The sequence below is a fragment of the Perissodus microlepis genome, chromosome 11 (assembly GCF_051167445.1).
Source record: "Perissodus microlepis isolate ML-2025 ecotype Zambia chromosome 11, ASM5116744v1, whole genome shotgun sequence".
NCBI classification, from domain to species: Eukaryota; Metazoa; Chordata; class Actinopteri; order Cichliformes; family Cichlidae; genus Perissodus; species Perissodus microlepis.
The window spans coordinates 2,719,188-2,863,366 of NC_140471.1; the positions used below are offsets into that span (position 1 = coordinate 2,719,188).

Below are 144,179 nucleotides of genomic sequence, written 5' to 3' on the forward strand. Positions count from 1 at the left end.
GAAATACGGCCGTGGGAAGCTGCGTCAGCCGGGCGAGCTATCTCACCACGAGCTCCGGTAAGGGATGCTACATGAATGTTAGCGCCATGAAGACATGTAGTTGACTGCTGTTAATATATTTCCTGTTTAAAAACAACCAGGCGGAGTTGTGATATTTATGTTTAAAGTACTGTAACATCACTGATGTACAGATGTTTAATTTTAAGTGCTAAAGAATATATTAAAATGTGCCCAGCTAACCGCTAGTATTAAGCTACTGCTTAGCAATTTCTCTGTGTTCTAACATTACTGTGATTCATCTGAGTTTGTTAGCTTTCCAAAACGTTGGAGAAGCAGTAATATCGTCATGTAGTGCTTAAATGCACACCTTTTAGTTTTGTTGACTTGGAAGTTAACTCATTTGATAAAGATGCAAAAAGTTCCTAAAATGTGATTATAAAATGTGAGGGATCTCATTACTCTGTTGAATGTATTAATGTTTAAAGAAGTTGATATATTTTTCTGAGAAATAATTCAGGTTGAAATATCTAAAAAAAAGAAGAACAGTTAAAAGCAAGCTGTTAAAAGGATAAATATGGGAGAGTGAATCTTATAAGTTTATTTATTCCCAAAAGGGTAAATATAAGGTATATTTTCTGTTGCACTAAGACCTTGTGTGATGTAACTCAAGTTATTTCATGATGGTTGAGACATTGTATAACTAAAATAATTTGTTATACTTGAGCAATACTTGACTGAAAGATGAGTGATGGAAAAAGCATAGATAAAATAGTAATGTATGCACTCTGAACTGTGTGCATAGATTGGTTTTTGACCAGGACTGGATCATTCGTGATCTGAACCCTGTGGGTTCAGTGGCGAGCCAATCCCAAGAGAGTGACTGTCGACGGACCCGAGTGCGGTGTGGCCAGCCGTGGGATCCATCTTCAGCGAACCTCAGGACTATAACTGCATTCCTTGACACAGATAAGACTAACACTTTAAAAATCTACCCGGGTAGTGTTAGAACCAATGGACAGAAACACACACACACACAAGGAACTCTAATTTCTCTTTCCAAAGAGAAGTGGACTGAGCAACAGGAGCGGAAGCTCTTTAATTGAAACTCTTTGGAGAATTTCCTTAAAGAGGATGTTGTTTTGATTTTATTTTTGAGCCCTTTAATGTGCGTTTGTGCACTGCAGGAAGCCGGCTTTAGACAGGCAGGGTTTGTAAACTTTACAACTTTCAATACAGTTTCTATTCAAATCACATCTTATCTATCATTGTGTGGTTCCTTCTCTGCTGATCCTTTCAAGGCTCCATAGTCTTACCTAGAACTTTCTGATACTAGTCCAAAGTTGTCGAGACAATAATTTAATGCATATCTCATGTTATTTAATTGTAATACCTGTTACACGTTTATTTACAGTGATGTAAATATTAAGCAATAAATCTCCGTGCGCGCCCCTGACTCCCGTGCCGTGTCTTCTTCCGTACTCCTGCCGGGAAATAACAGAGGCAGCCGTTAGTACAATTAACTTCACTGTAGCAAGCTGGAGAACTGAAGGGAAGTCTCACGCAATAATCCGGGATCGAGGAGCTCTCAGGCTGTGTCCCAATCCAGCGACCGCATGCTTCGGAATACGAGCAGGATGTACGAGAAGTGCGGAAGTGAGAGGCTCGTGAAATGGGCCTTTGTCGCGCTGCTCATCATTGAGCAGCGCTGAATCATCATTGACATCAGGTAATCTCAACTCAAGACATGTTGTCATAGAGTACAAAGCAGAATTATTTATCCTGACAAAACAAAATCAGCTTGGTAAACTTATACAAACATGTCAAAACATCAGCATGCATTTGTTTAATGTTCCAATAAAATATTTCACACTTGTGGTCAGACGTGTACATGTAGTGATCATGGACATGGCTGTCATGGTCATTTTGGACTTTTCATGATTTCTTTGAACTGTTCTTTTCCAATGGTCCATACAGGGGAAATCAGTAAGTGCATTAGAACAACCCAGGAAATTGATCCCAAACATACATCTAAATGGTTTTATAATGACTAAAAGAAGGTGAATATAAAGCATCTGGAATGACCTGAAGCATTTAGAAAATGCATAAAAGCTGTGTCTGTGATAGTAAACCAGCCAATTTAAATGAATGTTACCAACTCTGTCGAGAAGAGTGGTCAAATATCCTGCTTAAATCATGCCAGAAGCTTGTTAATAGCAACATTGAGTAAAACTTGCTAAAGGACATTGAACCAAATATTGAAGGTGCATTAGTGCAGCTGTATGGATATTTGCTAATGTGTCTAAATGTGATCCTCTGAGGTTTACAAAAACTGCAAAATAATTAAAAACTTTTCATTCTTTCAAGTAATTTAAGATGTATGCTGTACAATCATTCCACCCTAAAACAGAAAACAATCTAAGAGCTCTTTTTGATGTTGACCCCTGCCCAGTGTTGCCAACTTAGCGACTTTGTCGCTATATTTAGCGGATTTTCAGACCCCCTTTGCGTCTTTTTTTTCTAAAAAGTGACTAGCGACAAATCTGGCGACTTTTTGAGATGAGAGCACGTATCGCTCTTACTCTCAACAAGCACCGGGTGCTGCCGTGGCCACCTGACCCGTGCCAAAGCGCTCACAGGTGGCGGTCCCCACGCAGCAGTCACCTCCAGCTGCTGTCAGAGCAGGAGGTGCTGACCCCTACGCGTCCAAACTGCAAATGAATCGCACATGACGAAGCCGCTGCACCCACCCTGACTGTAACGCAGTCAGTTCTTCTTTTACTTTCTGTGGATCACAAAGTTTAAAACTACTTAAAAACACACACACTTTTTATTAACTCACAACTCGTCTCTACAGAGGAGCTATAAATGATGGAAGCATTAAATATTACGGTCAGATGAGGACTGAAAATTAAGCTTGTCCCATTCTACTTGTAAATACTCTAGGAACAACAAGTAGGCCTGCAGTGCGAGAGCGAAGTGCTCTAATAGGGTGATATGGTACTACAAGGTCATTAAGATAAGATGGGGCCTGATTATTTAAGACCTTGTATGTGAGGAGCAGGATTTTGAATTCTGGATTTAACAGGAAGCCAAAACAGGAGAAATCTGCTCTCTCTTTCTAGTCCCTGTCAGGACTCTTGCTGCAGCATTTTGGATTAACTGAAGGCTTTTCAGGGAGTTTTTAGGACTTCCTGATAATAATGAATTGCAGTCGTCCAGCCTGGAAGTAATACATGCATGAACTAGTTTTTCAGCATCACTCTGAGACAGGATATAATTATTATATATATATATAATAATATATAATTGACTGAATGTAAGAGCTCTGGACAGGAGTTCACACAGTGTGGATCTGTCATCAGTGCTGTGAAGTTGACCAAAACTGATGCTAGAAGTTTCTTCTGAGTTCTTCAGTTCAGGATTCTGATGCAACCCATTTGAACTAGCTACCCAGAATGCTCTGCAGCGTAAGCCGTGGCAGCCTGTAAGTGAACTAATTCATTTTCTAAAAATACATATATAAAACCAAAACCATATAAACTACATATAAACATATATACCATATCCACTTGTCTAGGAGGAGACAGGGAACATACAAAAGCTACAGTCATTAATGAGCTAAATGATTTGTAATCAGTGTATTACACCTTCATTTGAACTGTCTAACTTTGTGTAAATACAGAATTATATGCCTTTTTATTATGTGACAAGAAAAGCAGATTATTGTCAAGAATCAGAATATGATTAGACTGTTAACCTAAATAAACATAAAAAGGTAGACATTCAAAATCCAGACAACAAACCAGTTTAAACCGGTTGTTGTTATGACTTCACTGCATGAAATCATAATTTGCATCAGTGGGAACAAGAGCTGGCCATTTATTTTCACACCACACAACAAAGAACCGCAGTGCTGAGACCAGCCCTCATCCAGTCACCTCAAGTTGAACTGTGGAGCTACCAGGGTCCCGATCAATTCACTCTGAAGCAGATCAGGTTAACACTTATCAAACAGTGGCGGACCGAGAGGCAGTGACACCAGCGACAAAACAAAAACACTTGAGAGTAAGAGTTGATTAAAGTTGAATACATTTTATTTTGTACATTAAAAAAAACAAACAATTTTTAACAAAAAAAAGTTGCCTCAAGGCATTTTATACTGTAGAGTAAAGACCCTACAATATAAGAAAGAAACCCCAACAATCTGATGATCCCCTGTGAGCAAGCACTTTGGCAACGGTGGGCAGGAAAAACTCCCTTTTAACAGGAAGAAACCTGTGACAGAACCAGGCTCAGGGAGGGGCGGCCATCTGCCACGACCGGTTGGGGAGGGTTGATCTTAAGATTCTGCATCATGTGAAGAAAAGCAAAACAGCCTTAAGAAAAAGTTTTTGATCCTTTTCCCTAATGAAAGCCGACCTTTCGGAGGCTTTGTTTTGACTATTCCTTCTCTGCTGTCTGTACTTTCTGTGCTAGAATCTAAATCACTGGATTCAGAGTAAGATCCTACCAGCTGTTTTTGGGTCATCCCAGGCTTTTGTTTGACACCCAGCCTACAAGACATGCCATCTTCTTCATGCCATGCAAACCTGTGAAATGCAGGCTGATTCTTTTTGCGTGCAGCTGCTCTTTTCTGTCGGTTTCTTTGGATTTTAGCTGCAGTCACACAGTTGTTAAAAGTGGAAGACAGTCTAGATCTCCCACTGCTCTGTTCGCTGTTGCTTATGATTTCACTGGAGGTAACAAAGTTTTTGATTTCATTTTCTAGACTGAGGGGTGGGCACACTTCCATGCTCGTGTGGGATGACTTCGTGTAGCACTCTCCTGCAGGGTCCTCAGGAAGATGTTTCATTGTAATGAAACGATGTCCCAGACCCTCAACAGGTGTGATTCTTTTTACAGGATCCACACACAGCATCCATTTGAGCAGGCTTAAAAATGCCGCTGTGTCTTCCACTTCGGATTCTGTGTTTGGCGGTGGGTGGTGTTTGGCTAAATCATCCATGCATGCATATTTGTCTGCGAGTGTTTTAGTTTGTTTGAACAAAGTGCCTGTAGATACTGAATACTGAACTGGTGTCTTCAGTACCCATGTGTGTTTTATTATCCCTTTCCTCATCCAGAAATATTTCTTACTGTACTTCCCTTCCTGTAACATGCGTTTATTAGGCTGACCAAGCATGTGAACAAAACTTTGCATCATTTCATATTCATGCGAGTTGAAAAACAGGTGGTTGCCCAAGTATAGAAAAGCTGCGACACAACCGAGAGCCCACATGTCTGCCGATTCAGTCACAGGTATGCCCAACATGACCTCAGGGGCCCTGTAACCAAGGGCCTGAATAATAGTGCCACGTGGAATTTTTGCAGGACTTGTGGCAAAACCAAAATCAATAAGTTTAACTTTATATGGCTGTTGAGACTGATTTACAAGCATGATATTATCAGGTTTGATGTCTGCATGCATCATACCTCTGCTCTTCAGAGCGGTAAGAGCCACAAACATCTGCTTTAAAATGACCCGAATATCACAGAGATCCAGTGGAATGCAAGACCTTTGAATTAGGAAATCATGCAGACTAATGTCTAGCATTTCCATTGAAATGAAGGCGCGATGTTTGTACTTGAAAATTTCGTAGTACTTTACCAAATTGCACCGATCCCTATCCAGAACACTCAGTTCTTTTACAGCAGCGGCCTCTTTCCAAGCGAACTTGTTGTATTCCCTTCTAGCTGCCTTGACTGCTACCCTTTCAAAAGTGTCTAATTTTACACATTCCACCACTCTCCCAAAACTTCCTTCTCCGAGGAGCTTATATACCATGTATTTACATGTTTTACTTTGAATGAGGGCGTTTATTTGTAAACCCTCATCCCTGTCCAAAGACAACGAAGACGAATCCGAAACCGAAACCATTTTTTCAAAAATATATCTAAAGTTTTACAAAACGATGTAACCGCAATATGAAGCTGGCAGGTTCTGTCAGTAGGCGGCTGTATCAGGGTATTTATGCCTTTTGGATCAAAGGCAGCGTTCGCTCACTGTGATGTAACCGAGTGACGCAACAGAGCGTAATGCTTTGATCCGGAGCAGCGGTTAAGAGCTTAAGAATGCAAAGGTCTCTGGAGAGATATATAGGTTAGGAAGATAAACTGCTTGACTGGCAGTCCACATCTGGAGTGGACAGCCTGTCGGAATGGGATCAGACACGCTGTCATTTCTGGAAAAGTCCATCCCGGAGGTGTCCGACGCGGACAGCGGTACCTTTTAATAAGAATCCCCCCCTGGCTCTACACGGCTGTGTACGTTTGAAAGTGCGGACGACGGTAGGAAATTCTTGATACCTTTAGGTGCACCATGTAAACTCAGCAATGTGTACTCCAAAAGCCACCATGGTTATTTCAAAGTTGTTGATTTATATCTTTTTTTTACCCTTTTTCTGTGTGAAATTTCTCTTTGTTGATATTTTTGAAATCCCTACTTTTAAATAATGTTAAACAATCCCGATACAACAGCGACATGTCCTCAGCTGCTGTGATCTTTTTAAAGTTTTACATCTGCAGGACTTTGAAGTTATCTGTCACGGTTGCGCTGGCAGACCGTGGCGATGTGGGGAAAATAGGACCCAAAACGCAGGACTGTGTGCGATGAATGCAGTTGCGTTTGTAACCCACATCAGATTTGTGGGTTGTGCTGCTGAATAAGGTTGGAGGTGTAATTTTCCCTCACCGCCACTAGGAGGCGAGTATGCCTTGAGATGACTTTCTGTTAGTCAACATTTCCTGTTGTGGAAGCCGTTACTCACGAGGCAACCGCCAAATTAACTGAAAGATCCTGGTAAGAAAAGCTGAAATAAAAGTTAAATTCGCAATTTATCTTCACATACTAGCTGTTAACAGATGGCTATTTATTAGGATCTGAAATCTGTGAAATACGGCCGTGGGAAGCTGCGTCAGCCGGGCGAGCTATCTCACCACGAGCTCCGGTAAGGGATGCTACATGAATGTTAGCGCCATGAAGACATGTAGTTGACTGCTGTTAATATATTTCCTGTTTAAAAACAACCAGGCGGAGTTGTGATATTTATGTTTAAAGTACTGTAACATCACTGATGTACAGATGTTTAATTTTAAGTGCTAAAGAATATATTAAAATGTGCCCAGCTAACCGCTAGTATTAAGCTACTGCTTAGCGATTTCTCTGTGTTCTAACATTACTGTGATTCATCTGAGTTTGTTAGCTTTCCAAAACGTTGGAGAAGCAGTAATATCGTCATGTAGTGCTTAAATGCACACCTTTTAGTTTTGTTGACTTGGAAGTTAACTCATTTGATAAAGATGCAAAAAGTTCCTAAAATGTGATTATAAAATGTGAGGGATCTCATTACTCTGTTGAATGTATTAATGTTTAAAGAAGTTGATATATTTTTCTGAGAAATAATTCAGGTTGAAATATCTAAAAAAAAGAAGAACAGTTAAAAGCAAGCTGTTAAAAGGATAAATATGGGAGAGTGAATCTTATAAGTTTATTTATTCCCAAAAGGGTAAATATAAGGTATATTTTCTGTTGCACTAAGACCTTGTGTGATGTAACTCAAGTTATTTCATGATGGTTGAGACATTGTATAACTAAAATCATTTGTTATACTTGAGCAATACTTGACTGAAAGATGAGTGATGGAAAAAGCATAGATAAAATAGTAATGTATGCACTCTGAACTGTGTGCATAGATTGGTTTTTGACCAGGACTGGATCATTCGTGATCTGAACCCTGTGGGTTCAGTGGCGAGCCAATCCCAAGAGAGTGACTGTCGACGGACCCGAGTGCGGTGTGGCCAGCCGTGGGATCCATCTTCAGCGAACCTCAGGACTATAACTGCATTCCTTGACACAGATAAGACTAACACTTTAAAAATCTACCCGGGTAGTGTTAGAACCAATGGACAGAAACACACACACACACAAGGAACTCTAATTTCTCTTTCCAAAGAGAAGTGGACTGAGCAACAGGAGCGGAAGCTCTTTAATTGAAACTCTTTGGAGAATTTCCTTAAAGAGGATGTTGTTTTGATTTTATTTTTGAGCCCTTTAATGTGCGTTTGTGCACTGCAGGAAGCCGGCTTTAGACAGGCAGGGTTTGTAAACTTTACAACTTTCAATACAGTTTCTATTCAAATCACATCTTATCTATCATTGTGTGGTTCCTTCTCTGCTGATCCTTTCAAGGCTCCATAGTCTTACCTAGAACTTTCTGATACTAGTCCAAAGTTGTCGAGACAATAATTTAATGCATATCTCATGTTATTTAATTGTAATAACTGTTACAAAAGTGGCGAGCCAGCCAGGAGCCTGGTTAAGTGTCAGCAGTGAAACATATCTCAAGTTTTGGGAATTGTATGAAAAAAAGGTGTTTAAATGTTTTAGTGTCATTGCCAGAGATGGAGTTCATAGCTAACTCGGGTATTAAAGTCCCTAATGCAGTGATTGTGAGTGGGTTGCTTGAATCGCCAGAAGATGAGGAGATTATAGACTTTCTGAAGAAATATGGTTCTTTTAGGCTTGTTTCAGTAACTGATGCTGAATCAGAGTTTTATAAAAACCTGATTATTGAGTATCAAGATGGTGCCGCCATTGAAGCCTTATCTCCTCTTTTGCCTTACACACATGAACTCAAAGAGAACCCAAGTGTCAGGTATCTCGTTCAAGCTTTGGCTAGCATTTATACTACGAAGGTTGGCTGCAGTGTTACCAAAACCTACCTCAATGAGATAAAGAAATTGGCAAAATTAAGTGGGAAAGACTACGAAGAAGTGCTGAGAGACATGATGTCAGAGATCAGTGAGGCAATTGGAACAGACAGCATTGATGAGGCATCTGTAGCCAAACCGTTCGACACATCTCTTGAAATAGTTGAAACCTCAGAGCACCCGATGTTCAGAAGTCCCTCCTTTATGGATTCCGGTCAAGATTGCCCCAAACCAAAGCCACCCACCATCCTGAGGCAAAATCTACCCATCAGGGAGAGTGACCTGCATCCACCTGAAGTTCAAAAGGTCATCGTTGAACACATTGTAAGGAAAAGTGACTGTAACACATATCCACATTTTCCCATCAAGCTTCACCCATTTTCAGGAAAAACCCCAAGACCCAGTAATGAGACCGACTACGACACATGGCGATCACATGCTGAGCTTCTCAGGAAAGATCCCACTCTGTCCAATCTTCAGAAGTCTCGGAAAATGGTTGAAAGCTTGCTCTCCCCTGCAGCAGATATTGTTAAAAGGCTAAGTCCTGAAGCTACCCCTGAAACTTACCTTCAACTGCTGGATGCAGCCTTTGGAACTGTTGAAGATGGCGAAGAACTTTTCGCCCAGTTTATGAACACTCTTCAGGATCCTGGTGAAAAGGCTTCGTCTTACCTCTGCCGCCTCCAGGCTGTTCTAAACCTTGCTGTTAAGAGGGGAGGAATTGCTGCTGAAGAAGCAGACAAATATATTCTCAAGCAATTCTGCCGCGGTTGTTGGGACAACATCTTGCTCTCTGACCTCAACCTAGAAGAAAAGAAAAGTCACCCTCCAGCGTTTGCAGAGCTCCTGTTACAGATCCGTACTGAAGAGGATAGACATGCAGCCAAAGTCACACGCATGAAGAAGCACCTCGGCTCAAATCGACAGCGGGCCATTACTAGCTCGCAAAGCACATGTGCCTGTAGCCAGCAAGTAGTGATCCCACCCGAGTCCAACACATTGGCGGAACTCAAACAGCAGGTTGCATCTCTTCAGAGCCAGCTTACCGCATTGATGTCAAAGAAACCCCAAAAGACCTCGAAACCCAAGGGGAGCGCTGAGCACACATCCAGCCGACCACTACCACCTAAACTTAACCCTAGAGCACCAAGCTGGAAGCCATCCAACCCAAAACAGAATGCAAGGCCAAAGGCCTGGTATTGTTTCAAGTCTGGTCAGGATGGCCATATTTCCTCAACTTGCACTAACGAACCAAACCCCACTCTCGTTGATGAAAAAAGAAGTCAGCTAAGAGAAAAGCAGCGTCTTTGGGATGCAACCGACCATCTAACTCCCAATGAAAAATTTTTAGATGTAGCCTCAGTTGTAGGGCAAACTGAGGCTGTGGCAGCTCACCAGCGCCCTGTTAATAAAGACGCTACACCTCAATTAAGTGCTGCTTTGAACCAGTGTAATGTCAGGAAACACCTTTCGAAGGTTTCCCCAAAACTGATAGGTACAAAGAGTACATGCTAAGTGATGATCCAAGATAAACAGTTTAACTGTCTGATGGACACAGGTTCACAAGTGACTACGGTTACCAAGTCCTTCTTTGATCAACATCTGTTCAAAACACAGATGGAGCCACTGTATGATCTATTGGAAGTTGAAGGTGCCAATGGGTTACCCGTGCCTTATTTGGGCTACATTAAAATCACCATCACCTTCCCAGAACAATTCCTGGGGAAGGAGTGTGATGTCCCAACCTTGGCCTTAGTGGTCCCAGACAGTGGAACATCTGGCTTTCATGTACTGATTGGTACTAACACCCTTAATGTGGCATATAACATGCACAAAGAGAAAGGTCCAGTGATCCACCACACTTCAGCAGATGGCTACAAGACTGTGCTGAAAGTATTACAACTGCGACATGAACAATGTCACGACAGTAACATTGGAGTGGTGAGGATGCATGGGAAAGAAAAGAAGGTTGTTCCGGCTGGAGAAACTGTTGTTTTAGAGGGAACTGTAGCAGTCAAGGGACTCCAGTCGGAGAAGTGTGCCATTGTGGAGTACCCTACATCATCTCTGCCTGGAGGACTTCTAGTAAAGACCTGCCTCCTTAATGTACCGACCAGATCCCCATGCAGGCTACCAGTTGTGATTTCTAATGCATCTGAGCGTGACATCACTATTCCTGCCAAGAGCGTGATTGCTGAGCTCAATGCAATCCAGGCTATTTTACCGCACAAACAGAGTGCGATGGAGGGTCAGGAGCCAACCAAGCTACCTGGATCTAAGTCCCCTGACCAACCTAAGCTGGTCTTTGACTTTGGGGAATCTCAAATTTCTCCAGAGTGGAGAGACAGGATTGTGGAAAAGCTGAATGGCATGCCTGAAGTCTTTGCCATGGATGATATTGACTTTGGGAAAACAGATAAAGTAAAACATCACATCAAGCTTTCTGACCAAACACCATTCAAGCACAGGGCCCGGCCGATCCACCCAAACGATGTGGAAGCCGTCAGAAAACATCTTCAAGAACTTCTTGATGCTGGAGTGATTCGTGAGAGCGAGTCTCCATTTTCATCTCCCATTGTTGTGGTCAGGAAGAAAAATGGTCAAGTTCGCCTCTGTATTGATTACAGGAAGTTGAACCTGCAGACAGTGACGGACGCGTACGCACTCCCAAGGATGGACGACACTTTCGCAGCACTCTCTGGTTCCAGGTCCTCGACCTCAAGTCTGGTTATTACCAGATTGAGGTTGATGAAGCTGATAAGCCCAAGACTGCCTTTGTCTGCCCGCTTGGTTTCTGGGAGTTTAATCGCATGCCTCAAGGAGTGACGAACGCCCCAAGTACCTTCCAGAGGCTGATGGAAAAGTGCATGGGTGACATGAACCTGAAGGAGGTTGTAGTTTTTCTGGATGACCTGATAGTCTTTTCAAAGACTTTAGAAGAACACGAAGCCAGACTCATCAAGGTTCTCAACCGGTTGAAGGAGTACGGGCTGAAGCTGTCTCCAGAAAAATGCAAGTTCTTCCAGTCTTCGGTTCGTTATCTGGGACATGTGGTGTCGGAGCGGGGAGTGGAAACAGACCCAGAGAAAATAGCAGCATTAAGGACCTGGCCAGTTCCTCACCGCCTAAAAGAGCTGAGTGCCTTCTTGGGATTCTGCGGGTACTATAGGAAGTTCATCAAAGGCTATTCAAGCATAGTAAAGCCTCTGAATGATCTGACATCGGGGTACCCACCTGTTCAGAAGCATTCCAAGTCAAAAGACAAGAGTGGGCAGTACTACCACCCAAAAGAACCATTTCTGGACCGTTGGACACCCGTTTGCCAGCAGGCCTTTGAAATGATTATAGACAAACTGACAACATCCCCAGTTCTAGCCTTTGCAGATCCCATGTTGCCCTACATCCTACACACGGATGCAAGCTCCACCGGCCTCGGAGCGGCCTTGTATCAGGAGCAGGAGGGGCAGCTGCGTGTTGTTGCTTACGCTAGCAGAGGGTTATCACGTAGTGAATCCCGCTACCCGGCTCACAAGCTCGAGTTCCTGGCATTGAAGTGGTCTGTGACAGAGAAGTTCAGTGACTATCTGTATGGCAATCAGTTTACGGTGGTCACTGACAGCAGTCCTCTCACTTATATACTTACTTCTGCCAAGCTCGATGCAACCAGCTATAGGTGGCTGGCTGCACTCTCCACCTTCTCTTTTAAGCTCCAGTACCGCCCTGGGAAACAAAATGGAGATGCTGACGCATTGTCGCGACGCCCTCACGGCAATCTGCGTGATGACCTACCATCTCAGAAAGAGTGGGACAGGATACGTCGTTTCACTCAACATCACCTATCTGACCCAGGAGACATTGAAGTGGTTAATCCAGAGGTCGTTCAAGCCATTTGTGAGAGACAACTTATCTATTGCGCCGACAATGCAATGGACTGTGATGGTAGTATCTCCCTGGTTGAAAGCCTGGCCATTTCTGCAGATGCGGTGCCTGACAGTTTTGGGCATGAGGACGGGCTTAGAGGACTACCCATCATCCCAAACCTTTCAGAAGAGGACCTCAGAGACAAGCAACAAGCTGATCAGTGCATTAAGCATGTCATTTCCCAGATTGAGCACGGAGTGAAACCACCACCTAGTCTAAGAACCGAGCTTCCAGATCTGCCTCTTTTGTTGAGAGAATTGAACAAGTTTGAGCTCCGAGATGGCATCCTCTATAGAACACGCCTAGAAGAGGGACACCCACAACATCAGTTAGTCTTGCCTGAGGAACTTCGGGACGTGGTATTGAGAAGCCTGCACGACGACATGGGTCACACGGGAAAGGAACGCACAGTGGATCTAGTCAGAGCTAGATTCTACTGGCCAAGAATGGCTTTGGACATTGAGAAGAAAATAAGGACGTGTATCAGGTGTGTGTGCAGGAAAGCTCTACCTGAGAGAGCTGCACCTCTGGTGAATATAACGACGACGCGACCACTCGAATTAGTATGCATGGACTTTTTGTCTGTTGAACCGGACAGAAGCAACACAAAGGACATCCTCGTGATCACTGATCACTTCACCAAGTATGCTGTAGCTGGACTGACACAAAATCAAAAGGCTCGAACAGTTGCAAAGTGGTTGTGGGACAATTTCATCATCCATTATGGATTCCCAGAGAAGCTGCACAGTGACCAAGGTCCTGATTTTGAGTCGCGGTTGATCAAGGAACTCTGTCAGATTGCAGGCATCCGTAAAACGCGAACAACACCATACCACCCAAGGGGCAACCCGGTGGAACGCTTCAACCGCACTCTATTAGACATGCTTGGCACTCTGGGAAGTAAAGAAAAATCGCACTGGAAAGACTTTGTAAAGCCGTTGGTCCACGCGTACAACTGTACCAGGAGTGAGGTGACTGGGTTCACACCATATGAACTAATGTTTGGACGCCAGCCAAGGTTGCCTGTCGACCTCGCATTTGGGTTACCAGTGAAAGAACAGCGACACAAGTCACATTCCCAATACGTACAGGACCTTAAATCTCGTCTTGAGCAGAGCTACAAAGTTGCCACAAGGACTGCTGCCAAGGTAGCTGAGAGGAATAAGATTCGGTTTGATAAGCGAGTGAGTCCTTCTGCTTTAGGCGTTGGCGACAGAGTACTCGTCAGAAACGTGCGTATTCGAGGAAAGCACAAGCTTGCTGATAAGTGAGAGTCCACAGTCCATGTGGTAGTAAAGAAAGCTGGAGACCTTCCAGTCTATACAGTTAGACCGGAGAACGGCGAGGGTCCCAAGCGCACGCTGCATCGCGATCTCTTACTCCTATGCGGATTTCTTGCTGCACCAACGGAGGAGCGTGCTCAGCCCAAACGAGCTAGAAAGCCTAGGACACGTCAGAATACTCCCAACAGCACAACGGAGCTTGACCAGTCTTCAGACGAGGAGGACATTGTTCCCATTGCCTGGTTCGAAACACAGCCAGTCTCTGAGACGACCGGGGGTGCTGCAAGGCAAAATGCCCCAAGAGACCTAGGTTCCAGTCACGCCAAGAATAACCTGACATCAATCTCCGCCGAGTCAACGGATGTTCCGGAAGGTGCCAATGTTATGCCTGATGTCACATCAATTGACCATGAAACAGATCAATGTGGCGATGAGCAGACTCCAGATGACTGTCAGACCTCACCTCCTGCTGCGGACGTACCAGCACCTGAACTCCATGAATCTGTGGGAGAAGCAAAGATGGATGATAGTGCATCCACTGAATCTGAGGGACAAAGGATGCCGCTGGATGGCAGTTCAGGAGAAGAGGAGTTGCTTAACGAGGTCAAGGACTTAAGTGAGGACCAACCTAAAGAGATCCCAGTCCTCCCGGACAGGTTGGAGGATGTGACGAATAATCCTGGAACTGAAGGACAAGAGGAGAGTGGTGAAGTAGAGGAACGTGCTGACACTAATATCCATGTCAGGAGGTCTGAGCGGGATCGTCAACCACCAATGAGGCTCGACTACACTGAATTGGGGAAACCAATTGTCACCGTTGTAAAGTCTTTCTTCCAAGGGTTGACCGATGCGTGGAATGACATGGTAAATGAAGGTGAAGCACCTGCTTCTTCTCTTGCCTTTCCCCCCAAGAAACATTTGTGTCTAAATCACTGGATTCAGAGTAAGATCCTACCAGCTGTTTTTGGGTCATCCCAGGCTTTTGTTTGACACCCAGCCTACAAGACATGTCATCTTCTTCATGCCATGCAAACCTGTGAAATGCAGGCTGATTCTTTTTGCGTGCAGCTGCTCTTTTCTGTCGGTTTCTTTGGATTTTAGCTGCAGTCACACAGTTGTTAAAAGTGGAAGACAGTCTAGATCTCCCACTGCTCTGTTCGCTGTTGCTTATGATTTCACTGGAGGTAACAAAGTTTTTGATTTCATTTTCTAGACTGAGGGGTGGGCACACTTCCATGCTCGTGTGGGATGACTTCGTGTAGCAATCTACTGCAGGGTCCTCAGGAAGATGTTTCATTGTAATGAAACGATGTCCCAGACCCTCAACAGGTGTGATTCTTTTTACAGGATCCACACACAGCATCCATTTGAGCAGGCTTAAAAATGCTGCTGTGTCTTCCACTTCGGATTCTGTGTTTGGCGGTGGGTGGTGTTTGGCTAAATCATCCATGCATGCATATTTGTCTGCGATTGTTTTACTTTGTTTGAACAAAGTGCCTGTAGATACTGAATACTGAACTGGTGTCTTCAGTACCCATGTGTGTTTTATTATCCCTTTCCTCATCCAGAAATATTTCTTACTGTGCTTCCCTTCCTGTAACATGCGTTTATTAGGCTGACCAAGCATGTGAACAAAACTTTGCATCATTTCATATTCATGCGAGTTGAAAAACAGGTGGTTGCCCAAGTATAGAAAAGCTGCGACACAACCGAGAGCCCACATGTCTGCCGATTCAGTCACAGGTATGCCCAACATGACCTCAGGGGCCCTGTAACCAAGGGCCTGAATAATAGTGCCACGTGGAATTTTTGCAGGACTTGTGGCAAAACCAAAATCAATAAGTTTAACTTTATATGGCTGTTGAGACTGATTTACAAGCATGATATTATCAGGTTTGATGTCTGCATGCATCATACCTCTGCTCTTCAGAGCGGTAAGAGCCACAAACATCTGCTTTAAAATGACCCGAATATCACAGAGATCCAGTGGAATGCAAGACCTTTGATTCACGAAATCATGCAGACTAATGTCTAGCATTTCCATTGAAATGAAGGCGCGATGTTTGTACTTGAAAATTTCGTAGTACTTTCCCAAATTGCACCGATCCCTATCCAGAACACTCAGTTCTTTTACAGCAGCGGCCTCTTTCCAAGCGAACTTGTTGTATTCCCTTCTAGCTGCCTTGACTGCTACCCTTTCAAAAGTGTCTAATTTTACATATTCCACCACTCTCCCAAAACTTCCTTCTCCGAGGAGCTTATATACCATGTATTTACATGTTTTACTTTGAATGAGGGCGTTTATTTGTAAACCCTCATCACTGTCATAAGACGACGAAGACGAATCCGAAACCATTTTTTCAAAAATATATCTAAAGTTTTACAAAACGATGTGACCGCAATATGAAGCTGGCAGGTTCTGTCAGTAGGCGGCTGTATCAGGGTATTTATGCCTTTTGGATCAAAGGCAGCGTTCGCTCACTGTGATGTAACCGAGTGACGCAACAGAGCGTAATGCTTTGATCCGGAGCAGCGGTTAAGAGCTTAAGAATGCAAAGGTCTCTGGAGAGATATATAGGTTAGGAAGATAAACTGCTTGACTGGCAGTCCACATCTGGAGTGGACAGCCTGTCGGAATGGGATCAGACACGCTGTCATTTCTGGAAAAGTCCATCCCGGAGGTGTCCGACGCGGACAGCGGTACCTTTTAATAAGAATCCCCCCCTGGCTCTACACGGCTGTGTACGTTTGAAAGTGCGGACGACGGTAGGAAATTCTTGATACCTTTAGGTGCACCATGTAAACTCAGCAATGTGTACTCCAAAAGCCACCATGGTTATTTCAAAGTTGTTGATTTATATCTTTTTTTTTACCCTTTTTCTGTGTGAAATTTCTCTTTGTTGATATTTTTGAAATCCCTACTTTTAAATAATGTTAAACAATCCCGATACAACAGCGACATGTCCTCAGCTGCTGTGATCTTTTTAAAGTTTTACATCTGCAGGACTTTGAAGTTATCTGTCACGGTTGCGCTGGCAGACCGTGGCGATGTGGGGAAAATAGGACCCAAAACGCAGGGCTGTGTGCGATGAATGCAGTTGCGTTTGTAACCCACATCAGATTTGTGGGTTGTGCTGCTGAATAAGGTTGGAGGTGTAATTTTCCCTCACCGCCACTAGGAGGCGAGTATGCCTTGAGATGACTTTCTGTTAGTCAACATTTCCTGTTGTGGAAGCCGTTACTCACGAGGCAACCGCCAAATTAACTGAAAGATCCTGGTAAGAAAAGCTGAAATAAAAGTTAAATTCGCAATTTATCTTCACATACTAGCTGTTAACAGATGGCTATTTATTAGGATCTGAAATCTGTGAAATACGGCCGTGGGAAGCTGCGTCAGCCGGGCGAGCTATCTCACCACGAGCTCCGGTAAGGGATGCTACATGAATGTTAGCGCCATGAAGACATGTAGTTGACTGCTGTTAATATATTTCCTGTTTAAAAACAACCAGGCGGAGTTGTGATATTTATGTTTAAAGTACTGTAACATCACTGATGTACAGATGTTTAATTTTAAGTGCTAAAGAATATATTAAAATGTGCCCAGCTAACCGCTAGTATTAAGCTACTGCTTAGCGATTTCTCTGTGTTCTAACATTACTGTGATTCATCTGAGTTTGTTAGCTTTCCAAAACGTTGGAGAAGCAGTAATATCGTCATGTAGTGCTTAAATGCACACCTTTTAGTTTTGTTGACTTGGAAGTTAACTCATTTGATAAAGATGCAAAAAGTTCCTAAAATGTGATTATAAAATGTGAGGGATCTCATTACTCTGTTGAATGTATTAATGTTTAAAGAAGTTGATATATTTTTCTGAGAAATAATTCAGGTTGAAATATCTAAAAAAAAGAAGAACAGTTAAAAGCAAGCTGTTAAAAGGATAAATATGGGAGAGTGAATCTTATAAGTTTATTTATTCCCAAAAGGGTAAATATAAGGTATATTTTCTGTTGCACTAAGACCTTGTGTGATGTAACTCAAGTTATTTCATGATGGTTGAGACATTGTATAACTAAAATCATTTGTTATACTTGAGCAATACTTGACTGAAAGATGAGTGATGGAAAAAGCATAGATAAAATAGTAATGTATGCACTCTGAACTGTGTGCATAGATTGGTTTTTGACCAGGACTGGATCATTCGTGATCTGAACCCTGTGGGTTCAGTGGCGAGCCAATCCCAAGAGAGTGACTGTCGACGGACCCGAGTGCGGTGTGGCCAGCCGTGGGATCCATCTTCAGCGAACCTCAGGACTATAACTGCATTCCTTGACACAGATAAGACTAACACTTTAAAAATCTACCCGGGTAGTGTTAGAACCAATGGACAGAAACACACACACACAAGGAACTCTAATTTCTCTTTCCAAAGAGAAGTGGACTGAGCAACAGGAGCGGAAGCTCTTTAATTGAAACTCTTTGGAGAATTTCCTTAAAGAGGATGTTGTTTTGATTTTATTTTTGAGCCCTTTAATGTGCGTTTGTGCACTGCAGGAAGCCGGCTTTAGACAGGCAGGGTTTGTAAACTTTACAACTTTCAATACAGTTTCTATTCAAATCACATCTTATCTATCATTGTGTGGTTCCTTCTCTGCTGATCCTTTCAAGGCTCCATAGTCTTACCTAGAACTTTCTGATACTAGTCCAAAGTTGTCGAGACAATAATTTAATGCGTATCTCATGTTATTTAATTGTAATACCTGTTACACGTTTATTTACAGTGATGTAAATATTAAGCAATAAATCTCCGTGCGCGCCCCTGACTCCCGTGCCGTGTCTTCTTCCGTACTCCTGCCGGGAAATAACAGAGGCAGCCGTTAGTACAATTAACTTCACTGTAGCAAGCTGGAGAACTGAAGGGAAGTCTCACGCAATAATCCGGGATCGAGGAGCTCTCAGGCTGTGTCCCAATCCAGCGACCGCATGCTTCGGAATACGAGCAGGATGTACGAGAAGTGCGGAAGTGAGAGGCTCGTGAAATGGGCCTTTGTCGCGCTGCTCATCATTGAGCAGCGCTGAATCATCATTGACATCAGGTAATCTCAACTCAAGACATGTTGTCATAGAGTACAAAGCAGAATTATTTATCCTGACAAAACAAAATCAGCTTGGTAAACTTATACAAACATGTCAAAACATCAGCATGCATTTGTTTAATGTTCCAATAAAATATTTCACACTTGTGGTCAGACGTGTACATGTAGTGATCATGGACATGGCTGTCATGGTCATTTTGGACTTTTCATGATTTCTTTGAACTGTTCTTTTCCAATGGTCCATACAGGGGAAATCAGTAAGTGCATTAGAACAACCCAGGAAATTGATCCCAAACATACATCTAAATGGTTTTATAATGACTAAAAGAAGGTGAATATAAAGCATCTGGAATGACCTGAAGCATTTAGAAAATGCATAAAAGCTGTGTCTGTGATAGTAAACCAGCCAATTTAAATGAATGTTACCAACTCTGTCGAGAAGAGTGGTCAAATATCCTGCTTAAATCATGCCAGAAGCTTGTTAATAGCAACATTGAGTAAAACTTGCTAAAGGACATTGAACCAAATATTGAAGGTGCATTAGTGCAGCTGTATGGATATTTGCTAATGTGTCTAAATGTGATCCTCTGAGGTTTACAAAAACTGCAAAATAATTAAAAACTTTTCATTCTTTCAAGTAATTTAAGATGTATGCTGTACAATCATTCCACCCTAAAACAGAAAACAATCTAAGAGCTCTTTTTGATGTTGACCCCTGCCCAGTGTTGCCAACTTAGCGACTTTGTCGCTATATTTAGCGGATTTTCAGACCCCCTTTGCGTCTTTTTTTTCTAAAAAGTGACTAGCGACAAATCTGGCGACTTTTTGAGATGAGAGCACGTATCGCTCTTACTCTCAACAAGCACCGGGTGCTGCCGTGGCCACCTGACCCGTGCCAAAGCGCTCACAGGTAGCGGTCCCCACCAGTGACGGAGCGTGGGGGTGGCTTACTGGGCTTAAGCCCGGGTTGTTTTTTCAGAAGCCCGGGGTCTTTTGGAGTGTAATTTTTTCATAGTTAGATGCCTGGCTGACAACTGTATAAAACCAAAAATAACACACAATATTCGAAGCACATAGTGCACACTGTGGGAATTTACGACTGTGCGTAAATCCCCCCTAATATTGGTATGATCCGAGCTCAGACACTAAGCGACTGAGCGAGGGGGCGGGGCAGCTGCTGCCTGTGAGTGCGCTGTTGGAGAAACGGAGCCAGGCAGACAGAGGAGAACTGAAGTTTGACCAGGTACCAAAGCAAATCATTCGTACTGTACAAATAATGTAAATATGATGGTGTATCACGAAAGATTGATATCAAGCTGATCACTTGACCAATATTACGTTACTCGCTCTTCAAGTGAATCAACAAATGGCGAAATGAAAAGCCGAACAACAACAATGCTGTTTCTTTAGAGAGTCTCAGCTTACATGTATGTTTATTTCATATTTTCAGTTGTTTCCCTCCACGGCTAAATAAATCAGTTTCAGTGATGTACTGATATACAAGAATGGACATAAGGAGCTTCTTTCAAAGAAAAAACTCTGGTAGATGTTATTTTATATGAGGAGGTGAAATTATTAACAAGATGATCGACCTCTGTTGGAGCAGCGTTCAGATAGCTGCTCTGCTCTGTGTTGGTACAGGGCATTGAAGATGATAACAGTGGGTGGATTATATTACATTTCGAATCACTGAAAATTGACATTTTTTAAAACTCCTTTTTTGCGTTTACATGTACACACAACGTCAAAGGTATGTGCCTTTTTTCACGTCACGCTGTGCGCCACGTTATTGTTTACATGAGATGAATTGCAGAACAGCAGATAGAGACAAAATACTGTTAATCTGACTGTCTGCAGGTTTTACACACTTACATACACACACGCAGTTACTGTCCCTCCATTTACAAAGACAGAGGCGTCACGGTGTGATTATTTTACTGTAGTTGTTTTTTCCTGTGTAATAATATACAGGAAATGGGACGTGAAATGGGACGGTCTAGCCTTCGTCGCGCTGCTCAGGTTGCCTAGCAACCATGATACTAACCACGAGAAACGTTTCATACAGCTTTGTGTGACAGAAATGAAGGAGAAAAAATGTTATGTTGGTCATTCATTTTTGTCATGACATCACTTTGATCAGTTGAGTATCTGAGGCTGAGACCACGGGACTGTAAAACATGATTGTTGGGCTTCATTTCTGTACTGAACAGTTATTTCAAGATTAGTTAGTAAATAACAATTAGTTAATGTTGTTCATGAGACTAAAATCATCTCACTGTGGTAATGTAAATATAATATGGACAATATCAAAGTTATTTACCATATTAATCGTTATTAGTTATTACAGCAGTGGACTCTAACTCTGAGCTTTAGTAAAGATTCAAGTTGCAGTTATTTATATTTCCTATCACCTTAAATCTTCACTCAAAGACAAGCATCTTTGACAGTGTATATACAGATGTATTATACATAAGAGACAAATATTGTTTGTTTAATATGTTGGCATTATTACATTTGGCTCAATGCTTACATACATGTGTAAAAACAAAATGTACGAGCTGTGATAACTGTTTCTGATAAAATGAAGAGTAGACTGATATATGAAATATTCCTTTATTGGGTGAGAAAATCAGACCATGTCATAACTGCTTTAAGTCATACAGAATAGATATCAGAGCCTTAAACAGGCTGACTTCTGCTAAATGGGTCAAACTGGACAGAAAGTCTACAAACACATAACATCCTTATAGAATATGATGTAACACTATAGATCAACTTACCTCAGAATATACAGGTCCTTCTCAAAAAATTAGCATATTGCGATAAAGTTCATTATTTTCTGTAGTGTACTGATAAACATTAGACTTTCATATATTTTAGATTCATTACTCACAACTGAAGTAGTTCAAACCTTTCATTGTTTTAATATTGATGGTTTTGGCATACAGCTCATGAAAACCCAAAATTCCTATCTCAAAAAATTAGCATATTTCATCCGACCAATAAAAGAAAAGTGTTTTTAATACAAAAATTCAACCTTCAAATAATTATGTTCAGTTATGCACTCAATACTTGGTCAGGAATCCTTTTGCAGAAATGACTGCTTCAATGCGGCGTGGCATGGAGGCAATCAGCCTGTGGCACTGCTGAGGTGTTATGGAGGCCCAGGATGCTTCGATAGCGGCCTTAAGCTCATCCAGAGTGTTGGGTCTTGCGTCTCTCAACTTTCTCTTCACAATATCCCACAGATTCTCTATGGGGTTCAGGTCAGGAGAGTTGGCAGGCCAATTGAGCACAGTAATACCATGGTCAGTAAACCATTTACCAGTGGTTTTGGCACTGTGAGCAGGTGCCAGGTCGTGCTGAAAAATGAAATCTTCATCTCCATAAAGCTTTTCAGCAGATGGAAGCATGAAGTGCTCCAAAATCTCCTGATAGCTGCATTGACCCCGCGCTTGATAAAACACAGTGGACCAACACCAGCAGCTGACATGGCACCCCAGACCATCACTGACTGTGGGTACTTGACACTGGACTTCAGGCATTTTGGCATTTCCCTCGCCCCAGTCTTCCTCCAGACTCTGGCACCTTGATTTCCGAATGACATGCAAAAGTTGCTTTCATCCAAAAAAAGTACTTTGGACCACTGAGCAACAGTCCAGTGCTGCTTCTCTGTACCCAGGTCAGGCGCTTCTGCCGCTGTTTCTGGTTCAAAAGTGGCTTGATCTGGGGAATGCGGCACCTGTAGCCCATTTCCTGCACACGCCTGTACACGGTGGCTCTGGATGTTTCTACTCCAGACTCAGTCCACTTCTTCCGCAGGTCCCCCAAGGTCTGGAATCAGTCCTTCTCCACCATCTTACTCAGGGTCCGGTCACCTCTTCTCGTTGTGCAGCGTTTTCTGCCACACTTTTTCCTTCCCACAGACTTCCCACTGAGGTGCCTTGATACAGCACTCTGGGAACAGCCTATTTGTTCAGGAATTTTTTTCTGTGTCTTACCCTCTTGCTTGAGGGTGTCAATGATGGCCTTCTGGACAGCAGTCAGGTCGGCAGTCTTACCCATGATTGCGGTTTTGAGAAATGAACCAGGCTGGGAGTTTTTACAAGCCTCAGGAATCTTTTGCAGGTGTTTAGAGTTAATTCGTTGATTCAGATGATTAGGTTAATAGCTCATTTAGAGAACCTTTTCATGATATGCTAATTTTTTGAGAAGGACCTGTATAAAGCATATAAACAATTACAGCAATATGATGCAACAAACACAGCAGTACTACTAATCCAAAACACTCAAAGCTTCATGTAACTGTAACAAACATTCTGCTGCTGATACATACTTTAGGTTTCTGAATATTAAACTTGTTTAACTGCCATTAAATGAAACAGAAGAAGAAGAAAACATCCGCACATGTGCAGTAAGGATCGGGGAGTCCTGATCTGTAACTATCTTTTTATTTTTTGTCTACATTAAATTGAAATGTTTCATTATTGAAAATGTTTTAAGAGATACTTGTTATTCTTAACATCTTAACAGATACTCTGACCCGTAACTATCGTAAAATGCTTCAAGCGGAAGTAGTGGCGTTTTGCACATGCGTGGTACCGATCGGGTTTCCGGTATGGATCGGGTAGTGACTCTGGCTGTATCCCAATTCAGGGTTTGCAGCCTTAAAGGCCGCATTTTAAGGCCAATTACGTCACAGCGACGCAACGAAGGCTGTCCCAATTCAAAGGCTGCTCGAAATGCAGCCCTCAAGTGCGTCCTTCATTTCCCCGAGTTTGAACCGAGTTTGAAGGATGGGTCGGGTGTGTCCTTTGTGGCCCACCATATCCCAGAATTCATAGCGCGGCCCGGCCAAATTTCAGCTGCCAACAATGGCGGCCGCTACTAAAATTAGTCTTATTAATCTTTCTGGGTCACAAAATAAACTTTTAACATATTTTCAGGGGAGAAAGTAGCTGTGTAAATTACAAATATCTGCTTGGTTTATCAAGACATCGTATATTTGCAAAAGTGTGCCGACGTTTTCAGCGACGTCTGTTACCCACCCGCTCGATAGCAAGCCGGGGGGTTCAATGGTCACTCCAGCCGGCGAGAGCAGCGGACTCCCGGCTTCATCGTTTTCAGACCCCCGCTCTTTCGCTACTCAGGTTAAACTTGATATATAAGTCACTCGTATAACTTAAAAATGTAATTGTTTGCCTTTTTTCGGTGTTTTATTTGTTCCGGAGTAAATCGGTTTGGCTGAGATCAAACTTATTAGATTATTAGATAAAATAAAACTTTATTAATCCATCGGGTGGGTTCCTCCGGGATTTTCACACAGCTGAATAAACGTCAAACAGAAAACTGATTAAACAGAAGTGTGAGACTGTCGAGAATTTACGCCAGTGTCCTGTTATATTTTAGATAGCAAGGAGCAGACGGACGAGTTTATTAAACTCCACCGTCACAGCGGTGACGCAAATCAGAAGGCTAGACTGTCCAATTTCACAGCCTCGCACTTCCGGCCTTCTCGGTCTTCGAAGGACCCGGCCCACGTAGACCGCGAAGGCTGGGTCCTCCGAAGGATGCAGCCGACGTTTTGGGACACAGCTACAGTCTTTACACTTCCAACACGTCTATATAATAAACTCCACAGGCATGAAAACTGAGAATTTCGTAGAATTTGGTCAATACGACTTGTAGTTTTTTCCTGGGAAGCATTTGTTTCAGGGTGACTTTTGTTTATCTAGACCAGCAGCAGACAGGCTCATGTCTGTGTGTTTGTGTCTGCGTGCGTGTGTTTGTGTGTGTGTGTGTGTCTGCGTGTGTGTGTCTGTGTGTGTGTGTCTGTGTGTGTGTGTCTGCGTGTGTGTGCGTGTGTGTCTGTGTGTGTCTGCGTGTGTGTGTGTGTGTGTGTGTCTGCGTGTGTGTCTGCGTGTGTGTGTCTGCGTGTGTGTGTGTGGTGCCACTGGTTGGAGTTGCTATAGCAACCAGACTCACACCTGCCTGCTTAACGAGCTCTGTCTGTCACTTCCAAGATTCATCTTTAAAACTTCTCTTTCAACTGCTGCTGTGTGCTCAGTGTTTGCTCTACAGCCATCATTTTACCCTCAAAACGTCGCCACCGTTATTCTCTTTCCAACAGTGTGTTTTTCAAAGCTCAAAGATGTAAACTTTTTGAACTGTGTGGATCCAAGTGAAGGGAGTACGAGTGACTCCAAATTTTGTTTTGTTATTACTCAGCTTTTTTGAACATGTTCAGCTACTTTTCAGCTCCTTCTTTTCTGTGAACGTCAGCTTTCAACAGTTCTGCACTTTTGTTTTCGGGTGAAAAATAATTTATTTTTCAGCTCTTTCAACATTTTTAACTTAACATCCAGCGATTATTTCTTTTCAGCTCAAAACATCCACACTGCAGTTTCTTCAGAAAATGCATTTTCTAGTCTTAAATTCTATTCTTGATAATCTTGTATTGTTTAACTAGTCTGTCAAACTGAATAAAATCTGTTCCTTCGAATATATGTTCCAAGTATTTAATACCTTTACATCTCCAATCTTGGCAGTTTATCATGTAGTATGTTGGGGTTTTTACAAATGGCTGTAGGTTTGCATGGGATTAACGAAGACTCAGTCATTTTTAGAAACTCCCACCATGCTGTCAGAGTGAAGCTAATATTGATGCTTTTAAAGCAATGTGCTGCTATTCCACTCACTGATGTCAGCACGCTTAAAATAATGTCACCATCTCACTCTGACCTCCAGTGAACCTTTCACATCAGTGCCTCTGAGTGTTAAACAGCCGTGCTCTTTTTCCTCTGCAGCATGTTATGGGGTATTTTTCTATGGGATAACCTCACCGTCTAGGTCACAAAAAAATGGGCTGTCAAAGTTAACGCGGATTAATCCATCATCACGTTTAACCCGATTAAAAAATTTGTAACACAATTAACCCATCTGGAGTGCAAAGTGACTCAAAATCCCTGACATGTCTCTGTCAACACATTTCAGGCAGTTTGTCCAAAGTTTGTCCATTCTGTGCTCCGGATGGGTTAAATGTGTTACATTTTAATCACATTAACCCTGATAATGTCCTCCTGATTTCCATACACTTGTGGTCCTCAGGGGACAAAAATGTCATAAAATGAGACAATAAAATATTTAAATGTTTACATTATTTTGATTATCTGAATAACGTTGAACTTTAGTCAGAATAGGAAGTGACGATAGGTGACGGACAAGGTAAGGAAATCATGTTGTAAGTGACGTCAGACGCCGGAGATTTTGGCAGAAAATTAAAGCGAATGGTAGCTTAGAATTTAACAAATTTCTTTAAGCTTCAATTATACCAAATACACTTATCAATTGTCTCATAACTAACAACATTTGTCTAAATGATCTCCAACACCCTGGAGAACAACAGGGAGAATTTAGAGGCTCTCCAAGATTACATTGACCGGTGCTTCCAGGATCTCGTGACGAAGAAGGCTCAGAGTGCATCTTCCCCGGCCAAAACTGAGATGCCCCGGCAAAGATATTGCAGACATCCTGGAGTCAATCGACAAGCGATTGTCCAGTTTCGATGCAAGGCTGTCCTTGGTGGAGATTCTTCACCGGGAATTTAAATCCTTGCGAGAATCCCTGGAGTTCAGCCAGCAGCAGGTGGAAATGCTCGCTGCTGAAGATGCCACGCTAAGGGAGTCGGTGAAATGTCTCACTGTAATGTTACCCAGCTAAATAGAGAAAATAAAAAAAAGAGTTATTGATCTAAAAGCCTGTAGCATGAGAGATAATCTCGTATTTTCTGGTATTCCAGAATCCGCTGGAGAAGACACGGAGACTACAGTGAAAAGCTTCATCAAAACCCACCTGAAGCTGCCGGAGCTGATGATCTAAATATTTGATCTAAATATTTGCAATATTTTCTAACCCTGGATCTTCCTGAACATTAATTCTTCCTCATTACACCAGAGGACAATATATGCATTGTTCTACCAGTCTTTCCTTTGCACAACATGGTAAAAAAATTAGCTCACAAGCCTCCAGTGCAATGGAGGGGAACTTTCTGTGTATGTGTTATTGTAGGGTCTACCTTACAATATGAAGCACCTTGATGCAACTGTAGCGATTTCGTGCTATATAAATGAAATTGGATTGAATGTAGAGCACCTGCGTCCTCATTGTGCTGCCTGTTGTTGTTGTTATGACCTTTGTTTGATCCAAAATCAAAGATGTTTGAAAGCAGTATGGTGTGAAAATATGGCCCTTTGCAACATTTTGTACTTTGTGGATGTTTTTGTCCCCGAGGACAAGAGATGTCATAAAATCCAATAAAACCCCCATAAATAAATCAAATTACTTGTGCATAGCATAGTAGTGAATAACTTCTGTTATTTTCAGATCATTTGATGAATAAAAAACACATTTTTGATAGGATTTCTTTTGGGGACAAAAATGTCCCAAGGACAACACAAGTTAATCGTGATGACGCATTAACTCGTTAACGTTGACAGCTCTACAGAAAAGTCTTCAACAACTGTCCTTTAACTTGAGTGCACTTCTTTTAGCTGAACTTCAGATTTCCTCTTTTGATAGGTTTTCACTTTCTTGAAAGTCGTGAAACCAGGTTCTGCTGTTTTCCTGTCTTCCTCCTCCACTTCATAACCACCCACTGCACCCACTTCTAACTCATCAGCTTACACTCATTTCATTTTTCAGCACATTCAACACTTCAGTTACATCAACTTTATTTTCTTCTTCCTATACTCACTGACACTGTCATCCACATGTCATCAGCTCAGAGGCGTGACCAGAGAACAGAAGAGGATAACGTGATTGTTTGATTTACGTGTGGGTGTCAAAGAGAAACTGTTGAGGATAGATTCCTTAATATACATCAGAGTTAAAGAGAATATAGTTTGTGATTGCTTGCAACGTTATAATATTACAGTTAATGGGTGTAAGAATACAAAATAGAAAAGCCTGGAGGGAACAAAGACCTGGGGTGCAGGGCAGGAGGGCAATCAACCCCCACCCCCAGGGCAGGAAGCAAGAGTTACTGAGAGTGAGGGGCAGACAAAGGACAAACGGACACTGCCTTAAAAGGAGGTGGGGGTCAGGGTGTCAGCACCCTTGGCCACTGTACTAGTGTATTTCCATTGTGGGAGTGTTTACTGTAGGGGGGAGGAGACCAGAGGTTATAACTGTAACTGCTGTGTGGAGTTCTTTAGATCAGCCTTTAGCATAGGACTGCATAGGAATGCAGTGTGCTGATCTCCATCTGTAAGAATAATGGGTAATAAAAGGATTGTGTAAAACATGGAAACATCTCTACCAGGACCAAAAGAATCGCAGAGACCAGCTTTGTCTCAACAAAACCAAAAGAACAAAAAAAGATAAGATCAAAGACTAAGACATAAATGGGTAAAACAGGTGAGGGTCTAAGGCTCAAACACTCCAGGACTCAGGAAATTGGGATGTACCTTGAGAACTCTTCTGATGGTTATTGTACCTGAAACAATAGCGTGTGAAAAGATTCAGAGAACAGTGAGCCTGGCTACAAGGTCTCCATCAGAAACATAGTCGCAAATGTAGCATGGGCCATTTGAGATTCTCTGTTGACTAAGATTATGTCCATCCCTACCAAAGAAGACCGGAAGAGGGATGCTGCCAAAAACTGTGGTCTATTGACGAAAGATGGCCCTTAATTAGGTCCTGCAAATTGCAGTATAACAATATATATTTTTAGTATTACAGAGCTCCGTGCTGATCTCTTATTGTAACTTTTGTTCTCATCCTACACAGCCTGAGAAGACCATAATGTCACGATTTGCAAAGGCGACTCGTGCGGAGAGAGTGAGGAGTGGACCCAAATGGAGGCAAACAGAAAGTAGTGGTGGCTCGCTTGAAGCTGACACTCCGGTGCGTGTCACAAATAACAACACACTGCTTCAGAAGCACTGTCCAATTTATTCATAAAGCACTTTAAAATACCCAGGACAGGACCAAAGCGCTGTACAGAAAATAAGTTAAAAACAACAGAATAACAGAAAACAGCAAAACTAACTAAATAAAACACATAAAAAATTAAAAACAGCCCTATATTAAAACGAGATAAAACTGCATAGAATCAACTAAAAACAACCAAAATCAAACTAAAAACCAAGATCTCTCGTGGTGTCAAAGGCCAGGGTAAAGAGGTGGGTTTTCAGGAGGACTCACCCAGCTGATGGTCTGTGCACTCCAGCGTCTTCTGCTCCATGTGAGAGGATTTCCTCCAAGGCAGGAGAAATTATCGCCAAGAAAAGAAACAGACTCGACCGTCGCACAGTGGAACAAATTCTCTTCTTAAATAAAAACCAAACAGGTTGACTTTAAATGCATCACTTTTACTTTACAAGTTCATGATCAGTTCTACCCCTGGGTCAAAAATACGTATAAGAAAACTGGCCTAATTTAATATGATTCATGAACATAACTGTCCAGCGATTGATTGCATAAGTACACGGAGTCAGGACGTCACAGCATACTGCATAATGTTTTGTACATTATTATATGTATTTTTAATCTATTGCATTTACAAACGTCGAGGAGTCACGAGCAAAGAAAGACCACACCATGGCACATGTTTAAACAAGGAATGTTTATTGATCAAAATTATTAAACAAATAGACATGGCAAGTTTTTCACCCCCCAAAAAATACATGTTCAAAGCAGCACAACGGCGGCCCAATATCAGACAGAACTGTGAACTCCACTCTGTAGAGTGGGCAATCATAATGAAGCAGTTCATTTTATTTTGTAGATTCAAGCTGCTCGTCATATGTTTGGCCACCAGATGTCACCAGAGAGGACTGTGTTGAAAAGCTTTGAGTAATGAACCGTTTTTCAACACAAGCTTCAACGCTTCAGAAAGCGTTGTTTGGCCATCACTAACAGAAAGTCAGCCTTTATTGACGGCAGAACAAAACAACCAACAGGTGGAACACAGAAAATGAGCCAAAACCTAAACTGGGAAAACTAAGAAAAACCACATACCTGAAACTAGAAACGCGAGGGGACAGAGAGCAGCGGTTACACGAGGGACGACAAGCAGACAGACCGACAAAGAGCCAAGGACAACGCAAGCAATAAATACACACCAGGTAACGAGTGGGAATGCACAACAGGAGGGAGACACAGCTGGGATAAATGTGACAGGATGCAGGAAGTAAAGCAGACTATACTGACAAAGGACCAGGACTATCTAGGTAAACCAGGAAACACAGAGCTGAACTCAAGACACGTAAGCTAAAGACAATGACCCTTCCCAAGAACACAGAGGCACAGAAACAGAACAGGAACCATAAACGTAACATAAACAGGAAACCATAACTCACTGAATACAACTTGAACCAAAAAGACAAAACACTGAGTTGCAGACACACAACAGGGATTCCCTCTTGTTGACAGCACCACAGCAAACAGCACAGCTCTTTTAGTAAAAACACTTGTTTATTGACAAATCTCCATAAAGTTTAAATAAGTCGGTCTCACAGGTGGTACGTGTTTTTTTTTTCAAAAACAATAAATCATCATCAACACTGTTATTGGACACAATTCACAATGAAACCCACATATTTGACAATCAAAAATACAAAGAAAAATCTGGAATTTACCTTCACAATCACACACAAACACCAGTGTCACTCCCCGTGACACACCAAAGGCATTTTTAAAGCACTCATCATGTCGAGGAAGAGCTGAATGCATCGTGCAGAAGACAGCTTTGGTTTTACAGTCCTTACTGCTGATTTCTCTGGGGCTCTGTGGTGCAAGGCACTTTTCCTTGACATCATTCAAACATCGCTTCTTTGTAACATGTGGATTCTAGCTCTCCACATCTGCAGTCCCAGATTTGTAAAAGCGTTTATGGATGGGCCTAGTGTAATCCCACAGCCTCACGTTCACTTTGCTTTCCATTTGAATTCATTTTCACTTGATTTGGAAAGTTGACTGAATTGGACAGAAGATGAAATTCCACAGCAAATAAACTGTCTTGCTCTAATGCTTGTGCATTCACAGGAAAACTGCCCACACTCTGACCAAGGAGACTAATGAGGAAGAGAGGAAACAGTGAAAATACAAACCTCCTTTGTTTCTTCATAGCCATGAAAAATGTCATGATGTCAAGAGAAACGCAGTGCTCTGAGAACCTGACTTACAGCAGGTTTCTTAATGATGTGACAACAGGTCTTATTGATGAATGTCAGCCATGTTGAAGTTACAATGTCCAGAATATGGAATGAAAAAGAATCGTGGATTCTTGACACAGTGCTGTTTCAGGCACCTCCACGTGGAAAAACACAATTTCTTTATAGCAGAATTTAGCCTCCTAACAGCCTCCAGGCTGGTGAAACACTTAAACAACTGATCTGATTGTGCACTGGTGCAACATGTAGATCATTGTGTACCTGACAATACACAAACGTGAGGACATAACCAATGTAACAAAATCCACAATGGTCTTTTATAGACTTTTGAAAACAGATTTCATTGAGTGTATCCAAAAATAGTGGTTGCTTAAAGATGAAGGGAAGTGAGAAAGTTTGTGTTTCTCTTGGTATGTCATACAGCCACACACACATAGGAGAACATCTTACTTATATTTAAAGAAAAATAAAAGCTTTTATCTGATTGGTCAGAATCTGTCTCTACACTGATTTGTTATGGTGTAACTCTACTTGAGTATCTCGAGACATATTTAGTGATGCTGTGACTCATTATCAGTGGAGCTCGTTTCCAGTCACAGCCTCTGACACATAGGTGGGCACAGTCATGGTTGGATGGATGAAATGAGTGTCATTGTGCAGCAGCATTTCTGCGAATGGATATCGATCTCTGCCTTTTGAAAAGCTAAATATTAAACTCGAGTGGCCTCTTAGCTGAGTGGTGTTCAAAATGTATGCAAAATAACAGTTACTGACATGAAAGCACATGAAGGAGTCAGTGAAGGGGCCACAGCATAGATGCTGCAGAGCAGCTGGTGGGGTGAGATGACTGCAGCTCCTCCTGGTACCACATCGATCCACCACGGCAGAAGATAACGTCAGGAACATTAGCAGAACTCAGATCTCGCTCTCGTAGGTGTGCATGTAGGTCTTGAGCGAGAGGATTTCAGCGTAGCTGCGGCTGGTCCTGCGGTACAGGTCCAGGCCTGTCAGGAGCTCCACGTCTCTGACCCGAGCTGTGTGCATCTTCATCAGGCTCTCCACCCAACGAGACTCCTCCTCTGAGCTCTGTGGAGGCAGTAAGGACAAGCAGCGTTAGCAGCAGTCACCTCTTATTAATGGACGTCAGATCGAAAATGTTTCTTTGGTTCATGTTTTGAAAGGCTGTCTTCAGTTGATCTTAAGACTTTGCACATACAAAGTTTCTTATTCACAAGAACGTGAGCGTAGTTTGGGGTCCCGGGAGAAGAGTTAAAGCTCAGTAACTGCTGAGTTATTATTTCCTTTCAAAGACATGTGAACAGTGCAGCTTTTCATTCAGTTTTTGGACAATGTCTTTGATTTATTGTCCCTCCAGCTAATGCTCTAAACCTCACATGTAAATAGATGTGGAGTTAATCAGCTGTGACGTTGGTGGGCCGTCAAACGAACCACCAATCCTTCACAGTCACATGCTTGTGGTCACAGTATTGGTGTGCACTTTTGTGTAGTTTTGAACCTTTTACCTTCATTTTGGAATATTAAAAAATGACACAATGCCATCTTGCCTATCCCAGCTACCACAGGCAGGAGGTGCTCCAGTTTTGAAAGGTAAAATTATAGTATTTTACTAGTTTGAACTCTCTCGGCGAAGGCAGTCGCACTTTTTCTCCTCTCCTCTCCCTTATCTTCCCTGCTTAGCTTCTTATGTCCTTGTCTTGTCTTGTGTTTTTACTTCCCTGGAACACTCTCTCACAGTCTGTTTCTAAACCTAAAAGAGGAATTATGGATTTGATCAACTGGTCTCTGAATGCAATTGACACCCTTTTCTCAACGAGAAGTTGAGAAGATGTGCTGAAGATATCGACCTATTTGGAACCATGATAACAGGGTTCCTGCTGATCGGAGCTGGCTTGGCCCTGACTTATCGAAGAATTAAGGAAGCGGAACCGGCTGTTCAAACCCCCACAAGGCTGGGGCAAGTCCCATTTCACTGCAGGGCAACCTGCACGTGGCGAATAAAGCCTTGATTGATTGATTGATCGAATACTTCTTCCTAAACTTGCTGGCTGATACTCCACCCTCTAGCCCTCCAAATATGGAGATGTGTTAAGGACCCTCTACAGCTCTGTTCAGCTCTCCTAGAGTAACTTTCTGTCTCCTGGAATATCCTCCATGCTCTTGACACTGTCCTTGGAGACACAGCAAAGCTTATTGGCAATAGCACTTATTGCTGTGCAATACTGGAGGAGTTGGACTAACTGTACAGCCTGACAGACGGATTTCCTGAAAGACTGTCTGTAAAAAATAATAATATAAGTGCAGGAAGTTGTGTTTGCAAGAACACCCACGCATTAGAGCGTTCCAATTCCCCTGTCGGACTGAAGCTGAGTATGTATTTGTCAGTGCTGTTTCTTTATGCAAAAGCAGCTTGAGGAGCAACCTGGTGTGGCTGCAGCTCAGCTGTGTGGGTTTTTTTTATTTATTTGTTTGGTGCGGGAAACATTTTTCGTGTTATGTTTGCAAGATCTGCTGTGGATGAGGAAAAGGAATAGAGCAGAAGGAAAATTAAACGTGACCATCCGTACGTTGCAGCTCTCATCGTTGGTGGGTCTGTGCGGCAGGATGAAGGCGGCGCTGTTGAGCGGTCCGTTACACGAGTCTGTAGCTTGTGTGAAGTCTAAGCAGCTGGTCAGGACCACAAAGTAGTGAGTGGGGATTGGGATTGTACCACTTATATACCTGCAAGAGAAGATCAAGGTCAGGAAGCTGTTCCACACACTTTCCAAACATTAGCACTGTCCACAGTTAAAAATATACATGTATATAATTCACCCTGGAGTAAGGAGGTTTAAGAGAAACGTCGAAATATTAAGTGTGCCTACTCTCGTATCTTCTCAGCTGAGTCTCTGACACCGTCATAGTTGTAGTCAAATATGGGTCCAGTCAGTACATTCACTCCATTTCTCTCAGTGGCGTATTTCTTCACCAGCACTCTCTGGAAATAACCCCATATCTCTGAGAGAGGGAGAGAGATGATGGTGGTGGATTAAAAGCATAAAACAGAGAGTTCACTAAAGCTGGGGTAAAGACTTACTCTTGAATGCTGGATACATGGGAACAGTGTTGGTGATGAGGACAGCATCGGATTTTTTGTCTAGATTTGACGACAGTTCTGTCAGCAAGGAAAAAAACAGGATTAATGTGGTAAATAAAGTCATGGGATACGATCAAGTGTGGGAAAAAAAGAATAATAATATGATTGTATTATTATTGTAGGAATAAGAATCCAGTAAAACCTTCACCAGACATGCTGTGTTAACTCTGCTGCGGGGGCTCACTTACGTGGTGGGTACAGAAAGGCGTACGTGATGTGTTTATCTGCTCTGTAGTTGGTACATGATTGGCTGTAAGCTGGAGGGACTCTGGAATCAGGTCTCACACAGTTGGACAGAGCTTCAGGCAGAGGAGACACTTCTACCTGGAAGACCAGCAGTATACAAAGTTCTGTTAAACATATCGTGGATTTGTTTCAAAGACCAGAGAAAGAAAAATGGCACAGAAAAGATACAGTCAGCAGGCATTCAGGTGAGACAGGTGACACTGTCCAGCACCTGCACGTTTCCTGCTGTGCAGGAGGTTCATAGCGTCCTTCGCTGTTTAAAGATACTTAATATAACTACAGTGATGGAGCTCGGGGCTGAATGTGAGGACAACCGGTGTGTAACAAAGCATTGATTGTATCCTGTAAAACGTGGCTGTGTGAGACCCGCCTGTCTGTCAAAGAGTTGTCAAGTGAACAACAGTTGTAGTTAGATGAGTGAAAATGGAAATTAATGGAAATAAAACAAAATCTTTTCATGGATTTTTAAAATGTCTTCGAACTAAGAAGCTAACTTTAAACAAACTCAGGGCAAGTAAGAAGCCTTGAAACTGACAAAATAAGAACGACAGCCGTTATTATTTCAGCCTTTTATCACATTATTACAACAACGTTGGCTCACAGTGAAACCAGAAGCAGCAAAAGATGCAAATTTTCCAAATGTCTTTGATCCAGGTGCACAACCAGACTCATGAGAAATATTGGTGAAAGTCACCAAGAATGAATGTCATCCAGTTTTTGACAAAATGCTGTTAGTACAAGCTGTTTTGTTCTGAAGACAGCCTTTCAGGCATAAAGATTGCTGTTTGGTGTCTGGATCGTAGCTGGAGACCAGTAACCAGTAAATCATGAGCATGGTAATCGGAGATTAAGATCTCACACAGGAGTTGGTGTCTGAATGTTAAATGCACTGCCTCTACTCTGCTCTGTACAACTTGCATCCATTCACACAAGCAGTGCTTTCCATCTAACGTTCACAGTCCGACGGATGCATCAGAGAGCTTCCTGGGTTAGTGTGTTGGCATGATGACTGCAGTAGCAAGGGATTGAACCACCAACATCCTGATCAGTAGATGAGCAGCTCTACCTCCTCAGCTACAGCCCCCCTAAACTAAAGCCTGTAGTGAAATCAGTGACATGACGGCACTCAGAAGAGGTTTCCCCAATAGTAGCAATGGTGCTGGAAGCAGGAGATGAACTTATAGAAAAAATTCTGAAACATCAAATATCTGCTAAACAGTTAACTAAACCTAAGCACTTGTACTTCCAACAACTGAAAGACAGAGAGGACGGAGAGAGCAGTACCTGTCTGCTGGCAGTGTACGATGTCCAGACGGGCATGGACAGAGTTTCACTGTAGCCACTGATGTAGTCGCTGTGGTGCAGGATGCAGTATTTGGTACGGAAGAGGACAGCAGGCCGACCGAACGGCAGGTTCCTGCTGTCTATGAGAGGAAGAGCGCAGACAAGCAGGAATGTAGCAAAAGACATTTACAGATCGATGTATTAAAACGACGCCTGAGCGTTCATGACAGAATGATGAAGAAATTTCAAATAAAATAAGACGAGCTACAAATCCAAACTTTCACTGCAACTAAGCTTAGTTTTATCTGCTGGGACTAAAAGGAAAAGTCACTTATTAATGACATTTTCAGTAGGAGCGTTAAAGACTGACCATCCATAGCTTGCCTCAGTCGCTGGTTTAGCTCCTCCACTTTGTTCTGTAAGAGACAGAGCCAGAGTGACTCCAGGTTATAGCCTCGTACAAGGGTCACTTTCAAACTTCTCTGGCCCCTACTTTTTACACGCAACTGCAAAAAGATCGGAGATTGAAACAATCTCTTGCCAGAGATCTACATGGGAATCACAAACACAGCATAAAGTGAGACAGTGCAGGGCAGAGCTGGGTCTAATTCACCTCAATACAATAACTACACACACAATATCTGCACTAAGAAGGCTGTTAAACTCAAAAATTGTCAATAAACTATTGATTTTGACGAGGTGAACCGACCCCAGCTCTGCAGCAGAAAGCAAAGAAGCATCAAGGTTATTTAGGCTTAAAAGAAAACAGCAATCACACATTAAGAAACTTTTTTTTTACAAGTAAAAAAGGCACAAACAATCAAATCCTCCTGAATGACAGACCCATGCAGATGAATCTTTTTACACTGTGTAAAATGAATTTAAACTGCAAAAAAGCAAAACTTCTGCAACAAAAAGCCCTTCAGTCACCTGCTATGGTATAGATCAGCTGATAGCACATTTGACCAATCACACACACTGCTCTGCACAACAAGACGAGCAGCTAACCCCAGTTATGGTTAATAAATCCTGCTGGGTACAGGCAGGGAAACATGGATCTGGGGTCTTACTTTTCATACCAGGTTTATGCTACAGCTGATTTCTTACTCTCCGTTTGCACGATGACTGAGGAGTTTTAATCTGAGGAAGTCATCAACACTAAGTACCCCAGCCCACACCACTGACCGTATAATGTCCAAATGTGTGATTTTGTTGCAATCGGGATCAAAAACAAACCAACACAAAAATTAATTTCTTATTTTATTGTCAAAAAACAAGCTTGGGTCGTGGTAGAGTAGCCAGGGGACTTTAAGGGTGTTAGGGGGGGGGTGTTACCAAATCTCAGGGATTAACTGGAGATAAAGTATCTGAACTTCAGGAGCTGGACCACGCCTCCAAACACGCCTCCTTCTGGTCCTCATCTACATATGTTCCCCCAGCTCCACAAACTTCTTCATTTCTGTTTTAGTCCATGAGGATCTGCCAGGCCCGGGAGCTGCCACCAGTCCCCTTCGAGGACTTCCCCAAACCACAGCTCATGTCCAAGCCATTCAGCTTTATCTACTAAAACGGTGTCAAACCTCAAATAAGGACGTGGGGCCAGTGAGTGAAATATGTTGGTCAACGTCTGTGCACTAACAGAAAGTTTCACCGCACCAGTACAGATAAACTGGGCTCTACGTCACCTTCAGTGTTAAAGGGTTGTAGTTCTTGTCCTTGTAGTTCTAATATGTTTCGTATAAAGAGCATCTGTGCTGACACCTCCGATGGGCCAAAAAAAGTGTTACTGACTTGAATACATACTTGATAAAAACTTTCTTGCATTCCTTAAAGAACTCATAAAAAATTCAGACTTTTACTTTTTTGACTCAGTTTTGAACAAAATCCTTCATTAGTTCAGTCGGACCACAAAGACATGATGTCTCAGCTGAGAGCTTCAGCCTACAGTTACCATGTTCTTGCAGCCTCTCTGCATCCCTGCAACTCCTTTCACGCTTTATTAGATTTCATGAGCTTCGTATCTCTGGGCACCGATGCCTGCTTTCTTCTGTGAGCAGCTCTTGTTGCTGCTCTTCCTTCCTCTAGATTTCATGTATGTACATGGAGGGAGAGGTGCCAGAACAAAGCCGTATTACTAAATATGCCTGAACTCTGGTGTCCTGATATTTCCTGGTTGACCTTGGGCAGTCAAAAAGCTACTCCTTGCCTCCTGCGGCTCGTGGCCTCAGTGGGTCCGGTTTGTTCCGGCCCAGGTCGACCCCTTAGGGTCTTTGTTATGTTGCTGTGGATATATTGCAGTGTGGACAGTGTCTGTGTGAACACAGAATTTATATTTGTCATCCCACTCTAAATGCTGGCTGCATTTAGATTCAAGTGATGATCCTGTTATTAGCACGGGAAATAAAGTCTAGTTTTTCAGGGTACCTGTCAGGAGGATGGTTCAGAACCCTAAAGAACTTGTTCTTCTCTGGATTCAGTCTGGTGTCTCGTGACATCGCAGGCTCACTTCCATGATGTCAGGGCCCTTTCAGGCTCTCTGTAATCTCTCACAGCACCTTGTTCTAGCTACAAATGTTCATTGATGAGTTGCACTGGATGTTTGCTGTTCTTTTCTCTGTGTGTGTTTATACAGCACACATTTAATCAAGAGTTAATGCTGATCTCTCTTTCACGGTGTATCTTTTGTGCTGTCTTCCTTCTCTCACCCCCAACTGGTCGCAGCAGATGGCCCCGCCCCTCCCTGAGCCTGGTTCTGCTGGAGGTTTCTTCCTGTTAAAAGGGAGTTTTTCCTTCCCACTGTTGCCAAAGGGCTTGCTCATAGGGAGTCTTCTGGTTGTGTGGGGCTTCTCTGTATTATAGTAGGGTTTTTAGCCTAAAATATAAAGCACATTGGGGACTGCTGCTGTCATATGGCACCTTATAAATAAAATTTAATTAAGTAAATAAGCTGACCAGATGGATCCTTTTGTGGGATTTAAAAGTCAAGCGAATGTTTGGCATCTGGCCAGTCATACATGCAGGTTAGTCATACTTTGTAAGGGTCTAATTTGGCCTATGGAAACAATTTTAGAGTCAACTCTTTTAGGCCAAAAGTGAAGAAGAGGGAGTTTTAAGGCGCTGAGGTCACTTCAAAAAATGCTGATCTCATGGGATGATCTCATCTTTAGAGTTTTGCCCAAAAAAGGAGAAAATATCCAGTTAGTATGAGTTCTCTCAGTGAACATGGTGTGCTGATGACAGAGGAGAATGCCCAGACTGTGGGGTGCTACTCCTGTGAGTCTCAGAAACTGAGACTGCAATTCATACAAGCACCAAATTGAGCAGCAGAAGATGGGAGGAATTTTGCCTAGTGTGACAATATGGATGTACAGCCAAGAATGTTGCTGCATCTGCTGAACATATGATTGAGTTGAGAAATTTAAAAAAAAAAGACAAAAAAATAGAATAGAAGAGGTTTAGAAAAATAGAAGAACAGAACTCCCTTTAGGGACTGACAGGAAGTTGGGCTCAGGTCTGCCTCTGAGTCATCGTGGCTGACCTTTTCGTCGCAGCTGCACCCCAAGCTGTCTGTTCCTGCAGGTACAACACCAGACGCTGTTGGCCTGGAGACCTCCTCTGGCATGGTGGGTCTGTACGGGGGGGTTCTTAGCAGGTGGTTCAGACTGCCGTGAGTTCCATTATTAGGGGCCGGTTTCAAACCTAGAAGATCTAAGAATGGGACAAATGTGACTGAAATCAGACTAAAGACGTCACACACACGTAAACATCAGCTAACGCATTCTTATTGTGGAAAAATATCAGATATCAAAACACACCGAGACACCTGAACACAGAAATGCAGATGGAAAAAAAGTGAATCCTCACCACACATTACGTTATAAAGCTCGATGTTTTCAAAGGCTGGAACTTTAGTCTTGAACTTAAACGTAGGCCCATAGCCAACGAAAATAGTCTGAAAGCAAAAGTTCATCACACGGGTTAGTTTGTTACAACAAATGCAAGAAAATGTTTGATATATCTGATGTTTTTAACGAGAGTTTAAAAAAGGGCTATTCTACATTTGCATACATTTCATTACATAAATAAAGACAGTTGCCTTATATTGTGGGAAGAATCTCTGGGCTTTATCCTCAGAAATCTTCCTCATGACTTTAATCTCAAGAATATTTAATTGTTTTTTATAAATTAGTTCCCTGTCTTCTACTTATTATTATTCCTTCTTACATTTCGTGTATTTAAGAAGACGATTAAAGTTCCTGTAATGTTTATGAAATGTGCACATACTGTCTTTTTGTTTGTTTGCTTCCAGCTTGGATTCAGACACCTTCTCAGTTGTTGGTAATTAGGCTAATTAGCAGTTAGTTGTAGTTAGGGTTGGATCAGGTGCCCCTCAATCCTCACTTATTTACACTGCATTAGACCTGTGCTGTTGGGGGATTCCCATGATGCATTGAGCATTTCTTCTTCAGTCACCTTTGTGTTTACACACCTCTCTGCACGTAATTATTACTTATTATTAATCTGCGGCTCTCTTCCACAGGAAGTCTTTCTCCTGTCTTCCTCCCCTCATCCCTAACCAGTACGGCACATGTCTGCACCCCCCCACCCAGCCTGGTTCTGCTGGAGGTTTTATCCTGTTAAAGGGGCGTTTTTTCTTCCCACTGTTGCCTAAGCAACAACTTGCTCATAGGGGGTCATTTTCTCTGTATTATTGTAGGGTCTTTACCTTATAACAATATTTATAAATATTGAATTGAAATTGAATGTTTAGACAGTCTGAGCTTTAACCTCCTAAGACCCGAACTCTTCTACGGCATACATTTTTAATTTCTTTTGATATTTGGACATATTGGGACCCGATGAATGTAAAAACAAAGAATTACCAGATTTTTTTTTTACCTGATTTTTGTTTCTAAGAAAAATGAGAGCCACATATGAGGATATTCGTTTAAAATTTTGATAGAACAGTGGCAGTATAATGTCCTTGTAAGTGGATATCAGGCCCTTGTAGAGCAAAATTTAGTATTTTGGTCTAAATAACCCAAAATGTGATGTCCACATATGTGGACGCAGGTCCGAGGAGGTTAATACCGGTTACAGTGTGTAACCGTGTGTACAGTGCGTGTACGCTGCACCTAGCTGATGTTTTAGAAAGCTGAGCTGGTATTGTGAATACAAAGGGAATCTTGTAAACAGTACCTGCATGCTGTTGATCTTATTGTCATATCCATGATCTCCAGCAAAGCCACAGTGCCTCCTGCCTTCAGGGACTTTCCTGTAATGACAGAGGTATCTTCTCTCATTTGTAACCAAGAGGACAGTGACGAACTTTGTTTCTACCATCAGTGTTGCTAAGGTTGGCAACAAAGAAGCAAGCCAAACTGTGTGACAGATATATAAAAATGTTTATTGTTTTTCTAATAATGTCACCTTCTGCTTACATTGATAAATGGACTGATTCTTCTATAGCGCTTCTCTACTCTCCCAGAGTACTCAAAGTGCTCTATACAACATGCCACATTCACTTTCTCTACACTTAGTGCTTTCTAACTACATGCAAACTCTGATGGACGCATCAGAAAGCAACTTGGGGTTAGTATCTTGCCCAAGGATACTTGGCATGCAGAGTGGAAAAGCCAGGGCTCGAACCACGAACCTTCTGATCAGTAGGTGACCTGCTCTTCCTCCTGAGCTACAGCGACCACAAAATAACTAAGACGCATCTCTTTATTTCCCTCAAACCCACTGCTGGAGCAAAATTTAATCATGCAAACCTAATTTTTTTTAAACATCGTTTAACAGGAATTGAATGAAGTATAATCATTTGCTAAACTACATGTGGCTGGTGTAACTGTTGTATCGTAAGTGTCAAAATAGGTTGTCATATGATTTACTGGTTAACAAGCTCAGACCTGAGAAAAGCAGCTAACACAAATATGCCAAAAACTAATAGTGCCCATATAATCCCTCTATCATCGCTCTAATTACAACGAACATTTGTGCATTTGTTTGGCTGTGTTGTTGTTTATAGCTAATTTCTCCCTTTAAAACAAATGTTTGATTTGTCTTTATAACTTAATAACTTTAGTATGATATAAAATTTGAGGTGTGGACGCTTGTACAGACAGACTTGCTGAAACAGGCTGTCTTTTACACCACAGCTCTGAGTTCTGTTATTTCTTGTGGCTTTTTTATGTGCTGAATCCAAAGATGAGGATTAAAAATAGCCGACTGGTTTGCTGGCTGCGACTGTTTCCAGGTTATTCAGTTTCTTACAATTTACACCTACATACACTGTTTAGGTAGTTGATTTTAAATTCCAAGCTTCTTATCTCACTTTGACCTTTCTTCATTGTGTAGCAACTTAGAAAAAGTCTAAACATAGAAGACAGAGAGTTCCTAATCTTCTATATTATTACTGGGCTTCACAAATAACCTCAGGGTGGTTATCTTCCTTTTTACACCAAGGTAAACCACCCATAGATACCTGGTGCTGTGACCCTCTTTCGCCTCTTAGTCTTTTATCTATTGATCTGGATGACCTTCCTCTTGGTGTCAGAAATAATTTTATTTTGATGTCTACACTTAAGGTTTGGCATAATATTGCTGCCCACGTTGGAAGAAGAGGTTTTTCTAGTGCACTACAGCCTCTGATTAGGAATAAAGCTGAAACACTTCTTGGGGTTTCTGCAGGTAAGACGTTTTGTAAAGTCCCTTAAATTTCCAGCCAGTCAACCTGTTTTGAATCCCGTTGAAAGCTTTCTCCTTAAATTTAATGAGGAAATAATCACAAAAAAAGAAATGTACCTCTTTTTGTTATAGGGAAATTATTGTCTCCGAATTTTGTAACCACCGATAAGGCCAGGGTTCGATGGGAAACCGACATTGAAGTTGAGCTTAGTACAGAAGCATGGTCTAAAACTTTTAGATCTACCAAGAAAATGTTTTCCTGTAACCAACTGCAGGAACGCCATTACAGAATCGTACATAGACTGCAGCGTACCCCAGAGCTTTTAAATAAAATTCATTATTTGTATTGGGCTGTGCTGATTTGTTGCTGTTTGTATTGTTTCCAAAAAATCAATAAATCATTGTTTAAAAAACGAAGACAGAGAGAAGCCTGATTATGAAACACTAAATAATGATATGTAGATCTGTAGGACTCCTCACTCGCCTGTCTATGTGTGTGTCCACTACTGACTTTATCTAATTATTGAAGGCCTCAGTCACACAGGCCTAGAGGCCAGTCAGTGAACCTTCTGGAACTTCTGGTTGTTATGGAAAATGACATATTTGTTGAGCGGTTGCTGGACGTTTCTGTCTGTTGTCACATTACATCAGTTATAAAGAAGCTGCTGCATGAAAAACCTCAAACTGCAACTTTTACTTTCACACCTTTCACAGTTTCACTTCACAAACAGAACAAAATAGAGATTTTAGAAGCATTTCACAGAACTTTTAATGGCACACTGTGAAAGAAAGTAGCAAATATGTGGGATATTAGAATATTCTTTACAAATATGTAACTTTAATTTGCAGCATTACAGATTTCCTGATACTAAGAAGGTAAACTACAAGGTCATGGTAGAGGTCAAAAGATCAAGTACTATAATATCATGACTTTTGAAATTTGGCAGTTATGTTTCCTACCTAATACAATTTCAATTCACACGGACCAATTTCATCCAAAGGTGTGAATGTTTGATTATATCTGAAAATTCAAGGCTCAAAATGGATTTTAGTAACTTCTGGTTTTAGTTAAGCACTCTTGGTTTAAACCTGACCTAAAACCATATCGCGAAAACTAGAGCAAACCAACAATTATATACATCAGCTTCAGTGAGCACATTTTGGCTGTAGACCGGTGATGATCGTATTCAGTGGAGTTTGCACTGCTGGTTACTTTATGATAAACACCAGGTGTTGCCATGTTGTGCAGACCATCCAGAAAGTGTCTGTCCCCGTTTTTGTAAGCCTTAGTCTAGCAGTCTACCCTCTGGTTATAGCTCCAACAACAACATGGTGGTGGTGACGTTTTTAAATGCTGCTGCAGGAACCAGGCTATTCAGTCTGTTCAGTGTAAAACCTCTCATGGATGCAGTTCATTTGTTATTGAGCAACTTAGCTTAACATGTAGCAAATGAATCCTGTGTTTCTGGTTCTGTAGTCTTCATACATCTACAACATCATGACAGTGTCCTCAGTCCTGAAGCTGCCCTTCAGTGTGTTGCCTCTATCCACCTACTTTAGTCCTTCAATCAACTCGAGCCAAAGTCCTCTAATTGAAAAAAAGAAGCCACTTTTTATTAGGTGTCCATTAAAACAAAAACATGGCTGTGTCACCCCCCATGTCACCTATTGTAGCCAACCTTTACATGGAAGAAATGGAAAGAAAGGCTCTTGGCTCTTTTAAAGGGAGAGTACCCACCCACTGGTACAGATATGTAGACGACACCTGAGTCAAAATCAAAACACAAGAAGGGGAATCCTTCACTGTGCACATTAACGCTGTGGATAAAAACATCAAGTTCACCAGGGAAGACACAAAGGATAACTGTTTGCCTTTCCTGGACTGTGCCGTGCACATTGAAGAGAATGGAAACCTCAACATCGAAGTTTACCAGAAGCCCACACACACGGACCAGAACCTTCTCTTTGACTCCCATCACCCTCTGGAACACAAACTTGGGTTAATTAGGACCCTACACCACCGGGCAAAACATGTTCCCTCTAAGCCTGAAGGGAAAAAGAAGGAACACACACATGTAAAGGAAGCACTCAAAACATGCGGTTATCCTAATTGGGCTTTTATAAAGTCAGCAAAGAGGCACAGAAAAGAAGATCAGACACCAGCGAGGGAGGACAAGAAAGACAGATGCAACAACATTGTCATCCCCTATGTAGCCGGTGTATCAGAGAAACTCAGGAGAGTTCTCTTTCATAGCTTTCGTTTTGTGTCTCACTACGGGGAACGCCTCCTGCGTGACCTCCTCAGAAGCTGAAATACCATTACGCCCTTACAGGCTGGCTAAGTGACGCCCATGTCAGGAGGGGCTAGTGCCTCCCTATATAATAGGCTGACATGGCGTCAGATGTCATTGAAAAACCTCTTCTTGCTTCTCACAGAAGCCTGTAAGACAACTGTGCTATTGGGTACTAAGCTAAACTGTCCACAGATTCGAGTGAACAATTTGGTCACTGGGCACTTTGTTCCCAGCTTTTCAGTTGTCCACTAGCATACAAGCAGTAGCAATACTGTTCTGTAGCTAGTGCTGGTGTCAAGTAGCAATACTTTCACCCTGGGAAGTAGCAATATTTTCCCAAAGCGAAGTAGCAACACTTTGCTAATAAAGGTACCACTAGCTCAGGCTGCCTTGACACCCGCACACGACTGTATCCACTGCGCAGCTTTCCCACGCAAACTACTCCGCCGCAGGCTAGCTCACCAGGCTAACCCTTTCGGGTGGCGACCCTTTGCTGTGTGAGGCTGCTGCGGTGCAAGGAGAAATTGAGATGCCCAATGATTTGGCCACAACGCCAGGGCCGAGCTGGGCAGAGGCAGACCCTCGCGACCACTTTCCCGTCGCTGGAGGCACACGGAGATCGTGAGTTTTCCCCCGATGCTGGAGTCACCTGGGGAGGAGATGCCAACGAGGACGGGGATGAGTCGGCTGACTCTGAGCTCCTGCTGTCTGACGACGGCAAGGAGGAAGATTCCACCTCCTTGGCTAGCATCAGTTAGGCTGCAAAGCCCTTGGCTACCAGCGAGGTTGAAAAACCGACACCGCCGTCTCACCTGGATCTTGACATGCAGGACATGTGCAAGCGCGCAGCTGCTATGCTCAACATCCTGTGGCCCACCATACAAACAGAGGTTGTAAAATCTCGTTTTGACAGTAAGAAATTGCCGAAGGCGAAAAAACGCGGAAGCATGTGTTGCCTGTTTTCCCTGAGCTACTCGATGAGATAGCGGTGACGTGGAAAGCAAAACCTTACAGCGAGAAACACCCCATCATGGGGAGCTCTCTGCTGGATTGTGAGGGGATGGAGTCTATCGGCCTCTGCCAGATGCCACAAGTGGAGACGTTGGTAGCGAGCCATCTTCACCCGAAGACGTCTCTGTCCTCATCGGCCCCATCTCTCCCCTCCAAAGCAGACCGCTTCCAGTCTAGCCTTACAGATAAGTGCTACAAGGCAGCGGCTCTGTCAGTAAGAACCCACAACGCCTCCTCTATGCTAATGGCTTACCAAGCTGAGCTAGAAGAGGACATGACAGCTAAACCAGATACCACAGTGTGGGAAGATATTCTGCGTTATAACTGACCACGTCCTCCGCCTCCGCAAGGTAGCCATACAGGCTACTGGGAGAGCCATGGGCCTCATGGTTCTTCAGGAGCGAGCACGCTGGCTCGGGCTCACCAACCTGACGACTAAGGAGAAAGAGGAACTCCTCGACACCCCTGTCGTCCCTCAAGGTCTCTTCGGTGCGGCTGTTACATCCATGCAGAAGAGAGGTGAGGAGAAAAAGAGAGATGATGAGGCTCTGAAACTCTGCCTGCTGAGGAGGGCCCAGCATGCCACCCCAGCGGCATTCGCGCAGGCAGCGTCTCGCCCGGTACCCGTGAGTGCCTAAGACGCAGGCAGCCCCCCAGGCTGCTGGGGCTCCTAAGGAAACAATCTCCTCAGGCCAGACCTCAAGCGGCCCCTCCCCCCGCTGCCGCGACCGTGAGGAGGAAGAAGCGGCCGGCCTGACGGCCTCTCCTCTAGGTGAGAGCGAGCCCAGTTTCCCCCCTTCATGGGCCGCTCTCCCGCCACCCAGCTCCATTCAAGAGCAAGTTCAACGGGACATGTTCCACACAGAGTGCTTAACTCGGGCCGGCGTTCCTGTCACCGGACCCGCCAGAGGGAAAGAGAGCCAAAGTTCACAGTGTTGTTTCACAAGCACTTCTCTCATGCATTCTGTATTAAAAAAGCCCCGACACACGCATCCAGGAAGTTTGCCGAGGGCGCTGTCGAGTGTTGTAACACACATGAAAAAAATCAAACATGCTGAAAAACAGACCAACGTCTGCCATAACGCAGCACGTGGAGACTCACGTTTCCACGGCTGTGATGATGCAGATGAGCCCGTCACCTCCCTCACCTGTGACAGAGGTGACAGGACACCGAAATGGCGTATGTTTTGCGCTGCAACCACAAGGGGGCGCCAAAACGCCATCTTCGGTGGAGTGGCCAGTGAGCCCTCTGTCTCTCCATATAAAGAGCTTGGCTACCTGCACTCAGTCAGCATGGGTGCTGAGGACATTGGAAAAGGCTGCAATTCAATGTCGCTCCACCACATTTCAAAGAAATAATTTACTCTCATGCTCTGGGCGAGTCCGCCAGTTTTCTCCTGGAGGAAATTTCCACCTTGAGAGACAAAGGAGCTATAAGAGTTGTCCCTCCCGAGGAAATGCACAGCGGATTTTATTCAAGGTATTTCCTTGTGCCAAAGAAAGGGGGGAGGGGGGTGAGAGCCATTTTGGATCTCCGTGCCCTGAACCGGCATTTAAGGACATACAAGTTCAGGATGTTGACGCACACCTCGCTGCTACGGTTTGTACGAGCGGGCGACTGGTTCACATCAATCGATCTGAGGAATGCTTATTTCCACATCTCCATATATCCCCCACGGTATCTAAGATTTGCTTTCCAGGGGATAGCAACCCCAACCCGCCAGGAAACAGCTTGTCACACAAATGCTCTCATACACCATCTGGAGAGTTTTGGTTTCCAGATAAACGTGGAAAAGAGCACATTGAGGACAACTCAATGCATTACTTTCATAGGGCTCAGCCTAGACTCCCTCCGGGTGAGAGCTTTTCTGTCCCCAGAGAGAACAGCGACCATACGGTCATCTCTAGCACTCTAGCGATAACACTGGGACGCCTGCACATGAGAGGCTTTCAGCGCTGGGTGGGCTTGCGGGGACTAGACCCTCACCGAGACGGCCACCGTCGCATGAGAGTCTCTGCAGACTGTTCACTCGCTCTCCGCGAGTGGAAGAAACCAGGTTTCTTGTCTCAGGGCGTTGCCATGGGGGCGGTTTCAGCCAGGAAGGTGGTCTCCACAGATGCCTCTCTTTTGGGCTGGGGGGGGGACCCACGAAGGCAGAACAGTGAATGGGGAATGGGGCCCTCACATGCGCTCCACCTACATAAACTGTCTGGAACTGCTGGCAGTTCACCTGTCGCTAAAACATTTTCTCCCTTGGCTGAGAGGTCATCATGTTTTAGTGAGGTCAGACAATTCCACTGTTGTGGCCTACATCAACAGACAGGGGGGTCTGGGGTCCCCCAAGTTATACACACTGGCACACAGACTGATAGTCTGGAGCAGTGTCCACCTGCTGTCGCTGAGAGCAACTCACGTGCCGGGAATCCCAGAGGTGGTGAAGCAGATCTGGCTGCGATTCGGTCAGGCGACCGTGGACGTTTATGCATCCAGGGAGAATGCTCAGTGTCCCCTGTTTTACTCGCTGCACGATCGGAGAGCTCCACTCGGGGTGGATGCTCTAGCTCATGAGTGGCCAAGAGCCCTCCTCTATGCTTTTCCCCCAGTGACCCTCATTTCTCCAACTCTGGCCAGAGTGAGAGAGAGAGGCCACTATATGATCCTGATAGCCCCACACTGGCCAGGGAAGCACTGGCTGGCGGAGGTTTTTCAGCTGCTGTGCGGCCCACCTTGGCCGTTACCACTACGCAGAGACCTCCTGTCTCAGGCACGGGGGGAAATATTCCACCCCCACCCAGAGAGGCTAGCTCTATGGGCTTGGCCTGTGAGTGGTTTAACCTGAACACAGTGGGGCTCCCTCATAGTGTTATCGACACTATTCAGTGTTCATACCATTGTCTACTAGGACGCTATATGAGCACAAGTGGCGTGTGTTTGAAAGCTGGTGCTTAGAACCACAGGCCATCCCTTTTCAGTGCTCTGTGGCAATGATTCTGTCATTTCTTCAGGCCCTGATTGATAAGGGTAAAGCCTTCTCCACCATTTCTGTCCTTGAAGACGGCTCTATTAATTGCTTTAGCTTCTGCTAAACATGTAGGAGAGATCCACGCTCTCTCAGTGCATTGGTCATGCATTCAGTTCTCCTCGGATAATATGAGGGTCAGTATGCGGCTCAACCCCGCCTTTGTCCCGAAGGTTGTCGGCACATGTTCCCCTATAGAACTGCCGGCCTTTTACCCACCGCTTTCTCCTTAGAGGAGCAACAGCGGCTGCATACCTTGTGTCCAGTCTGTGCTCTGCGCATTTATATGGACAGAACCCAGAGTGTCAGACAAAGTGACCAGCTGTTCGTGTCCTGGGCTAAACCACATACGGGAAAGCCTGTGTCTAAATAGCGCCTCTCCCATTGGATAGTAGGAGCAATTTCCCTGGCCTATACTAGCAGGGGCCTTCAGCCTCCTTGCGTGCGCATTCCACTAGAGGTCTGGCAACCTCATGGGCTCTCTTTAGGGGAGTTTAACCTAGCACATTCAGTCCTCGGTGCAGGTTCTTCCCAGGTGGGAGCTTCTTCCCTGTGAAGTGCTGTTGGGGACAGTTGTCTTCATAACAGGCATGTCTGGCAATCCGGGAGTCAGTATTTCTCCTGTAGTGAGACACGAAACGTATGCTATGAAAGAGAACTTACGGTTATGTATATAACCCCGGTTCTCTGAGCAGCATGAGTGAGTGTCTCACCAGACTGCCCTCCTTGCTATGGAAGCATGGTTGGCTTGTTTTGAGTGACATCTGACGCTATGTCAGCCTATTATATAGGGAGGCACTAGCCCCTCCTGACATGGGTGTCACTTAGCCAGCATGTGAGGGTAATGGTATTTGAGCTTCTGAGGAGGTCACACAGGAGGCGTTCCCCGTAGTGAGACACTCACTCATGCTACTCAGAGAACCGGGGTTATATACATAACCTAACGTTTTCTCCAAGCACGACATCCCAGTGCATTTCAGATCCAGCAACACACTCAGACAGAAACTGGTTCACCCGAAAGACAAAACTCCTAAACACAGACTTAACAATGTGGTGTATGCTGTACAGTGCAGCGAGGAATGCCCAGACCTCTACATTGGAGAGACCAAACAGCCACTTCACAAGCGCATGGCACAACATAGAAGAGCCACCTCCACAGGACAAGACTAAGCTGTCCATCTGCATCTAAAGGACAAAGGTCACTCTTTCGAGGATGCCAATGTTCACATTTTGGACAGAGAAGACAGACGGTTTGAAAGAGGAGTGAAAGAAGCCATTTATGTCCAACAGAGGGCGGGGCTTACGACACCAACTGTCTGCCATCTATGATCCAGTTTTGATCCAGATGCCTTAACGCCCACTCACATCCTGGGCCATCTGACCTCAGGAAATCACATGATAGGGTGGGGCCAGGTTTCACAATGAGCTCACCCGAAACCCTGGCTGATTGTGACCCACACCCGTTTTCACACCTTGGCTCATGTGATTAGGTAGAGGATCATCAGGGGTCCTTTTGTCCCTCTGTGAGGGGAAACTCCCACAGGGTTTAAATCTGGGACTCTCCACCATTTGACCTTAGAACTGAAGAAGCTTCTCGGATGAGAGGTGAAACGTCTTCAAGCAACTTAAAGAAGTCCAGACGCTTTTCTTTCCAAGCTCCTTAGACTACGATGACCTGGATGACTGAGAACCTTCACAGACATATGTCCATTAAAACAGTACTCCCAGTCATATACTCAAGTGTGTGTGTGTGTTGGGGGGGGGGGGTTTGAAGCCACAGGCACGTCGAAAATGTAAATGACAAGATGACGGGGGAAACAAGACAAACATCTTTTCATTTGGTGTGAACAGTTTTTGGTTTGAGATTCACAGACAGTAAAGTATATGTGCCTGCACTCGTGTGTGTGTATGAGAGTGTGTGTTAGCGCTGTACCTCTGCTTGCACTGCAGTGCCAACGATTAGCCCGCTCTGCCTATCAGAGCTGCACACAAACCTCAGAGATCTCTTTCATTTAGCAGCCGTGTGTGAGACAAAGTGGCCGTCCTGCAGTGTACCACAGCTTAACGTTAGGTGGCGTTACAGACGAGGCCAATGCAAGTACACACACACACACACACACACACCCCACACACACACAGTTAGCTGCTGTGGTTTGTTTTCACTTTCACTCAGGATGACTTCATCGTTTTCTTTGTCACTGGATCGCTGCAGTAAGACTTTTCACCGCTCTGTATCAAACGCCTGTCACAGTTCATTTTAGAGCCTCATTAAACTTTCAGCAGCTGCTCTTTTGAAAAATGCAAGCATGTTTTTTTTCTTTACCGTGTGCGTGTGATTCGGGACGCCACATCGTATAGCTTTTCAGCACCGCATGTGTTAATGATGCGTTGATAGCAGCACACGTTGGCATAAAATGTGTTTTTAAGTGATCCAAGATGTGCAGTAAAAGCCTCGGCGCTGGGTGGGCTGAAAACGCCACATCAACACCAACTGTACGCGACGTTAGAGCAGCTTTTTGGATAGCAGGAGCAGCAGCAAATTCAAACTAAATGAAAACTCCTTTAAAGTAAGCAGGCTGCTTGATTTTACTTGGTCTCTCTCCAGTTACTGGCAGACAGATCCACTACACACCTTAACTACTTGTGCCTAGGTTGATATTCTCACAATCTTTCAGACATGTGGTTTTCAAACCTGCTCGCAATCCACACAAGATAAGTCCTTAATCACCACGAATATTCATAACTGCACAAAACAGCATCTGTAGCATCTCACTGGTCAACTATTCTTTTCACTCTGTTGTCATTTAACCATTTAACTGCCCATCTGTGTTACCTGGACCTGCACCACTAAAGCATACCATGTTTAAATATCCTTTTTTACCATAATATGGACCAAATAAACATTTTAGTTTTATTTTGGATGCTTAGATGATCTCGCTTTGCACACAGAAACAGTTATTTCACAAAAAACTAACAGCCCCTCCCGAGTCGGTTGTCTATCCTTCTTGCTTGATAAAGGCCTGCTGTCACTCCAGCCCATTCGTCTTAGGAGAATCTCTCACGCTCCTCCAGATTTGATGGTCTTCTGGCATGGTCCTGTTGGTGTTCAGTTCACCCCACTGTGGGATTCTCAGTGGGATTCGAGGGCTTTGTGCAGGTCAGTCATTAACATTCACTTTGGTCTTCTGGAGATCTGGAGTTCTTTACTATGAGGACCCACATTACTTTCTTTATGATTCCTTTTACCTTGACCAGATTCCCAGTCCAGAAAACATTAAAGCATCTCCACAACATAATACTCCCACCATCATATTTCACTGTGGGGACGGTGCTCTTCAGTTGTACTCCCTACTTTCTCCAAACACAAGCAACATTTCTGTGGCCAAAGAGCTCTAGTATTGTCTCATCTGACCAAAGGACATGCTTCCAATATGCATTTTTTCCAGGTTCTTCAGGGCACACTTCAGTCTGGCTTGATCTGTCCATTCCTGCTCAGGATTCCAGTGACTGTCTCCTATGAGACTACAATTCCCGACTTGGCTAAGTCATTCCCGAGTGTCTTGGCAGTTGTTCTGGGGTCATCGGACACCTCGTTGAAATCTTTGCTTCTTACCTCTATCAAGCTTGTTCTGTATTGTGTGGCTTGATGATACTTCTTACTCCAGTTCTTGACACTTGTGATAACTTTGTATCTCTATCTTCTGCTTAGTGATCAACAATTTCTTTTTCCCGACTCTAAATATTTTTCCTTGGTTTGTGTCATGATGCTTTCACAGGTGACGGCTCAAACACTTGCAGATTTTTATATACTGTGTGTAAATTGATAGATGACCCTCAACTTGATTTTACAAGCTGAGTCTTATAAAGCACATCATTGCACAGCTCTGTTTTTCAAGTGGCTAATAATAACCAGCCTGGTCATCTTTTCCTGAAATAATTCTGTTATTGTGTGTAAATAGAAATAATTCATGCTTTCAAAAGAAAACATATATCTAATAATGCTTTGTTAAAAATCTGTTGCTCTTTTGTAAAATGGGACATTTTTGATATACACTTTAAATTTAATAGAGGCAATAATTTGTCCTCATGTGGATCCATTCATATACAATCTATGGGTAATAACATTTTGTTTTATCTGCTCTACAGCGAATAACCACTGTGAGAAATAAGCATTAAAACCGTGAAGAAGGATTTCTTCCAAACTATCACCTGAATAACATCTGACAAAGAAATAGTTTTGAGGAGGACCTTCTTCATGATTTCCACGCAGGTTTAGGGAGATTTATCCTCACAGTTCTGTAGTGAGTATGTGATTACTGTGTGCCCTGACTCAACTGAGAGAACTGATAAAGTCAGATTTAAACCCTGAGCTGAAGTTCCACGTGTCCTTTGTCAGGTGGGGTATCATGTGAGACGGTATCTGCCCACGGGAGGACGGACACAGTTCTCATCCCATATCTAGCCTAAAGATGTCTGATCAAACAAGATTTATCAGCCGTATCATACCATTTTATCTGATGCTCTGTAGGTTTTATTCTAAAATACAGAGGTGGGACCAAGTCATTGTTTTGCAAGTCTCAAGTAAGTCTCAATTCTTTATCCTCAAGTCACAAGTCAAGTCTCAAGTAATGTCAGGCAAGTCAGAGTCGAGTCTCAAGTCACTGGTGCAAAAGTCTGAGTAAAGTCACAAGTCTGAAACTTTGAATTTCAAGTCCTTTCGAGTCTTTAAAAAAAAAGAAAAAAGAAAAAGGAATGTTGCAGTTATATGCTAAATGTAAACATTAGACCATGTGATTTTTAAATCTGTGTTTTTCTCAACACATGACGAAATAGTGAACTTAGAAAATATACACAAATTGTGAAATTGCACCTCTATAAAATGCAGCTCAATTACACTTAGCTCCAAGAATAATTTTCACCGACAGTTCTGAGATAAGCTGCATGTTATTCTTGGATGCGCTTGTAGGACCGGCTTTAAAATCACATGACAAAAATATCATACACATTAAAAAAACTGTATCACCAACGGAGCCTGGACAACATTTGCTAGTTAGATGAAGTCAGCTATCTCATCGCAGCAGAAGAGAAGCACCACCTACCGTTCTTTATGCAACTTCAACTGTCGGAGAAAGTTGGAAGTCGTTCCATCTCTGTCTGTGATTCTCTTCTTGCATGTTTTGCATATTGCATTTTGGTTTTTTGTTGACTATTTCATAGTTTATGTACCTGAAAAAAATAACTCCTTGCAGCATTTTTGAGCGTTTTTTTTTTTTTTTTTTTTTTTTTTAAATCTGGTTAATTTGATTGGCTGTGCTACAGCTCACGCACACATACGTACGGAGTGTGGTTTGAATAAATGAATGAATGAATTGAATAAATGATGCACACTTTCTATATAATATGCGTGTTAACTTTTATATTTGGGGTGAAATATCAAGTCTTTTCAAGTAAACCGGTTCAAGTCCAATTCAAGTCCCAGGTCATTGGTGTAAAAGTCCAAGTCAAGTCACAGTCTTAGAACATTTTTTCAAGTCAAGTCTAAAGTCAGAAAATTAATGACTCGAGTCCAAGTCATGTGACTCGAGTCCACACCTCTACTAAAATATTAACTGCTCTTTTATTAAACTCCTCGTGATACTTCCTGCTTTACTTTGACCGTCTCCTGTCCTGTGCAGCTTGTTCAGTTTTGCTTGCCCTGTCTTGTGAGTTAGATCTTGTCCATCTGTGTTCCCCAGGTCTGACCTCTCTGCATACTGTTTGTGTCTCCCTCATCGCTGCTGCTGTGTGTTCTGTGGTCCCAGTATTTAGTGAATCCAGCAGTAAAGCTGTTTGTGAGTTTTGGATCCTGCCATGTCTCACACAGCGTTTTATGACGTTACGTAGATTTTCGCTGCTCATTATATTCTCATTAAAAAATGTCCATCAGCCTAAAACAAGCTGCGTATGTCAAATTTATCCAATTGTGTTTTCAGGATAAGAGTCAGGAAAAACAATCTTCCTCTTAGAGTGTTCAAGTTTGCCTCATGTGTACTGTATGAGTATTTCATGTTTAAGTGTTCCTCTTGTACCTGGCAACGTGCCACTTCCTGTCCACCAGGAGATGGACATCCTCAATGCGTTGATTGTTGGCGTAGTGCAGTCTCTTTGGCAGGTGCTGCTTCAAGTACGGTTTGAAGTGCTGGTCTGCTTTCTTACACTACAAGAAAACAACATGAGCAGAGAGCTGACTGACACGTCTATTTCATGTTTCTTTCTTTGCATCATTTTTGTCTTTTACAATACTGCACATGCTTTTCTGTCTCCACACAGCTTACATGTTCCTATATTATCTTAAAAACAGCACTTACCGTTAGATCGGCCACAACAGCTTTGGGGTCATCTGAAAAACAACAATGAACAGAAGTGAAAAGCATTGCAAAGTAATAATAATCATTTTAAGCGCATACTGTGTCAGACTGGTGACCTGTCCAAGGTGTACACCACCTGTCTGCCTACAAACCCCCCCATCTCTTTAAGCTCTGACACGGATACAGACAGCCACTAAAACTCTTATTCTGATGCTTAAAACTCCACAGACGAAGAGTAACAACTGTAGCTGACTGGAGTTGGGCCGTTTTAATTTCTATACAGAGTCCGCTTGTTCAAAAACAGGAAAGTACGGGGACAACATGTGAGAGCAAACACATCATTAGCATTAACATGGAGCCTTTTCATGCTATATAATGTGCACATATACAAGCCTAAAAGCTCTCAGCCTCCACCAGCTCTCTAACTTGTTGCTCCTGCTGCCCAGTGTCACCGTTACTCTGTCAGTAATTATTGAAGAGAATTCCTTTTTTTGGGAAAATCACATAATAAACCAAATGCAGAGACATTATTTGGATATAAAGGCTTTATTTAAAAATACTGGTGGTGACCAGCGCTACCCCTCAGCCTCCAAGTAGACGCGCCTATGGTATCGTTTTGAAAATCCTACGTGACTTCTTTCTTGAGTTACTGTGTTCACAAAGTTGGTGAGAATACAAAACTATGAACTATGAAAACTCCATAAACTGTAGAAATGACTAAATACAGCGTTATCTAGCCTTTAAATGTGACAGTATGCATTTACTGGGACTCCTAAGTCTTTCATTTGTTTGGTTCTGGATTTTGTGCCTCTGTTCAGACAGACTGGGAAACCTCTGCTGTGCACACGGTAACTCCTGTTTTCACTCGGGCTTCACTCCGGTTCAGTTTTGATTTACTCCAAATATCATTAAAGTCTCTTTCATTCCTTTCATCCCTCATAACTGGCAGGCGAGTGTCAGATGTTGGACGGGTGAAGCAGCAGGTAAGGAATGATAAGTGAAGGAGATAGAGACGTGACTGGGAGAAAAAGCCATCCGTCTACTCTTGGAACTGGCACAGTGGCACCAGAGCTGTAGATGAGGGGAGGAGAAGTGGGTCCTCTCTGGGTGTTGGAGATGAGTCTCTGTCTGTTCCAAACTGACGTCTGGCAGCACTCTCAGGAGGGCGTGCTTCTAAGACACTGAGTCTTTTCATCATGCTTTCCAATGTGGATCTTAAGCCAGCGCATCCTTTGCACTCTTAGGCGAAACTGCTGCGCCTCGATGGCAACGAACTGACTCCTTCTGTCACAAAGTCGTTGGACATAAAGTTGTTTTTGAGTCCACTCCTTTTCCTGTGCTGATGGCGACGAACAACAAGTAGTAGTGTTATTTATGTCACATGTAAAAACGTGTTTTTTTATTATGATTTTTACAGCAGACTGGACGTTTTGATCTTGGTTTGTGAAAACTTCCATTCTTCCAATGAGGGGTAAAAAGAATGCATAAGAGAAGATATGCAAAAGCAAACATTTGTTTGCAATGTACAGGCTCATAGTGTCAACACCAGTCTGCTGTAGAGATGACCGACATCAGTAAGGAGAACTCCTCACAGATCCAATGAGGCCAAGTGAAAAATTAGCCCATTAGATTCAAAGGCCTTTTACAAGCCTGGTAATTAAAGTGTGAACTGTATGCTAGCACTATAAGGAAAGATGAGCCTGACAAACTAAAAAAAAGCAAGTAAGCAAAGTAAGCAACAACAAGCAGTAAATGGGAAAAGCAACAATTGCTCATTTTAACTCAGCAGTCAGAACTATTAAAACACTGCTAGAAAAAAACAAATGCACAAATTAATAAAAATAAAATAAATATATATATATATGCATTGCATATACAGTCCTGATCAAAAGTTTAAAACCACAAAATGTCTAAAAAATCATATTTTGCATGTCTTGATCTTAACAAGTAGAGCTTCAACATGCAAGAAGAAGAAATGGGAGTGAGACAAAACAAAGCTTAAACCGCGACGGCTGTTTTTACAGCGCAACTAAACTTTACGACCACATCCTTTTAAAAGGCCAAATCTGTGCAAAAAATGTGAATTCATTGTCATTTTCTGTCAGGTAGTCACACTGTCAGGATGTTCTGATGGCAAAAGCAAAAAAAACCCTTCCTTTTTGAACGTGGTCGGGTTGCTGTTGAACGGCATCGGCGGGGTCTCTTGTGGCGCGCCATCACTGCTGAGGTGGGACGCAGTAAGACGGTCATTTGGAATTTCTAAATGATCCTGAGGGTTATGGAACAAAAAAGTCAAGTGGAAGACCCCAAAAATTTCACCAGCACTGAGCCAGAGGATCAGTGCTGTCCGTCAAGACACTGGACGATCCTCGACCCAAATTAAGGCTGGTTCCTACTGCAGCCCCAAAACCACCAGACGGCATCTGAGACTGAAGGGCTTCAAAAACAAACGTCTTCAAAGGCCTCGTCTCCTTGGACGCCACAGAACCGACCGTTTGCACCAAACATGGAACATGAAAGGTGGGGTGGCTGTAGCTCAGGTGGCAGAGCAGGTCAGCCACTAATCAGAAGGTCGGTGGTTCGATCCCAGGCTGCCTCCTGGCTGCATGCCAAATATCCCTGGGCAAGATACTAACCCCATGTTTGCCTACTGGTGGTGGTCAGAGGCCCGGTGGCGCCAGTGTCCGGCAGCCTCGCCTCTGTCAGTGCGCCCCAGGGCAGCTGTGGCTACAATGTAGCTGCCATCACCAGTGTGTGAATGTGAGTGTGAATGGGTGAATGACTGAATGTAGTGTGAAGCGCTTTGGGGTCCTTAGGGACTAGAAAAGCGCGATACAAATGCAGGCCATTTACCATGAAAGGTGGGAAAAAAAGTTTTATTCTCTGATGAGAAAAAATGTAACCTTGATGGTCCTGATGGTGTCCAACGTTACAGCAGATCCCACCTGAGATGTTTTCTATGCCCCACAGTGGAGGGGAGGCCACAATGGTCTGGGTTGTTTTTTCCTTTAGCGGAACAACGGAGCTTCAGGAGGTGCAGGGGCGTCAAACAGCTGCTGGCTATGTCCAGATGTTGCAGAGAGCATCCCTCATAACTGAGGGCCCTCGTCTGTGTGGTAACCACTGGGTTTATCAACAGGACAACGCTACAGTACACAACGCCTGCAAGACAAGGGACTTCTTTCAGGAGAACAACATCACTGTTTTGGACCATCCTGTGTGTTCCCCTGCTCTAAATCCAACTAAGAACCTTTGGGGATGGATGGCAAGGGAAGTTTACAAAAATGGACAACAGTTCCAGGCAGTAGATGCCCTTCGTGCGGCCGTCTTCACAACTTGGAGAAATGTTCCCACTCACCTCACGGAGACGCTTGCATCAAGCACGCTGCAACAAATTTTTGAAGTGATCAACAATAACGGTGGAGCTGCTCATTACTGAGTTCATGTTTGGAACTTCCTGTTTTGAAATAACACTGAGGATGTAGAGGTCTAAAAAACTCATTCAGATCCTCCGTATCAAATATACAGTTACATGGTTCATGTCATTCTACAGCTAAGAAAAATACTAAAGTTGTTTTAAAGCTTTGTTTTGATGCTAAAAATATTTTCTGACTGTCTCTGAGTGGACAACAGACTCTGTAGAGGGATGCTTGTGACGGGGTTGAAAATAGTGGTCTGTGTGGGCTGGGAGAGCACGGCCGCTCATTAAATGTGAAGCATGTAAACGGTTTGTCAGTTCTCTCCTACCTCTCAGTTGTTTGCTTTGTAAATAACTGGATATTAATGGATTAGTGGATCAAGTAATGCCGAAAGTAACGACTGTGATTGTTGCAGCTATGACTGTAAACGTTGCATGCTATCAGCACATGAGGATTGCCCATAGTTGTAAGCCCAGCATCAAAGCTTTGGGTCTGTCTTGTACAGTGAGTCTTCACTGAGTCCTCGAGTGTTTAGAACAGAGCCCCACATATTCACATCTTTATGGTGTTTTTCTTTAGGGTACAATACACACGCACACAGTTCACATTTAAATGTTGATTTTACTTCTTTGCAGAAAAACAGTTCAGTTTTATTCTTTCATGTTCAGAAACAACAACCACAGAGTGCAAGCATCACCTTCTGTCTTGCTTGTTCAGTGTGCACAACTTTTCCTTTTTTCTATAATTGTTTTTAATGACAGAATCGATGAGAAAATGTAAAATGCATGAATATGCAGGCTGTAAATGAATGAGCATTCATAAGCACTGCTGCACAACGAAAAACCACAACGACCGGCATGGGCAACAATGCCCCGCCCTATCCCACAGTGTTATTTGATACTATTAATAGCATTACTTTCTGATGATGACTATAAAACATTCACACACAATCACACTCTGACGGATGCATCAGAGCGATGAGGGGTGAGCATCTTGCTATTTTGGAATACAGACTGGAGCAGTTGGGGATTGAACCACCAACCTTCCAATTAGCAGATGACCTGGTCCACCATCTAAGCTACAACCACCCAGTTCAGATCTTTATTAAACAAATTGCAGAGTTCTGTCCCTTTTCAATATATTTTTCAAAGTCAACACTCCACTAAGACCACTCTTTTGAAGGAATGCAAGGTTTGATGTCTTTGATGATGAGAACTGTTCTATACTTGATCTACTTCACCTGAGTGCTGCCTTTGACACTTTTACGTCAAATTTTACGTAGGAAGCATACGCTTCTGGATGGTATTGCTGACTCTGCTTCCTATTTATATGATAGGACCTTCTTTGAACCCCTAACGGTGCATTCACACCGAACGTGATAGACGTCCCTAGCTGGTCGCGTGCACATTCGCACCTCAACGCGTGACCAACACGAATTGGTCACGCTTCAAAATATGCAATTTTCACGCGCGTGAAGCGGAAATGTGGGAGGAAGTAGTGCCAGACGGTATGTTTGCAAGATGGCAGCTGTTGATCGTTTGAAGAGAGAGTCTTCTTTCTCTATTTACTGTGGAGAGCAGAGCAGCGGCGTAAAGGACGTCCTCGCCATACCCGGGTCCATCAGGTCCTCCAGAGGCGTGAGCAGTTTGGTGAGTTTCACCACTTGCTCCAGGAGCTGCGTCTGGATGACGGCCGCTTTCAGCGGTACCACCGTCTTTCCCTCACCCAGTTTGAGGAGCTGCTGTCCCGCGTCGGTCCCAGCATCGCCCGCCTAAACACCAACTACAGGCGCTCAATCCCACCTGCAGAGCGCCTGTTTATCTGCCTGCGGTTAGTAAAAGTGTTTAACACGGTAGTCCTTTATTGATACCTGTGCTAATATATGCTCATTTGAAGTCCCAGTGACGTCCCCACAACGGCTCTGAGCCACTCACAAGCCTCTAAAGAGCGTTCCTGCCTTTTTAAAGTTTTCTTAATAAATGGAGCTTGCCTCCAAAATAAACTAACCTCTCTTTATTCTCTTAAAGAATTGGTCTTCACTATGTTCCTATATAGTAGTATATTTTTTCATTAGTATGATATGAAATCAATTCTACATGTTTCAAGTTGTGTGCCAGTATTTGCTGTGTAGTAGAATTGAGACATTAGTCATTACAAACATTTATTTGAAATAATATTAAACTTCTCGGTGGAGAAAGCAGCTGGTGTCGTACAGCTCCGGGTGGTTGATGAGCCTTTCCTCCATATTGTTAATGGCTTTGGCTGGACCTGCCCCTTTGAACTAGGTCAGAGCATCACGTCACCAGGCTCCTGATTGGTTGTCGCAGCGCGACTTGAAGCTGGAGTTCAGATTCGCAGTAGACGCGATACGCGCAAATGAACAAAATGCACCACACAAACTGCCGCGCGTATTTCTATTCGCACTTCAAACGCGTCAGTCGCGCTACTTGCTCGTTTTCACGATGCAAATCTGCTTCTGAATTTTCGCAGGACCCCCAGTCGCGCTTCATCGCGCTCCTCCATTGACTTTACATGTAAACCTGACGCTCTGGTCGCGTCTGTCCCGTTCAGTGTGCACCGTAACACTGCCTCTCTAACCTGTGGGGTTCCACAAGCTTCAATTCTGGGTCCATTGTTATTTTCTTTCTGCATTCTTCCTTTAGCTCTCAACCTAATTAAATGTATTTACAACTGTCACTTTAAGGAGATATATATTGTAAGCTGGCATTCAGCTCTATATGTCTTTTAACCGTCACCAGTTGGGCAGGCTGTGCACCCTACTCCATCATTTAACCTGGATACGTGACCGGACCTTTAGCACTGACCTCATTCTAAATGTAAACAAAGCTGAGACCATGATTACAGCTCTGCTGTATCGTGAAATCATTCATCTTGCTTCTTCTTGCTGAACTTTTATTCCTCTGTGGGCTAAAATCTTTCTCTCGTTCTCATTTCCTTCATTTAAGGAACATTTCTAAACTACGACACATGGTCTCCGCGGCTGAACTGGAGAAAATAATTCTTGCATTTGTGTCATCGTGCTTAGATTACTGTGATGTCCTGTTGACCTGCCCAGATAAATCATTTCTTCCACGTTTCTGAGCAATATTAAAAGCTGCAGCCAGACTATTAACACGTTCTAGTAGCAAACCTACATCACTCCTATTTTATATCCTTTACATTGGCTCCCTGAAGATTCATTATAAAATTCTTGTACTTACATATGACGCACTAAACGGCTCAAGGCTGCCCACTACACAAACTGCTGCTCGCTCTGTTTGATCACAGGCTCTCTGCAGTCTGTGGCACTAAGACTGTGGAACGGTCTCCTGTGACAGCTCAGATTAGCTGACTCTGTCCTTCAAAGCAGATCTAAACCTCCCTGTTTCAACAGGCTTTTTGTTGAGACTTGGACTGATTGGAACTTCTTACTTAACTACCTTTTACTTTTTTTCTGTGTCTCGACTGGATGTTACCTTCATTTTCATCTTTATTTTACTCTACTTTGATGTTCAGCACTTTGTGACTCCTAGCCTGTGCAGAGTACTTTCTAAATAAACTTTACTCACTTATTCACTAAGAGAGACTGCGTACACTCCCAGTGAGATCACATGAGACACTTATTTCTCAACCACAGTTATTTTTTCATGTTTGCTGAACAAAAGTGAGAATAAGAGTGAAAAGAAACTAAAATAAACAGGGGGAAACACACCAAAGACACCAACTTGACTTCTTACATTTCCTGTTGTTGGGCTGTCTGGAGCGTATTCTGCCTAGGGACCCAGGGATGAGGATGATGTCATCAACGCTGGTCATATAGTTACTGAGGAACTCGGTGTGATCGCAGTGGGCCTCTTCCATACCTGTGAACATGTGGGAATGTGAGCAGCTGAAGCCAAAAACCTTGTTCATGCTCCAATAGCTCATTCCAGTTTGGGTCTGGTTTCTAATCACTGGATTAAAGATTGTAATTAAACCTGGTGGAAACTTACCTGCCCTGATTATTATTGTCATCATACATATCTCAGCTGTAGCTACGTGATATAACATTTAATGTAGGAAACTTTAGTGTGTTGGTCAGAGTGAAACGTTAAGATCAGCTGATGTAATTGCTAGGTCCCATCAGCTGACGGCTTTTAATGTCCTCTACACGTCTAATTATAATTTTTTGACCCCTGCTGAGTTTGTAAGTTTTGTAAACTAACATAAAAATTAGAGACTGTTCATTTCAAGTGATGAAAATTACAAATGCAGGAGAGGAACATACAATCACGTCTTCCACTTGTATAGGCTGCGCTATTTAAGCTGCCACTCCTCCTTTCAATTTGAATACAGCATGTACTGCTCGTTCACCGTGGCTTACACACAGCAAGCAGAAGGCAAAAGTGTTGAGTTAGTGTGTATCCACTGTTATTTCATTTCCTCACAAGAACTAATGTGAATGATTACTGAAGAGTTCAGATCTTCGGCTGGTTATCTGTCTCAGGTGATTACATAAACTGTTTTAATGTGTATCACCTGCGTTCACTTGACCTTCCCTGTGTGTATTTAATCTGTGTTCCACCGTTAGCCCTGTGTCTTAGTCACTGGTAGTCACGCAACTGGAATGAAGCAATGTTATTCTGTATAAGCTGCTTCTGCTTCACAGATGCTGCTGTGCGTGCTGAACGTGCCTGCGGTCCTCAAGCATGTAATACCTCTGCACACACCTGTGCTGGTGTGTGTGTGTCCGTACCGTGATCCCCGACCAGGACGATGTTGACACAGCGGTGCAGTTTCATCTGCTTGAGTCCATCCATGAGCTGGCCGATAATTCTGTCAATCATCCTCAGAGAGCTGTTCAGCTAGAGCACACAGAGCGAGTCATCCTCCAAACAAACATTTTGGATGTTCCTTTACTGCATGCTTTCCACAAACATGCCACAAGAAGTTTGTGCAGATACAGAGTACTTACATCAGTGCTCATGGGCCCCGTTTTGTGTCCGTATGTGTCCGGCTGCTCAGAGTGCATGGCGTAAACATAAGGCCTGCAACAAAAGGTGAGTCAAAGTCGACTTCTAGTGGAAGTAAAATCAAGAAATAAAGTTTCCAGAGGCTGGTTTGGACTCTTGTGATCCAGCTGCCAACATGGTGAATATCTCACATAGAAAAATAGGTTTTACTGCACACCCTTCTCCTGAGCTGTTTAACAGATAATAATTAGCAAAAAATAAACCAAAAAAACAACTATTTAATATACTGTTATTGGCCGGATACTGACAACAAACAGATATAACCAATGCCACCGACTGCTCTCTTTAAAATGTTATTTAGGTGATGTTAAAACTTGTTGTTTCTTCATTTTTAGCTATCAGGCAAACTCACCTTCAGCCAGCATTATTCACCAACTCGTTAAGCAGAGCAACAGAAATGAGCACTGAATGGAGGAATGACTCCAACTTTTATTTACATTAAAAACGATTGTTTCCACACTTAGTTTGAGTTTAAAGTGCTAGAACATTATATTAACGTTGGTTGAGAATAACGATGTTTGCGTAGATGTTTTGTTCTTTAAGGTCACAGGCTTTTTGCTCCCATGGTCAAAATCTGTAACTGTAACTCTTATTACTTAATTTAGGTTGTAACAAAGTGAGGCAAACTGGCAAGGAAAAGAAAAGAAAATGGCAAGAAGAGAGTGAAGTCATCCTGTCATCCTTTAAAGGTATCCAGGCAAATTTCAAGTTTGGGGAGGAGCTAAACAAATCATGAAACCCGTGAGCTGAAAGCCCCGGTTTCAGACTGCTTGAAAAGCTTTCCACACTTGGCACTTTATGATGTCAGCAAGAGCAGATATCCCTCAGATATACATCAGAGGACTCCCATGCACAAGTGGCAGCCAATCAGAAGAAAGCTCATTTAAAGGAATCAAAGGAGCTAAAACGGTTTGTTTTGGACATTCGATGAACTGAGGGTCCCGCTGTGGTACGCTGTGGTATGTATCCACTGCACGGAGCTATTCTACTTTACGTCAGTGTCACTTTCTCTCTCTCGATTAAAGAGGGAACAAGCAGTTCCAAATGTCAAAGAAAATGAAAAGGAAGGTAAGAAGATAAGAAGATGTAACACAATCAAACATACACCTCACCTTTCTCCTTCAGGGAGGTGAAGCCACTGCAGCATAGTCAGTATCCTCCTCTCCAAAGGGATGGCACTGGAACACACACACACACACACACGCACACGCACACACACACACACACACACACACACACACACACACAGTCTTCAGTTTTATATCAAACTGAAGACTACGATCTACGATCTCTGCACAGTCTCCAGCTGGCTCATCACCTGGAGCAGCTCCCTCACCTGCTCAGCACCTGTTCGCTGGAGTCGAGCTCCAAGCCATTTATGGTTCAGGTCTGTCACACATGCTAGAAGATGCTGAACTCCATCACTCTGCTTAAAAAGAGGCTGTACGTTTGCCTCATTGTCCTGTGAAAAACTCAGTGTCACTGAGCTGAAACCAGATGGGGCGCTGTGTGAACGTATCAGGCTGTCCTTTTCTTTGTTTCTTAGCTCGGTCCTTCTCGCTGTACTCGTGTACTCGCAGTGGGTTCACAGAGCCTCCACCCAACAACGAATGGTGAGATCTGTCCTTATAGTAAGAGCTCTAACATGAGCTGTGGTTAATTGTTGATTTCCAAACTCAGGTGAACTGAATTATTACCCTCAGGAGAGCCAGCTTCATACCAGCATGCAGGGTTATACCATATATGGATCAGTAGTGTATTTGAACACAGCTACTCTACATTATCTAACACAGCACAATTTATGGTGTCAAGAGCAACATACCGATATGTTAACATACCACTCCTCACGCATGTACAGTCTTGCTCTGTTTCGCATTATTAACTTTTGCCTTCTCTTCTGTGGGGTCTTTACATTACAATATAAAGTGCTTTGAGGTGACTAACATTACAGCCTGTATTTTAGAGAAGGGCAAAGTGTGTCTCAGCATCTAATGCACCGACCAAGCTGCTGGCTGTCATACAGTCCACAGCTGTCAGCTATCAGGTCTGAGACGAAGCCCGGATGTGTGACACACGGTGGGAGTGGGTATGAGTGTGGGGCAACAGCAACCTGTGGTCGCACAGTTGTAACACTTTACAGCAGGCATTTCTCTCCCTGTCTGCTGCCTTCCTGTATTTTTGTCGATGCTAACATTTTCAGTTCTGTCCCTCACACCTCCCACTGGGTTTTTAGTGCACTCCCACTCGTTTCCTGTGCCCGTGGTTAGTTTGAGGACCTCCCAAAAAGCTGAACCCAACACAGACTTTGAAACAGGCAGCCAGACAATCCCTGGTCCCTGTTACTATCCCAGGGCCCATAGCGTTGCTGCTAAATCATCAAACTATGAAATAGGTTGTATAAAGAAGGCTTTCTCAAGCACACAGAAATCTCATATGCACACTCCTGCCTCTTTCTCACACACCTCTGTCAGTGCCAAGTGCAAGAAAAGCAATGTAAACCAGTCTTTGGCCCCCACGGCTCTACAGAGTGGCACGTCTGCGACCCCGCTTCACAGAGGAATCCTGCGCAGTGTAAACAGGCCCATTTGCACTAATTGCTATAAAAACAGCCCACTGCCATCTCTCTGCAGAGATGTACCCCCTGTTCTGTAAAAGCCTGCTTTGCTGATAAATGTGGGCTCCTCTGAGTTGTAGGTGTAATGCAACAGCCCGAGGGAGCATTCTGCAGTCCTGGACAGCTCTGAGGTCACTTACACACATTAACGCTAAGCATGTTTACTTAAACTCTGCAGACTTTCACTGAGCAGGTAAGGACAGCGCGACACAAGCTCAGTATTATTTGGTACCCACAGATGCAAACAACACACTAAATGACTCGAACTGTAGAGAATCATTCTTAATGTTCTTAGTTGTTCCTGAACTGAAGCCCAGCTTAACACAAACCTTTTTACAGGGTGAAAAGTTCAAATATGTCCTATTTTTGCAGAAGTGAGCAGTTTTCTCTAATCATAGTAAACGGGCTGGTACTTCTACAACACCTTTCTATTCAATTTGAGCACTGAGAGCGCTCATTTACCTGAGCCTACACATAGGAAGCATCAGCAAATGATGCTTCCCCTTGGACGGGGATCAATCCACCGACATTCAGACTTTAGACGACCTGCTCTACGAGCTGAAACACAGCCACCCACAATTATGGCATCTTAAGCTATATACAGATGTTCCTGTTTGGTTGGTGAACGCTGCAGCTGCATCACAGGCTGGACATACAGTGTTAAACTTCAGTGTGGTTTAAAAACAGATGATCTACATTACTATTGTCTAAAAGGCTGCTGGGATCTTGGTGATTTGAAACCAGGGTGGATGTGTGTGGGTGGGTCTGACTGAGAAGCCAAGGCTAGGAATCATTTTGACTGTAATAAAACTGAGATTTACTGAGTAAATATAATTATACTCATCAAGACTTGATCTGACAGACCATCAACTCAAGAAAGAGTTTACTAAGGCCACAGATCAGGAGAACTGAGGGAGCCACAGAGTCCTGTTCAGTCGAACTCCTTTTTACACCAGAGGCGTCGCCTCCTACTGGCCATTAGAAAGACTGCAGGTTAAAACATTTTGTTGTAAAGCTGGAGGTATTGGCACGCATCGCCCAGCAAATCCTTTGACCATTACGCTGTACAGGGGGTGGGACAGTAGGCGGCTATAGACAGGCATACAATGCCCATAGGAAATGTCATTGGGAGGCCAGAGAAGAACTCCAGGACACGTTTAAGTGTTTCCAACAGACAAGTGGGCAAATATTTCCCCTTTTCCAGAAACTATTAATGTCCCTTTGTTACATCTCACCAAACATTTACTAAAACTGCCACATGGTGGCAAACCACAAGAAAAATAAGATCAGATTATTACAAACAAAAGAAAAGTGTAACCACGCAGTTACTTTTAAGAAGTGTAATTAATAAGTGTGGACCATTAAGTAAAAGCAAACAGAAAAAGATAACATATAATTTAACTTGGTTTATCAAAATGAAGCACACATTAGAATCTCCATTCGTTTGCATACAAGAAGGTTGATGAGTTTTGTCCCATCTAAAGGCAACAATACAACATTTTATAGTTTAAAGGATGGAACTGGAAAATCAGCCTTTAAGTGGATGATCTCTGACCTACCAGAGCTGTACGGACAGTTTTTTACAATAGACTTACCATCACACACACAGTTACATGTCAGTGATACAGAGATTTAGTGTTTGCTGGAGTTTAGCAGCTTCGATATTAGAAAATTAGCAATGTAATGCTTCTCCAGATATCCATCCCCTTGACCTTGAGCACAGAGTGAGTGAAGAACCACGAGGTGATCATTGTGTGCACGTGTTTCACTCAAATTAGACCAATACTGTAGGAGGATTAGCGATTCTTGTAAAACTGAAACGTGTCTGTAAAACGCAGAATATGAAGTTGACCTTGGTCACAGTTTGAGTGAAGACAACCAAGGTGATCACTGAAGCTAAGTTAGACTAAAGTCTCACCAGTCCTGTAGGAGGACAGACAGATGGGCACCGAAGGCCTCGACATGGTAAGAGTCAGCGTTCATATCAAACACAGATCAAGTATTAAAAATAATTAGCAAAACTGCTGAACCGAAGTCAGCTGGTAACTTTTCACATGGATCAACAAACAGAATATTTTCCAAAGGCAGTCGTGACATTCCAGCCACGGCTTTGATCAACCAAGAACTTCATGGTGATGTTACAGTGTGTGTGTGTGTGTGTGCGCGTGTGTGTGTGTGTGTGTCTGTGTGTGTGTGTGTGCAGACTTACACAGGCCAGAAGAAGGTAGCAGCCTTCACTCCTTGTCCTTGTGCTGTGATCCAGATCTAAACAAAGGTCTCAGTATTTTATCAGGCCAACACAGATTATTAGGATGCTGCTGTAACACAAACAGTAACATGAGTGCGAGGAAGCCAAGCTCATAAACTGCAGCATGAAGGTGATCCCAGTGTGTGAAGGCACCGGCATCTATTAGTCCACCTGACGCTAACGCCTGTGCAGCAGATTGCTGACGCACATCAATTACTTTTTAATATGCTAACAGTGCTGTGTTAGGGATGCTCCTCATCAACATTTTAGCTCATGTTTGAGTAAATCTACAACTGATTGCAGTCACTTCAGCCTCTGCTCTGACTGATTTGTCCTTCCACTTCTGTTGTAGTCGACTCTAAAAGAAAAGCTCTTGCTGTTTCCTGGCAGTACTTACTGGCTGTCCTCCCCACCAGCGGTGATTGAGCTTCTCTCGGCCTCTCAGGGTGAAGGTTGCATCAAACCCTGGGTCATACATGGAGTTTCCAACGATGCCATGAGACTCCGGGTAAAGGCCCTTGGACAGAATCAAACCATTATGTAATGTTTGCCGTCTCACGCTAAATAAGAGGAAGCCTCGAAATCCTGCCTTATCTAAACCTCAGGCTTGGTCTCAAATTTCAGCAGTGATGTTGTTCCAAAGGCATCACACAGAGCACAAAAAACAATACCTTTGCACCCAAAGACCTCTCCAAAAACAGCTCATCGACAGGATGCCTGTAAATTTAACGCCTATAGTAAAAAAGTCACTTACATCTGTATGATCAGGACACAATTATTGCCCCCTTTGAAGTGTAAAATCTGTCTGAAAATGCATTTTAACAGAGCAAGGATAAGAAAAACAAGAAATTAGTTTAGACTTAAGAAAAGAATTGTTGATGTTCACAAACCAGGAAATGGATGTACAAAGTTAGCACAGTGTTTCCAAGTGTCACGAGCTGGAGTGAGGACTGTCATCGAGAAAGACAGTACAGAAGAAGCCTGACAGAGGTGGGAGGTGAAACAAAGGCTGAGAGATGTGTTTAAAGACCCCGGAGCAACAAGACACTAATGCATGAGTTAGCCATGAGGAAGTGCAGTCTCAAAGAAGACGATCCTGAACAGGAACTGACTGTGAGGCTGCAGACCAAGGAAAACCCAAGCCAGGCTGAAGTATGCCAAGAACAACCTGGAAAAAGATTATGCCTGCTGGAAGGGCATTCTTTGGTGAGATGCGACAAAACTAGAGGGCTGAGGTGACAGAGATGCTGCTCAAGTTTGAAGAAAGAAGGGAGAGACGTGCAAGCCAAAGAACACCGTCTCCACAGTGAAACACGGTGGTGGGAGTATCGCTTCAGTGCGTCTGGAACTGGTAATCTGGTCAAGGTGGAAGGAGCCAAGATGAAAGAAGGATTTGTGAAGACTTTAAAGAAAATGTCAAGCAGCCAGCGACAAAACTGGGTCTGGGTTTTATATCGTTTTCCAACACAACAGGGACTTGAAACATACGTTACTCCTGGTAACAAGTAGCTCCCGAAGACCAAAGCGAATGTTACTGACTGGACTGCACAAGTAAAATAATGTAAGCATGCAAAATAAAAGTAGGACGTTTGGAAACGTTGTGATAAAAAGTCTTTGCTCTGTTTAAAAGCACTAAAAAAATGAAATCTTCATAGACTGCAGCCGGATCCATGAGAACATCACCAAAGAGCTTTATCCATTTGACACAATTACATTATTAATCACAGATAAATACAAATAATTTGTCAATAAGTTGACTTCATAAATTATTTCTGTTACTACAGTCTTGTGGCACTTCTTACTTTGCTGAAATGAACATGTAACCCTGTGGGACAGACATATTTTATTACAACAACCCAGTGACGGTGACAGTAGCACAGAAACACAAGTGTGCCATGACTTACTGTAGCCAGCGAGTAGAGATTGGGGAAGGTTTTCGTGGGGTAAACAGGTCTCATGTACGGTGCATGGGTTCCACATGTTCCTCAAAAGGACACAGCAAAACAAATTCTTAGACTACGGCAGAAGCACAGCCTGCCAGAGCTCGTGGCTTCATCAGTGTCACGTTCACTTCCTAACAGGGAACTCTTCACTCCTCATTTCAGAACCAAAAGCTCATGTTTTACAGAACTTACTGAGCTTCTCAATGTGAGGGATGACAGTGTTCCCTCTCTTCACATACGAAGCTCTAAATCCATCCACGGACAGGATGATGAGCGGCGGACGCACAAACCTGCATGTGCATGGAAGAATTTTTTTAAATGCATGAAATCAGACTTGCTCAACCAAGTTCAACCTGCTACCCTCCTGTTGCTTTACTGCTAAGATTTCAACATACCCGGCAGGACATTCAGGAGCCTTGATCTCCTCACAATCATCCTGCAGCCACGAGGTGTCTCCTGAGGGAACGTGATGAGAGACTTAACATGAGCTTTTGTTATGCTTGTATGGAAAAGTGGGAACCAGTGGTTGGTTGTCATATTTTCTCACAAACTGCATGATTCTTGAACGTACTTCTACTTGAGTATTTCCACTGTATACTATTTTTTTCTCCTCCAGTAAATCTAAAGACATTGAGAATCTTAAAAAGATTAATTTATCAGCTGACCCCTGAAAGGAAAAAGAGATTAATGTACAAAGCACCAATCTCAAGTCTTTCTCTAACAAAGTCCTTTTGATCCAAAATAAATTTAGCTGATAATACTGGACCTAGAATTTTAAATGCAGTATTATTTACACTTTTTAAAATTTCATGCACTTTAGCTTCATTAAATTTAAACAGGCTGAACCACAGAAACAAACACAAATAAATTAGTTACCCAGTAACTACCAGGTATAACTGTTCGGTAACAGTGAACTGAAGGTAAAGGAACTCGCTGATATGCTGGTATCCTTGATTAGATTCTGTTGTGGTCATGGCCAGCTGGGGAAAAGATGGCAGAGCAAGCATTTATGAAGTGCTGGAGTACAATACTAACTTACCTTTACAGGTGCATCAGTATCATAGCACAGTTTGTCATTCTGAGTCATTTTGATTTTCCTGTGTTTTGGTGTCATTTTGCATTAAGGTTAATGTTTCTGCTTCATTAGTTTAGTCTGTTTTGAGTTTTTTATATTCTCTGTTTAGTTCCTTGTCCATTAGGTTTCCCTTGTGTCTCTGTCCACTGTGTCCCTCTGTGTGTGTGTGTGTGTGTGTGTGTGTGTGTGTGTGTGTGTGTGTGTGTGTGTGTGTGTGTGTGTGTGTGTGTGTGTGTTTATCCAGCCCATCATGCCTCTCACCCTCTCTCGCCCTGTCGGTTCCTCGCTCTCTCTCTGTCTCGTCTCCCTGAACTATTTCTGCGTCCCCCCCTCGTTGTCTCCTCCCCTTATCTCCCTGGTCCATCTCGTTTCCCTGAGCGTTCTTTTCCTCCTGCGTCATGTTGTGTGAATTATTCTGAGTCTTAGTACTTCCTGTTTTACTTTGATAGTTTCCTGTCTGGTTCCGTTTTTTTTGCCCCTGTCTCGTTAGTTAGATCATGTTCAGCTGTGTCCCCCCTGTGGTTTGTTCCCGTGGTTGCCCTTCTGTGGCTGTCTCCCAATTCAGGGTCTGCAGCCTTAAAGTTCGCAGCCTCAACGGTCCACAAGGGCCGCGTACCCAAAGACCTGCGAGGCTTGTGAAATGGGACGGTCTAGCCTCCGTCGCGCTGCCCAGGTTGCCTAGCAACCATGATACTAACAGCTGGAAACGTGTCATACAGGTTTGTTTGACAGAAATGAAGGAGAAAATCTTTTGTTCATTTGTTTGTTTGTTTCTACACGAGCTTTGATCATTCTCTGTAAGATTAAGCTCAGCTATTGAACGGCGTATGTTTTAAAGTAAAGGCTTTAAAACCAAGTTAGTACAAACGTCACTAATGTCACATAACTTTGCAGACATGGTCCCCTGCGGGGCTCCGTATATAACTATAGCGGTTTAAATAACCAAGTAACCATCCAATAATACTAAATATTACATATATTTACTTTTAGAATATAGAAATGTTTGAAATGTATGCTTAGATCGGTTTGTTTATGTGTAAAAATTGTAACTTTCTTTTTCTTTTGCGGGGGTGGGGGTTCCTTTTATAAATTTAAAGTGTGGCTAAAATAATAATAATAAACATTTACATTTAAAAAAAAAACAAAAACAAAACTTTGCCGACATGTGGCCAACAGTAATGTTTTAATGTTCTTCGTTATTAAACATTTTCACATAAGTGACATAATATTCAGTACTTACTTAAAGTTTACTCTTCGGGCGCCCCTCATCCGCCGTTTTTTTTTTTGGCAAAATTATCCACACCCACCGCCGCGCTATGCATTCTGGGATATGTTGGGCCACGAAGTCTACACTGCCACATCCTTAAAATTCAGGGAAATGAAGGACGCATTTGAGGGCCGCATTTCAAGCAGCCTTTGAATTGGGACAGCCTTCGTCGCGTCGCTGTGAAGTAATCGGCCTTAAAATGCGGCCTTTAAGGCTGCAGACCCTGAATTGGGACACAGCCTGTGTCTCCCTCGGTCCCGCGTCGCCATCTCCCTCATGGCCGTGTGTTTCTCTGTGTATTAAGTTTAGTTTTGTATGTCTGCAATAAAGCTGTGTGTCTGCCAGTCTGCATTTGGGTCCATCCTGCCTGCTTCACACAGTTAACGTGATTTTAAAAGTTACAGAAGTGCTTTAAACTAAATTCTTTTAATCAGCAGCAGGGGGCGCTCCCGTGGCTGCACATATGGTCATGCAGAAGTCTACAGGAAGTCTATGGCTTTCTTTGGAGTTGAGTCAGTGAGTGAGCAGCTTCACAGTTTGACTGCACCTTGTTTTTGGTTTTTTTGATTGTTTTTTTAAAACCACGATGGTGTCGGCAAATGTTTCGCTCAGGCTTCAGGCTGGGACGACAGCAACGAGTAACAGCCAGTAACTGACTTTAAAGTGAAAGTTGTGCCTTTTGAAATGTGTTCACAGCAGTGCTGAGATGTAACGTTGCAGGCTAACGCTCCCTGTTTCTGATTTGCATTGCACTTTTTCAGGTTTTGCTTGACTAACTACAGCTCAGCTCATAGTTAGCAAGTGTCCTAGCCATCTGCGAGTGACCAAAGCAATCACCAAGAGGTTTTTGGTGTAACTGATTTCACCTGGTGACAGCGAACAACCTCCAGGAATCCTTATCAAACAGTGAGAGAATACTCATTTTTCAGACGGTTGTCGACTGGTTATTTCATACAACAATCAATCATGTATACGTGGAGGGATTAACACCTTCAATGTACCTTCAATGGACTGTTCAAAGTATTACCTATTGTAAACTCTCAGCTCTCACTGTGAATGTATGAGTGAGAGCCTGATACATACACAGCTGGATAACCACTGCAATCCAACATCTTATTCTACCCAAATCAGCAGGAAAGGAATACACAGAAAAGTTCCACATTTCTGTCCTCAGTGACTGTTGGAGCATAAAATCAGCTAAATGCTTAACAGTGCAGTGAGGTACGGGTGCCTAATGGAATTATTTGCATAATAATTATGCTAATAAATAACTATGAGTCGCTGTATCTAGATCGGTTGGCGGTTGAGATCTGGTGAGTGACCAATACCTGCAGCTACAGTGTGTGGTTTTGTGTGTGGAGCACTTACAGTTTAGGGATGCAGCTTTAGTTGACTTACAAAGTTAGCGCTCCGACTTTGTCACTTCTGGCATCCATTAAGCTAAATATAGGCCACAGACCAGTGGGTGACACCACAGTGGCTACTTTCATATTTTACACAGTACTCATGAGTCATTCCTCATTTCTTAAAATTTGCTTTACAAAAGATAGACTTCCTTGTTTGTTGAAGCACTCAACACTGATTACGACTCATTCAAACATAAAAAGGCACCAAACTCAAGCACTGTTGTGTCTACTCAGACAAAGAACCAGTTTTAAATCGTATCTTGTTGTTAGCGGTTATTTGGATATCTGTTTATTCCCATTTCTTTAGTTGAATCTATGATAACACAGTCTGACAGGCATAAAAAGGTACTTTTGCACCAACAAGGTGAAAAAGTGGCATATCTCAGCACGGTGTGCGATGAAGAGTTTCTCAACATCATGTCCTTAAGAAACAGAATTAAACCCAGCAAAGAGCAGAAATAGGACCTGAGAGATGCATCTGGCCCCAGTTAAATCGCCCCAGTATGGATTTTAAAGCCAGTAATTGTGACCATAAATGACCTGCTTTTTTTGGCCAACACCAATATAAAAACATATGATGTCAATAAATTCAAATGTAGTATTTTTTAAACTCCAGTCTTTGAAAAGCTTTCCAGATCCACAATACTGATACAATGTTCATATTTCTTTACACATGTAACACATGCACATGCACTTTTGTAATAAAATGAGACGTCCTCATTACAACGCATGGTCGGACTAATTAATAATGGACAAAATCCTCTGAACATTTAAAGTCAGGAGGTCAGGTAAAGTTGCAAACCTTTGCACAGCTTCTTGTAGTTGGTACAACAGTCTCCTCTGGCCAGACAGTCATCAGAGCAGTGGCAGGCATGCTGTTCATTGCGAGTCTCCCCGCACCGATCCTTACTGCATTCATAACCGCCCTCTGTGTACAAGAAGAACATAACAGTTATGTTCAACATGAATCACTGAGGTTTAAAACGCCAAAGCTTTCTACGTGCACAGCTTAGCTGGAAGGTTAGTGGTGAAACCAGTGAAAAATGAAAGCTGAGATATTAATGTGACAGCGGTTTGGCTGCAGACTGAGTGGGAAGCAGCATGCGAGCAACAATGGTGATGCGGTCCGTGTTTGAACATTCCTCAAGCTGAAAAACATCCAAAGAAGGATTTGACAGAGTCAGGAAAAAGACGCAGGCGACCATAAAAACAAGTAAATTATGGCTTTCAGGCAATGGGAGGTTACTGGTGGTGAGGCGGTGGTGAGCCAAAGACCACCAGGCTGAAGGAGTGGACATAAAATCAGACCACCAGCAGCAGAGGGAAAATGTTGACAGAGAGAGAGAGAGCACTGCAAAGGCAGAGGGGGGGGCAACAAACCGCTCAATCAAAAAGTGAGAAACCTGCTCAGAACTTTGTCGTTAAGTCTACGACTCATTTCCAGCTCAGACAACTGAGCTGCACAGCAGCACAGTCGGCCTCACAAAAATATATGAAGTGGGTATTTGTAAGCTTGATTATAGCAGGCGGCATCCACATGAGAACAATTCAAACTCATTACTGTTCAACAAATGTCTGCAGGTTAGAGAAACCTTCACTGTTGGGAATAACATAAAGTAAGATGCCAAAGTAATCAGGATCTGGCTAACTTTGCAAGAAGTGTGTAATTCCACAGAGATTAAAATCAGCTAAATGTACTTTATCAGATACATCTTTGTGCAGACTTTAGTAGCTGGCTGCCGTCAGCTGGAACCTGACATGTATAGCATGTATGTGTCTGATGGGTGGTTTGAAGGGGGGCTGTCGTGTATTTTGATCTGGTTTAAACAGATAGTTTCGTGTGATTCAAATTTCAAACTGGTCCTTTTTTTATCACACACTGGGTCTCGGTGCACCGTCCATACACTGTAAGATGCTTTAGCACCTGCCCCTTGAAGCCAGTTGTCCTCCGACTGGCTGCTTCTCACAAACCAAAGGTTTAAATGGTGCAGGGATGTGAACCAGCTGTCTGCCTGAGGTGACCATATCAGGGAACTGTGGGGTGGCTGCAGGTCAGGTGATGGAGCAGGTCAACTACTAACCAGATGATTAGTCAATCAATATTTATTTATAAAGCACTTTTCATACAAAAATGTAGCACAAAGTGCTTTACATGGTTAAAAGCAGCCCACCCCACCCTCCAACTCACTCCCGACACTCTCATTAACATAAACGATCATGGATACATCTCCCCCCCCTCCCGCACACACACACACGCACTTAAAGAGTAAAATTGGGCTGGGCACACATGTGAGGAAACACTATCACAGGGAGCCGTCTGCACCGGGAGTCGGTCACAGACCGCAGCCTCCAGGCCGGGCACACAGCAGGAGGGAGGCAAAGAAGCCCCCCAGCCAGGCTGAGAGGACCCACAGAGCCCCAGCAGCCACGGTCGATCACAGCCCCGGTGCAGAGAGCGCCCTCCGAGGAAACACTGGATGTGTGGTGGTTCAGTCCCAGTCTGCTCCAGTCAGTATGCCAAATATCGTTGGACAAGATACTAACCCCATGTTACTCGTGTGTGTGAATGCTCGTTAGCAAGCACTTACTTTAAAAAAAAAAAAAGTAATAAAGAGCAATTACAGTTTGCTGTTTGTTGAACTTTAACTTCAAATTTCTCCCTTTTCAAAATATTTTCAAAGCAATTTTGTAGGAATTTAACCTCCGACAGTTTTAAAATTCACGTTTAAATACCATAAATCTCATAAGTGCTGCCAATAGGAACATTGTGGTCCTTTTAGCTATATTACAGAAAGTTAAATAAGTGATAAAAGCCTGTGTGTTTGCTTTAATCACTCATTTATAGTTCTTGACTGTATAAACACAGAACTATTTAAATACCTTACTGTCCCTCTAAGTGCTACAGGAAAGACACACTATCCAAATAAAGGCTTCCTCTGTGAAGCTCGGCTGGTTGGCACTTAGCAGCGCTCGTTTATCTTTGTTTGTTGTCTTTACCAGGATGAACTTCAGGTACCGAATCTTCACTCCAGTTTTTTCATTCATGTATTGTTTCGCCCGGTTCCATGGAAACCATCAGCTTTGTGCTGATCAACAAGTATTTGAATTTTTAAAAAGAATACATAAGCTTTAATGTCATATTATGTTACAACTGCAAATATAATGTAACGAGAAGTATAACACAATGCTTTTAGGAATTAAATGAGTGAGGTAATACACGGTAAAACATTATTTAAAAAGTAGCATGTAATCTATTACTTTTTTTGAGTAATATTCCCAATATTGCTCATCAGGCAGCTACACAGGATGGTCACTGCTTTTTGTCTTTGTATTGCCACATAGATGATGCATGTGTATGGTCTCATGTTCATATGTTTAGGTAAAATATCAAAATCTAAAATTCGGTTTGAGCCAAATCTGAAAGGAGTTCAGACGCGTGCAGGTCAGCCACATTACTCTGAAACTGACGTGCCGCCGGTCAATCCAGCCTGCTCTGTAAGTCCTGCAAACTGCAAAGCGAGCACAGCCTGACCTATCTACACACAAAGAGAAACGGCAGAGTCTCCGAAACACAAGAAGGACATCGTGTTACATGTTGGAACAAAATTCTCGACCACCTGATGGATGTTAAAAGTAGGTCTCTGAGGATTTCCTCCAGCTTAATAAGTGACTGTTTGGTTTGGCCTCTCCACCCTGACCTGCAGGGGTAGGTGCAAGCTCAAGGGAAAGACAGCCCGGCGAATATCTCTCAGCTGAACAGCGTTACTTTAATGTTTTTTAGCCCTTCATTGCCAAGACTTGGAGGAACAACTCTCAGGTATCAGTGATAATTACCACACATTTTTTATTACAAGACAACACATATTAGGACCAACACATTGTTAGTGGTGTCTAAAGTCAAGTTTTATAAGCATACCTGTGCGTAGGCAGAGCTGGTCAAAGTCTGAGCAGCAGCCATTGTAGGTTTTGCACAGGTTGTCGCAGCGACAGTTTGGCGGCTCCAACTCAACCAGCTCGAAACACCTGTTTCTGCAGGAGCCGGAGGTCGCCACGTAGTGAGACGCAGAGCGAGCTGGGGAGGAAGAAACAGAGGTTCTAATGGGTCTTTAAAAATGTCCAAAAAAAGAGGTGAAAGGTTCAAAACGACACAAAAGTGCACACCAATACTGCTGAGCTGTGCAGCGATGCAGTGACCACAAGCATGTGACTGTGAAGGATTGGTGGTTCGTTTGACGGTTGAAGACGGCTACAGAAACAGATCACTAGTCATTCTGCCACGTGCAGGTTATTCTTCACTCCTGTGGCTGCTTCCTGCAGAAACACCTGAGCCGTTCAGTTTTAGCACCCAGTGGTGCCCACCAACATCACAGCTGATTAACTCCACATCTATTTACATGTGAGGTTTAGAGCATTAGCTGGAGGGACAATAAATCAAAGACATTGTCCAAAAACTGAATGAAAAGCTGCACTGTTCACATGTCTTTGAAAGGAAATAATAACTCAAAACAACTGTGACAAAAGCTCAGTTTGTGTCATGGGCCAAACTCAACAGTTACTGAGCTTTAACTCTTCTCCCGGGACCCCAAACTACGCTCACTGTGGGAACTCTCAGTGCCTAACACACAATCATGCTTTTGTCCTCCATATATCCAAAGGAACATGGCCTATTTTGGCTCCTCTGACCTAACTGAAGACATCCTGAGATCTGAGAGTGAGACAGAGTGAAGCTATTGCTAAACAACATGCTCCTTGTGCAGCCGCTTACAAAAAAACAGTTTTCCTTGCAGAAAGTGCCTCAGGATGCCAGCACAAGCTTTTCAGCCCGTGGATATATATGTATGTGTATTTTTGTAACTACATGTGAGTATGCATATGTACTCTAGGCGAAGGAGCTGAGGTGTTGCCCTAGCCAGTTGGCACGCCGGTGTAGTGTGTGTGTGTGTGTGTGTGTGTCAGTGCAGTAAAGCCTGAATAGCTTCTTTGCTATAAGACTCAGGCTTACTCTGTACCAGCGGCAGTGGACTATAGGTCAAAGGTGAAGTCTTTTAGTTTATCACAGCACAGCGAGTGCGATTTCCACACGTCTCTTTACACTAACGTCAAGAGAAAATGAGGAGAAATGAAGACTTCCTCAGAGCCCATAAAACCCGTCGACTGTGCATGCACTCGACTATTAACTGAACGTTTAATAGTCGAGTGCATGCACAGCTCAAGTTTCCCCAAGAGACTGCCACTGTCACAGTCCATTTTCACACACTGCAGACCTGAACTTTACTAACCATTGCCCAATGGGACTGAACGTGAGAAGGAAGGACACGGTCTAACTGGACACTAAAGGGTGTTTAATCTGCCAGCTCCCTCGGAAAAAGTCCCTGAGGTGTCCAGTTGCATCATTGTAGGAACAAGAGCAGGTAATTGTCTGGTGAGGTCATACAGCACACTTGTTTAAAAGTCTTTCCACTAGTGTGCTGTATCTGAGTCAGGTCAACGCCGGATAATTCGACCTGATTCTCCACATGTTTCATGGAGTCCATTTGTAAAAACAGCTCAACCCTCACTGTTTAACAGGGGGACAGCGTCTGAGAAGAAAACAAAGTAAAGAAAGCAAAATAAGCAGCGTAGGTTTGTCAGGTTCCACAAGGCTGGCCAGAAAGACCAGTTTTGTGGGTTATGACGTATCTAAGCTGTAGATTTAAGTATAGAAGATATGGAAGATGAATGTTGCTGCTTTTTAGCTCGTTTGAAGCTTCCCACCAGCTCCAGGTTCCAAGAAAACTGATATGTCAGAAAGAGCTAGTCCTGACTGTGAAACTGCTTACTCATTGGCTATCAACTTCTCAGTCAATATGCGTATCAAGAATAATCGTCCTTTTTGAGACATTCTATGAACAAGATTTACAAAAAAGCTTTATTTTTTATTCAGAATAACCCAAAACAAGTGAACGAGTCCATGAACTCATGAAGAAAGTGATCGCAGAGGTCAAATCAGAAAGCTGTTTTCTCATAGACTTGTATAGGGCCAGTAATCTTTTAGCAACCACAACTATCGCCATCTGGTGGGCTCCAGATGAAATGCACGTTTGAGGCACTGCTTATGTTCTCTATGACAGTGTTTCCCAACCCCTGTGCCAGAAATGATCAGGTGTGCCGTGGAAGATCATCTGATTCCATCTGATTAGTACTCTAAGCGATCGGCGTGAGTAACGTGCAGCACAATTACATTCTCTTCCACTAGAGGGCAGTACAACTACCTGCTCTAATTCAATGTGTTGCCAACTGCCAATAAAACAGAAGAAGATGAAGAAGAAATGACATAATAGTCATGCTGTGAGACGACGCAGCGCATAATAGCAACAGATAAATGTTTGAAAATAAAAAGTAGTCAGTCTGACCTGGTCATGGAGAAAACTCCGCCCCGATGAAGACCCGAGCATGAGTAGTGGTCAAAACAAAGCAAAACAGGTATACTGGGGACAAACCGAGCCAATTCTACTACGCCTGGTGCGCAGGGAAAAATTATCAATATGCTTTTGTGACATTTTTGTTTGGTGGTGTGCCATGTGTTTTTTCTAATGTGAAGTATGGTCCAAAATACTCCAGAAGGTTTGGAAACACTGCTCTATGGATTTAGCACAGAAGTATTAATCCACTGTATGAGCATATGAGGAGGAGCTGCTAGCAGCTGGTGATGTGCCACTCAAAAGTAAACACTGAGCATTGCTGGAACACTTGGTAGTGGCGTTCATGGGTCAGGAAGACGGGAAATTGCTGGAAATTGCCTTTACATGGTGGTAAAGGAGGGCTAGACCCAAGTTACAACATTCACCATGTGACAACAGTGTGCAGACTCCTTACGTCCTAAGGTGTCTGCACACTGTTTTCACATGATAACGTTGTCACGACCACTCCTCAGGCTTAGGAGTTACAAGGTTACTTTAGTCATTTTTCTTCAAGTGTCAAACAACTCAAAGGAGCCACAATTCAAGTGTCAAGCAGCTCTGCTATACTTTCACTTTTTTTACTCGGGGTACTTTATGTGTGATCTACACTGTGTAACGCTGCTGCCTGCTAATCACAGATAAAATATTGTTGTTTTTTCTACAGCGTCATAAATATTATTACCACAAATTTCCTTAAAAATATGGTGACATATTTGTCGCCAACCCCCAGTTTATACTGAACAATCATGTATTCAGAATAGGGCTGGGCCATATTATACCGTTCACGGTAATACCGGTACAATGTTAGGCAACGATAAGAAAATGAAATATCGCGATATAATATGGGTGAAACGCGCATGCACAGTGCCTTTGTTTTCATACACACATGGCTGAAAAAGCATGGCGGCAACAGAGAATGATAAGGGGAAAAGCGGTGTCGCTACCCGATCGGTACCCCGCATGCGCAAATCTTACGTCACTTCCTCTCTTTGCCAACATTGCGACATTTAATGTATTTGAATGATACGGTTAGCGCCCAGTTAGCTTCTAGCATTTGTCGACAGCTCTGCCTCCTTTTCGACTACCAGGACATTTAAACAATGGATGTATACAAGCAAATTCATGCTTTTCTCCTCAATGGAGAGCTTCCCCCGACTGAAGAACTGCGCCGTAAAATACGAAGAATGGCACCTAATTACAAACTGAAGGGTAACTACGAAAATTTATGTTGATCTTTTATTTATTTTATTTATTAATTTTTTTACTTTTATTTTTTAAAACCCTTTTCTCTCTCTCTATCTATCTATCTATATATATATATATATATATATATATATAAAATACAACTCTGTCATATATACCCTATATATAGTTTTAAAAATTAATTTCAATTGAAGGTAAATGTACCATACTGGTGCAGATACATTATCCCAAACTTTATTAATATCTGTCAGACATTTTATTTTACTTTAGTCAGCAACTCTTTCAGCTTTTTACATTTTCATCTTGTACCAGACAACAGACTCTTCTACACTGGCCCCAGTATGCAGTGCATGCGCCTGGTAGTCATGTCAGAGGAGGAGAAGAAGTCCGTTTTGATGGAAAGCCACAATAACCCTGGTACCGGGAACCACAATGGTGTCAGAGGTACCCGAAACAGGGTTGTTGCTGGCTATTACTGGCCAACATTGAACCAGGACATCAGTGAATGGGTATGGCCTTATTTCAGTTAACAAGATAAAGAACCTTGTCTTTACTTGCACACTTACATTTCAACATTAGTTTCTGTGTGTGTGTGTCTGTTTTTTTTTTAAATTGTTATCAATTTACATCAACTGGTTTTTCGGTATCCTTGAAATATTTTTTGGGATACATCTTTCAGGTCAGATGCTGTCATCGCTGCCAGATGAATGACCCAATCAAGACTGTGGCACCAGCATTACATCCCATCAAGGTACATCTTAAGGCCTGTTCACCAATTTCATTTTCAGGCTAATAAGCTTTTGTGCTGCAGGGTAGCTTTAAATTTTAATTTGATAAGTTCTGTGACCTACAGGTAAAAGAACCTTGGGAGGTGCTGGGCGTGGATTTAACTGGACCACTCCCGGAAACACGTCTAGGGAAACGATATGTCCTGACAATGACCGATCTGTTTACTAAGTGGGTGATTGCAGAACCTCTTAAGTCCAAGACTGCAGCTGAGGTCTCTGCAATCACGACCTCTAAGTTATACACGTTTGGCATGGTCAAGAAAATCATCACTGACCAAGGAAAGGAGTTTGTGAACCAGGTAAAACTTGTGAAAGTGTTATTCATGCCTTGATATGATATGATAGCTCAACAACAGCATTTTCAGCATGCTGAATATTAAACATGCTGTTTCCAGTGCTCACCACCCCCAGACCAACGGGCAGGTAAGCATTTGGATGGCTAACCTTGAGTCACTCATGTGAAATCAGTCATGCTTATTTATCTATTCTACAATAAAATTCAAAGGATGAGAGGACCAACCAGAACATTAAGCGTGCTCTCAGAAAGTACGTCAACCAGAACCATGATGACTGGGACGTACACCTTGCTGCTGTGGTGTATGGCATCAACACTGCAAAGCAGGTATTCCTGTTTTGACATATTGTATTCCTTTTAAGATACTTTACAGTGTTGCATTGTTTTAAGAATGTGTTTTTAAACTTACATTTTAAAAAAAGTTATTGACAAGTGCAAGAGAAAGTGAAATAATGGAGAGTTTTGTGCGATCAGCACTCCACCCGCCACAGTCCCTATTTCCTGCTCTTCCACCGACATCCACGTCTTCCTGCTGTGATGAACGCCTGTCCCATGGACGATGACTTTGAGGTTGCAAACCTTGAAGAGGACATCGACACAAGAGTTGAGGAGATGACAGTTCTGAATGAAACGGTCTGTACATTTGAAGGGGGCTGGCTGACAGGGAAAGGAGATTTGTTTAGGAAAAAAGGGAAAATGTGGTTGATAACATTCTCATTTTTATTGTGTATTCAACACTTTCTCACTCTGATTTTTGTGTCATTTTTTTGTAGGTTCTTCGCAACATTGAGAGGGCACAGGACACCCAGAAGAAGACCTTTGGAACACGGAAAAGGAAGCGGGTAAGACAGCGTGTTGTTCAAGCAGGTGATGATGTTCTTTTGTCAGGTGATCCAAAGAGACGACGCACTGGAGATGCATTATTGAGCCAACACCAAGGACCGTACACTGTGGCCAGCATCACGCCAAAGGGGGTGGCCACTATTGTGAAGGGAGCAACTTGCCAGAAGGTAAACGTGTCCAGGCTGAGGAACTACCACAGATCAAAAAGTAAGAGTATAAGTAGTTACAATTAAATGTAGATTTAATGTTAAAAATGGATTAAAGTTTGTATGTCATGCCACATATTTGCATATCATCAGATCCACCAACTGAGAGGAAGTTTCTCCTGGACCACTCATATGGGACTCCTGAATGGCAGATTGATCATCAGTATGTCCAGGAGCAAAGTGGCAGAAAGACTTGGACCCTCTTCAGTCCAGTCTGGTAAGGCACATTTCTGAGCAGTCACGTTAAACCTTAATAAGTCAAAGTCGTTGATGGTTTTAGAATTGCTGAAGCATGAAATCATCCCAGCCTTATTTTGTAGTTGCCCTTTTAATTTGTTTCTTTATTATTTTCTATATTATATTGAAGCAAATTCACATGAAATGCTCTTCTCATTTAGCTCGAATATGTTTTGGACCAAAACCGACCTCCAGGAGAACTCCTAGTGAAGGAAGACAATATCTGCCTGACTCGGGAAGACTTTTGGAGCCTGGGTTTGGAACAATCCACGGAATCTACTGTAAGTATATCTTGTTACTTTAGCTAATGCACTGCAAAGAAAATAGTGACTGAAACCGTATTCTGTTGCTTTTTGCTGTTTCTTTCAGATTGGGAATGCTTGCCTGAAGATTGTGGGCGAAGCTGCACAAAGACATGTAATCTGTTGTACTGGTAATTCTTTTCTTTGGTTATAGCTATGAATGGTTGTTGTGTATTGATTTTGTGTGTGTGTGTGTTTCCTTTAGGGAAAAGATGTTCATATTGCTGACCTCTACGTCGGGGCCACCTGGAAGGATCCACAAGTCAACCTGCTGCGTTGCTTGCCGGTATGTTTTTTGTTGATTTTTCTCCTGTGTGTGTATTTTTACTAATTTGTACCAATACCTGTGGGAAAACTTTAGGTCCAAGGACATCCTGCTTTTTCCAGCTTGGAGCAGGCAGGCAGGTGAAGCTGACCATTATCTGCTCTGTGTGAGTGCCCTTTCTCTTTCTCGCGCTGTGTTTTTTCATCTGATAGAAAATAATGGAGGCTGACATGTCGTCTTCTCATGGATGATGCTAACATGTCCATTTCAGGCTATATTGGTAGCTGAGAGACAGATACTCTTTCTGGACTCACTTCGCCCTGATGGTTTTGGAGATGATCTCTACCGAGCCATATTTAGGTTGACACTAAAGAAATGAAAAATTGTTCTGGCCTTGTTCAATGGCCAAGTGTGTTCTTTGGCTAGGTCGTCTAAAAGCAGCCTCGTTCTCGAGCTTAAAAGTTCAGGAGGGAGCCTCGTTCTTAGGCTAATTCATGATAGGGATGCACTGACACTGGTATCCGGGCCCATACGGTTCAAATGGAATCGTATCCATATCTTTTGTTAACCAATACCATGAACAGATACTTGAAATGTGAAAATCTGTAAAAGTTTCACAGAAAATGTTTATTTTTCATCCAAATTTAGAATTTTTGGGTCATTTCTATTAATATACATTTTAAAAAAAAAATCTTATTCACCGTTATTATTTGTAACAAACACACAAAAAATAAATAAAACCTGCCTTCCGATTCATTACATTTTCTGTGTGGTAGAAGTATCAGCATTGGTACTTGGTATCGGCAAAAACTCAGATCCAAGGATCTGACGGTTTGAAAAACGTATTGTTGCATCCCTACTTCATGAATTTTTTTATTAATGGCAAACATTTGATTTGAGTGTTATGTGTATTCTCTACAATGCCAGGAGAGTAGCAGCCTTTATTGACTCTGGATCCTGGATGGAGAAAACAGGAAGAGACCTTGAGGTATGTTTTCAATGTGAAAGTTTGAAAGCTCATCAGGTACAAAATAATTCAATAAAAAAAACTAGCAGGTGCATGTCAGCTCTCTTCATTTAAGGACACTTTTTTTTTTTACACTTCTTTCCCCAGCAGTTCAATGGAAATTGCTGCGACATCTTTATGCTGATGGTGAGAATTTTTCTTTTCCCGCCATTACTTCAATATAACATTTAAACAAGTTAAAGGATTCTTTTACTTTACAGTATGCTCTCTGCATCAGCACCTCACCTCCACTATCGTTCACAGAGGACATGCCAGCAATTTGCCTGTGGTGGTGTATTCAGCTGATGGAGAGATTCTGCATTGAGGGGTATGGCTAGTATTATAGACAAACTGGCACCATCACAATCACAGTTTTCAAAGTTAGTATTAATTGCAGTTTTGGCTCAGGCAACACATCAGGTCAAGCAAATGTTTGTGAAAGTGGCTTAATGTAGTCACGTATAAACCCTGTGACTGAACACACAGAAGAGAGCAGCAGTACACAACGAGAGTCCATTCTGACTGGCATTGCTTTTTTTAAGGCTTGGACAGAGATTCGCCTTCTGGACAGAAGAAGCATCCCTTCTCCAGGGAACTCTCCAGCCTGTCTTTAGGGTATCAAAGGCGACCTCCTCCAAGCCTTCACCAAGTCTAATCAGACAGGTGACAGAGGACAACAATGAGATAACCATTTGTAGAATATAACCACAGAACTGTTGAGACTATTCATCACAATGCAGGTTTACATACATGGTGGTAATCTTCATTTCCATGTAATGTGATAATCATGTTTTCCATTAAAGGCTGATGCTGACAGGTGCCCTATACTTGAGGTAATCTCTTTATTTTCCCTTTTATTTAAATTGTTCAGGTAACTGAATTAGTAATTAGAATCACAGGCAGCACCATCAGGGCAGAAAGAGGCATTATTCAGTAGTGGAATAAAGTAATAGTTATGAAAACAGTACGTAATGTAATGTATTTTCAGTCCTCATATTTCTGAAACTTGGTGGACAGATTTTGTATTTTCATGTTTTACAGTAACAGCATGTGTCCTCATCGACATATTGGAAGAGGTTGTTCTACACGAAGGGCATACAGCCTTCAAACTGGCTCTGGTGTGCTCCATGTTCAGAGACCTTGTGTCTAATGAATATTTCAGAAGACGGGCACACTTCAGGTGGCTTCACAGTAAGGGCTTCAGTAAATTATGAAATTATATGTACATTTTTTTTTGCTGTTGTCACATGTTTTTCACTGGCAGAATGTAAATGTTTTGTGTTTTTGTGTTTTGCTTGTGCTTTACACAGGCGTCTGCACATGGAGCAGCTTCTCGGAAAAGTACAGAGAACAGTACTTTAACATGTACACAATTGAGATCTGCCTTCAATGTGGAGATCAGTACAAACACTGCCCCGAGGTATACAACACTGTATAATCTTATATTGCTGTCATTACAAACAATGAACATCTCACTGGTGCATGACACGATGAAAACCATACCTTGGAGCCAATTCTTCTCTCTGTTTGATTTTTGTTTTTTTGTATTACAGGATATGTTGGCACAGGTAAAAGAGGACAACAACGGGCATTTTATTCGGAGGAGATGCGCCCAGGCTACTGCAGCCACATTTGCATGCAACTGAACAACTAATGTGGCTGCACTGTTCACATACACACACAGGTTTTAGTGACAGGGTTCCCCATTTGTGGTTCCCCCACATGTTGGTTCGTGTTCTGATGCCTGTTTTCATTCGTGACAGTTTTTGCTAATTCTTGTGTTTTTGGTTATCACCGATTTCTTTTTATTGTTTGTTTAATTTCTTTTGCCCTCTGTGGCCTGGCCTCAGTGGAGTTCTTTGTTACTGCGTACTAGCCGAGAAGTCATATTGAGCTGTGTTTTTTTTTTAATGTTGTTTAATTTAGTTCCATAAATTACATTTATGAAATATATCTGGGTTGTAACACATCCTCTCTACCTGTATCTGTTGTTCATGTTCTTGAAATCTGTTGTTTGTGTTCAGTATTGTTACAGTAAACCTGTGAAAATTATAAAGTGGTCCTGTGTAATTTTATATGGATATATACAAATGAGTGTAGTCAAATCTCAATTAAACAAATGGTTAACCTAAGAATACCCTTTTTAAAATATTTTCAAACATTAATTTTGCAACATTGTTAATTTCGTGGTTACAAAGAAGAAAGTTAATTCAAGACAAAGTGGCAAACCAAAAAATCTAAAACAAAAATAGAAAGTAAAACAATTTTAGGTGATGAGCCACATTGTCTTTAGTGCAAGAATATATTATATTTTATTATTAGAAAAACATTCCTAGAATATGTAGTAAAAATTGAAAATATCTGCTGTATTATGATGGTGCATTTTCAGCTTTCATATCAAAACATAGCCTAGTGTGTATATAAATAAAAACTTGTAATATGTCACGTGAAAATTCATGAGCCAGATTAAGTGTTTACTGACAATTGACAGTGATAGCGGACATCATCATAACTACTCCAATCAATCCTCTCCACACAGACAATCATAAACACACTCGACTATCACTAAATTTGTAATCACCCATTTGTAATGAAGCTAATTCAGTTTACAATACGGATCATTGTCAAAGGAGCTTGCAAAGAAAAGCGTCTGGACTTCTTTAAGTTGCTTGAAGACGTCTTCAAGCAACTTAAAGAAGTCCAGACGCTTACGATGACCTGGATGACTGAGAACCTTCACAGACAATACGGATCATTCGCTCGGTCAGCAGGGGGCGGTATCCTCGTAAACTGGGAGTAAACTGCCATTAAACGAAACAGAAGAAGAAGAAAACCTCTGCACATGCGCGGTACGGATCGGGTAGACCCGATTTGTACGTGTCACTACCCGATCCGTATCGGAAACCCGATCGGTATCGGAAACCCGATCGGTATCCCGCATGCTCAAATCTTACGTCACTTCCTCTGTTTGCCAACATTGCGACATTCAATATATTTGAATGATACGGTTAGCGCCCAGTTAGCTCCTAGCATTTCTCAACAGCTCTGCCTCCTTTTCGACTACCGGGACATTTAAACAATGGATAATCCGTATACAAACAAATTCATGCTTTTCTCCTCAGCAAAGAGCGTTCCCCGATTGAACAACAGCGCCGTAAAATAAGAAGAATGGTGCCTAATGACAGAGTTAATAATACAGACTTTGTAATATGTCACGTGAAGATTCATCAGCCAGATGAAGTGTTCACTGACAATTGACAGTGATAGCGGACATCATCATCACTATTCCAACAATCCTCTCCTCACAGACAAGCATAAACACACTCGATTATCACTAAATCAAATTTAACACACGTTTGTAATGACGCTAATTCAGTTTACAATAGGGTTCATTCGCTCGGTCAGCAGGTGGCAGTATCCTCGTTCACTGGGGAGTAAACTGCCATTAAACGAACAGAAGAAGAAGAAAACCCCTGCACATGCGCGGTACGGATCGGGTAGACCCGATTTGTATGGTCCGACTTTGTACATGTGGAGTAAGGATCGGGGAGTCCTGATCTGTAACTATCTTTTTATTTTTCGTTTTTGTCTACATTATATGGAAATGTTTCATTATTGGAAACATTTTAAGAGATACTTGTTATTCTTAACATCTTAACAGATACTCTGACCTGTAACTATCGTAAAACGCTTCGACCGGAGGTAGACACCTTTCGCACATGCGGGGTGTCACTACCCGATCCGTATCGGAAACCCGATCGGTATCCCGAATGCGCAAATCTTACGTCACTTCCTCTCTTTGCCAACATTGCGACATTCAATATATTTGAATGATACGGTTAGCGCCCAGTTAGCTCCTAGCATTTCTCAACAGCTCTGCCTCCTTTTCGACTGCCCGGGACATTTAAACAATGGATAATCCGTATACAAACAAATTCATGCTTTTCTCCTCAACAGAGAGCGTTCGCCGATTGAACAACAGCGCCGTAAAATAAGAAGAATGGCGCCTAATTACAGACTTAATAATATTGACTTAGCAATGTGTCACGTGAAGATTCATCAGCCAGATTAAGTGTTTACTGACAATTGACAGTGATAGCGGACATCATCATCACTATTCCAGTCAATCCTCTCCACACAGACAAGCATAAACACACTCGACTATCACTAAATCAAATTTAACACACGTTTGTAATGACGCTAATTCAGTTTACAATAGGGTTCATTCGCTCGGTCAGCAGGTGGCAGTATCCTCGTACACTGGGGAGTAAACTGCCATTAAACGAACAGAAGAAGAAGAAAACCCCTGCACATGCGCGGTACGGATCGGGTAGACCCGATTTGTACAGTCCGACTTTGCACATGCGCAGTAAGGATCGGGGAGTCCCGATCCGTAACTATCTTTTTATTTTTCGTTTTTGTCTACATTGTACTGAAATGCTTCATTATTGCAAACATTTTAAGATATACTTATTATTCTTAACATCTTAACAGATACTCTGACCCATAACTATCGTAAAACGCTACGACCGGAAGTAGACACCTTTCGCGCATGCGGGGTACCGATCGGGTTTCCGGTACGTATCGGGGAGTGACAGTACGGTGCGACTTTGCACATGCGCAGTAAGGATCGGAGAGTCCTGATCCGTAACTATCTTTTTATTTTTCGTTTTTGTCTGCATTATATGGAAATGTTTCATTATTGGAAACATTTTAAGAGATACTTATTATTCTTAACATCTTAACAGATACTCTGACGCGTAACTATCGTAAAACGCTTCGACCGGAAGTAGATACCTTTCGCGCACGCGGGGTACCGATCGGGTTTCCGGTACGGATCGGGTAGTGACAAGCGGATCGTTGAGTGAAACGGATGAACCAGAATTAGTTTGTAAAAATGGTGCCACTTCAGTGATGTGGAACTGGTTTGGTGTTTGTCCGTCAGATACACAACAAAGCACATTTTTTTTTGTAAAACATGCAAGCGGGCGTCGTTATTGCCGTATTTGTCAGACTAAGGCACTCGTAAATCTGGGAGTAATCTGGGTCCTAAACTCCGTCCGTTTCAGATCCCCAAGTCAAACACACACTGCAGCATCACTGAGAGTTAAAAACTGTCTAAATTCTTTCATCTTTAATAAAACGATCAGCATTGCTGCTTTACCAGGTGTAACTATTAAGTTTAACATCCAGGCATCCATGAAAACAGAATTTATTACACTTAACGCAGTTAGAAGCTAGCAGGAAGTTGGTGGAAGTTAGCTCGCTAGTTTTGCTAGTTGCCTAAGCATGATATGTTCTGACTGAGAGATTTCTGAAAAAATTCAAACGTACAGCTCTGCTATCACTTCCAAAATAAATGAAGACAGAAAACTAATGATGGGATTTCCGGCTCTTTTTAGAGAACCGGCTCTTTTGTTTTGGCTCACTAAAAAGAGCCGCCTCTTTCGGCTCCGAACCGGCTCTTCAGGTTGTTTTGTTGCTTTAATTAATTTATTATTAACAATAATATAAAATTATGCACATAAGGAATTACTAATGTAAAAAAAGTGGTTTTATTTATATATGTTTATATATAAATATATGTGGTGGCCCCTAGAGACAAAGCACGTACAAACTCCAAAAAGCACGTACACGTACAAACTCCAAAACACATTCCTAGAGTTAACTGAACTTCCAAAACAGAGCTATCTAGATCACTTAAATTACACAATTGAAAGCATATGTGTATTGTTTGTGTATTTATACACAAGCACTCATATACATTCAAATAATTTAAAAAAAAAAAAGTTCATTTACCTGTTACTACCACACATCAAATCAGGTCGTTGGTACTTGCTGGCTTGTGTAGCCACTAGGTAACAAAAGCTCAACACTGCCCCCTAGCATTCTGGAACACTTCTGTTGTGTTTTGTACGTGTTTTGGAGTTTGTACGTGTTTTGGAGTTTGTACGTGTTTTGGAGTTTGTACGTGCTTCAGAGTTCGTATGTGTTTTGAAGTTTGCACGTGCTTTGTCTCTAGGGGCCACCGTAAATATACTTTTATTTATTCACTCCACATAAAATGTAATAAATAAATCATATAATACAAAAACCAACTATTCACATCTCAACTTTTAACTATTTAAATTTTCAGCTTTTTCCTTTTAAACAAATTTAAAATGAAACAACACAAAACACTGCAAACCACAACACAATTAAATATAAATTAAAATATGAAAACAAAAAGAAGATGCACATTCTCTGTCATATGGACCTGCATGAATAAACTTTCTGAATCCTTTATCATCTGCAACTGAAAATAGTTGTGGATGATTACTATACCTTTCTAACGTGACGTTGTTGTCCCTGGCTCTCTTTCTCTCTGTGCTACTGCCAGTGTAACTACCGCCCCTCCCCCCTCTGCCCAGCGCAAAGCACAAGGCTGGCACGCGGAGTGAAGCGGGGGGGGGGGGGAAGTGCGAGAGAGAGAGAGAGGGTGAGAGAAAGGAGAAAAAAAAACAACAACCCACAGCTCGTGATAAGGAGCCGTGGGTTGTTTTATTGTTGTTTTATTGTTTTATTTATCTGACTGCTTTGTTTCGCTTAATGTGCCTTATAATCCCGTGCAGCTTATAGATCAGATACCTTTATTAGTCCCACGAGTGGGAAATTTCATTATGGTCTGAAAAATACGTATTTGACTTTTTTATTTGGCACACTGCAGTTTAATGTTGCAAAGCACCTCTTTTTAACTTCAGTGGATGTTATACATGGTTATGCTCAGGATATGTCAGCCCATTTCTACTGGAAATGCTTTTTACTTTCAGCAAGGAATTTGCATTCGCACTGTTAAATTTTTATATAGCTTTAATGCACATAAAAAACAGCTGCTTGTTTAAGTGAAAAGAAATGGATGATGACGATGATAGAGTTGTGTTTTGTCTCGCGTCAGTTATATCGTCAGTTATATCGTCAGTTATATCGTCAGTTATATCGTTATCGCAAATTTTCAAATATATATCGTGATAAATATTTTTGACCATATTGCCCTGCTCTAATTCAGAATGAGAGATTCTGAAGTGTGATGGAAAAACTGGTAATTAGAAGAATGGAAAGGCAAATAGAGATCACAAAACGAGCCACAGTTCCTTCCAGATCCACACGAACAGAGTGAACAAATTCAATTTTTAATTTCTTCACAACATGCAGCCAATACACACACAGAAATCCCAGAAACGGCTGCAGCCGTCGCAGACTGCGACAGTCTACGGCGCAGTGCAGCAGAAGTCTGTGTTTGAGAATCTGGGACTGAAAATGAGCTCTGAAGCTCTTTTAATGTTGACTTAATGCAGAGCAGCACAAACACACTCCCTCCCTCACCACCTCACAGGGTCACAGTGATCGTTGTAACAACCACCAACACACGCTCAGTCTGTCCATTTCATATGCACCGGCAGACACAACCCACTCAGGCTGCTTTCGTTTAGTGTTTGGAGATGTCACTCCTGTCGATGGCTGGGCGACTCATTGCACCTGAGACTCACACAGATTTACAGTGTACCTTCATAAGTTCTTTTTCTGCTTGTGTCTTGGACGTGGAGCATAAAGTTTGGTATGTCCTCCCTACACGTGGCCAAGACATATTCAAGCACATCCAAAACACACTTCACATTCCCCGTGCTGAGCCACTCTGGCAGCTAAATGAAAGCGTCTAATGCTGTTTCTCGTGTTTGTGCTGCTGGACTTGAGTAAAACTGGGTTGTTTCACATGAGCTTGACGCTCCAAAGTAACACACTGCAGTTCTTCTCAGTTGCCGTACACCAGAAAATGGATTTTTCTATTAAGAAATCTTTCTTGTAAAAGACAAACTGTGAGAAAAATATCACAACCTGCCCTGAAATTGTCCATTTTATCAAAACACCTTCAGCAATCTTAAAGAAAATCACTTCAATAAGCAGCAACTACAGCAATGAAGAAGAAATTACGCATTTGGCGTTTTTACTTGATAAAGAAATAAAAACTTTGCTGATATATTTGGTCTTTGACTTTCTGTTTATTATTGTGGCAGAAAATGTTATGATGCGATGTGTAATAAAGTACTACCACACATAAAGTTCTCCCATTAGGTCTGAGTCGAGTTTTGGCAGCTGCCATGTCTTTTCTGCTAAAGTTAGAAGTGATCATGTTTGAAGAGCACAGTTATGAAAGCTCAGCTGTTGCAACTTAACTTCTGTTTCAAAAAATTAGTAGACGTACGGAGTGTGTTTCAAAAAAGTTAAAAATGGACATCAATGACTTGACCCTGCATTCTATCTGAAGGCCACCAGATGGCGATAGCCATGATAGCAAAAAGGCTCGTGGTCCTATGGAAGTTTGTGGGAAGACAGCTTTCTTAGTTGACCTCTGTAAACACTTTACTGCTGAGTTTATGGTCTCAGTCACTGGTTTCAGTTTGCACTGAATGACGAATAAAGTCTGTTTCATAAATCTGGATCACGCTGTTTTAAAACTGACGAGCTCACCGGCCAACAAGGAGTCACACCCTTCTCATCACATCTGATTTTTTTTATACCAAGATAGTCACAGTGAAAATGCTTCATGACGAGACGTCACAGACATGTCAACAGTAGCTACATCCATCTTTTTATACAGTCGGCCGCCTTATGTTTAAACCTTCTGTGTGCGTGGAGTGGACAACCAGAACAAAGTGGGCTTAAAGGGAGAGGTAACTCTTGCTAAAGCAGCTTGTTTCATGAGAGAGTAAATTGAGGAAGATAAATCTAGATTAATTTGAACTACAATAATAAATATTTTGGATAGAATATGGAGGTGGGACCTATATCAGAATAGGTCCCCATTAAACATGAAAATCTAATTTTCTGTGTTTGTCAAAATGACTTCATTTTGATACCACCAACCACTAAGTATCATAAAACACCATAACTTGGGAAAACAAAACTCATATCTACATGCATGAGTTATTATTTTTATAGGACCATACAGTCCACACAGACATCAGAGGTCGGTGTAGTTACAGCAGCGTACTCACTCTCTGTCCTGGCCGAAGTCCCGTCTTCTCCTGAGCGTTTGGGCCGATCATACACAAAACCCCAACACATGTCAGCCCCGCACAGGACTGACAGGATCCACACAAGCTGAGGACACAAAGTACCGACATCAGAGCAGGCATTCATACAGTCTACAGGCTGCATCTTCCAGTGGTGCTCAAGCTGGGATTTAAGAGTTTCTCTTCTGCTACAGATATTCATGGCAGCCTACATTCACACTCCACCTGCAGTGCTCCATGCCTGAGAGCTTGAGAAGCACTGGGCTTAGTGAAAGGGTCACGAGGTTTTTTCATCAGAGAGCAAACACAGTGCAGAGGAACAGCAACATGTCACATATTTGACTTCAAGCACTTCATTTGCAAACCCCGTTTTCACCATTGACTGACTTGTTTGCACTGGCTGCTCATAAACGAGCTTCAGAAGTTTGTGATGCATGAAAGCTTTATTTGAGCTGGTGTAACACAAACTGCAGGTTTCCCCCGTGACCTGCGAACACCGCAGGGGTGCTGAGCTCAAAGTGAAGAGAGACCACCCCTCAGCTGCATCACAATGCCTGATAGTTTGACAGATCTGTGACCTTTCGGAAATGACAGAAGAATCCACAATTGTTCTGCAAATGCTCATCAGCAGGGAGGACAGGGGGGTGTAGAGGTTCCACGCAGAATAACGCAAACTACCAAGAAACACGCGGTCTAACGCGTCACTGCACGGGGATTTACGCACAAAACATGCGGATTTTTCGGAAGTCAGCTGCAGTTAAAACTCTTGCACATGGACTCTTACCAGTTTGTGCAGCAACATGTTCCTCTGTGCGTCCTCGGTGTTGCACCGCGCTGTAGGTCCGTGAGTGACTGATGCTGACTCTCCACACCGAAGGACCACCGGAGAGGAGGACCGTTGAAGAGGAACAGCAGCGAGGGAGGGGGAGGTGACTGAAAGGAGCGGACAGGATTCTGATTGGTGCAGCTGTGGAGGAGGGCTCCGGGCTGAGACAGGAAACGTCTCCACAGCCACTGAGCTGTGGTTAGCTCCGACTGAGAGGATTTACTCACAGGACAGTAAGGTGCTTAAGAAACACGACAATTATTTTTATTTTTTTTACATTTTTTATTTTATTTTTTACAGTGTATCAATAATCTCTATCTGTTGGCTGCTGACACTCGTCTATAGCCAAACCGCTTCTGTAAAAGTGAAACTTGACTAAAGATCGGGCCCTGAAACTGATGCTGGGTCAGTTCGAAGATTTTTACTTGAAATTAGAAATGAATAAAATATACTCTGAAGCCTAAATTTAACCAAGAGTTCATTTATTAATTAATTTATGTCAACACTCGCTTCAAGGTGCTTTACATGGTGAGGTAGAGGGCTTACGTCCATCTTGCAAACCGCTTTTCAGAGATCTTTGCTCACTTCCAAAGAAATGAACAGTCTCTAAATTTTAAAGTAGTTTCCTTTAAATGGAGAGAGAATGTCAACCAAAAATCCAGAAAAAGCGCATTATGTTAAAGTAAATTGATTTGCATGTCATTGAGTGAAATAAGTATTTGGTCCTCCAGCAAAACAACACTAACAACTCTTATTGGCAAGCACAGGTTTGCACACATCTCAGGGGGGATTTTGTTCCACTTTACAGAAAATCTTAATCCTTTACGTTTCTTGGCTGCTGCTTGGCAACTTCAATTCAATTCAGTTTTATTTATATAGCACCAAATCACAGCAACAGTTGCCTCAAGGTGCTTTATGTTGTAATGTAAAGACCCCACAGTGCTACAAAGAAAACCCCCAACAACCCCAACAGACGAGCCCCTTCGAGCGAGCACATGACTTGAACTCAAAGCTTCAGATCCCTCTACAATTTTCTGCAGGACTGAGATCTGGAGAGTCTGGAGCCACTCCATGACCTTAATGTGCTTCTTCTTTGACCACTCGGAAATATTTTTAGATCACTGCTAAGCTGGAAGAACCATTCAAGGCCCATCTTCAGTGTTCTGGCTAAGGGACCGTGGTTTTACGATACACAAGTCCCATCTCTTATCCCCTACAGGGCAACATGAAGTTGTCCTGTGTCCTTAACAGAGAAACAGTCTCAAAGCGTAATGTTTCCACCTCCATGCTTTACTGTGGAGCTGGTGTTTTTGGGATATACTCAGCATTTCTGTTCCTCCGAACACGATGATGCCAAAGAGGTCTGTTTTGGTTTCATGTTCCCACAACACTTTCTCCCTTCTCTGAATCACATTGTCATGGTCCTGGGTCGTTTGACCCAGCGTTTTGTGTTTAGTATTATTATTTTATGTTCTAGTTTATTCTGATTTTGGTATCCTGTGTCCTCCCCCGGTGCTCTGTTCGTGTCCCTGAGTTTGTGATTGTCCTGTTTTACTTTGAGGGTCTGTCTCTCTTGTGTCTAATCAGGTTCAGCTGTGTCCTCCTTCAGTGTGTCCTCCCCTTGTTACCTTGTGCATATTTATAGTCTGTGTTACCTGGTGTATCTCTGCTGCCCACCCCTCTCTCTCCCTGCATATTATGATTTCAGGTTTATCTTAGTTTGTGTCCTCGCCACCTTCGTTGTATTATCTTTATCTGTATTATCGCCTCATGTAAATCAAAGCTCACCCCTCACGTCTATGTGTCCCTGCATTTCGGTCCTTTTTTTCACAACACCATACGACTGCTGCTGCAGCTGTGACACACGTTCACTGGCGAACTTAAGATGAGCCTGCGCACCTGCCTCCTTAACAAGCTCCTCTGGTGTAGTTAGTCTGATTCACCACATTTCTCGTGATCGTCCTCACACCACGAGGCAAGATCTTGTAGAAAGCCCCAGACCGAGGCCGATTGATGGTCACTTAACATTTCTTCCATTTCTGAATAACTGCTCCATTATTATGTCAGTCATCTCACCTGCTCATCGAGTTTTTTTGCTGATGGTATCGTAGCTCATTTCAGCCTCCTGCAGGTCTACGATCTTATCCCGACCTCCAGCTCTTTGGTCTTACCGACGGTGGAGGAGAGGTTGGAATGGCAGAAACTGACTGGACTGGTGCCTTATACACATATCAAGCTGAGATCGGGAATATCTCTAAGTGATTGCTTGTAATGTATGTGCAACACAGGCACACAGACCTGGGGAGCCAGAATTCTGGCTGCGTTGTGGAGGAACAAATCCTTATTTCACTCAGTGACATGCGAAACAGTTCAGAACAAAGTCTTTTTTCTTGATGCTTGGCTGATATTCTGGCTCCATTCAAACAAAACTACAATAAAAAATTACAGTGTTCATTTTTTTGTAAGCGATCAAACTTATAAATCAGCAGTGGAACAAATACCTGCAGGATTCACAGACGTCAGCTGTGAGTGTGGCTTATGAGTCAAACAAAAATACAGCAAAAAGAAAGAATCAAGCAATCAGCTATTCATTTTAATAAAAACAGTTCTTGAATTATCAGTATAGAAAATGAAAAGTTCATCTTGTAGTTGGTACGCTCTACATTGTGCTGCAGTCCATTTACATTTTACAGGTTTTGGCAGAACAGACTCGTACAACTGTCATTAACTCAGTGGAAACACTACAATCCCATCAAGGGAATTTCCAACCTCCTGACAGGCTGAAGAGGAGGCTTCCCACAAACATTCACATGTACACAATGAGGAAAGAACGGCAACATTTGAAGAGCGACACAATCTTTTTCTTTTATTGTTGGATTTCGGCATGGTGAGGTGAACCAGAAGATACAAAACTGTTTTTTGGTGACAGAGGGCCGGTGCTCAGCTGTTTATCTAAATGCTGAATGACTTCTGTTCTTCTCATTGGTTAAAACCACCTAATCAAAGCTAAGACATGATGCCAGAGTAAACCCAGCCACGAACGCTGTTTAATGCAGTTACAACGTCTGTGGATACCAAAACATATGCAATTAGGAAGCAAAGTATAAAACACACACACTACTCAAGTTTCAGTGGTACAGTGCAGTGAAATCCATCAGTTTAATGTCTCTGCACGCCGTCCATGCAGAATCCACAACACACTTCTCCCCTCAGCAGACGCTGAATGCTGGGATTGAGCTGTGGGGATGAGGCTGTTTTTGGAGAAAGGTGTGTGTGGTTGCACGCCCCACACAGCCTGGAAGTGGTGTACGTGTGTGTGGTGTAAGGACACAGGGAGGTCTCGGGAGGGTTTACCTGGATGACATCACAGCCTCAGTGGAAGTTTCCCTGGCGTCTGTGCCGAGGACTTCGGTTCTGAGGCTTACACTGCAACAGCAGAGTTCCTGTCTCATAATACTACTGAGGAATCAATGTTGAGTCCAGACATGGAAGCGACGGAGGCAAGTGTGCTGTTGCATGCCACATGCAAGCTGTTAACCCAGCCGGCGCCAACAGCAGCTGGAGAGCGCGCCAGCCTCTGGACGCTCAGTCGGACAGAGAGGGCGAGCGCAGCGACCTGCCGCTGGCCGGGCTGTTGCTGTAGGTGTGCGAGTTGTCCCGGTCTCTGTCCTTCTCCTTGTCCTTGCTCTCATGCTTGTGCTTGTGCTTGTGTTTGTGCTTATGCTTCTTCTTCTTCTTCTTATGCTCATGGTGATGGTGGTGGTGATGGTGGCCGTGGTCGCCTCCATGCTTAGAGGATGAGGAGGTGGTCTCTTTGGGGAAAGATGGCACGGGTGTGGCAGGCATGGACAGCAGAGCCTGTTCAACAGATGATGGCTCTTTACCTGAGATGAGAAAGACAAGTGTCAGATTTAAAGCTGGGGTGTGTCAAAGGCCTGTTCATTGCCACGCTCTGATAGCTGGTTACCTTTCTTTCGTCATGCATCACTAGCAATACAGCGAAAAGCGTGTTTCTTTTAAAAACAGTGCAGTCAGGCAAACGTGATAACCACTACACTACAGAAACTGCTGTCGCTCTTACGTGCTGCACAATAATATTCAGTATTTAGTGTTTACTGTTATATTCACATAGATCATCGCGATGATGTTGGTTATTATATCGCTCTTTTTTTTCCTCGTTTTCTCTTTTTTCTTTCTCAACAGGTGATCCAGGTGATTGATATTTGGATTTTTTGTCTGTTTGTTTTGTTGGTTTTTGCCCTTTATCACCGTTCCTCTTCCCCGCTGCTTTTCTTTCCCTCTTTCTTTCCCCCAGTCAAGTCTGTCCCGTGTGGAGCAAGTGAAAATAAGATAAAATAAACAATAAAAGCAAAGGTGAATCAAATAGACCAATACGGCGAGGCTGGGAGGGTCCATTTGGTAAAGTAAATCCGTTGGGCATCTTTCTTCACCTTTAGACAATAATTCTGATGCAAAAGAGCCAAACGGGACAGGCGGAAGAAAGAAGAAGAAGAAAAACGTGCAGTCAGTGCTGTGTGCATAGCCCCAAATACACAACAGTGCTTTGACAGTTTTCCTACTGCCGCCATCTTTGATAACTCGAGGCTGCTGTGGCTGCTTCAACTTTCTGAGTTGGAAATCTGAGTTGAGTTACCAGTTTAAAATTCTGACTGGGAACCTGGAAATATTGACCTCATTTGTTACTCACTCCAAGTTTCTTTATTTGCAGAGCAAGTTTACTTTCTACAGAAATCCAAAAAGGTCAGGTTTCTGCAGGTTTCCATTCCCTGGCTGGACTCAACCCAAACCAGTGGCCCAAGCTCCCCTTTAGGTTCAGATTAAGGTTCTTCAGCCATCAGTGGATGTGTTTAATAACGCCCCAGATGTCCTGTCGAGGTGGCTCTTCTATGTTCTGCCATGTGTTTATGGAGCAGCTGTTTGGTTCCTCCAGTGTAGAGGCCCGAGCACTCTTTAACTGCATGTTGCTTAGCTTACATTTGGGAGTTTTGTCCTTGGGATGAACAGTGAAGGCTTCTACTGGTTTGGATTTTGACCCAGGTATCATCCATGTAGCTGTACCAGTGGTTAGGTTCTGTCCCTTTGAAGAGCCCAGAGCTTCACTTTCCACTTCCTCCTTGTGAAGCTTGGCTACAATGGGTGATACTGGAGATCCCATGGCACAGGCATGTTTTTATCTGGATTCAGCATAACGTTGCAGACCTTGTTGGAGAGGTTAGTGGAGTGTTTGATGTGATGGGGTGTGTTGCCCACAAGTGAAGCTAGGCTGGTGTTTGCAAAAAGTTGTAGGTGGCTGAGTTTATATCGCTAACGATGGCTCTGAGTGGAACTCCACAAGGGTTGAAATACCTGGTACTCTTCACCATTTAGTTTTAGAAATAACGAAGCCTCGTGGATGCGAGGTGAAACGTCTTCAAGACATTTAAGGAAGTCCAGTCACTCTTTCCAAGCGCCTTAGCCTCTTATTCACTTTGTGTTTATACACCACTGCATTTATAATCATTAGTTATTATTAATCGCCCTCACCCCGACCAGCTGAGGTAGACTGGTGCGCCTCACTGAGCCTGGTTTTGCTGGTTTCTTCTTGTTGTCAAGTGCTTGCTTGTAGGATGTGACGTGAATGTAATGTCCTCTACAGTGGTGTGTGTGTGTGTGTTCCTGTCTAGCTATCTTTATGAGGACCAAAATCTGCATTCTACTATACTTGTGAGGACCAACAGTCACTTGTGAGGACACACAACCCGGTCCGCACAAGTTTGAAGCCTTTTTGAGGCTCAAAATGTGGTTTTAGTGTCAGCGTTACAATTAGGTTATGGTTAGGGTTAGGGTAAGGGTCAGGCATTCATTTTTAATGGTTAGGGTAAGGGGCTAGGGAAACCATTATGTCAATGAAGGTCCTCACTAAGATAGCTGAACAGGCTTGTGTGTGTGTGTTTACCAGGTGTAGAAGGTCTCTCCAACAGATTTAGGTGATGGTGAATGAAGGCCTGACTGTCATGAACAGTTTCCATGTCAATGTCTTCATCTTCCATAGTGTTGAACTACAACAGAGCAGAACTTAATTAGAGATAGTGAATCATTCAGTTTCAATGAAAGCAGTTTTTATGGATCATAATGCTTTTGTGAGCCACTATAAAGAGGAGCCGTTTCTTAACATGTCATTCCAGATTTCAGTAGAACAGCCCATCGAGTGTAAACTGCCCAACAGTTTTGTTTAACAGACTTGACATGTTAGAAAGTTTTACTGTGAACAGAGACATTGTTAAGCAGTTTTGTTTTTCAGATTTGGTGGACAGCTTAACAGAGGTATAAAGCATCAGCAGTTGTCCAGCTGGATCTGAAGTTACTACGGCTACAGTAGTGATGGCTTCTTGTTTAAATGTCCTGCATTACCACTATCACCTGCCGTCACCATCAAGAGACGTTGGTGTTTGGTGCAGATTATACTGTTCTTTTCTGTTTAGCGTTTTAAAAATATGGGTGGCTGATGAATTTTTCTTTAGTGTGTCATTAGCATCTTACTCTGATCTTGTAGCGTGCTCCCCTTCCATCATCATCCTGCTGCTGCAGTACCTGTCCTGGCTCTGGAGGAGATCCCAGTGGGGTGTCAGCCTTCCTCTTCAGGCCCTGAGGGGGCTGGCCTACGCCACACACACCCAGTGAGACAGGATCTGGCTCGTCGTCCACCTGACAGACACAAAGAAAGAAATCAGAATGAGCAGCAGCTCCAGCTCTGACAGCAGGACAGTGCAGTAAAGTAGCTACAGCAATAGAATAACACTTTATTAGAGAACTGTTATACTTGCTATTAACATTTAGGCTAAAACAGCTCACCAAGTATCACAAATAGCAAATCCAGCTACACAAGGACTTGAAACTTGGTTGAAAATGAGCAGTTATGATTAGATTGAAGCATCTATGGGCCTCTGCCTGTGTATACATACCTATGAGCAGCAAATGGTCATGAGTAGCTCACATTACTGTTAGAGTCCACATGTTTTTCAACACTGCCACTGTCCATCCAACAGTACGTGACTACAACAAGTACAGCTGAGTGGGAGCTAAGCAGTCCTACAATGCTACCACGTCAGGGCTTTAGCGCTAACGGCTTTGGCTGATGCTAGCTTGCACACAGAGGCTGAAATGTGAAATTTAGCCCTGCAGAGGCGATTTTAGAGTGTGAGGCTTTTATTTAAAAAGATTAACACTGTCTTAACATGTAACATGTGCATGTTTCGCCATACTCGCTTTTCCAACGGTCATTTTAAGGTGTGGGGCCAATGTGTTGGTAGAAAAACTGGGGTTAAGGGCAGTGAAGAGGACCGAGTCCCAAAATTCTGGGCACTTCATGTTAAACAGAGTCATGAAACACTTTACATGATTTCAATCATATCTTTGAGAACCTGCAGACTTCTGAGTGTGCGCTGCAGTTAACGTGTGTGATGGAGTGGTTTAATCAACCGCCGCAGAGATTTTGATCATGAACAAACAAGCAGAACGCTGTTCTGTTTGGTGATTCTGGCTGACGCAGTGACGATGGGGTGCAGCCAAATACTGCTGGCAGCATTATCCTGTAGTAGCCATAATTACACAGGGTCCAACCAAAAATAATACCGCTTTTATGAGGCAGCTTCTACGTGTGCACCGTGTGAACGTTTCAGTGTGGCACACGTAAATCAAAAACAACTGAAGGAAAAGAAACGACCACCGAGCAGTTAGTTGCTGACATCACCGCTGGAGTTAAAAACGAGTGAAACCCGACACGATAACTCATCACACCGTCGTATGGCTGCTGGAGACACTTAAACCGCCAACATTTACTCCACTCCAAGTTCAACGTAAGTTCTCCAGGTTGGTCTTTGGTATAAACTCCTCGTCGTCTGTTTGGGAGCCATGCTTCAGAATATTCACTCACTCGCATCCTTAAGAAACCAGTTTGCAGTGACCCGAGGTTTGTCACGCTGTGTGTTATCCTGCTGGAAACAGCTGTCAGAGCATGGTACATAAAGGATTTGGACATGGTCAGCAACAATACTCGAGTACGCTTGGGTGTTTAAACGATGCTCAGCTGGTACTAAGGGAGAAGAAAGTGCCTGTACCGTGGTTATAAAGCAGGATGGATCCATGTTTTCTGATCCTACTATCTAAATGTCAAAGCAGAAACTCAAACTCAAAACCAAGCAACATTTCTCCAGTTCATCGGGGATCTGTTGTAGAGGATTACAGTCAGTGATCAAACGGTATGAGAGCTGAGCAACAGCTGCTTGGTTTAGGAGTCTGACAGAAAACTGTCCAGTCAGACACGTGGAAGTGGGAAGTTATTTATCGCCGTCTTTTATCAACCAGACCAAAAGTGACCGGTTTCATGTCGTTGTGGTGATGAGATGATTACAAACTGCAGTTATTATGCTTGATAGAAATATGTCTTCACAGCCTCCTGCCAACATGGAATAATAAACAAACTCTGAATAAGCAGCAACAAAGTCTTTAAATATGATTTGGAAAACACCGTATATGGACCAGTAAACTACTTTTCCTGAGATCCCTGAAAGTGGCAAACAAGAACCCACAGTCCTCCTGCATGCTCACTGAGTGGGGGGTAAAAGCAGCTTGTGGAGACGCCCTGGTGGCTCCAGCCTTCATGTCATACTGAGGATTTCGGCTAAAAACACAATCCAGTCTCAGTTTGCTGTTCTTAGCAGCCAGTGTGTCCTTTGCTGCTATCGCCCATCTGCTTCAAGCTGTGACATGTTCTGTGTTCACAGACGACCAGGTTGGATATCTGCATTAACAAGCAGTTGAACTGATGTACATAATAAAGTGGCCAGTGAGGATCCAGCTTTTGAGGTGAAATACTTGATGGTTTTTACTTCCTGTTAGCTTCTTGGTAGCTGTGTAGCAGCTAGAATCCTAGGTTTGACTCCACTGGCCAGCCGAGGCCTTCCTGTGTGGAGTTTGCATGTTCTCTGGTTCCTGTGTGGGTTCTCACCAGACACTCCAGCTTCCGCCCACAGTCCAAAGACATGGATGCTAGGCTAACTGGTGACTTGACTGTGGTTGTCTGTTAGCCCTATGATAGGCTAGCAACCTGTCCAGAGTCTGCATCGCCTTTCGCACCATGACGACGTGGATGGATGGAGTTTTGCTTTTAAAAACAACAAAATTGGCAATGAAGTGACTCCCCAACACTTACTGTTGCATAGCTCATGCCCACACCGTGGATGCCTATGCTGGCAGGCGTGTCCATAACAGCACCGACTCCCAGCTCAGGCTTGATGGTGGGATTAAGTACTGCTTTCTTCTCCTTCAGGTTGAGTACCAGGCCCAGTTCCGGCAGCGGAAGGCACGAGGGCCGAGTCAGACCAAACAACATGTAGTAGAGATTGACAGCATCGCAGCGCAGCCGCCAGTCATGGGACGTACCTGAGAAAGAAGAGGATATATTACATCATCTCCTGAGCCTGCTGTAGTACTCTCTAAGACAGCAGCTTTGAGTGCAGTCGTTTGGAAATCTACAAGCATGTTAAGCTTTTTTCAACGAGTACATGCCCGCATTTAATCCTAAGCTGCATACTGCTCGACCACACGTTTTATTTGACATCCCCGGAGAGACAATCCCAACACTACTAAATACAGATAATAGGCTCTCAGTGACAGCAAGCCTGAATGTCTCATTATGTGAGTCATTTGAGTAGTTTGGATTTGGCATGAAGTAAACTCCAAATCTTGCTGAAGCCAGCAAACCAAAGACCAGAGGCTGGCCTGTGGCTTTAAAAGATGATTGAAAAAACGACTAACAGCAGCAGAAAGTCCTCTTAGTTTGTGTTCCCTGACCTTCAGTCAGTGAAACACCATCCTGTGTGAGTGTGCTAGTTTAACACACGGGGGAGAAAAAGGATTATAAAATGACCAACACACTATCAGAACAGGTATTTAAGGTTACCACACGCCGGCCAGCTCGGGTTTCATCTGGCAGCACTGTGTGGCAGCCGCTCACACTAACCAGAACGACAAACAGACTTCGTCAGGAAACAATGATCATTAATATTTATGTCCATGCTTCAAACTTGTAAATCAATAAATTTAATAACATGTTGGAATAAAAGCCCAGAAGAACATGAAACTGTGAACATATACTTGTAATTGGCTTCTGACATGGAGTGTATTTTGTTTGGCAGACTAAACCTTTGGCTGAAAGACAGGACCCCCTGGAAGAGAAAGAAATAATGAAAACTGAGGACACAATAGAAAGCAGAGCTTTGGGTTCATATATAAGCGCTGCACCAAGATGTAGACCATAACTAGTCAAATGACCCGCTGACAATGAACAAAGGACCTACAGAAATCACATCCATGAAGACCTTTTAACTCTCACAGTTTCCAATATTGTTTGGTTTAAATTTGTACAGTTAGCTTCTTCTGAAGACATCAAAAGATGGCAGCTAGCACTAAAACCATCAACGTGTCTTTTAGACCCCATTCCTACAAAACTGCTCAAAGAAGTCCTGCCATTGATTAATTCTTCGATCTTAAATATGATCAACCTATCTCTAATGGTCGGCTATGTACCACAGGCCTTCAAGCTGGCTGTGGTTAAACCTTTACTCAAAAAGCCATCTCTAGACCCAGCAGTCTTAGCTAATTATAGGCCAATCTCCAACCTTCCTTTCATATCAAAAATCCTTGAAAGAGTAGATGTCAAACAGCTAACAGATCATCTGCAGAGGAATGGTTTATTTGAAGAGTTTCAGTCAGGTTTCAGAGCTCATCACAGCACAGAAACAGCTTTAGTGAAGGTTACAAATGATCTTCTTATGGCCTCTGACAGTGGACTCATCTCTGTGCTTGTCCTGCTAGACCTCAGTGCAGCGTTCGATACTGTTGACCATAATATCCTATTAGAGCGATTAGAACATGCTGTAGGTATTACAGGTACTGCACTGCAGTGGTTTGTATCATATCTATCTAATAGACTCCAATTTGTGCATGTAAATGGAGAGTCCTCTTCACACACTGAGGTTAATTATGGAGTTCCACAGGGTTCAGTGCTAGGACCAATTCTGTTTACATTATACATGCTTCCCTTAGGCAGCATCATTAGAAGACATAGCATACATTTACACTGCTATGCAGATGACACCCAGCTCTATCTGTCCATGAAGCCAGATAACACACACCAATTAGTTAAACTGCAGGAATGTCTTAAAGACATAAAGACCTGGATGGCCGCTAACTTTCTGCTTCTTAATTCAGATAAAACTGAGGTTATTGTACTCGGCCCTGAAAATCTTAGAAATATGGTATCTAAGCAGATTCATACTCTGGATGGCATTACCTTGGCCTCAAGTAACGCTGTGAGGAACCTTGGAGTCATTTTTGACCAGGACATGTCCTTCAACGCACATATTAAACAAATATGTAAGACTGCTTTCTTCCATTTGTGCAACATCTCTAAAATTAGAAAAATCCTGTCTCAGAGTGACGCTGAAAAACTAGTTCATGCATTTATTACTTCCAGGCTGGACTACTGTAATTCATTATTATTAGGATGTCCAAAAAAACTCACTGAAAAGCCTTCAGCTAATCCAAAATGCTGCAGCAAGAGTACTGACAGGGACTAGAAGGAGAGAGCATATTTCTCCTGTTTTGGCTTCCCTTCATTGGCTTCCTGTTAAATCCAGAATTGAATTCAAAATCCTGCTCCTCACATACAAGGTCTTAAATAATCAGGCCCCATCTTATCTTAATGACCTTGTAGTACCATATCACCCTATTAGAGCACTTCGCTCTCACTCTGCAGGCCTACTTGTTGTTCCTAGAGTATTTAAAAGTAGAATGGGAGGCAGAGCCTTCAGTTTTCAGGCCCCTCTTCTGTGGAACCAGCTTCCAGTTTGGATTCGGGAGACAGAAACTATCTCTACTTTTAAGATTAGGCTTCAAACTTTCCTTTTTGCTAAAGCATATAGTTAGGGCTGGACCAGGTGACCCTGAATCCTCCCTTAGTTATGCTGCAATAGACGTAGGCTGCCGGGGGATTCCCAAGATGCATTGAGTTTTTCCTTTCCAGTCACCTTTCTCACTCACTATGTATTAATAGACCTCTCTGCATTGAATCATATCTGTTATTAACCTCTGTCTCTCTTCCACAGCATGTCTTTTATCCTGTCTTCCTTCTCTCACCCCAACCGGTCGCAGCAGATGGCCCCGCCCCTCCCTGAGCCTGGTTCTGCCGGAGGTTTCTTCCTGTTAAAAGGGAGTTTTTCCTTCCCACTGTCGCCAAAGTGCTTGCTCATAGGGGGTCATATGATTGTTGGGTTTTTCTCTGTATCTATGAAGCGCCTTGAGGCGACTTTTGTTGTGATTTGGCGCTATATAAATAAAATTGAATTGAATTGAATTGAATTAAAACACAGAAAAACAATGTTATTTACACAGCGCCCAATCACAACAACAGTCACCTCATGGTGTTTTATACTGTAAGGTAGACTCTACAATAATACATACAGAGAAAAACCCAACAATCATATGACCCCCTATGAGCAAGCACTTTGGCGACAGTGGGAAGGAAAAACTCCCTTTTAACAGGAAGAAACCTCCAACCAGGCTCAGGGAGGGGCGGGGCCATCTGCTGCGACTGGCAGCTAACAACAACTACACAACAAAGTCAGAACGACAGCTAGCTACACAAAGTCTAATGCAATCCAATGGAAGCAGGAAGTAAGATGGTAATGAGCGGCCACGTGCTAATATGTTTGGAAGGGTTGCCACGAGTAAACCTCTTGTCTCTAAAGACAACGTGGTGGCACAGAGCAAGTTTGCAAAGATGATTCTGGACAAACCTCTGATCATCATGCACAGCTGCGTGTTTGGAGACCCCGAAGCTGATGATTTGGATCATCTTCAGCTTCCTCTCTGTATGACATTTGTGTCATCCCACTGGAAAATCCTATATTTTCTTTACTTAACTTCCTCTCACACTGAATATACTGAATATTTGTTTTAAATAAATCATTCATAATAAACAACAAAGATTTATCCATACTGAAACTGATGGTTTACTACAGCCACGCTGAGTTGCAGAGCCACACCGCTCTCGAGACAACCTCATGAAACTCAGCCTATTCACTTATTCTCTCTGTAGTGGACACACAAATCACAAAAAAAGGTTGAACTGAAAGATTATTTTTCCCCCCTCGGTTCTCAACAGGATGTCCGTGTGGCTGTATCATTCAGGGTGTCAGATCTGCAGACACACCTGTGTGGAGCTAAAGGTGTGTAGAAGGAATTAAACCAAGGCTCAAGGTCATTCTGGAGCAGAGAATATGCATCTGCAGTTTAATGCCACTTTACTTTAGTGCTGATTCATGCAAACTGGCAAAAGCTGAAGGCTTTTCTTTTATGTTTCTCACTTTCTGGAAACCAGCTGACTGAGAGACTCAAGTGTTGCATTACCAGTTTGAAAACACAAAGACAGAACCAAGTCTTTTGCTGTGATCTGCTGTAGAGGATTGCAGTCAGTATCCTGTATGAGAGCTGAGCAACAGCTGCTTGGTTTAGGAGTCTGACAGAAGTCTGTCCAGTCAGACACGTGGAAGTTATTTATCGCAGCTTCATGTTGTTGTGGTGATGATTATAAACTGCAGTTATTATGCTTGATAGAAATAAGTCAGTTGATGGTTGCACTTCACAGCCTCCTGCCAACAATAAACATAAACTCAAAGAGAAGGCCTTCAAACATTTGGAAAACACTGTATATGGACCAGTAAACGACTTTTCTGAAAGAACCCCGCGTCCTCCTGCATGCTCACTGAGTGGGGGTTAAAGGCAGCATGTGAAGGGGCCTTGGTGGGGCATGCTGAGAACAACACAATACAGAGAGTCTGGGTTTTGAAACCATTCAGAGAGCAAGTCTCCTCAGCGCAGATGTAACGACCAGAAGAGAAGTGGTAAAAGTCTGGTGCTTTTTAAGTTCTTCAGTCCAAATACAATAATTTCTTTCAAGTTAAACTTCCAAGCCTCTGCTGGCCGTGGCTCCGTGTACAGAGAGGAAACTTTTTAGCTCAAGTGACTTTCCTGGAATTGTGTCCCAGAGAAATTAAAGACAGCATGCTGTGAAGAAAACATGTTCTTGGTTCTGGTACATACAGCGTATATTAGCTGTGGGCGCAGTTCTTGCAAGAACAACTGAGTGAGCATTAGCTGACCTCACCATCAGTGTAATTTGCCCTGCCTGTGGTTCATGGGTAGAGCCCATATCGTGAGAGGAGAAGGAAAAGCTCTTCCCGAGGAACAAAAGCCGTACGGCAGCAGACCAAAACTTAAAGCTCATTAATCAGACACACTGCTGTGAACCTGAGGAGACAGCTGTGCAGCCACAGAGTGAGACTGACAGCAGTGTGAGGCTGTCACGAGACAGAATCAGGTCCTGTGTTCAGGCTGGAAGCTGTGTGCCTACTCCAGCAGCTATTGTGCTTTCTTTCTGTTACACGTATACCGTTCCAGTAAAACAGGTTCACATTAAACATGTGTTCAAATAAGAGTTGTGCTTATGTGCAAGTGCTCCTTGTTAGTCTGCTCTAAAGTTTCATGCCATTTTTTCTACAACTGTATCTGTGTGATGTCACTGAGAGTAGCTATTTATTTCTCCGTCATGGTGAGAATCAGGTTACGGACTTAAGGTTCTTCTCTGGTTCTCTCCGGTTAGACTAAATGAAACTCTCATCATGCTCGTCAGAGACCTGACCACTGTTTCAAAGCTCTACAATGATTTTTAATGGCATCTGTTGCAGGTAATTGGTTTGTACCCATTGCTCAAAGTTTTGGCTGGTATCTCTGACTCGGCACTTCACTGGTTTTCCTCCTGTTTATCTGGAAGGACGTCCTCTGTTGGAGGAAGCGATTTCTCCTTTTACACATGGAGTTCCACAAGGCGTAATCCTGGTTATTATTTTCCGTTTACATGCTTCCTTTAGCCGGTATCATTCTTTTTTTTGGCATTTCTTATTATTTCTATGCTGATGACATTCAGGTTTATGTGGCTTTTAAGTCACATGATGAGCTGGATAGGCTCTGAACTTTGACTCATATATAAAACTATACCAAGTTCCCATTTCTTTAATTTGAGGAATATTTCTAAATCGTGAGCTATATTCTCGTCCTCTGAGCTACACAAAATTGTTCATCCATTTGTGTCATCGCACCTAGAGTGTATCAACGTGCAGATTTTACTTCGGATGCTTTTCACTAGGGCTGGGTTTTGATGATCGATTTATCGACTAAAATCGATTCTGGCTTGGATAACGTGATATCGATTCATTAAAATCTTGATTTTTTAATATGAATTTATTTTGCCCAAAACACCAGAATCTCAGGTGAAACCTCACAAAATTTCAACAACCACCAAACAGCTAAAACAGTAACTGAGAGCAGGAACACGGACTCTGCACAGAGACGTAAACACAAAGCGCCGACGCATCAGAATCAGTGAGCTGTGACTTTCTCACCCGACGGCACGGACACGGTCGGGGCTGAAAGCCGACAGCTCGCTGACTCTGATGTGTCGGCGCTTTGTGTTTACGCCCTTTTTGCGCTGATTCTGAAGCTGCAGGTTTGATCTCTCTCCAAACAATATTGACTGAACCAGCAGCAAAAGAAGATCCAAACTACGCTTCACATAAACATCGTCATGGATTCACTCTGACTTTTACTGTTTTGCTTCCACCAGGATAAAATCACACTTCATGCACAGCTCTCTCTCTCTCTCTCTCTCTCTCTCTGTACTTCAACAACAGTTTCCCGTCTAAAAATCTGTTTTCTTCATTATTCTCTTGCTTGTTATGCACAAGTCTACAGTTGTTTACAGGCTGTCGGCCGCTGTTTTTTCCTTTTACTCACTTTCGAAAAGAAAACCTAATTTCTGCTGTTCAACAGGCTTCTGAACAAATTTAAACTTTTTAAAATTATACAAAATGCAAAACGCTGTGTCTCTAATAAAACCTCTGTAACTTCAGAGGTGATGTTCATATGTTGATTAACGGTTTTCTTTCGTTTTTGATGTACTGCAGAATATTTTTATAAAACCCAGAACAGGAAAACCACCTTCATGTTTTTGTGTGTTTATCTTCAGCTGCTTTGACACAAAGGCCTCTGCTGTGATGCTCACACCTTTGATAAAGTCTGGAAAGTGTCAGCTTCCTTTTTATAGATACAAAAAGATGTAAATGTGCTGATCTGAATTATAATATTTCTGACTGTCTGAGGCAAAATTTCCCAGATTCAAATCGAATTGAATCGAATCGATTCCAGAAATCAGTGACGATACCCAGCCCTAGTTTACACGTCTTCATCCAGGCAGCAGAGAAAAGAGGAGTCTGTACAACCACAATGTCAAGATGACCACTGTAAAGTCTGTTACAATTCAGTGTATGAAAAAGTGTGTAGTATTGTACTATTGTTCTACTGAGGAACCGTGTTGGACAATGACGGACACAGAAGTGTTTTAGCTGAGCTTCTTCTTCTCAGAGCAAAGAGCGACACTATAATGTCATCACTTTACATTTGATCACTTCATCTTATTAGATATTTGTATCATTAAACTCTAATCTGTTCATTCAGGAGTTGAAATTTGCCCTGAAACACTGCACTCAAGAACAAAAAGCTAAAATTTAAACTTACAACAAGAGACTGCATTTGGATTCAATAAAGAGCCATGAACTAAAACCCTGAAGTTTGGGCACACAGCAGAGGCCTGCACAGCAGGGGGCCACTAGCAATGTTTGTCTCGTGTGTTTCTTACCAGAGTTCATGAACTTCCACAGCTGGTCGACCAGAGCTTCATTACACAGAGCCGAGTCTGTTGTCTTGGTGAATGGTGGGTTCTTACAGAGCATACCCAGGATCTTATGTCTGTAGGTCAAGAACAGAAACATAAAATACAGATTTAATAATTCTACATATCAGGTACTCGTGCTCATTCCTAAAATTCCTGAAACTTGCCTGCTGTAAGTTACGTTCAGGAGTACACTACGCTGAATGGGACACATTAAACAAATGTAGAGGAAGAACTTAAGATTGTATTCACAGAGGGATGATGATCGTGAAATCAAAAGAATTTAGGAATATATTAAGTCTGTTTTTAAAAACATCATTATTAATGGCAAAGTTTCAGCCTTAACCCACTAGTTATGGAAGAGATATGATACACACAGACATATATGCTACACTCATTATAGTAACACATAATGATAACAATGTATAGCTCTAAACAAAATGAGCAAAAAGTGTCTTTCTCACTTGTGATGTGTGAATTCACAGCTTTGCTCTAAACAAAAACTTTACAGTCACTCTGTTCCTGCCAGAAGCAGAGAAAATTCTGACTGGCTTTGTTGTTGTTGTTGTTGTCCAGGGGCTAAAGGAACTACAACCTCAGATTTTTATTTTATAGCACAAAGTTGATAAAAATCTCAAAATCCAGAAAAGGCATTTTTATGATATGAGACCTTTAAGTAGAAGGAATTTTAAAGGCTTTTTTCACAGCCACAGATACCCTGACTTTATTATCACGTCAGGCACAGCAGCTGCTTCACTATCAAGACTGACTCAAGGGAATCTCTCATCATATAAAGAAACGCGACAACAAACACTCAAAGAGTGTGAATTTGAGGTGAGTGATGTCTGACCTGACATAGTGAACTGGGTCATTCTGAGCCATGCTGAGCAGCCACTGCAGCTCCGCTGAACTCCGCTCCACTGCAGCACAAACACTCAAGATCACACATGAATCATATCTGTGCTCAAGCCGTGTCAACAACAACATTCAAATTTGCATTACTTAACAGTGTGTCCTTTACCATGCCTCTACATTACGTTCTTGTCCTTTGGTGCAATAAACATAAAGGTAACGTCCATATTTGCACTCCTCAAAAGTTATGGATCACACTAACATTTTCCAAACATGTCTTAAATGAACACTGAAGTCATTTTGTGTTTCACTGTGAACAATGGTGTTAAAAGAGGAACAGTTTATTCATATAGCACCAATTCACAAAAACAGTAAAGTCAAGGCAGCTTAAAAGGTGAAAATCCTGCAATATTAGAGAGAAAACCTTAAACTAGCAGATGATCCACCAACAAATACGTCTGAGAGAACCAGGCTGATCTGCACCAATCAGCTGTGTTATTGCTCTGTTTGATTAAGATGTGAAGAAACCCCGGGCATTTTAAAGACCTAAGCATTCTTATAGCTTCAGTAGAAATGCTGACAGGGGACCACAGGTATCATACTGGTGCTGCCAAATGATTGGTTGCCCCCCAGCAAACGTGTATTATTCCTCCTACCTCTAGTGTAGTCCACCAGAGCTTCCAGTGCAGCGATGCGAAGGTCGACAAAGTGTCCGTACTGAGCGTAGGACTTAAAGAGCGACGGGTCACTTGGTATGTGGCCGTTCTTCTGAAGCTGACGGATCGCTCTCAGACAGCTAGAGACGACAGAGAGAAGGAGTGTGACAAGTTAACAGAGAGGATACAAGCTTCTCTGTATCTAAGTAACGTCAAAACGCTCTTTTCTTTTGTTACACTGAATGGACTGCTTTGTGTCAGACACATGAGAACTATTCAGGCATGTAAAGATGAATATGGACTTTCTGACATCCCCACACGATCTTGTTCTTTTTGCAGAGGGCTAATGTCACCAAAGCAAAAACATTGAAAAGTATGTTCCACATTCAAGTTAAATGTTAAAATAAACATTTCAGTTTATGGGAAAAAGCTGCGTTTTGTATATTTCACTAACAACTTTGTGCTGTAGCGCTGAAACACAAGGACACACTCGGCGTGGTACCTGACAGTGATGGTGTTTCGGAAGCTTGGCAGCAACTTCTCCATATTTAGGAATCGTGTGATCTCCTCCAAGATGAGACGGACATCAGCATTTAAATTGTCCACCGTGCGCACTTCATTGTTGATGCTCATGGCGGGAGTCAGGGAGTTGGTAAGGGCCTCGATCAGATCTGCTCGGTAGTAGTTATCGGAAAACTGAAGAGGAGTGAAAGGATGGGAAAAAGGAGAATGATGAAGAATGTTTATGGATACTTTACAGTGTGGATACAAGGTTTGGAGGGGTTTGTGAGAGTCGCGTGTGATTAAATCACAGCAGGGATGCACCAAAAATGTACTGTTCAAATTCAAACGTAGCTGCTAATCATCTGTCTACAGTTTTGTTCTTTATCTTTTTTTCTAGATGAATCTTTGACAAAAACACCGACCTCTTTATCTGTTCATATGTCGATATCAGTCAGCAGTTAGTTATTACATTTGGCTCGTCATGAAAATCCCAAAATGGTCATCTCACAGCAGACACAACAGATGTACCAGACTTAGCTAGCTCTGCATTTACATCTGCGGCTCCTCTTTATGCCCACTCACTCGACCAGTCAGCAGCTGACAATGCAAACAAAGAGTAAACACATCACTATGACTGAATTTACCTTGTTTTTCCTGTTGTCGTTATACTTGATCAGATCGAGTATAAAGTTGAGGACGTCTTTGGGACAGATGTTCTGCCCATCTCGGAGTAACGCCATGGCAACCGGCATCGTCTGGCATGAGAAACACAAAACAGGCGTCATGATAGCTTTATACTCGATGGGCTGTTCTACTGAAATCTGGAATGACATGTTAAGAAACGGCTCCTCTTGATAGCGGCTCACAAAATATATGATATTTCTAATATTTGCTTTGAACAAAAACATTCATTTAGTGCATTTGGCCACATGTACGTGATAAGAACCCTTTAATGTTTATTTGAGACAAATGTGTTTAACATTAAAACTATAAAACTCATAAACTAAACAGGATATTATAATAATATTTACTCTTATAAAGAGCTTCACCTATGAGCACGAGTGCCATTTCTAAAACACAAGCCAGTCCTTTTACGTACGCTTTCTGACTGCAGTCACATTTGGAGAATTTGTGCCACACACAGAGTATCTCGTAACTGCGACTCTGTCACCTGGCTGTGCTTGTTGCGTTTGCCATAGTCCAGTGTTTATTGTTAATACCCACCACTAGAATTTCTTTGTAGTTGTACTGATACACTTAACATATTTGAGTTATTTATACCGGCCCTGTGCATGTTTTATTTACAAAGTCTACAGGATAGAGAACATATTTATCTTCTTCTTATTATTTTATTCTTCACAAAGTATCTAATTAAGTCATTACGACTGACCACATGACCACTAAAATCCAAAGAAGGCTGTTTCTTCCATCTGCAGTCATTCGTATTTGGTGGTGTGGCTCTGATTTTGGCACACCGGCTTACCCGTACTCATGTGAAGCTGGGGTTGAGGTGGGTTGCAAAGCAGCTTACAGATGAAAGCAAATGTGAGAAGGCTAAAGTGGATTAAACAGGATACCTACATTAGATTTGCCAGTTAGCTGACACACAGCTGACTGTGAATTCATAGTCTGCAAGTTACTAACGCTGTGCTCGAGATAACAAAGACTATTTGTTCAGAGCAGTTATTCATGTGTTAACGATTAAAATCTCATGATGTGACAGCACTTATCGTAAGATAAAGCTTCAAGCTTTTTAATCGGACCATTTAGCTCTGCTTCTTGGCTGTACCTTTTGGAGGAAGTAGCTCTGGAAGTTGATGAAGTTGTTGGTCTTGATGATGTTTGGGCAGCTCTTGCAGCAGAACATTCTGGTGAACAGGGACTTCATAGCTGGTGGACCCTGCCATGTGCTCACCATGGCGTTGGCTATCTGTAAGAATCACAGCGTAACAAAACAAACCACAAGTTACTTTATTACACTTTTAAACGCCTGATTGTGCAGAACTGCATCCATCAGCTCCCCTCTGTCTGCTGCCGTCACAGTAAAACAACAAAGAGAAAAACGAAACATTTCAGATTCCAGCAGAGTGCAGGGAATGAAGAATGTACGGCGAAGTATAATAGCTACAGGAGGAATTTGAGAAACACGAGTGACAAGTGAAAAATGTTCTCGCTTGTATAACAATGCTTTGTCTGTCTGTTGCACTTCGTGTGGTGAGAGCTGAGCTACAAAGTCAACAGCAAATGCACACACGAACAGCTCGTGTGGTTTCCACAGGTATGAAGACCAGCGGCCCCAGTGGTCTATACGCTCCAACAGGATATTGGGGAATTTATGTTAATGTGGTAAAATGAGGGCAAGGGTCACTCATGCAGGATGTTGTCATTTGGTTAGCTGGATAAGGGGGAGGTGGGCTGTCGGATGTGGGGATGCATTCATGGACTGTATCACTGTGTTCGAAGCGTGCTTCCCACATTTTCCACCAACAACACACAACTGATCCCGACCAATCGCAATGCAGCCAAGTCAAGAGAGGAATGTAAAGCCTGCCATACTACAGTCTGTGGTCAGTGTGAGTGTGGATGCCTGAGTGTGCGTGAGCTTTGTGTATACCAAAAGCCATTATCACAGAGTCTGCTGGGGGCTCTGTGGCCAAACGCAGCGAGCTAGTGAAAGAAGCGAAGTGCTGCCATTTCATCCTCCACTCATGCTGTGAAAATATTGGTTCAGGTGGAACCTGAAGGATGGAAATCCAGTGGGGTGAAAGTTAGAACAGACCAAATCCAGAGAACAGAGAATTTCCTGGAGCCACAGAATTATTCAGTCAACTGAGCTGAAGTGCAGCAACATTTAAAGTGGTGGGTGGCCTCGCTAGCTTGGAAACGATGGCCTGTACTCCTGCTGCAGCTCTTTTGTAATAGTTACAATCAGTTACATTTTATTTGGTACTAATATACTAAGTGACCACTGACGTAAATGCAGAAGAAACAGAGGAAAGGCCCCTGTTTTTGTCATCTTTGATTAAAAAGAAAAGTCACACTGTGAAGCTATAGGCTGAAACTGCTCGTTCCTATGTGGATCCTTCAATCAGTCCGCCCAAAACTTTATTCTTAAAACTTTCTCACCTGTTAACACGTTTTCTTTTATACTACTCCCAGAATACCACCCTCCAGTTTCTGTCTGCTGCTAACAATGAGCCATTTCAAACAGTGACACGTGGAGCCAAACTCAGCATGACCACATCGCTTTGCCATATTAACAACATTGCAGGCAATTTATGCTTGCTGTTGTTATTCTAGCTGATGCTGATGACCACCAAAAGTGATGTCATGACTGCTGGCACATAGTGTTGCATACATTAGTGTTGCCTCAGTCTGTAGTTGTGTAACCTGGCTCCTTCCTTGTGCTGGGTTTAGCAGGCCTCTCACTAAGTCTGCGGCAAGAGGAATAAATCCGTCTGTGACTGCTTTGTGTCCCGTCTCTTCTGTACTGTTGTGAAGAGGTGACGTAGCTAGCTTTATAGTAACCTCTAACAGATTCAAGGAGTCTAAACTGATATGTAAGCCCACATTAGCCATTTGGTAATATCGGTATTGGCATTTATGATGGCTGATAAATAATAAAGAGTCAGGAGAAACACCATTCAACCATGTTGTGTTGATGCTGGAGGGTTTGTCCACCAGAGGGCGCTTTGACGCTCCCTGCTGACAGCACGTGTCCCAGCGCTCGCAGACTCGGCCTTAGCGTAAACGAGGAATCCACAACTTGTTGTGAGATTAAAAAACCAACGCCGCACATCAGCAACTCTGTAACTGGAGTTATTAAGGTGGTTCTGTTTGAAGTTACTTTGACGATTTAAACTCCAGGTGAAATCACAAACACACGAACATGAAGGGTTAGAAAATGTGGCTGTGCTGGATCCCACATGACCTGAGCTAAAGCATCCATCTGATTTTAGACGGTGTAAGAAGGGCGCACCTCGTTCCTCAGAGCCGCTGACAGGACCAAACAGCGCTAACTTAATCTCACTGGACAATGGAGCTCAGGTGGATGCTGACAGATGAGGGAAGACTAATTAACAGACGGATGGATGTTTGGGAGTCACTTGCCATCATCTCTATGGTTGTGGCTTACATATTGCATTCAACAGATTGTGGAAGAAGCTGTGCCACAGACGCTTTGCGTTGGCCTTCAAAACCTTTTCATTGTGCTGTTACTGAATCACACACCAACACAGTGACACGTACCTTAGCCAAACAGAAGCACGCTTGCATGCGAACTTTGTAGAAACACTGTTCCTGCTCAAGGATGTCAGTCAGAGCCAGCCTGGAGGCAGGAGTTGGGAATTTTTCAAGTGCTGAGATGGCCTCCTCCTAACAGAGAGATCATTGTTCAATCAGACTTTACACATAACAGCTTAAAAAAAGAAAAAGATGAACATTTACTAAAAAATTGCAGTAGTACGAACAGTAACTTTAACTATGCTAACGTTGCAGTTTTTGTAGCTGCATAACTAAGCAGAAAACATGGCAAAAAACACATTTAATTAAACCATAAAACCGACATTTAAATGAAAGATTGTCCAAACACTTCAAGTTCCTAAAAGACACCTGCAACCCGCATCCTGGCTGTGGCCTCAAAAAAGATTTCTCCACAGGGACGGTTGTGATTTATGCCAGAGTTGGATTCACAGGCAAAGAAGTCAGGAACAAAACCATCATTACAGACTAGAGAACGCGTGACAGCAAGCAAGGATCAGAGGCCTCATTCTTTACCACAAAGCAACATGCAAATGACTTTTCCTGCATGAAAATGTCTGCATGAAACAAAAACCAGAAAGGCTGAGCTCTGTTGCATGGAGAGAAGATTAATTAATGAGAAAACGGCACGCCAACCGTCAGGACTGGACGGTGCCTTGATGCTACAGGAACTGGAGAACTTGACCATGTGACCATCACCATGGAGGAAAAATATCAGGAAATATTGTTGTTTTTCATTTCATCTGCCCGCAGAGGCAGCGCATGTGTGTGAGGAGGTGCACTCACAGTGAAAGCAGTGTGGCTGTAAGTAACAGCAGAGCAGTGAAGACTCTCTCCGACACACGGACACGAGTGCAAGCAAATGTTGTGACAAATAAACACTTTAAATCTGATGCATCTTGGTCCCATTGATACCGTTTAATATGTTTAAGTCTTGTCTGACGTTACATATAAAGAATTATTCACAGTCTCTTCCTTAGACTGATGGATACAGTCTGAATACTTAAACACTGGGCACTCGCTACCTGTTAGACACAGTGATAAAATAATGTTCCGATGCACTGGTGTCATAGTGGAAGTGGAAAAAGCTGCACATGTGCATCACTGTGCAGCAGAATGAAGACAAAGAACATTAGTGAGCTGTGATTTTAGCAAATAAAGGGATTCCTTTATCAAATCAATTTTGGAAATGACAACTCATTAGAACTACAGGCTCATCTAACACACAGGGGACTGCTCTTTAAGGCCGGTGTGGAGCCCTGCATGCTTACTGTTAGCCCACCTGTGCAACAACATCCCTCTCATAGCGCAGCTGATACTGCCACATGAAGTCAGCCTGCTCAAACTCCACCTTCCTCAGGATGGACATGTCCGGGTCGATTCGGATCCACAGGAGGGGAGAGTCAGCACTGCAGACGAATGAACAGACACGGACACCGTATATGTTAGACAGATGTATGCATTAACTTGGCAAGACAATACTCTTAGGCTGCGTTCACACTGCAGGCGAAAGTGCATCAAATCCGATTTTTTTGACCCTATGCGACCCATATCCCATCATGGTGTGACAGTGTGAACGGCACAAATCCGATATTTTCAAATCCGATCTGGGTCACTTTCGTATGTGGTCCTGAATCCGATACATATCCGATGTTTTAGAAAGCGACTGCTGTTTGTTTTACATCACTGACACAAGACAGACGCCAAATATCAGCGCCGGAGAAGACATCGCGAACGCTTCCTGTCCATCCAGTGTAGATGTCAGTGAAACTGTTGGGAAGACAACGTTGGAGAAACGTGAACATTTTATTTGTACTGTATAATCTGCAGATTCTGACAGAAATCTGCAGCTATCCTTTGAAGCACCGCTCCTCTAAAACAGCAATAAGGATCATTATTAGGTTATTTACATTATTATGTAAATAACAAAATAACTTAAAGCAAAAATTGGGAAACGTGAAGTCCGAAGTCTTTATATTAAGGCCATCAGTCACAAAATACTGTTTGCTCTGGGTCTAAACAGAGCGCGTCGTGTGTGACGTCTGCTTTTGTGCATGCGGCGCTTTGAGCGTTCACACTAGAGCGCGTTTGCTGTCGCATTTTATTTGTAGTGTGAACGAGCAGACAAAAAAAATCGGATTTGATCAAAAAATCTGAATTGAGCATCAAGACCTGCAGTGTGAACGTAGCCTTAATCACATAGCAGCAATGCATCACAGCAGTAATGTCTTACTCCATTGCAGATAAATCCATGTCAACTTCCTCTCCATTCATCAGAGGGATCTTCTTTTTCTTGTTTCTGCAAACAGAAATCACATCAGTGACCCGACACCAAACACTCCCAGCCTGATATGACAGACGCTCTCGCTGAGGAGAGAAACAAAGCATCAGAACAAAGACTGGAAACATTCGTATATATTAGGAGGAAACAGTGAAGCCACAACCTTCTTCTAAGTAACATCAAATGGTGCATCTGAAAAGTATCCACACGCTTCACTTATTCCACATGCTGTCATGTTATTCCAAAATGGATTCAATTAATTTGACCTCAAAATTCTACACACAGTAATGACAAAGTGAATAAAGTTTGTTTAAATTCTTGCAAATTTATTAAAAATAAAACAACAAAAATTGAACACATATATAAGATTTTACAGCCTTTCCAGTGACACTCAAAACTGAGCTCAGGTGCGTCCTGTTTCTACTGATCAAGAGCTTCTACAACCTGACTGGAGCCCAACTGTGGTAAATTCAGCTGAGCATGGTTTGGAAAGGCACACAGCACAAAGCAAGCCATGAAATCCACAGAAGGCACAGAAACATTTCTGCAGCATTGAATATTTAACTATCCAATCAGACATATGTGGCAGAGCGGCCAAACAGACGGCACTCCTTAGTAAAGTCCCGAAGGACTCTCAGACGACGAGAAACAAAATTCTCTGGTCTGATGAAACAAAGATTAAATTCTTCAGCCTGAATGTCGAGCGTCATGTCGAGCAAAACCAGGCTTTGCTCATCAGTTGGCCATTACGATCCCTACAGTGGTGCCAGCATCACGTTGTGGCGATGCTTCTTGGCAGCAGGAACTGGGAAACTAGTCAGGGCCGAGGTAAAGATGAATGCAGTGATGTACGGAGACATCATTAACCTTCAGAGAGCTCTGCTTCTCAGACTGGGGTGAAGGTTCATCTTCTAACACAGGGGTGTCCAACTCCAGGCCTCGAGGGCCGGTGTCCTGCAGGTTTTAGATGTGTCCTTGATCCAACACAGCTGATCTAAATGGCTAAATGACCTCCTCAACATGTCTTGAAGTTCTCCAGAGGCCTGGTAATGAACTCATCATTTGATTCAGGTGTGTTGACCCAGGTATCTAAAACCTGCAGGACACCAGCCCTCGAGGACTGGAGTTGCCCACCCCTGTTCTAACAGGACAATTACCCTAAACACTGAGTCAAGATGACAAAGGAGGGGCACCCAACCAGAGTCCAGACTTGAAGTAGATTACACATTTCTCAAAAGATTCGAAAATGGCTGTACACCATCAAAGCTGATGGAGGGTTTGCAAAGAAAATAGGAGAAACATGCCAAGCTTGTAGCATCAAGCACTGGCAATACTTTCTGGATGCACTGTAGCACATCTCAGTGTTAGCAATGCATGATTTTCAGGCGCTATAACAGCAATAATGTAATAGTGTCCATTGTAATACACAAGCCAAGCCCGGCAGAGGAGAGTGACGCAGTGTCCGGTACCTTCTGCTCTTTGAGTGGCAGGGAATGTCGTGTTTCAGGCTGTTCTCTTCTATCTGCAGCATGTGGTTGAAGGAGCCGTCCAGCTCTTGTACGGTCACCTTGATTGGACCCTGCAAGGAAACATTCAAACACAGCAAAGAACGTAGCAAAAAAAGTCAGACAATTTAAGCCTGCTTGGGTCCTGACAGAGTGACAAGGCACAGGGCTGTAAGACTCACCACATATTTCTGAGTTCCAGATGATGTGTAGTCCTGACGGATCTCCAGCTCCAGCACGTTCCTCTTTCGGTTGAAGGCAAAACTGCCGAAGAATTTCACCACACTGCTCTGATCTCTGCATATGAACGGTTAAGACTAAAACCCTCCAAACAGTCGGAGGTGTCGGACCCAGTGGATAAAGACTCATATCATATTTAATGCCAATATTTGAATGTTTTTATTTGACTGTAATCGGTTTCACATGATGCTGCTATACGCGTTTCATATTTGGTTATTTTCTTTCTTATTTACTGTTTCCAACACTGCAACCTCCACCTGCAACCTCCTGCATCCGTCTGCAAACACAGATCTGATTGCGATAAAGGATACACCCACTGTTTGATGAGGGGGCCTATGTCTTTGCCAGAGACGTTGGAGATGGATTTGAGGAAGGCATGAGTGGACAGAAGCATCTGGCTCCACATGTGACTCTGGTACTTCTGAGACGAGGCTGTACTGGCCAGACTCAGGAGCTTGTTGAAAACCTAAACAATAACAAAAGGTTAATGAGCTAAAAGAGAGAATATGTTTGAAAGTGAAGCCCAACTGAAAATACTGACACACACACAAAAGAAAGGACCCAGCTGACCTGCAACATGAACTCCATGCTGATCCTGTTTTCGATCAGCCTCATCACCAGGTGTGCCTTACACTGGAACATCTTGTAATACTCCCAAGACAGTGTGTGGGGGTGTTTAATGGAGAAGTGAAGGTGGGGAGTTGGACTAAAAAGAGAAGAAAGTTCAAAATCCAACAAATGATCTGGAATTTATACTCTGAGTATTATGAGTAAACACAAAACTGCTTACACTTCTTAGAATCTAATATCTTACTTGTCTTTCTCTTTCCCTCCACTGAAGGTGGGGTGCAACAAGACTCCTCCCATTTTCAGCTCATACTCCACAATCTTGTCCAGCTCCTGTGGGCAAAAACGAAAGGTATGTTTTCTGTATCAGAAAGAGATGATAATGAGATTTATTATCAACACCAACATTATTCGATCTGAGCATGTTTGACGTTCCATCAGGTTCCACCAAAGTTTAAAAATGTAATCAAACTTTCTAGATATAGTAAGGCACATTTCTAGTTTTGTGTCTGTACAGCACCACAGTTAAATCAAACACTCAGTATGTGACTGAAGCTTTAACTGTATTAACTGATGAGGAAGCAGCTTTTACAGGGGAAGATTTATGAAGCGCTCACCTCTTTGATCCAGTGCCGATACTCATTGACTCCAAAGGTCTTCTTCAGGTAGAGACCGTAGATGTACCCTGAGATTCCTTTCAGCACCCACTCATCAGCCCTACAGAACAGAGAACATCTCAGGCTGCTTCGCTCACAAATGACAAAACATCCCAACTTTCTTCCAACGTTACTGTGAATGAATCATAGTGAAATTCCAGCATTTAGATACAGCAACGATATTAGTGACAATTCAATTCAGTTTTATCACTGCAACTGCAGTCACCTCAAAGCGCTTTGTATTGTAAGATAAAGACCTTACAGTAATACAGAGAAAATCCCAGCAATCATACGACCCCCTGTGAGCAAGTACTTGGCAAAGTGGGAAGGAAAAACTCCCTTTTAACCAGGCTGGGAGAGGGGCGGCCATCTGCCGTGACCATGTGGGGGTGAGGGCTCTTCTTCCATCCTTCCTCCCTCACTGATATGCACTCTTTCATCATGCCCAAGCATAATAAATCATTTAAGACCACACTTGTTGCTTCTTCACATTTTAATAATAACTTTTACAATCAGGGCACTTCAAGGATGGAACCTGGCACCACACTGCTCTCATTAATTTATCAGCTTGGATTTATTAGCTTGTTAAAAAAGAAAGAGAGACACAATACACTTATTCAGCCTCGGTGGTTTCCCTGCTTGACACTGAGCTAAGTCCAGCCTGGCACACACGGCACAGATGACTTCATCACTGTATGTCCTGGAGTCAACAGTACACTGTGTGTTTTCTTAAGTATTTTCTTTTTAAGTTGGGTCATGCTCAGGGCGATAATTAAGTCCTAAGTTTGGATTACCTTCCTTTCATCCTCATAGCTGTAAGACACCTTTCTTCAAGAGGAGTCCCAAAAACAGCACAACAGACAGTTTCATTTCTCAGAAAGTCTAAGGAGGATCATCCCGTGCACACACGGAGCAGCGATACATCGGAAAAGGTCGTGTTTTTCCAAAATGCATAACCAGTTTAACCAATACGTTTCATATGCCTTGTATGTCTGATGGGCTGCTTAGCTTAGCCTGTTCTCAATTATAGCCCTCAGTTAACCCCCCTGCTCTGATTAATTGCTAGCAGGCCGCCATGCTTTGTTAAAATCAAAGACATCTGACTTTTTGTGAGGTTTTTCCTTACACAACAGCAGCCAGCTAGCCCAACAACATAAGCAGATCAAGGCCCCACATCTGATGTGTGTTTGGAGGTCAGTGAGGAGAAGGCAAAGTATGGACGGTGAATGGAAGATGGCCTGTAGGGTAAAGGAGGGACACACAGGGGTAGACACAGCACAAGGTGCACCTGAGACTGTTGAGGCCTTTCTGACGGGCCTCTTAACATAATCAAGCCCCTCAGAATCCCTCAGTCTCTCACGGACACTGACCGCACTGGCAGAGCTGCCGAGCGGCGCAGCGATCCATCATGCTGGAGGATACAGTTGTTCAGGCCAGGACCGGCCCAACTTCTGACTCTTGGTACTGACAGAACAGCCTTGTTCTGCTGTAAATCTCTCATCAGCAGGCAGCCTTACGAGAACAGGTCTGAGGACTAACTGTTACCACACGTTTCCAAAAGCCCAGAGAGCCGAGGGAAGCACTGCTGAGATCTGTTCATAGCGGTTTGTGTGAGAGCGCTTCCAAACAACACTGACGGTTCTTTTCCATTACACAACTCTCTGGCCTTTGAGCCAAATCGCAGCCTGTTTGTAGCTGAACTTGTAGTGCATCTTCTCAGTGCCTTTTCTTACAGCGTCCAAACGCAAGCTCCACATATTCAGGATATCTTTTCATTACGTGGATCTGCTTATTCTAGCATCACCAGTCAGGCCAAGTAAAGGTTTTCCACATCAATATTTTCCAAGTTAGCTTTTGGGAAACCAAAAACATGTTCAGACAAAAGAGGAGGTGTTTAACGCCATTGACCAATACTAACCGTAAGGAAAACGTCGACAGCTAGTCTTGGTTTGTTGTTCGCGGATTATCTCGGTACTTAAACATTTACACAAATATACAACTGCTCGAATTGTAGATGTTCTCAATAACTATAGATCTTTTTACTGCTAGCCTACAGAGGTTTGACTGTTTTCTGGAGAACTCATTGGTCAGCATATATGAACATTACACCTTCCAAATACAAGAACGCCACATTAAATGGGGCGGTCGTGGTTTAAGAGTTGGCAGTTCGTCTTGTAATCAGAAGATTGCCGGTTCGAGACCCGTTGCCTACTGGTGGTGGTCAGAGGGCCCGGTGGCGCCAGTGTCCGGCAGCCTCGCCTCTGTCAGTGCGCCCCAGGGCGGCTGTGGCTACAATGTAGCTGCCATCGCCAGTGTGTGAATGTGTGTGTGGATGGGTGGATGACTGAATGTAGTGTAAAGCGCTTTGGGGTCCTTAGGGACTGAGTAAAGCGCTATACAAATACAGGCCATTTACCATTTACCACTTAAATGTTCCAAATCCTGCACAGGCCTCTGTTTCACAGGAAAAAGGGGTTTAATATGATGTCACAGCGTGATGTCACCTGATCATTTACGTGCACACACTACGTTGTTTCTTTGTTGTGGACACTGCTTGCTGGACGATGGGAACAATAAGAGTCGGTCACATTAAAGTGGGCCGTAGTTGTGAGGAGGTTAGAAATCACTGTGCTGTGCAGAGCAAACTACACGTATAACTACAAACAACAACCTAAAGGGAACAGACTCTCAATGGTGTTACACAAGCTATGCATTTTATAGAAACATCTCACGCTGCTGAAGGTTCTTATCTATATCAGATATTAGGCTGACGGATGTTTTTGGAGACTAATTTCTTGGTCGACAATATGAGGGGAGAAATTTGACTGACTAGTCTAACACTAACACACCCAATTATCAAGAAACATTTGAGTACTGTTTAATTGTCTAAACAAAGGTATTTGAACCATTAATCATATTAATCATCGTACTTTAAAAGCTGTCTAAATCTGTGACACCTTCCACGAAGAAAGAAAAAAAAAGCACTTAAACTGATGTAAAACATGATGTGAAAACATGTTACTACAAACGATGGTTACGTGTTAGTAAAAAGAAACAAATTAACTTCCAAAAAAATGTATCAATTAAGACTGAAAAGTGTGGTGCATTGTGACAGAGTCAACATTGTCTTACAAATCATGACAAGCCCAGTCCTCCCTGTGCCCAGCCACCTCCTCCAGCTCATCTGAAGTTCTCCCAGGACAATCAGGTCTCACCAGCATGTCCTGGGTCTACCCTGTAACTAGGGCTGCTCAATTAATCGAATTTTAATCTCGATTACGATCTGGGCTTTCAACAATCATTAAAAATGACCGAGCCGATTATTAGCCCCTCCCTCGTGCTTTACTCTCGCGCTGCTCCGTGTGGCAAATCGAGCGCACCTCTCTGCATTTCAAACACGTGTCACAACAATTAAGAGCAGCGGTCTCCAACCTTTCGCCACGGACCGGTTTATGCCCGACAATATTTTCATGGACCAGCCTTTAAGGTGTCGCGGATAAATACAACAAAATAAAACTAGTACCGGTACCGAAAAAAAGAAGATTTATTCATAACACACGTGAAAAGACCCAGGAAAACCGAGTAAACGATAAAAACGATAACAAAATAACGCTGAAAACCGATAAAAACCCTGAAAACTATACATTTCACACCTGAGCCTCAACTCTCGCGGCCCGGTACCAAACGACTCACGGACCGGTACCGGTCCGAGGCCCAGGGGTTGGGGACCGCTGATTAAGAGGACCCGAGGGAAGCTCGGAAAGCTAAGCAGAAGTTATTTGGAGAGGAGAGTGACTGCCGTTGGTTGAAAAGAGAGGTAAAACAACTTCAGTGGTGTGGAAACATTATGGGTTCGTGGAGTCAGACGTGGATCAAGTAGACATAGTGTGTAAACTTTGCTACAGTGTCGTAGCTGCACCACAGAGCAACACTGCAAAGTTCACTAAACATAGATGTTTACATTTTTCATTTATTTCTTATATTGCAAACATTTGCACTGTTATCAGTATTTGCACTATTTTATATTATTTTTTGACAATCTTTAAAGTTATTATTCAACACATTGTTATTGTTAAATAAATATCGTCAAATAATCGAGATCTCAATTTCAGTGAAAATAATCGTGATTATCATTTTTGCCATAATCGAGCAGCCCTACCTGTAACCTCCTCCCCGCAGCACATGCCCAGAGCAACTCACACCACCTTAACTGGCTCCTTTGATGTGGAGAAGCAGGAGCTCTACTACCGAACGACAGGACTCCTCATCCTCTTTCTAAGTCTTAGACTTTGGGGACTAGAACTTGTGTCTCAGATTTTGGCTTTACTTCACCATCCCATGTTAACACTCACCAGGACATCCTGGAAATAAAACAGCCGAAGAACTGCTGAGCCAACGCCTGAGCCAGACAGCGGCGAGTCTGGGGAGTCTGGTCAATGATCATAGCGCTGTGGAGCAAGTTGGTACTGAAACATAGAGGCAGCAGTTGAATGAGAGGAATAACGCCTTCAACAGCAATCTATTTGTGTTTTACATTTGCTGATTTCTTCTATCAATCCTGCCAAAAAGGACCAGTGAACTCTGATATCACGACCTACCTGAAGATGCTCATAGAAGCATAGGAGGATACTTGAACGTAGGCCTCATCCACAAACACAGTTTTGAAACAGGAGTAAGGATAGCGGCACGTCAGAATTTCCTCGTAGAACTCAAAAATCTCGTGCAGGTACGACATTGAGTGTTTGAGAAGAGGGAGCAGCTGCGGCAGGCAGAAATGTGTCACCTGACAGGAAACAAAGACGTGCGCGCTTCAGTGGTATTTCAAAGATTATGTGACAAGAGCCGATGTATTCTTCTTTATTTACACCGTTTACCTTCAAAAGACACTTAAGTAAGTGCTCATCAAAAAACACTACAGGACAAAGCTCCATTTAAACCACTTTAAAGGCATTTTAGGATAAAAATGATATAAAAAGCTGGACTAATCTCATCTGTCTGGATTATTCGACGACTGCATTCTGCATCTGTCGTTGCAGAATTTATTCCAAGCCAGTTGATCTAAAAGGTGTACAGCTGAGGTTAAAGTTTACACAAACACTTCATGGACATGACTTTTAACCACAGTCCAGTACATTTCTGACTGGTTTGGGGTCAGTGAGTCCAATTAAAGTGGTAGCCTGATTTATCTGTTCCAGAGCAGTTTGTGTATTTGTGGTAAGGATCCTTTCCTGCAACTATGAACACGTTTGATGTCAGTTTGTATAAATACCTGCAGGATGAAATAACTGCAACATTTATTTAAACTCCACGCAGAAAGAACAGAGAACGAGGACCCACCTCGTGCATGTAGGGGTCCACAAGGATTTCAAAGGGGCCCACAGCCAGGGAGATGTTGGGAGCTGCTGTTGGGATGGGAAGGACGTAATGGAAAGTCTTCTTTCTCATGTCATGAGTGTAAATGGTCTCCACCAGATCCCCACATGATACAGCCACCATAGATGCATCCACAGTGAACTCCAGCTTCCATGTGCACAGCTCTGAGTAAGAGTCCACGCAAGGGAACCAGAATCTGTGACAGGAGAAGATTTTCATTTTTTCATCACAACTTCCAAAGCTGGAACACCCAAAACAAAAAGTCACTTCTACATATTGTATCTGTCAATATGGAGCCAAAGAATGCGGTTTTTATTTATTCATCTACTACGAACGAGAAGATTGTTTGTTTGCAGACCTCGTGGAGTTCTGGTACCCAAAGGAGAACACATGGGCTCCTCTCTCCGCCATGCTCCCCTCCACATCAGGAACAACAAAGTGGAGGCCGCCTTTGGGCTGGTCCAGAGAAAACTCTATGTACACCTTCAACACTTTCAGATCTGGATACAAAAAACAAAACAAAACATAAAAACATCCATTTTTATTTATGTTCATTCAACAAAAGGCAAAAACCTTATTTTAGTGAACTGGATACAATCAACAGACAAGTAACCAGGTGATGGCTTTTCAAAATAAAATGTCATTTGAAAAAAATTAAAAGAGATGGTAAAGATTATGCTGGCCTTAAACGGGCAAATCATTTATTTTTCTGCTTATTATTTGTTGAAAACAATAACTTGAGACATACGTGTCAACAAGTCTCTAAGCTAGCCACAAACCTTTAGTGTTACCCCTCAGAGATGTCATCATGAAATGGTATTTCTTTTTATAGTTACACTGACGCTAAGACAAATTTCAGAAGAAGTAGGAGCAAATGTTAACTTTTCTGTTAAATTCAACCTGGTGAGCTCACTCTGAGCCACAACACAGGAGACCCAGTTTGACCTCCAAACGTTTTAACACTTCTCCTCTCCGTTCTTGAGCGGTTCTGTCTCTGAATGACACAGAGAAACTCACGTTCACATCCATATTCAGGCAGCCTTCAATTCTATTTTTCTGGTACAACATGCTAATATTAGGTTGGACCCTCTTTTGTACAGTGAACTCATCATGACTGGAGTTCAATGGTGTGTAAACCTGCTGGAAGCAGCCATCAGAAGATGGCTACACTAACCATAAGCAGTTGGTCAGCACCAACACTCAGGTAGTGTGTTTATACCAAATTTTGACCCTACATAATGTCACAGAGGGAATGCGACCTTTATTGTATTGTGCAGTCCCAGCTGACAGGAGTGCAGCCTCTCGGTCTTCTGCAGCTATAGTGCATCTATGTTAACGTTTGATAGGTTGTCTTTGCAGATGTCGTCTTCCTGTTCAAAGCAGTCTGTGCGTTCTCCTCTGACGTCGTCTGAAATGCTCAGACCGAGCGCCCATGCTATGTTCAAAGTCACTGAAACCACCGTTCCTCCACCATTCTCATGCTTGATTTGACTTTCAGCAGGTTGTCTTCATCATGTCTACATGCCCACATGCAGTTGGGTTGAGTTGCCGCCATCTGATTGGCAGATTTTTGGAACAGCCGAACAGCTGCTCGAGTCTTTACAGTGTATATAGCCATTACAGCCCCTCAGCTCACCTGACATGCATCTGCTAGTTGGTCCAGGTATAAAATGAAAAACTGTGTGGGCACTATTTAGCTTAAATGATCAGAGCGGCTGTAACAGTGAGCCGGGGCCTGGGAGCAGCTGAAGTGTTGAAATATTGAACCTGAAACTTAACGTCTGCCTCTTTAACCAGGCTTTGGGAGACAATGCTGCAGTTCTATTCAGCTGTTACAGTGTTTCTTTATTTTACTGCATTTCATACAGTTTTACTTTGCATGCTTTTAGTTTACTAACAGGTTTCGAGTTTATTGTGTTTTATTTTGTTTTTTTAATTTAATTTTAATTCTTCTTTCAGTTTACTTGCACATTTTATTGCACTTTATCTCAATTAGATAAATATGTTTATTTTATTCTGATGTATGCTGTGCTTTTAGTTTCAGTTGTGTTTTGTTTACATTTGTTCTTATTATCGGCTTCATCGATATCAAAGTAAAAGCACTAATCTGCATGAAAGGTGCTACACAAAAACACTTGATAGACGACTCCATTACCATCTCCTTGTTTCCAGAGCTCAGAGGGTACTTTGATGACCAGCTCGCCGTGCCCTGCGTCCGGGTCCACGGCACTCACTGCGGCAGTGTAGGCGCTGGAGAAATAGTTGAGGTTCCTCCTGTGTGGACACGCAGTAAGCATTCATTGCTGTTCTTTAAGTATGCAGTTGATGATAATCACAGCCACCCACTACGATGGACACAAATCTTAATGTGACAAGATAAGTAAATGACATAAATAAATCTGTGTTCTCAAATCTATTATTTTTGCATGTGTGTTGTTGCTGCCTGTGTTTAACTGAGTAATTTCTGTAACTGTGAGACACTTGCTGCTGCCTATCTTGGACAAGTCTCCCTTGAAAAAGAAATGTTTATCTCAATGGTATCTTCCTGGTTAAATAAAGGTTAATCAATAAATAAGGAATAAAATCTTATTTATATAACTTCTTAAATAACATTTCTAACTCTCATTCTTGTAGTCACAACCAAATATTTTCCAAAACAGTTGAAATGATCAGACAGCTCTGCTAGTTTAAGCTAATTCAGTAAATTAAACACACGACCAATCACAGCAGTTCATCGTTCCACTAAGTTTATTTGGCTCCAAATGCAACCACAAGCAATAAAGGGCCCCGACGTGCCAGACAGCCTTCCCTCGCTGAGCTTCTTTTCTAATTCAAAGGGAGTTTTTCCTCCCTACTGTTGCCAACTGCTAGTCCATGCAGCCTGTCCAACTGTTGGGACTCCCTCTCCAGTCTTATAAATGAACCTAAATTTCTTCTATTTTCCACAGTGTAGAAAAACCTCGAAGTTATGAATAACAGGGATTTATGATGCAAAGATCAGAGTGTAAATAACGGCAAATATGCAACATTAGAATTTCTTAAAGCTGACTAATTCTGCTTCAATAACAGCTTTGCACACTCTTTACTCTTGAAGCTGCTCCAGCAGTCTTGAAGCAGCTGCCACACATGTTGAACACTTGTTGGCTGCAGTCCCTAACCATCTCGCTTGAGTTTATGTCTGTAGCTTTTGGAGACCAGGTCATGTAATGCGGCACTCCATCACTCTGTCTTGGTCAAACAGTGCTTACAGCAGGGTTTTTCCTGGCTCACAGATGGTTTTTGGGGTAAACAGGGGTGCACAGTAAAGACAATGAGTCTGTGTTACCTTCTTTGAGTCACCATTTGATAAAAATGAGTCCATATTATGCGGGAGAAATGAAACCTCAATTAACAAAACAGATTTTTAAAAATCATTTCATTACACTAGTGCGGACTTTCCTTTGGCTCTGGCTAAAACCGCCGATGCTCCCATCAGCCCTTCACGGTTTCTCACAAACACGACAGCTGAATCTAAACACAACCTGGTTTTTTCCCTCTCTATTTTTGATCCAAGCAGCTCTCTTCTTCTTATCAGTCTACCTCACTTAGTGTGTCTTTGCAGCAGTTCCAGCATGAAGGCCTGTTTCTCTCCCTGACTGATGGTCTCTAACCTGACTGAGGACTCATGCTTCACCGGGAAATTTACACCGTACCTATGCCGTAACTGCAAACCCCTCCGAAACCCTACAGTGTAACATTTGGGGTAATCTGACGTGCACCTCTCTAGAAATGTCATTACACGTGAGGTTGACACCGCCCACAACAAATGTTCAGCACCATCGATTCCTCCTGTGTATTTCCAACAAGTTTTTCACTGCAGCTTTGAATTTATAAGTATAAAGAATAGTAATGATAGCAAGGACTCACAAATGTGAGAGATTTCTGAAACTATGGGAATTAATGCGAAGGAACTTACAAAGAAGTGAAAAAAGGAGCAAATATGTTTACACCCAAGGACACTGCCCACAACCAAGAGCCCAGGAGGACCCAGGAGAGAAAAAGTTCCAGCATTTTGTTTGTTACTTGCAGTAACGACAGGCTGTTCCTGCACTAGTTAAACAGCTGTTTGCAGAACACCTGCACCGCCTCTGTACAACACAAAAGACTGCTTCAATATTAAGACAGTCAATTTAACTATTAATCTTCTGATAACTGTTGACTGAAAGACAATCAAGATGGCAACTTCCTTCATCTGGTTAAGATAGCTTCCAGTATAATTCCACATGTGTTATAACCATAGAATCTAAATTAAAAAAGAAAATCAGTGACACTTTCAGATGTACTTTTGTAGACTAACACATATTCTGAGGTCCAAAATAACTAGCATATGGATATACTCACTGCTTGGACTCATGGTGGCACACTTCCAGAGTGGGGTCATTGTAGAGGAACGGGGCTTCGAGATCGTTTACTCGGACCCTGTAGATGCGACACTGTTTACTGTTTAGCTTGATCCTGTTCAGGTTGACCACGGTGGGGAAGATGGTGAGCTCAACATAGCCCTGAAGTATACAGAGGCAAGGAAGACATCAGCAAAATATAACAACATGTATTTAAAGCATGAAAAAATGAACTCGTAAACAGAATGTGAAGAAAAAACACCTTCACCATGACAGTGATGGTAAAAGAACCCTAATAACTAAACCTCAATGAAATGAGATGAAGCAGAGTGGGAGGAGGAGTGGGCCAAAGCTCCTCTCAAACAATGTGAGGCTGATAAAGTCACACAGAAAGCCATTATTTCCACTTACTGCTGCTAAGGTGGGTTTACAAGCTATTGAACCACGAAGTGTACTTAGTTTTTGCACACCCTGCTTCTGTATTTTGATTTATGACACAGGTAATACATCATGTGTTGTCGTTCCTCTGAATTTGTAATAACATCATTTTAAACTTCATATTGCTCAGATGATTTCTGTTATTATGTCCTGACAGATCAAACCTTAGAAATAACAGAGGATGGGCACCAGTTTAGTTTATCTACGCTGTCTCTATCTATGCCAGCTCCAAGTCTGTGCAGAATTCATGTTACTATGATTCTTATCCAGTTACAGAGGCTTCTTTTTCAAACAAACAGAAATATTAATTAGGTAGAAGTCGTCTTAGAAACAAAAGACTATAATGCGTGTAAAACAGTCACATTTCTGGGAAAATGCTACCACCGTGTGGTAAAGATCTTCATTAAACATTATTTAGCACTTCTTTTTTTAATCAAAGCGATTCTTGCAAAAGTTACTTTTAAGATTGACACGTAATTTTGCTTAATACTGAGAAATAAAAATGATGAATATTAACACGAGACTGCAGGCGTATATTACAGTAAGTAATACTCTTTTAAGCAGTAATGCATCCTTCATAAATGCCTGTAATGTGTGATTAGAGGAACCAAAACAAGAGAGCGCTGCCGTCTCGTCAGATCGCTAACTGAGGAGTATCTGCTGTCCAACAGTGAGCAGATGAGCCATTATGTGTGCAAGTGCTGTACTTACGATGACAGACTTCCTCTGGAAGTTGATGTTGTTGATGCACACCACCTGGTGGGTCGTAAAAGCAGTGACACAACGAAACAGTTAACGTTTCATTTATGAATGTAGCTACCTAAACCCTCTCTGTCGTAGCCAGGTACAAAGTGTAGCTAAAGCTAAAGCGCTATTTACTTCGGTCTTGACTTTCCCCACGTTAAGGTAGGGTTAACTTTGCTTCTGTTACTATAGAACATGACAACAACCAGCAAGAAAGTGATTCTGCTCAGATACTTATAATTTAAAGGGTCGCGGGCTCTCGAAGCCTTTGTCCTTCTTCCTGTTCATCGCTGCTTCTCGCTGTGCTTTGTTGAACTTTTAAGGTGCCATAACTCCGCTCGGTGATGCTTCCTTTGCCTCAGCCGCACTGAGCTGCTCTTCAGGCTCACAATTCAAAGCCCCCTGCATTCACCAGACTCGTACACGTTTACAGGGTGCTCGTCAGTTCTCCCAAAGCACTATATGTTAGCAGTCGGAATGTTTAAACTATCACTGTGTCAGGCTGTCGATGAGTCTTTGGTTTGTATCGCCCGGAGCCCGCTGTGCACTGTTTTCCATGTAAACCACGCCGACGCATCCACGAATATACATCAGCCACGAGCAGCAATAAGTTGTTTTGTTTCCTTATTAAAAAATAAGTAGTTTACTCCACAAATGCTCCACTCGATGCGCATCAAAGCATCCAAATATCCCCTTCTCTGCTCGGCAGCTCATAGTATTGTGACGCCCGCTCCAGCGTGTTCGGCCATTTTGTTAGTAACCTTTGACCTCCCGCGTAAAAAAATGATAATTATATTTTTTTCCCCGAGCGGTCGATTGAAAAAAAAATGAAACAGATTTATTAAAATGAATGTGTGTGCGTTAATAATGTAAATACCGTAAAGTCTAATTTAATTAAATAATACAAATTCCACGTCACGTGAGGGGCGGAGACTGCGTGTCTGCGAAGAAGTGCACGAGATCCGCACAGCTCATTGTTTTATCGCTGTGCTGTTCTCCTCTGTCTTTTGTAGTGATGGGATTTCCGGCTCTTTTTAGAGAACTGGCTCTTTCGGCTCCCAACCGGCTCTTCAGGTTGTTTTGTTGCTTTAATTAATTAATTATCAACAACAATATACAATTATGCACAAAAGGAAATAGTAATGTAAAAAAACGTGGTTTTCTTTATGTATGTTTATATATAAATACTTATGGGGACCCCTAGAGACGAAACACATACAAACTCCAAAGCACTTAGAAATTCCAAAGCACATTTCTAGCGTTAACTGAACTTCCAAAACAGAGCTACCTAGATCACTTAAATGTCTATTGTCTATTTTTTTTTTTCAAATAATTTCAAAAAAAAAAAAGTTCATTTACCTGTTACTACCACACACCAAATCAGGTCGTTGGTACTTGCTGGCTTGTGTAGCCACTAAGTAACAAAAGCTCAACACTGTGCCCTATATATGTGTGTATGTGTATATATATATGTGTGTGTGTGTACATTTATATATATATATATATATATATATATATATATATAAACACTACCTTTCAGTCACACAGGCAATGTCACATATAAAGAAAAAAACAATACATTTCACATGTGTTAGTTAATATTCTTTAAAATACTTCACAACATTTCTCTTTGCTTGTTCTAACGCTGCCTCTCGTTCTCCGTCAGTTCTAAAATACATTTTAAAAGTAACCTTCCCAACACTGCCTGGTACTCATCTCTTCTCGTCTCACTGCCCTTGCTCTTTTGGCCTCCGTGCTGCCCTGCTTCATCTTCCCCCACTTCATCTGCACTTGGCTGGTTTTATTCTCCTTCGCATGGCGATCCAAGAGGAACTTCATGGAAAGTCCTTGTGGAGAATGGCTTCATCGAGCCACATCCTCATTTGGTATTTCGACTGGTTTAATGTTGCTGAGGGGAAGACGCGGTACAGGACTGTGTTCTAGCACAGGTTTATACTGACTGATATTTGCATCCTCTGTGCTGTGTGGTGCTGGAAGTTGAGCACACATCCTCCTGATTTTGTGATAGAGCCCATGTCAGCTTTAATTATAGCTGCCTGTGTTGTTGCAGTTTACGTCCTATGTCTAATACTTAAATGTATTTATTATAGAGTCTTTCATCCAAATATGAGCTGAAAGGGGCCAACACAGAGCAGCAACCTGAAGATGAGGTGGGATTTTGTATGTTTGTCCCTGCACCAAAGATTGCAGACCACCCTCCATCCTCCCCATCAGCATGCTGCAATAAAAGAATGAGAAAGCTGGCTGAGAACGTCTACTGCTGACGTGCACTTGACATCCACAGGACGACTAGAAAGAGACCGAGTCATGCAGAATGTTTTCATCTAGATCGCGTGGCTGTGTTTTGTAGCACTCTGACCTTTGTCTGATTTAGCCACAGATATAATGTCTCAAGGCATTACTCATCTTAATGTGGAGATGAAATTGAATATGCACTTTCTGCTGTGCATTAAATCATTTCAAGATATCAGTCATTAAATTAAATGAGAGGCTTTAATTATTAAATCTGTATTAAATATTTGTTGTTTACATGTGAAGAGATCCTTTTTCAAAGGCTATTTCACTGGATCATCTTTTCTAAAGAATCTAACAGGTTAAATGAGGATAAAATGATTGTCAGCAGTGACTGAGTCTGCCATCCCACCTACCAGAAAGTAGGTTTATATGACTGTCCATGAGATCAGTCTCACTGTGATTAGCACTGGATTAGCTTACTGCTACTAAACACTGAGCATGCGTGTCAACAAAAAAGAGACATTTATAGCAATGTTTCCTCTTCACACAGTTAGCTGGTAGATGGCAGGCATCTGACTGTGGGGTAAACTGCTGTATATGTGTCACAGTACTGGATGTGCGACCCAGTGTTTTGTCTATTTTAGGGTTTTTTTTGTTGATAACTATTTTTCTCCATGTTTCTGTTTTATTTTGAAAAAGTCTGATGCAATCTTGTTCGTTGGTGTTAGTTTGACTTTCCCTGTGACGTCATGTTTCATTTCAGTCAGCTGTTTTCCTCATGTGTTTTCACTTCCCCTGAACACATCCAGTGTGTTCATAGTTGATTATAGTTTTTCACAGTCTGTCTTAGTTGTACCTAGTTTTTCATAGTTTCATGTTACTGCTACCATCAGCCAAAATAAAGGCTTTTTCTTTTACCTGCATCTCCTCTCTCTGCATCTGCTTCTGCGTCCTGTTCACGACCCATCGGCGCACCCCGCCGTGACACATCAACATGTAGCCATGCAATAAAGACCTTCCTTACCCATATCAGTAAAGGGGCTCTGTAGCTTCATGATTAGTTTGCGGTTTTTCTTCCTTCACTTTGATTTGTGTTTGTGGACATATAATGTGTGTAACAGGGCGTGGTTTGTGGCACGGTTGCGAAGGGAGGCTGACACAGCGGAGCTCCATCAGTTCAGTTGTGTTGTTGTTGTGTGTGTGTAGCTGGCAGCTGGGGCTGAGGGTTGGAAGAGACAAAAACTGAGTAAAAAGTGTAGTAAAGTGCGATCTGTGTGGTCGGGTCCGTCATTCATTGTCACTATGTGCAATGTACACTTTCCATTAATCTCACAGTGGAAAATTCCTGGAAATCAAAGTCAAATGTTTATCAGTAGAAGAATCAGACTCCTTTTAAACATTATATTTGTACTAAATGTGTATGTAAATGTGGTGTCTGTATATTTGTGACTGTGTTTCTGTTGTAGTTTATTCCTGTATGAATATTAAAAACTTGACTGAAAGTATTAAAAATGTATTTGCATTGCTTTACAGAAAAAGGGAAAAATCGTAGGACTGTGGGGGAAAGCGTGATTACCTCAGTTAAACAACTGGTGTAATTATATTAGGTTCATCTTTAAGGAACTCTGCATGTCTCCAAATAGCTTTGAATGTCTTTGAAATGAGAATAATACAAATAGAAAAAGACAAAAAGTGGACACATGCAGACAAAGTAAAGAGGTGAATATTCAGTAAGCTATAAAGATTCAAAGGTCTCTCAGTTTTTCTCAAATGTGTGTGAGGACTGCTTGTTTGTATTCTTGGATGCACTTAGTAAATCCAACAGCTCAGCTATTTGTTGTTTGTTGTTTTTAAAAGTTGCAGGAAGAACAAACTTCTTAAACAGTAAATGAAACAAAGCACAAATTCAAAGTTTTTTTTTTCATTTCATTTTATTTTTTTATTTTGGTTTTTTGTTTTTTAACTCAAAATGTCCTGTTGTAACTGGACTTTTTGAGTTAAGAAACAGCACCAAATCCCAACAACACTTCCCTCATGGTGCTTTATATTGTAAAGTCAAGACCCTACAATAATGCACAAAGACTCCAACCCCCTAGAGCAAGCACTTTGGCGACAGTGGGAAGGAAAAACTCACTTATAAAGAGAGAAACCTCCGGCAGACCCAGGCTCTGGGATGGGGTGGCCATCTGCCTCGGCCAGTTGGTGATGAGGGAAGGAAGTTGGGAAAAAAGAGTAGTTATTTTTAACCACTCTGGTTTCAAAATTACATTTAGAAAGCCCAATTGAAATGAATATTTGAAGCCAATTTAAGGGTTTTCTCACATAATCACATGCACGTGTTGGTTAGACTTTAGCATGCACATGAGAAAGCCCTAAAGATGATGTTTTGGCTCCTCAATTTTGCATGTTTTTTGAAGCTGCTGACGATTGCTTCATCCATTACTGGGTTTCCTGACCACATTAAGAGTATTGGAGAATCCCACCTGTCATGGAGTTCATTGTATATTGTCAGGGCGAGTTCTCCAATGTTCTCCATGGACATTTTGTACTTTTTTGACAAAATTTTGTTCCAGATCTTCTGGAAAAGCCTCTCTACAATAAACTCGGATGCTACTGGATTCATTGTCATCGTCTCATTTCCTTTGCTGATGGCGTGCATTAGCAGATCTTTGGTCACATTTTTTACAACTTCCTTGTACTCTTGCCTGTCTTTAGAGACACTGAGTACTCTTGCTGGTAATGCCAACAGGTGTTTGGTGAAGATTGAGACGGTAATATTGTCAAGCTGTTCCCTCAGATTAAAGATCAAAAGGTTTTCTTTGCAGTTGTGTGTTTTGCAAAGATCTTTGAGAATGGCCTTGCCCACATTGAAAATGCTGTCGTGGGATAAATTCAAGTGTTTCTCCTCAACTTCAGGCCAGATTTTCTCAGTCAGACGACGGCTGATGCAGTCAGGAGTGAGGCGCTCTGTGAAGATCTTGTATTTGGAGGAGACCTTTTCTTTGGCCAGTAAAACCACCAACTGAACAACCCAGTTGACGCGCACCTTCTTCTGCAGCTTCAGTGTCTTTTCCAAAGCTGATACTTCAGCCTGGTTGGTCTCATCTTTGAATACAAACTGCACTTCTTCTAACACTTGTTTTTCCTGTTCAGTTTGTTTCTTTGCGTCCTCTACCATTGTCTTCTCCTCTTCCAGGACTTTCTTATTTTCTTCCTCCTCGACCTTCAGGTCGCCCAGTGTACTCTTTGGCATAGTGCACACTAATTCTGGTTTTGCTTGTTGGTCACTCGTTTTTGACATTTAAGCTACGATGTTACAATGAGTCAGACATTCAAATGTGACTGAGGGTAGCAGAACAAAATCTCATCCAGTGAATCGCTCGTGACTATAAGTAAGTCTGGTCCAGTGTGGGTTTCACCTGCAATTTATAGACTTGAGTTGACTGTGACGTCACGGCCTGGTTCTCTTGCCTTTCATCTTTGAATCAGGCCCCGCCCACAAGAACGTTCCCTATTGGCTCTTTGAAAATAGGTAACGCCCATAAAGAACGGGCTGTCGGAGTTTCTGACGTCATGGCCCGATTCTCTCTCCTTTAATGTTTGAAACAGGCCCGAAAACCATTTTCACCACTTACGCAAAAGCTCTTCTCTGTGGTAGAAAACCTTTATTTTCCACGCTCTCTTCACCTCCATCCGCCTCTATCACGTCTTTTTGCCCACTCCCAGATTATTGCCTGTGGTCCTGTGGCTTACTCATAATATTTCAAACAAGCGGGCGAACTGATCTATTAATGTTTCCGACACACAGTTTACTTCTAACTGCGCTGATTTTCAACAATGAATAAATGACGTCTTCGTTTTCTGTGATATATATAATGAAAAAAGCTGAACTCTCCTCTGTTTAGAAAAGAACGCAATTTTTTAAATCAACCTTAAAACCAACCACACCGATAAAAGCTATTTGCTGTTTTAATAACGTTTAATTGCCACCGTATGAGCTCATCTTGTGTTACATCCTTAAGAGAGAGACCTGCGGCTGCCTCCTTCCTTTGGCTCCTTGGGTGTCTTTATCTGAGCATCACTTTTGCCTCCACTATGACGCCCCTGGTAGCAACATTTAACTTTAAAGGCTGTTTACAATCAGACCAAATTCGACCTCTGTGTGTAAATACACAGACGGATTCGTGAGCTCAGCGGTTACTGACTGACATCTACCTGTGTTACTCTTTCTTTCCCTGTCTTCTCAGCGCCTCCAGGAAGTGTCTCCATCAGCTTTGTAAACCACACTGAGATGATGTTTGAGAATCAGCAGTACACCCTGCAGTGTAGCGTACAGAACGTAGCTCCTGTTCAAAGCCTCACTGTGACCTTCTACAGAGGAAACACAGCACTGGGTCACCTACAGTCCAACAGTGAACAGAAGAAACCAGTGAATGAGACCTTCACTCTGAACATCACTCCCAGTAGAGAAGATGATGGAGCTCAGTACTGGTGCGAAACCAAGCTGGAGCTGGGACCAGCTGGTCCACAGCGCCCTCCAGTGGTGACATCAGAAAAACTCCCTGCTCTAGTTCACTGTGAGTGTGAGAGAAATAAAGACGCTCTTTGATCTGTTTCTCAGAGTTTGACATTTTGAGCATGATTCATGTCACTGGTTTGGTTTTCTGTCCTCGTGAGCGCTTTGAGGAAGAATCAAAACAGTAAAGAAATACTGTTTTGATTCTTCCTCATGGTGCTCATCACCAGTGTTGGTCAAGTTACTTGAAAAAAGTAATCAGTAACTAATTACTTCCCCCCAAAAGTAATCCCGTTACTTTACTGATTACTTATTTTCAAAAGTAATTAATTACTTAGTTACTTTTTAAAAACACGATTTACAACCTGAATAGGTGATAAAGTGATAGAACTTTCAGCCCAGTTCTACTTTTTCTACATAATCCATCATACAAAATGTAGACATACAAAAATACAAAAGTCCCTTTTTATAACTTGTTTTATTAGTTTTAATCTTAACTTTATGCATCAAGCAAAAATTTAATTATATGCAATTGCTTTACAGAAAAAGGGAAAAATCGTAGGACTGTGGGGGAAAGCGTGATTACCTCAGTTAAACAACTGGTGTAATTATATTAGGTTCATCTTTAAGGAACTCTGCATGTCTCCAAATAGCTTTGAATGTCTTTGAAATGAGAATAATACAAATAGAAAAAGACAAAAAGTGGACACATGCAGACAAAGTAAAGAGGTGAATATTCAGTAAGCTATAAAGATTCAAAGGTCTCTCAGTTTTTCTCAAATGTGTGTGAGGACTGCTTGTTTGTATTCTTGGATGCACTTAGTAAATCCAACAGCTCAGCTATTTGTTGTTTGTTGTTTTTAAAAGTTGCAGGAAGAACAAACTTCTTAAACAGTAAATGAAACAAAGCACAAATTCAAAGTTTTTTTTTTCATTTCATTTTATTTTTTTATTTTGGTTTTTTTGTTTTTTAACTCAAAATGTCCTGTTGTAACTGGACTTTTTGAGTTAAGAAACAGCACCAAATCCCAACAACACTTCCCTCATGGTGCTTTATATTGTAAAGTCAAGACCCTACAATAATGCACAAAGACTCCAACCCCCTAGAGCAAGCACTTTGGCGACAGTGGGAAGGAAAAACTCACTTATAAAGAGAGAAACCTCCGGCAGACCCAGGCTCTGGGATGGGGTGGCCATCTGCCTCGGCCAGTTGGTGATGAGGGAAGGAAGTTGGGAAAAAAGAGTAGTTATTTTTAACCACTCTGGTTTCAAAATTACATTTAGAAAGCCCAATTGAAATGAATATTTGAAGCCAATTTAAGGGTTTTCTCACATAATCACATGCACGTGTTGGTTAGACTTTAGCATGCACATGAGAAAGCCCTAAAGATGATGTTTTGGCTCCTCAATTTTGCATGTTTTTTGAAGCTGCTGACGATTGCTTCATCCATTACTGGGTTTCCTGACCACATTAAGAGTATTGGAGAATCCCACCTGTCATGGAGTTCATTGTATATTGTCAGGGCGAGTTCTCCAATGTTCTCCATGGACATTTTGTACTTTTTGGACAAAATTTTGTTCCAGATCTTCTGGAAAAGCCTCTCTACAATAAACTCGGATGCTACTGGATTCATTGTCATCGTCTCATTTCCTTTGCTGATGGCGTGCATTAGCAGATCTTTGGTCACATTTTTTACAACTTCCTTGTACTCTTGCCTGTCTTTAGAGACACTGAGTACTCTTGCTGGTAATGCCAACAGGTGTTTGGTGAAGATTGAGACGGTAATATTGTCAAGCTGTTCCCTCAGATTAAAGATCAAAAGGTTTTCTTTGCAGTTGTGTGTTTTGCAAAGATCTTTGAGAATGGCCTTGCCCACATTGAAAATGCTGTCGTGGGATAAATTCAAGTGTTTCTCCTCAACTTCAGGCCAGATTTTCTCAGTCAGACGACGGCTGATGCAGTCAGGAGTGAGGCGCTCTGTGAAGATCTTGTATTTGGAGGAGACCTTTTCTTTGGCCAGTAAAACCACCAACTGAACAACCCAGTTGACGCGCACCTTCTTCTGCAGCTTCAGTGTCTTTTCCAAAGCTGATACTTCAGCCTGGTTGGTCTCATCTTTGAATACAAACTGCACTTCTTCTAACACTTGTTTTTCCTGTTCAGTTTGTTTCTTTGCGTCCTCTACCATTGTCTTCTCCTCTGACAGGACTTTCTTATTTTCTTCCTCCTCGACCTTCAGGTCGCCCAGTGTACTCTTTGGCATAGTGCACACTAATTCTGGTTTTGCTTGTTGGTCACTCGTTTTTGACATTTAAGCTACGATGTTACAATGAGTCAGACATTCAAATGTGACTGAGGGTAGCAGAACAAAATCTCATCCAGTGAATCGCTCGTGA

General features: G+C 42.6%; 6 protein-coding genes across 7 annotated transcripts in view; 2 read left to right on the forward strand and 4 right to left on the reverse strand.

The window, feature by feature from the left end:
- Positions 1 to 2,581: 2,581 nt before the first annotated feature.
- LOC146377071 (homeodomain-interacting protein kinase 2-like) lies at positions 2,582 to 5,824 on the reverse strand. The gene is made up of 2 exons (XM_084944289.1): positions 4,511 to 5,824; positions 2,582 to 2,695 (listed from the first exon to the last, which is right to left on the reverse strand). Exons 1-2 carry the CDS (start codon positions 5,822 to 5,824, stop codon positions 2,582 to 2,584), a joined length of 1,428 nt encoding a protein of 475 aa, XP_084800415.1.
- Positions 5,825 to 15,088: 9,264 nt separating this feature from the next.
- On the reverse strand, positions 15,089 to 16,308 carry LOC146377072 (homeodomain-interacting protein kinase 1-like). Its single transcript, XM_084944292.1, has 2 exons — positions 15,487 to 16,308; positions 15,089 to 15,118 (listed from the first exon to the last, which is right to left on the reverse strand). The coding sequence occupies exons 1-2, from the start codon at positions 16,306 to 16,308 to the stop codon at positions 15,089 to 15,091; spliced, it is 852 nt and encodes a 283-aa protein (XP_084800418.1).
- Positions 16,309 to 30,499: 14,191 nt separating this feature from the next.
- enpp2 (ectonucleotide pyrophosphatase/phosphodiesterase 2) lies at positions 30,500 to 95,770 on the reverse strand. 2 transcript variants are annotated; one of them, XM_084943538.1, is made up of 25 exons: positions 95,668 to 95,770; positions 94,866 to 94,971; positions 78,165 to 78,320; positions 75,051 to 75,176; positions 70,896 to 70,956; positions 70,693 to 70,790; positions 70,462 to 70,541; positions 68,955 to 69,074; positions 68,519 to 68,574; positions 64,808 to 64,873; positions 63,638 to 63,710; positions 63,419 to 63,527; positions 62,421 to 62,546; positions 55,265 to 55,296; positions 54,986 to 55,113; positions 41,102 to 41,177; positions 39,767 to 39,854; positions 39,441 to 39,610; positions 36,273 to 36,318; positions 35,903 to 36,042; positions 34,561 to 34,696; positions 34,313 to 34,390; positions 34,101 to 34,233; positions 33,804 to 33,957; positions 30,500 to 32,304 (listed from the first exon to the last, which is right to left on the reverse strand). In XM_084943538.1, the coding sequence occupies exons 1-25, from the start codon at positions 95,683 to 95,685 to the stop codon at positions 32,134 to 32,136; spliced, it is 2,547 nt and encodes an 848-aa protein (XP_084799664.1). In that variant the 5' UTR covers positions 95,686 to 95,770; the 3' UTR covers positions 30,500 to 32,133. The 2 variants fall into 2 exon arrangements, with proteins under 2 accessions (XP_084799664.1, XP_084799663.1); XM_084943537.1 differs by having other exon boundaries at positions 36,273 to 36,408.
- Positions 85,957 to 87,487, forward strand: LOC146377074 (uncharacterized). Its single transcript, XM_084944247.1, has 7 exons — positions 85,957 to 85,980; positions 86,055 to 86,161; positions 86,376 to 86,496; positions 86,637 to 86,665; positions 86,873 to 87,036; positions 87,144 to 87,251; positions 87,384 to 87,487. The coding sequence occupies exons 1-7, from the start codon at positions 85,972 to 85,974 to the stop codon at positions 87,485 to 87,487; spliced, it is 642 nt and encodes a 213-aa protein (XP_084800373.1). The 5' UTR covers positions 85,957 to 85,971.
- A 2,511-nt stretch (positions 95,771 to 98,281) lies between the features above and the next one.
- taf2 (TAF2 RNA polymerase II, TATA box binding protein (TBP)-associated factor) lies at positions 98,282 to 135,775 on the reverse strand. The gene is made up of 27 exons (XM_084943037.1): positions 135,249 to 135,775; positions 134,978 to 135,032; positions 133,830 to 133,990; positions 131,605 to 131,723; positions 129,808 to 129,949; positions 129,414 to 129,645; positions 128,675 to 128,859; positions 128,429 to 128,542; positions 124,038 to 124,137; positions 123,668 to 123,753; positions 123,424 to 123,559; positions 123,165 to 123,319; positions 122,796 to 122,910; positions 122,578 to 122,687; positions 121,061 to 121,126; positions 120,110 to 120,236; positions 118,816 to 118,941; positions 116,357 to 116,497; positions 115,212 to 115,322; positions 114,566 to 114,759; positions 114,064 to 114,203; positions 113,406 to 113,475; positions 112,523 to 112,632; positions 104,921 to 105,150; positions 102,250 to 102,414; positions 101,666 to 101,768; positions 98,282 to 99,593 (listed from the first exon to the last, which is right to left on the reverse strand). The coding sequence occupies exons 1-27, from the start codon at positions 135,296 to 135,298 to the stop codon at positions 99,295 to 99,297; spliced, it is 3,642 nt and encodes a 1,213-aa protein (XP_084799163.1). The 5' UTR covers positions 135,299 to 135,775; the 3' UTR covers positions 98,282 to 99,294.
- A 5,710-nt stretch (positions 135,776 to 141,485) lies between these two features.
- Positions 141,486 to 144,179, forward strand: part of LOC146377076 (vascular cell adhesion protein 1-like) — a gene marked incomplete at its 5' end in the record, with an annotated part of 12,489 nt that continues 9,795 nt past the window's right edge. Inside the window, one exon of the mRNA XM_084944294.1 lies at positions 141,486 to 141,860. Coding sequence (XP_084800420.1) covers positions 141,486 to 141,860 — 375 coding nt within the window. The remainder of the gene's footprint in view (positions 141,861 to 144,179) is intronic.

What these genes read in the sequence shown, in the direction of transcription:
- LOC146377071 (XM_084944289.1), bottom strand. Translation starts at nt 5,824, where the DNA reads ATGGTATATAAGCTCCTCGGAGAAGGAAGTTTTGGGAGAGTGGTGGAA. An exon ending in GGATGACCCAAAAACAGCTG is followed by an intron (nt 2,696 to 4,510) that starts GTAGGATCTTAC and finishes TTGGACGCGTAG; the next exon opens with GGGTCAGCACCTCCTGCTCT.
- LOC146377072 (XM_084944292.1), bottom strand. Translation starts at nt 16,308, where the DNA reads ATGGTTTCGGATTCGTCTTCGTCGTCTTATGACAGTGATGAGGGTTTA. An exon ending in GGATAATAAAACACACATGG is followed by an intron (nt 15,119 to 15,486) that starts GTACTGAAGACA and finishes TGAAATCATAAG; the next exon opens with CAACAGCGAACAGAGCAGTG.
- taf2 (XM_084943037.1), bottom strand. Translation starts at nt 135,298, where the DNA reads ATGAACAGGAAGAAGGACAAAGGCTTCGAGAGCCCGCGACCCTTTAAA. An exon ending in AGCCCGCGACCCTTTAAATT is followed by an intron (nt 135,033 to 135,248) that starts ATAAGTATCTGA and finishes CACTGCTTTTAC; the next exon opens with GACCCACCAGGTGGTGTGCA. An exon ending in TGCCACTCAAAGAGCAGAAG is followed by an intron (nt 121,127 to 122,577) that starts GTACCGGACACT and finishes TTCTGTTTGCAG; the next exon opens with AAACAAGAAAAAGAAGATCC.
- LOC146377074 (XM_084944247.1), top strand. An exon ending in CACCAAGTCTAATCAGACAG is followed by an intron (nt 86,497 to 86,636) that starts GTGACAGAGGAC and finishes TTTCCATTAAAG; the next exon opens with GCTGATGCTGACAGGTGCCC. An exon ending in GCTTCACAGTAAGGGCTTCA is followed by an intron (nt 87,037 to 87,143) that starts GTAAATTATGAA and finishes TGCTTTACACAG; the next exon opens with GCGTCTGCACATGGAGCAGC.
- enpp2 (XM_084943537.1), bottom strand. An exon ending in CTACAAGAAGCTGTGCAAAG is followed by an intron (nt 70,957 to 75,050) that starts GTTTGCAACTTT and finishes ACGTTCCCTCAG; the next exon opens with GAGACACCTCGTGGCTGCAG. An exon ending in GCTTTATAACGTAATGTGTG is followed by an intron (nt 39,611 to 39,766) that starts GTGAGGATTCAC and finishes TCCCATTCTTAG; the next exon opens with ATCTTCTAGGTTTGAAACCG.